Source organism: Marmota monax, unplaced genomic scaffold (genome assembly GCF_021218885.2).
Source record: "Marmota monax isolate L192 unplaced genomic scaffold, Marmota_monax_Labrador192_F-V1.1 WCK01_AAM20220418_F8-fsc00007, whole genome shotgun sequence".
NCBI classification, from domain to species: domain Eukaryota; kingdom Metazoa; phylum Chordata; class Mammalia; order Rodentia; family Sciuridae; genus Marmota; species Marmota monax.
The window spans coordinates 9,848,482-9,992,660 of record NW_026692781.1 but is presented as its reverse complement, the minus strand read 5'-3'; the positions used below and the strand labels follow the sequence as shown (position 1 = coordinate 9,992,660).

At 39.0% G+C, this 144,179-nt stretch overlaps 1 long non-coding RNA gene across 1 annotated transcript; it reads right to left on the bottom strand.

Moving 5' to 3' along the window:
• Window positions 1–29,821: 29,821 nt before the first annotated feature.
• On the bottom strand, window positions 29,822–89,044 carry LOC124094687 (uncharacterized). The gene is made up of 5 exons (XR_006852295.2): window positions 88,910–89,044; window positions 46,235–46,409; window positions 36,388–36,432; window positions 35,037–35,135; window positions 29,822–30,913 (listed from the first exon to the last, which is right to left on the bottom strand). It is a non-coding gene; the product is annotated as an uncharacterized LOC124094687 (long non-coding RNA).
• Window positions 89,045–144,179: the final 55,135 nt, after the last annotated feature.

Below are 144,179 nucleotides of genomic sequence, written 5' to 3'. Positions count from 1 at the left end.
AAAAACTAAAAGGGCTGTGTTGCTCAGTAGTTAAGCACCCCTGAGTTCAATCCCTATTTCCAAAAACAAAACAAACAGAAACACTTCATGTGTTGCTCACTGAAATGACTCATAGGAAAGAAGCAGAGCTGATCACCAAAAAATGTTTCCTAAAAAATTCTCCAAGAAGATTCTACAGGAAACTCTTTGGGTGCAGATACCCATATGTGTGTATGAATACACACACACACACACACACACGCACACGCACACATACATTCATACAACTCAGAATGTTGGCTCATCTCTAGCGAAGGACTTTTAGTTTGAGCAAGTACAGATGTCTTATGGTGTATTCGATATATGGCCTATAAAATACCTACTAAACACTTTTCCTTTGGCACTGAAAAATGAACTGCTTCTAGAGGTAAGACTATTTCCTTATCACTTGCTATAAATTGGCTCTGGTGTTTGATACTCAGGTTCAATATGTGCTCTGTCCACAGGTGTGTGGGTGAGTGAAGGGAGATGCGTAGAACGGCCATTAGCAACATGTGTTCCCTGAAATGTTGAAGTGCTATCAAATGCTCACATCTTCATATTTTGAGCTTCTTCATTTATTAAGAGGTAAAGTATAGTGTAGAGAAAATAAGAAAACATATAAGTACAATGTCTTTTCCTTAATTCTATAGAACACATGAGATTGATCTTGCTTTAGTAACAGTAACGTTTACCGACTTCCATTTTCTAGAATGGTAGAAATAATGAAAAGAGCTCTTCATTGGAAGAGAGAGGCTCGATTTCCACAAAGTAACAATTAGAAACCATTTGTAATTGTGTATGTATGTGACATACATAAAATTCTTGACATCTTTATGTATGAGAGAGAAACTTGGGAAAAGCCAACATTTAACAAGAAAGCCTCTTTTCTTTACACATAACTGAAATAAACAGAGGCATGAAGATGGGAGGTGGCTTGACCTAGGAAAGGAAGAGAGTAGAGTTCAAGTCTGACCACTGCATGGTTCACAGTAGGACGTAGTGACTCAACTAACGTGCCAGGAAAGGTTGAAGGCGATTGATCTTTATCTTAATTTTTATATTTAAAAGAGTCCTTTCTTTTCCTTGTTTCTATGGTTGAACGAAAAAGTGTTACAACAATCATTTTCCAAAAGCTAAAATCTACTGAGAACAAAATAGAACTTTGGCAATATGTCAGAATTCTTACTTTCAAGATATGACCCTAAGCCGACTTCTGCTTTAGGTAAAGAGAAAAGTCTGCATTGCCTTTGTTAAACGGCTTGAGACAACATCTTGTTAAGTTTCATATTATACTGTTTATCTGTAAGTTCATGTTTAAAAATTTTAAGTATTCCTTTATTAAAGAAAAGAAAAGTCCCCATTTCAGGATTTCGTTGGAAAGTTTTTTATTCTTTTTTTTTTCAGTGACAAGTAAGACAAAAAATAAAAAATAAAACTTTTCTGATATTTTGAAACTTGTCAAATTTCTAAATCACTAGTCAGGTTTTAGTTACTTAAAACAATGACAAGTCTTACATAAAGCCTCTGAAAATTCTTAATTCATCTGGAATCACACCTTTATTGAGCAAGCCACTTGGATATCCCAAGCAGACCTTAAATCCATCAGAAGCCAGGCTATCTCTACTTTGTTTCTACCAAATATCTGGCTTCTCAGGGCCCCCATTTAAGAATACTTCTTTTATGGTTTGAAGACTATTATGAATATAAACAACAATAAGTCATGGCGAGAATGTGGAGGAAAAGGTAAACTCATACACTGCTGGTGGGACTGCAAATTGGTGCAACCAATATGGAAAGCAGTCTGAGATTTCTTGGAAAATTGGGAATGGAACCACCATTTGACCCAGCTATCCCTCTCCTTAGTCTATACCCAAAGGACTTAAAAACAGTATACTACGGGGACACAACCACGTCAATGTTTATAGTAACACAATTCACAATAGCTAAACTGTTGAACCAACCTAGATGTCCTTCAATAGATGAATGGATTAAAAAATGTGGCATATATACACAAAGTAATATTACTCAGCAATAAAAAAGAATAAAGTCATGGCCTTTGCTGGTAAATGGATGGAGTTAGAGAAGATAATGCTAAGTTAGCCAATCCCAAAAAACCAAATCCCAAATGTTTTCTTTGATATAAGGAGGCTGATTCATAGTGGGATAGGGAGCAGGAGCATGGGAGGAATAGACAAACTCTAGATAGGGCAGAGGGGTTGAAGGGGAAGGGGTGGGGCATGGGGTTAGAAATAATGGTGGAATGTGATGGTCATCATTATCCAAAGTACATGTATGAAGACATGAATTGGTGTGAATATACTTTGTATACAAACAAAGATATGAAAAATTGTGCTCTACGTGTTTAATAAGAATTGTAATGCTTTCCACTGTCATATGTAAATTTAAATTTTTTTTTTTAAAAAAGACCACTAAATAGCAAGTCCAAAGATTTGTGTTCTAGTTTCAACCCCACCACAGACTCACTGCATGAACTCCAGGCCCATCTGGGTTGTCTCCCTTTAAGCTCCCAATTTGTCTACACTTTTTTTGACTAAACTGAATCACATGGTCCCACCCATGACCAAGGAGGTTGGGAAATGAAGCTTTTTTCCCCGAGTGGCAATATACCTAGATTAAAAGCCAGTTTTAATTTTAAAGAGCAAGGAGAGAATGTCTGAAGGGGAAGGCAGCTGGCAATCACTTCCCTGTGTGTACCTCTCTGAGCTTTTACTAATGCTTATAAAAACACCCACAGATAAGCTTCTGTGGTAGTTTTTTATTAAGATGGAATAATAATATACATTTTTTCTGGAGCTTGCTTTTTTCCTCTTAATATGGACAATGTATAGAGATTGTACTGTTGCGTGTGTGTGTGTGTGTGTGTGTGTGTGTGGTGCTAGGTGTGGAATCTGGGACTTGGTAAGCACTCTGCCATTGAGCCATATTCCCAGCCAAAATAAATACTTATTTATTTTGGGGGGGAACCAGGGATTGAACTCTGAGGCATTCAACCACTGAGCCACATCCCCAGACTTATTTTGTATTTTATTTAGAGACAGGGTTTCACTGAGTTACTTAGCACCTCACTTTTTCTGTGAGCGAACTTGCGATCCTCCTGCCTTGACCTCCCAAGCTGCTGTGATGACAGGCATGTTCTTATTCTTTTTAATATCTACATAATATCCCATATTATAACATATTTAATCAGTCCCCCAATGGCAAAATTTCAGATTTCCCAGGTTTTGCTACTAAAATAATGTTGAAGTAAATATCCTTCTATATTGAGTCACATTTTCTTACATTTTGAAAATTATCAATGTCATCATGCATAATAAATATATATATGAAGTGTTTTAATCAGCATTTTTGTTGCTGTGACCAAAATATCTGACAAGAACAATTAGAGGAGGAAACATTTATTGAAGGCCCAACATATTAGAGATCACACTCCATAGGCAGCAGGCTCCATTCCTCTAGGCTTGAGGTAAAGCAGAACATCATGGTGGAGTAATGTGACAGAGGAAAGCAGTTCAGGATGTGGCCACCAAGAAGCAGAGGGAGAGCTGCGCTCAACAAGGACAAAATATATACCCCAAAGGAACGGCCCCGCCCAGGGACCCACCTCCTCTAACACCCTACCTGCCCACAGTAACCATTCAGTTAATTCCTACCAGAGGATTAACACACTAAATTAAGGTTCTCTTAACTCAGTCATTTCACCTCTAAGCTTTCTTACATTGTCTCACACATGAGTTTTGGGGGGACACTTCACATCTAAACCAAAACACCAAATTTATAGAAAAATAAAAGAACTACCAGTGTAACCAGCCCTTATCTAAAAACAAAACAAAATTAAAAAGAAAAAAAAAAACTCAGAGCATTCTAACTATCTCTAAAGACCCCTATCCTAATCTCACATAGCATACCCTTTCTCCAATATAACCATTATCTTAAATTTTATCATTTATTTGCTTCCTTTATAATTTTATTACATGTAAGTATATTTTTCAAAATATGTTTTGGTTTTGCCTGTTTTTGAACAAATTTATCAGTGAAGTCATATAATTTATATGCTTCTGTGACTTGCTCTTTTTTGCTGTACATTATGAGGTTTATCAGTGTTGGATATGTACAACCATCATTTACAAATTTTCACTTGTGTGTAGTAGTAGCTCATTGTATGAATGTACCACTATTATTTTCTCTTTTCGCCTGTTAATGGGCATTTGTTTCTATTTTCATTGCTAACATTATAAATGCCGTTTTATGAATTCCTGTTTGTTCTTATTTTCTTGAGCATATGTGCAAGAGTTTCTGTTGGTTATACACTCAGGAATGCAATTCCAAAGTCACTGGGTATGTGCCAAGTTTTTCCTCAAGATTTTATCACAAATTACACTACCACCAGAAGGGTGTAAAAATTTCTGTTGTTACATATCTTCGTCAAAAGCATGTTGGGTTCCTGTCATTGCTCACCTTCATCAAAAGTTATTAGTGTTGAACTTTTCACTCGTTAGCCTAGGTATAAAGTTGTCTGGAGGGCTTTTGAGAAGTGCTTTCACCCTGGAGTATTGCTTGAGTAGGTCTGATTTGGTCATCTATGGAGGGTTCTGGGAATCTGCATTTTAATAAATCTCTGGTTGATTCAATGCTCAACCAGAGCTGGAACCACAAGACTAGCCTGACCTCTAAGACAATTTATAGTGTATTTCCAGATTCTCTCATTGCCCTCACTGAAGTGCCACCATTTTGGTCCTGCAGACCTCTTTGCAATCCTCCTCCTTTCCATTTCTCCAGCCAACATACAGGCCCTGAATCAGGTCCTTATGACATTATGCCAAGATTAGAAATGACATTTATGTTCGTCAGCTTTTCATCTCTGTGACCAAAATACCTGACAAGCACAATTTAGAGGAGTAAAAGTTTATTTTGGCTCATGGTTTCAGAAGTCTCAGTCAATAGTTGGTAACTCCATTGTTCTAGACCTAAGGTGAGGCAGAAAGAACATCATGGTGGAAAGGTATGGCAGAGGAAAGCCGCTCAGCCACAGCCAGAAAGCAGAAAGAGACAGAGAGACACAGAGAGAAAGGAACCAGGGACAAGATATAGTCCTCAAGTCATGCCCCCGGTGATCCACTTCCTCCAGACACATCTGTTGCCTACAGTTACCACCCAGCAGTCATTCAAATTATGAATTCATTAAATGAATTAATCCAATAAAGAGGTTACAGTCCAAAAACTACCTAAATACCTCTACCTCTGAACCTTGCTGCATTGAGGATCATGCTTTCAAAACATGAGCTTTGGGTGGACACTTCATATGTAAGCCATAGGAATATTGAAAGATTTGATGTGTTGACATAGATTCTGGAGTAAGACTAGGTTCAAAAACTGGTTCTGCCATTTATTAGCAGTGTAACCTCTGAGTCACTGTTTTGTCAGCTATAAAATGGAATGATAAGGGCAACTACCTGTCATGCAGGGAATATGACAATTAAGAAGTGATATATAGATCTTAAGACAGTGTCTGTTCCAAGGTAAACATTAAAAGTTATCTATTATTGCTATTGTCATTGTGGCTGTTACTATTATTTTTGTTAGCCCAGCAGCCTTCCAAAGAAGTTTTGAGGAACCTGAAAGAAAGAGGACCTCTTTGACAAGCTATCTTCTAACAATTCTTGCACCAGGAATATTAACATGATCATTGGCCACCACCATTTGATTGTTGTATAGCTCTTCACCATTTATTTTATTTTATTTTTGCTAGCATGTTTTGCAGGACTGCAACAGCCTGAGCTTGGTGCAGGAGCTGAGGGCAAAGGCATGCTGGGTGGGGTGGCAGACCAGACCACTGTTTGGTGGCATCACAGGCTGCGGGGTGCTCCTTTTGAGCTAGGCTCCTCGTGAGCCGGCCACCTGTCCTTGCCTTCACTGTTGACACTGCCCCTTGCCTCCAAGGCTCCTCCTTTGCCTGTCCCCTTCCATCCTGGTCGGCAGCCTGCAGGCCCGACAGCCCACTGACCCTCTCTTCGAGAAGTTCTTCCACTTGGTCAACTCTGAGCTGGTAGGTGCTGTGTGGGCATGGCCTGGCAGGGACAAGAGGAGGGCACAGATCACCAGCTGCTGGGAAAGGAACAAAAGTCACAGGTGAATGGTGCCCAGATAACCAAGAACTCACTCTAGTGTTGAAGCATGTGCAATGACTCCTCTTGCCTATTTTGGGGAACTAATCCATCAGCTATTCATGGAAACATTAGTGGTATGGAGCATTTGCTTCATTTGAAAAAAGCAGTTTTCCCTTTTCTTCCCATTCAAAGGTAGCTTGGCTGTGATGATACTTAAATGTCTTATTGAATCAATCAGGATTCTGGTTAAGCTTCTTTAAGAAACACACAAGACAGACATGATGGTTTCAGGACTAGGGGGTAAATGCTGCCAGTCATCCAACAGGCAACTACTGCTATAGAAGAGTGTTGTTGAGATGCTGAGTGAGAATTGTCACTTAGTATCAAAAGAAAACGTTAAAGTAATTTCAGAAGCAACATTCTTTTTGTCTTTGATTTTTATCTTCCACTTAGAATTTCTTTTGTATTTAAAAAGTGTTGATAGTTGGCAAACCTTAATATTATTCAATATCCCTTATCTAGATCTTAATATTGAGGCTGGGAACCTCACTTCCAGCCTCACATTTTCAATTCATGCTGGAAAAAGCAAGGGCCAGGAGTTAGTACCCACTGATTTTCAGTTCTTCAAATCAGAAAATTCATATCTGTGCAAGTAGACCCAATAAACTTTAAATATGACAAAAAGTAAAGACCTATTTTTAGCTATTGCTGCCTGAAAAAACTGAGCTCCTATGGTTAAGGCAAAAGATAGATTAGATATTAAATGAACATGTAGCTGTATCTGCCATGTTTAATTCAATTGTTGAGTTCAAAACCTATTTATTGGGCAGCTATTATGTGCAGGGCACTGCACTGAGCCCTAGGAAAGTGAGAAATGCATAATATTTAACACTTGCTCTAGAGGAATTCATAGCCTAGGAGGGAAGATAGATTAGCATGTGTACAATTGCCATAAATATAATGAGAGAATTGTATATCAAGGACAGAAAGAGTTCAGAGCAGGGAATGATTGACTGTGACTTGGGAGGGCAAGAAAGGAAGTCAGAGAAGTGTTAGCACAAACACTGGGAAAGGAATAGTTTCATCTTCCTCTCCAAAAATAGAATCTGGTTGTGAACAGAGTCCACCCCATGCCTGAACTATGAGAATGTGAAAAGTCAAGTCAAATGTGTGTATATGCACACATGTGTGTGCCTTAGCACTAAGGCACTATTTCTTCCAGGAATCTATTTTACCATCTACAATTGGTATTTTTTTTTTTTGAGGCAGGGGGTACCAGGGATTGAACTCAGGGGCACCCAACCACTGAGCCACATCCCTAACCCTATTTTCTATTTTATTTAGAGACAGGGTCTCACTGAGCTGCTTAGCACCTCACTTTTGCTGAGGCGGGCTTTGAACTCTTGATCCTCCCGTCTCAGCCTCCCAAGCTGCTGGGATTACAGGCATGGCACCCCGATGCAGTTAGTATTTTTATTTACCTTGGTGTGGGTACTCCTCCCAACCACAAGGACCCTTATCACAAGCCTTTCTTGTCAAAAAATACCATTTGTATATAAAAATATAGTAAGATATAAATATTCATTCTCTTATTTGGTGCTTACCTAAAGAGGTAAAATTAAAGGAGTGGAGGAATGTATGCCAGAATATATTCTGAGTTCAATCCCTGGTATCCCCATCTCAAAAAAAAAAAAAAAAAAAAAAAAATATATATATATATATATATATATATATATATATATATATATTAATTTCTCAAATTAGGATGGGATAGTTATTGCAATATGACAATATTTATTTTTGTTTAACCTGAATGCTGCGTGTGTTTGCATATTGGGATTAGGTACCATAGACCTCCAAAAAGCATTAAAAGTAAGGGAAGGCTTGGAGAACATATAAACAGTGAGAGATGACAGGTTTTTGCGGCAGTTGGAAGCTGGGGAATAGATAATTACATCATTGTCTCTCATCCTGTTCCCACGTGGACTTGCGTAAATGTCATCTCAAACTGCAGGTTCTCACTCTTTCCTTCCTGGGAAACCTTATTCAACCTGTGCTCACACATCATGATAGCAGCGCCTCAGCCCCAAGCGCCGGCCCTCAGGGATTCCTATTCAGGCATCACCGATCGTTGACCTGGCTATTGTTGTTTGTGATACTTACTGGTAAAGTTTCTCAATCAATACAACATCAGCCCAAGGAGCTCCTGGGAATGGAAGGCTGCAGCAGCGTACTTAATCTTGGAGCCAGCTTGTGCTCTCTGCTCTGCTGCTAAACTGGGTAGTTGGCCTACTTGATGTGGCATTATTGCTGCTGAGGTCAGATGTGAGCCGTTCGGCAACTGCTGATAAATGGCTGTTGGGGATGAGGCGCCTCACCCGCCCACCCAGAGACATTTAATAATGATAGACCATAACTGCACTCGCACAAAAATCCGTGTGGCTTGTTTGTGAGTCTTCTGGGCTGGAGGGGTAGGTAGAAGGATTGGCATTATTTTGGAAGGAAGTTTGAACGTTTTTGGCTTAAACATAAGAGAGGACAGAGGGGAAGTCAAGGGCAGTATAGTCTCCTCTTTCTTCTTAGAAAAAGTAGCTGCCTTATGCATGTCCCATGACTTCACAATGTCCTTCCTCTTCCTTTCTATCTTTCACTTTAGTGAGACTTCCAGGCAGTATGGAAAAGATAAATGGGAAATTATTCTAATTTTATTCAGATGGACCATGCATAATGCCTTCATCATTGGGGGAGTAATTATTCAGAATGTTAAACATGGACTTAGCAGTGTAACATCCACTAATATGAAGGAGAAATTAATATCTAAATAATTATTGAACATGGCGCTGAGGCTTCACCTGCTATTGTTTAAAGTAGAATGGTGTGAAGTCTGAATAATTCTAAAAATGGTCATCCTGCAGGAGATGTCAGTGCATTATTTATCTAGCTATTTCCTGTTCAGTCCAGTCCTTTTCTTAGTAATCAGACAAAGAAAAATAAAAATTCTTGGCATGACCTAAATATTCTGCCTGTTATAAATGAAGGCAGTTTTCTCTGTAAATAAATAGACCAGGGAATATTTTCAAGAAGGTAATCAAAAGTGTAAATGTTGGGTTCAGGCAGATTCTACATAAAATCAGAGGGCTTCATTAAATATTTGATCACATAGAAATTATCTAAAAAATAGAAGAGAGTGATGATGGATTTGTCAGTGGTCTTTTTAGTTTATCAAAACCTCTGAGGGTGTATTTAGGGGAGGACTTTAAACAGTTGTGTTATTTCAGTAGAGCCCCTGATTTATTCATTTCTCTGTCCCAGGACCTGTCCCAGCAAAGTGATTCCTACAAAGAAGGTCCTCCGTATGGAATGAACTAGAAAATGAAATAAAGTGGAGGATGTTTGGCAATACACCTTCTGGGAGTAAAAGAATTGACACTCTTCCAACTCTGCAAGATTATATATTTCCATGTCTCCAGGGTTGAGCATTAGACTATACTAAGGATCTTAGATGATGGATGTCTGGTCTGAATGCTGCAAGATAATATTTTTTCAATATTTAATGTAGAATTCAAGTGATTTTTTTATTGGACATGTTTGCATGACTATCAACTCTCACAAATATGCAAAGAAAATTTAGCTTTCTCGTTTTCTATGACTGATGCCATCTGTTTTAAGACACTCTAAACCCACTGGGTGGCCAGGCCAGGGTGGGTGTGGGGTTCCCCTAATTAAGTCCAAAATGTTGAGTTGTGTCCCAACTGACAATATCAATAGATAACTTAGGTGTGTCAGGCTTCTTGAATTTTCCACTCTCTTCCTGTAGTACAGTTGTGTGGGTGTCTGGAGGGGAGGGTTTATGAATCTTCTGGTGGTGAGGAAGAAGAGTTTCTTTGGATGATAAGCTCCTGCCACTTACTATCTTCTGCTTCTTGAGAAATGACTATTCGTGTCCTTCACATCCCTGGGAGCCTGCTGACATCCAATGCTGGCTTCCATAGCTAATGAACTTATGATCCATTCTCTTGGCTCCATCTCTGGTGAGTTGGCCGCAACTTTGTTCTTGCAGGTATGCGAATGGCCCCATTCTCTGAGGTCAGCACAGACTTCTGGTAGCTCAGAGGGCTCTTGTGGGGCTTTCCCATTACCCAGTGGTGCTCACTTTTATACTTTCTTTGCTTGGCCTTGCAGCAGCTCCGGGTGGTTGTGCAGGTATCCAGTGAGGACCATGCAGAGATGTAGTGAATGGCCACTGAGGGGAAAATGCCAACAGTCACCAGAAGCTGGGAAAGACAGGCAGTGGATATGCCCTACAGCCTCTGGAGAGAGCATAGCACTTCCTACCTCTTGGTTTCCAACTTCTGTGGGAGAATAAAAGTCTGTTGTTTAAGCCACCCAGTTTGTGGTTATTTGGCACCGTGGTCCTAGGAAACTGATATATGAAATGATGTCAAATTGATTTCTCGGCCATAATCCTTTGATTATGAACTTCATGAGCATTTTTCTGACTTATCCTTGTGCATTATTTTTCACTTGCCTTCCTACGCCACTTATCTTTCCTCAGAAATATCTCATTTAATTTTATAAACATTTATTGAGCACTTACTAGGTGTGCGAGGAGGCAAAGATAAATAAGATACCATACTTTGCCTTCAAGAAAATACGTACCCATGCCTATTAGTGTAAATAGATAGTGATGTGTCTTTGGTTTACTCCAGAATTGGGATTCCAAAAGGGCCTCTTACCCGATCCAGCAGAATAATTTCTATACAAATTTGAACTAAGAAATTTCAATGGTTTTTATGCCAGCCCAGTTCTCAATCTTTCTTCCCTGAATTGTCAAATTATTCCTCGTTTTCTGACACCGATTCCCCAGAATAACAATAATAAGGACAAATATCTCTGGATAATAAGATAACCTGGGAATTAAAGCATGTACTCGCATTTATTTTGCAGTGATTAGGCTGTGTTGGCCGGACGAGCCCGGATAACAAGTACTAATCAATGTACACAGATGCAGATTAGTGTGATTCTGGGACCATCCGTGGGAACCTTCTGAGATTGCTGAGATCATTAACTTCAAACACAGCTTTGGCCTCCTCGGCCACAGCTTCAATTTATCCAGGGCACTTTAAGGCAGTGTTTAAATGGTGGGCTGCACCCTATTGGAGCTCCTGGGTGCCCTTAGGATTGTGTGTGAGATTACGGGGGTGGGTGTTGGGTGCTCCATATTGATTCTGTATTGTGTTTAGAGCCAGTTAGAAGCTGAGCATCCAGAATTGCATCCTTGATTCAGGCTGCCTGCTCTGGCTTCCCAGAGAGGAAGTGTCACAGAGGAGTGGGCTTGTAACACAGCTAGCCTGGTTTTAAATCAGGGTCCTGACCTTCACTGAGGTCAATGACCTCTGTGTTTCAGTTTCTTTCTTTGAAAAGTTGGGACAGTACTAGTTACCTTTCCAGCTTATTAAAGAATTAGAAATAGCAGTTGTAAAATGCCTTATATGGTGCCTGATATAATGAAAGGAAACTGTTCTGATCAGTCCTGGCCTTATTCCTATCTTTCCTATAAACTGAAGCAATGGGGCATGAGAAGTGTCAGAGGGACACTTCGTTAGCACAAAGAGCAGGGGCCAGTGGAATAGTAAAAGGAAGGCAAATAAGAGAGGGGGGCCTATCAGCCAAGGGGATTGGAGTGCAGGGTGGCCAGGGGGTGAGGCACTGAGGGTGATGCACCAAGTGGAGATAAGTAACTTGAGATCATCTCACACTCACATACACCTTGAAAATCCTAAAGTTGCCCCACTTTTAAAATTTTTCCTAAGAGCAATTGCTACCTGATGAAGTTATTGTCTCTTTTAAAAAGGACATTATAACACCAAAAAGTGAGGAAGGACAAAATCTCAGAGTGAAAGCCAATCCTTTGAATGTGGTCAGATTAGCGATGTAATGGAAGGATTCCCTATCATGTGCAGACACTATGTAGGCAGGTGGTCCCAAGGGGCCAGGCAAGCATCTGCATTATAGCAGTCAAGCCAGACAGAGGGATGCTGCCTGCTGAGTCAACAGGGGAGGCCAGCAGGCATCTTGGAGCATGCAGTGTGGCTCTGCGGGCAGCCAGGCCTAGGGCCAGTAGAGAAGCTTGGCAGCTGGACATGATCTCAATAAGGGGTTCAGGAACATGCCTCCGTGCCTGAAGATGGGTGGTTTGTAAGAATAAGGAGGGCCCCATTCCAGGAGAATTTTGGGCAGAAACCTGATCCTATAGAGCCAATAAATAGATGTTATCTATTTACACTAATAGGCATGGGTCCATATTTTCTTGAAGGCAAAGTATGGTGTCTTATTTACCTTTGCCTCCTAGCACATCTAGTAAGTGCTCAATAAATGTTTATACAATTAAATATTTCTGAGGAAGGATAAGTGGCATAGGAAGGCAAGTGAAAAATAATGCACAAAGATAAGTCAGAAAAAACACTCATGAAGTTCATAATCAAAGGATTATGGCTGAGAAACCAATTTGACATCATTTCATGTATCAGTTTCCTAGGACCACGGTACCAAATTACCACAAACTGTGTGGCTTAAACAACAGAACTTTACATACACAGGCATAGATGCATAAGACCAAAAACCAAACTGAGACACAAGGAGAGGTTCCAGAGCTCCACTGGAATGCAAGAGCAGAGTGGAGATGTGCCTCTGAACTAGGGCTACTCCAGGGGTTTGCAAACCTGACCAGCATATTCAAATCATCCCTGTACCTGTACAACCACTAGATTCTCCTATAATTGTCACGGGATGGATTTAAGGCTTCAGTATTTTTTTTAACTTCCATCAGGTGATGCTAATGTGCACCCAGGGTTGGGAGCCCCTGGGATACTCAAAGCCTGTGCAGGAAGGTTAGGATCCATAGCAGAGCTGAGGTCTGCTTGTGTCTACAGGTGAACACCAGGAAGCCCTGACTGCAGAGAAAGTAAATGTAAAGGAGAGAGAAGAGTCAGGCAGAAAGAGCAGAGTGCATATGCAGAAGTTGCTCCATGGCTGTGTGGACAGGAGCTCAGGGAGAAGCTAGCTTGCTAAAAATTCAGAGAGGTCTTTGCTATTCACTGGTATAAGCTAACACCCCCATTGGGGAGCACTGGCTTAGCAAATATAGCTTTGTGTGTGTTAATTGCTGCAGTAGATGTAAGAAGCATGACAGGTATTCACTCAAGCAGAAAGAGCAGAATTTCTCAGTTATCTTCCACTCATTTTATTCAAAATTGAAAGGATAGTCTGCTGTCAGCTGGGGCATCTTGCTCTGCACGGGAAACCCAAAACATTCACACCCCCTGATGGTGTCAAGCAGGAAACCTCAAAAAATGAGCATGCCACTGCCTTCTTCCCAATTGGTCATGGCTACTATTAAAGTCCCATTGTTAAATTTTGCTTTAAAATCATAGCAATAAAAGAGCTGGGTTGACTTTTTTGCTTTGGTAATTATCCAAGCAAAAGAATATACTCAGAGGCCATTAGAAAACTGTAAGACATTTTTGGTAGGAAACACATTAAAACTACTTAAAAAAACATACTAAGTTTAATAACAGTAGCCACATTTACTCAGATCTTACTATCTTAGTCTTCTTAGGTTGCTATAATAAAATACTATAAACTGGATGATTTAAATAACAGAAATGTATTTCTCATAGTTCTGGAGGCTTGGAAGTACAAGATCCAAGTGCCAACTAATTCAATTTCTGGTGGGAATTTTGTTTTTGGCTTGTAGATATTAGCTATCTAGTTACAAGAGAGAGAGAAAGGGAGAACAGAAGTGAGGGAGGGGTAGGGATATAGAAAGGGGCAGGGAGAAGCTCTCTGGTGTCTCTTTAGGCCCCCACCGATATGACCTCAATTAACCCAAATTCTTCCTAATCTCCAAATTCATTCAGCACTGGGGATTAGGGCATCATTATATACATTTTGGTGGGATGCAATTCATTCCATAGCACTTGCCATATGCCAGCATTGTTATAAGACCTTTGTAGTTGTTAGATAGCTTAATCCTCACAATCCAATGAGAAAGTTACTCTAATTATTCTCATTGGACAGAAGAGGAGACTGAGACTCAAAAGTTAAGCAACCTGCCTGAGGTCACATAACTGGAAGTAATCTCTTGGAATATATCAAGTACACAAAGAGAAGATCAGACCAGATACACTACTGGTACTTTCCCCAATCCTTGTGGAATAAATCCTCTTGGTGTGTTGGATTCCCCAAGGGCTCTAAAGAGCTAATGAGCTCTGACACCCATGATTAGGAGAGCTATACTGAAAATATTTGGTACTTACTTCTCTTCACAGCAAACAGAAAGCTCAATTCAAATGCACAGTCTCATTTGTTTCTAATACTATTAGGTCAATTTTGCCTAACGTATGTGTTAAACCAATGTTTTTGAGAACCTACACTTATTATCAGGCACTCAGACCGTTTTTTCTGTTCTCAAAGAGTTTAAATGAAGGAGCCAGGTATATTTACATAATCGCAACAAAGAGTAATAGGTACTATAGATAGTTGTATCCAAGAATCATTAAGTGATGGGGGAACCCACAGGTCACAGAATCCATCAGAGAAGAGGTGCTCCTCAGCTTGAGTCTTGAGGGAGGGAGGCCAGTTGACCAGGATGGCTTCAGGAATGGTTTTCAGGAATGTGCAGGGAGGGTGTGGTGGCACTGGAAGCCATCCTGTTTATGTCCTCTCACAAGAGGTTCATGGTAGCTGGGCTGAAGTGTGCAGTTTAGGGAGCCACAAGAAGTTAGGACCTGAGGTCTCATTGGGAAATGGGAACAAATCCCAGATCAAGCAGAAATTCCTTTGCCATTCTGAGAAATGCTGTTTTTGCTGCTCTCAATCCCTGTAGGCCTCTACACCCAGAACAACAGGAGAAAATTTGTGTCTCTAAAGGATAATAGTAAGGAGACCAGTGATTTGAGCTAGGAGATGAAAGATAGGAGACCATTCCTGTAGATCTCACCAAAGATGTTGGTTACCTGAACTCAAGCCAAGTGCCAAAGTGTGGAGCTGGGAAGGCAGAGTGGAGTCTGATATTTGTGATCACTATCTAAGAAGTAAATCCACTGGTGCTCGGTGCCAGGAAATAAGAAACTTAAAACTTGCCCTATACTATCTAATTATATATAAAATATTCTTGGAAAACTTTAAGTAATTATTTTCCCTAGTAGCTTATGATAGATATTCTTCAGATATATATATTTTTTTTCATTATCAAAAGTTTTACTAGTGGACTACCATCCACATACAGAGCTGTCCAGTTGCCAATGTGAATTGACCTCCATTACTACATTGTTGAGCAGTTTACATTCTCTTATACTTGAGACTCATATGAGTATTTCTCCAGACTTCTCTAAAGTTCCATTGCTGTCATAAAGAACAGGCCAGGAGGGGAGAGATCAACAACCACAGTTCTCCCCATCTCTAACAACACCCTGAACCTTTCTCCAGCAGTGCCCCATTCTCCACCTCCCATATTTCTCTAGCTGTTTTGAGGGACATTCTCTCCTTTACATGACTTGAGCCTAATGGTTGATCTTGGTTGTAATAAGGTTAGAAATTTTCAAAAGAACCTATTTCTTGTCATATGTCAATGAGAAGTAGCCCCCATAGATTTCCTTATGTAAGGCACAGCTTCCAGAATCACATATCAAGAAATTTTGACTCTCTGGAAGAGTTACTATACTCTGCTTTCTTAAAATGAGAATGACTTCTTCAGTTTTTGCTTTGGTTATCAAGAAGCTCAGAGCCAAATGTTGCATTCAGTTGTAAACTAGAGTTTTACTTTTGTTGGTCCTGTTCCAATTCTCCCTTTCCTTTTTTTCTTTTTAAATTTATTTATGTGGTACTGAGGATAGAACCCAGTGCCCCACACATGTGACACAAGCACGCCACCACTGAGCCACAACCCTAGCCCTAGTTTCCTTTCTTAAGTTTATTTTATATTATTTTTTTAGGTTATGGTGTGTCATCCCAAGTCTGTTTGAGGAAGAGGGTCATAATTAGCTTCTGGCTCATAAATTCTTATCAAATAAATGACTTGACAGGAAGAAGTCACCATTCTATGTGAATCAGTCTATGGTACACTCACTAGAAAGGTTTGAAGTGTGTCCACTCAGGAGCAGAAACTTGGCCATCATCAGGGCTCATGGGTCCTTGAAGCTGGTAGCCACTCCCTGTTCTCTTGGCCTTGTGGCCTCCCCAGCCAGTTGATAGTGACCCCACTCCCTGTCCTAAGCCCCGACATTGCTCCTTCTTTTTCTTCATTTGTATTCTAAGACATCTCTCCAGTTCTTTGCTTGATTTAGAGCTGAGGTGATTGGCTTGCTGTGGGCTCAATGAAGGTTCAAACCTTTGCAGACCAGGTTAGCTAGACCTTGCGCTTTCCCCAGTAGGTGTTCTTGATAAGAACTACCACATAATAACCAACATATTTTGTGAACTTATGTGCCTGGAACTGTGTGCTAAGTGCTTCTGACACATTATATTATTCCATTCTCGTTGCAAACCTAAGGGTTTGGGAATATTATCATTCCCATATTTTGAAGAGAAACACGAGACTCAGGTTCAATAGCCTATTCAAAGTCACAGCTAAGTTCAAATCCAAGCCAGAAGCAGATTGGAGGCTTAAAATGAGGTGATCTGTTCTTGAAGCTCACTTATGAACCACACAGTGTCCTTGACCCTCGGGTGTGCCCTGTGTCAAGAAGTGAGCATGGCAAATTCTCCTCACATTTGGCAATGTCAGGGTACTGTCTACTTCCTTGAACAGTAACAGGGAAGAGGTGGCCTATTCCCTCACACACCTGTGTCTAAATTGCTATTGATGGATTTGTCATGATTGGTTTGAGTACCAAGATGAGATTTTCTGGGATGAAAATTGTCTTGTGTTTATGGATTCTGATAATTCTCAAGCTTGTTGTAAAGCTCCATTTTGAACATTCTATATTTGGGGGTTACAGAAAATAATTCCCTAGAAATTAAAATTCACGACTTCAAAGGGTCATGACTTGATTTTTGCCTGGAGGAGCTCACAGTCACTCCTCTCCGTGCACTTTAGACTTTCCCACTGGAAACTGTACAAATGTTCAGAAATAATAAGAAAAGTCAATGTTTGTTATGCAGAAAAAATATTCCAATGGTGATGACTATCACGTTTAGAACATCTCAAATTTCACTTTTCTCCATCTGATCCGTTTTACTAGGATAAAGTCTTCATGTACTATGAAGGAAACTTTAATGTTAACATAAAGAACTCCTCATAAGAAGAAAAAGGATTTCTGGTGCAGAATCTGCAGAATTAGGTTATATTGTTCAAAGTATATATGCTATTATTTTATCCAAATAAAAACATACTTAGCTCTACATAGTTTATATCTTATTATTCTTCTCTTTCTTACATATGCACATACACACACACACACACACAGAGAGAAATCTTTAGCTCACAATAGACTGATACCTATGAATGGGTTAAAAACAAACACAAGGCCTGGAAAGAAAGGCAGAAACAGTAATGACAGTTTTGAAGTTTCCAGTACCTGTTGTGACAGGAATAACAAATTAATTGGGACTATAACGGATTCTTTGTAAAGGTGAAGTAAACACACTTGACTGTATATTTTTCACCATCAGTTAAGTCTCAATTGGTTCTAAAAATAAACAGAAGACATTGAACAGTTTTAATGGATTCTGACACCTAGGTATTATGCTGTCACTCCAGTATAAATGAATCATAACTTTGGACTGCACCTAGGAATTACTACACATTTGGAGAAAATTTATGGTGCACCAAGCTTTGAATCATGATGTGATATCAAAACTAAAGTCAAAAGAGGAAAAAAGCTGGGCATAAATTATTATGCTCAAGCTCTATGTATATACTGTGCAACAGGTAAAGGTTAGAGGATTTAGGAATAGTGCCAATAATTATCATGGGTGCTGAGACAAATTTATCCTTCTGAAAATTGTTTGCAATAAAAAGATTAAAAAGGGATCCATTCCTGTACACATGATAGAAATGTTTAATTTTTCTTTTATGGGGTTCCTCTGTCCATTCTAGACTCTAATTGTCCTGGGCAGCCTGTCTGTGATCCAAAAGTTCACACATTTTGATTTTAATAAAAGGCCCAGTCATTGTGATGGGTCCCTTTACTGGGTTGACTACAGTAAAAATCACAATTGGTCAAGCTCATTGGTTCCAATCACATGGATAAAAAATCATAACCTCTTGTTTTTCATGTGCATGGTTGGCATAGTCTGGAGGTTGCCTTGAAGTTAGTGACTCATTATAGAGAACACGGCCAGAGGATATGGCATTTTGAAAAGAGAACTGTAAATGAATAACAATATTTTGAGACTACAGATACTACGGGAAATTATTAAATGTTCATGTATTTTTACTTGATGGAAATATCAGGTTTTAAAGAGAATAAAGATATTAGATTCAGACATCAAGAGAACATTTCTGAAGCACTTCCATTCCATCATAGAAATAAGAATACCACATATTTGTCTGGCATTGATATTTTTCAAAGCATTTTGGTGTGCAGTACTTTACTGTGTCTTCTATAAAGCAATGAGGCTGGCATATTACTCTATTTCACACATAAAGAAATAGAGACAGATTAACTCAATCAGCAAGGAGGCTGACATTAGAGTGGTGGTCTTTTGTTTGTTGAATCAGTATTCTTTCCAGACTTTTACTTATTTTACTGTTGGATCAGCAGGGCAAAATTTTAACATGCAAATAATGCTGTATATTTTAGCTGGGCAGCAGGGCAATTCGGCTTATCCCCATGTTATAGAAGAGAAGACTAAGGAACCCAGTGGTAAGGCAAATCGCCCATAGTTGCATAGCTAGGAAGTGGTAGAATTCAGGAATAGAGCTTCCTGCTAGTCCCAAGAGCCTTCTTCTTGCGCATTGGCTACAGAAATGTGGCATATTAAACAGGGTTACTTTCTTTCTCCTGTTCAGCTCACTGTATTCTAATAGTTCCAAACAACCCTGCTAGTTAATTCACTGAGTTTATTGATTTTCTTTGAGAGGCAACAACTGAGGCCCTACATCCTATGGAATAGTGTGGAAGACTAACCAGAGACAGCCTTTTGACAAACATTTCTCTGCTGTTTGGGGGAAAACTGCAATGAGGGACCTTGTCTTTTAATGATAAATCCATTAATTACCAAACACATACCCGACTTCAAGAGCATTTGTCTTTAAGTAGAATTCCATGTGCTGTCAAGATAAGTAGGTATAACCCAGAGGATGTGGCTAATATAATGTGGGAAGAGAGGGGTGCCAGAAGGGTAGACTATGAAGAAATGAGGGTTGGGAAGATCAAGGGTAGAAATGGGGTAGAAAGAGGCCAAATGGAAACCCACATAGGCCACCAGAGCAGAGACCCTGAGAACTCCCCTTCACCACCCTGGTCACCAACACATTTGTTGGCTCATCTCCTCTGGGCTGCGATTTTGATACAAGCATCCTGGAAAGGCAACCACACATTTGCAAACTTCACTCTAGCTTCTTCCGGGTTTAATCCATCCCTTGTGGCTACTTGTACCATTTCAGTTTCGATGCAAAGCTTTCTGCACTGACCTTGTACAGTTATAAATGTTTTAACATCCATAAAAAATAAAAATAAAAATGTGCGCTCCCATAAAAAGCAGCAAACAGAAAACACAGTAAGTAGTAGGAAGATTTGAGGCCCCGCAGCTCTCGTCTCCATGAGGCCGACGTTCCTGCAAGCTTCCACCGCATCCCTGAACTTAATGGCTGTGGATACAGTTCTCGCCGGCTTTTTAGAGGGCATTATATTAGTGTGACTGTCGGTGAGTACCAACCTCACATTTTATTTCCACTGCGAAGGAGATCATTTCCTATGCCCCTTCAGGAAGGGAAACGGGGCTTTGCAGCTTGTTTAACCCCCTGATAAAGCAAGCTGCAGCTGCCAGGACTCCTAGGGCCTCTTCCCAGGCTCTCCAAGCTTTACTTAGGAAAATGTGCTGTTGATGCTCCAACCAAAGTTGCCCAGTGTTTTTGTTTTCAAGATTAAAAAACACTGGAGAGCGAAAACAAAGCTTTTTAAAGCTTCCTAAAAGGTTGTGAGTTCATTCCTTTCTGTTTCTCAGGGTTATAAACATGGTTCCAGAAAAAGCTCCTGCTCTGAGCTGAGAGACCTACCAGACATTTAAAGGGGTAGCACCTTAGCTTGTCAATTTTGAGAACACCAAATGATCCTGGAGGGTTTTTATTCCTTTAATCAGCTGTAATTTTCAGCTCTGATGCTGTCTGACAGGCTTCATCTCAAGCCCCGTGCAACACTGCTCCTCTGGCTTCATCGCTGTGAGATACAAATAGGGGGGATGGTATCTGGAACATGAGCTGACAGCATAAATTGGCTGGGCTCTCGCCCACCTATCGGCGTGTATGCTCCAGCCTGGAGGGTATGAGGGGAAGGATACAAAGAATGCCCACTGCAAGGAAGGCCAGGTGCTAAGGCTTTCTATAGTTCTTCATTTTCTTTCTCTTTCTTACCTTTATTTCCCCCCCTTCCCCTTCTCCCCACCCCACCCACCTCTCTTGAGATTTTAAACCAGTTCATTGATTAATAGGCACACAGGCTTTCGATCTAGGAGGAAAGGGGGCATAAACATAAACATGCATACACACACACACACACACACACACACGGGCACTCTCAGGGGCATTTTTATCTCGTGCACTGAATTGCACCGTCAGGAGCTCTGCTGTATAGAGGGCTTTCTACGTGCCGATCACTATGGTATATGCTTTACCAAACATCGTCTCAATGAATCCTCACATCATCTCTGGGAGCTTGCCTTACAAGTCAGAAAACTGATACAAGCCATGCATGTGGGTAACAGATCCATGGCCTCCAGGTCAAAATGTCCCTGCTTTAAGTAACCTGTCTCCTGGTTTTATCTGCAACAGGTAACCCCCATAAAAACAGACTTTCAGCAGCTGGAGTTAAGGTATGAGGACCAGAGTTGCTCATGCTCTGGCCAAAAAGATACTTCTTCCTCGCTGTGCCTTCATCCAGGTGGGGATCAGAAGGGGAGATAAACACTTACCTTGACTTGAGTGTGTGCCTAAGGACTCCCTTCCTGTCAGGGTGAAGAAGTGGCTTCTGCTATTCCTTCTGACCTTACAGCCTGGGGAGGGGTCACACTGGGTGTTTCCTGGGTCACCTGTCAGATTGTGGGAAGATGCTTCCATGAGTCTGAGACCCGACCCTAGTGCCAGTGTGCCCCCATTCTCCACACACATAACGCAAGGCAATCTTTCCCCTGCCTTTCTCCTTTGATAGGGCTTGGGGCCTAATTTTAAATACATACATACTCACGTCCTTAATTACATTGGGCTCTTCTAGGAGTTCTCATATGTTTGAATGTGTTCGCTTTAGAAGTGTTCATTGCATTTCTACCTCAGCTTCCTGGTGGGTAAAATGGAAACATTTAGATGATACAAGAGATATAGAGATAAAATGAATCTTAATCATGAAATGGTTCATGTCCATATGGGTAGTATATTACTATTTGATATTCTCTTGTTCCTTACAAAATTATAACCCAGGGTTCACTGAATAGCTAGGACTATAGATGTCGTAGGCAGAATGGAGTGAGGATGTAACAATCGTGCATCTGAGACAAACATCTAATCACGAGGTTTGCCCCATGCTCTTTTCTCCAATCTTCATTCCCTTCCTCCTCCACTTAACCACAAAACAAAACAACCAGAAAACAAGCACTTGATTAGAGTTCTTGTAAAGTCTTTTCTTGGTTAAGTTTGTACGGGAACAACCCGAGTATAGAGGTCATTTGGTTGTAAAATGTGTGGATTTGTGTATTTCACATATTGAGGTTCTCTACTTAAAAACACACACACACACACACACACACACATATACACATGAAAAATCTTTCAATATTGAACTGTTTGTTACCCTTCATCTGGGGGTAATATCTTATCAGGAAGACCTCTACCCTAAATTATACCTCAAGGTCATTACTAAGTTTCTAGTTCAATCAAATCTGATAGTTGGCATAGGAAACAAATCCTTTTGCTTAATGTTTTTAGTTTGAATATTTTAGCTACCAAACAATATTACAGATGCAAAATATTACCTTGAAGAAGGAAAGTAATTAAGTGGCTTTTCAGGGTCTTAAATGTGTAAAAACCCATGTGAAATCGTGTGTGGGTGAAACCATCCCACCCCATGAAGAGACTTACGCTCTGGTGTGATGGTAATTAACCACCTCCTCAAATAGCTGGTTGTACTTGTAACCCCCATGTCAGGATTAGAATCCTTTAAATAACAACCGTGTTTATGGTTCTAATTTGGTTTGCAATTGATTCTCCTAAAAACCATAAACCAGAAAAGTGCTTATTTTACGGACCACAATATAGCCTTCATGGAGACTATTTTAAAATTACTCTGGTGTCCTACAAACTTCAAGATCTTTTGTTTTCATAAATTATGAAAGGGAAATGTCACAAGCACTCATCGCTGTGTGCCCTGGCTCGGCTGACAGCTGTATGATGCACACTCAGTGCGGCAGGTTGGGAGCTGAGAGTTTCATCAATAAATATGACTCTGATCGCTTCATGTCGACGGTCAAGGTAATGGCGTTTTAGTATCTTGGAAACATGCACCACTCCCAGCCACACACGGACTTGAGGGTTGAAATCCTCAGTGCAGAGCTCATCTCATTCTTCCCTCTTGACAGAAATTCCACTTTTTATCTATCTCACAATTCTTGATGATAATCTGCTTTTGATACAGTCATATTTCTTACTTGTATTTTGCCACCACATAAGGCTGCACATAAACTGTGGTGAGCATGTGGAAATAATCTTGTATATTATGTTAGGAGGAATAATCTGCCTCCCAACCAGTTTTAGTGTGGGTGTGACCCTTGCTTCTCTGGATCCTGAAAGATGCTTTAAAATATAAGGAAAGAAAACAACAGAAGTCCAGAGAAACTAATCCTACATATAGGAAGAATCATGTGGAAAAAAATCTCAAGGGCATTTCTTTTTAAGAAATCAGTATTAAAACATTTTTATGTAAATTAATTTAAAAATAAATAGTAGCTTTCCTTGGTATCCAAATGTTGTATTTATCTGTTTTTCATTTCCTTTTCTTCTTCATCTGCAGATGTTGCCTCTACCACGAAGGATCCTTTACATGGATGTTAGATTCAAATATTGTACAGTACTGGCATTTAAACTCATTAGTTTTGTGTACTTTAAAAATGTACTTGTTTATGTTTTGCTTCTCTCACAATTTAGTAGTAGAGTACAATATATAAACTTGATAGTTAAAAGTATTTTGAAAACAGGTTAAAGATATTTTATTGATATTGTTACATATGCACGATAACTTTGTTTTTGTTTTGTTTTGTATTTATCTTCTTAGTGTGAAGCAATTCCTTTTAGTCAGTCTTTGCCACAAATACTCTGCTTGGAAGAATTCTAAAGTTGACATCAGATATCTAGATTTAAAATATCACTGAAAAAAATAAGTTTATGATTCTACCCCCACTCAAGTTTGCTTCAAGATTTTTCAATGTTGAGTTACATTTATTTAAATATCCTAGTCACCTTGGCAGAATATTCAGTCTCTGAAATACAGTGTGTTAATTTGACTGTTTTCTTAAACCACAAAACATGGAAAGGCAAGAAATCATGAAAATTCTTGTATCTGTGAAATCTCAGGGTGCTAAGTAGGTTAACATGTTACCAAAACTATAGGGAGACATAGTTTTTGACACGTCAATGATAAAAACAAAGTCTTGCAGACACTGAAGCTATGTTTTTTACCCACTTGAATCTCCTTTTGCACTGAACATAATTGAAAAAAAAATCTTAAAGTGTAACCAAAAGAATTTTCAGAAAAAAATGTTGAAAGCGACCAATTTATGTGTTTAAAAAAATCAAGAAAGACAAGCTAATATTTAAAAAGCCCTGTGCTCCTAGCATTCATTCCTGATCTCTGCAAAATTCATTTTATACTTATAATGACCTTCTCTTTTCATAAAGAAAATACTTTTTTCCCTCTTCTTTATTGACCAAACTGTGATGAGAAAATAAGAAAGGTAATGCCAGTGGATTACTCTTCCTTTTATTACTTTTTTTTTCCTGAGACCTGGGAAAGAATCGGCTCCAATTAATGCTCAGACCACTTTATTTGTGTAAAAATATAACATGGTTAATAAAATGTTAGCTATGAATAAAAATGTAACTACAACGAAATGCAAATGTAGGTGCTGCTAATGTGCAATACTGTATACCCAAGTTGATTTCTTCAGTGGAGAAAAATATCTATGATGCTCTCAGTAAATTAAATTATATCAGAATGTGTTCTTTAGAAGGTCCTGGAAGCTTGAGATTTCAGACTTTAATGCCTGTGCACACACCAACCTTAAAAAGCAAAGATTTGAAACAGATAAAGCAACATTTTGCCTAAAGTTCATTCATCAAAGGGCTGCATATCTTGAAAAGGGTAAAAGTACTACTAAACCCATCAGGGATAAGTAAAGGCTATATACTATAGATTATTTTAATCCCCCAGCTAGATATAAAAGGGATAATTACATATTTGTGGTTGAAGCCATGTGGTGGAAAAATCAATACAACTTTTTTGTATGACACTTCATTAGTGTGAAAAATTTTAAAAGCTGAGAAGAACTGCCTTGCAATTAAATGCTTCTGCTACTTCAGCTCCAGTAATGGGTTTGTATTATTATCTAGTTTATTTGAAATAGTGGTTGCACTATAGAAGTAATTGGAAAACATTGATTATGCACTTGTATCTGGAAAGCCTGGCAAATCATTACAGGGCCCGGCAACAGTTAGTTAGCCTTACTAATGAAGCACTAATTGCTCTAAGTAGGTTAACATGTTAGTGAAACTATAGGGAGATAATAGTTTAGAAAATTCTGAGATATTTTGCCAAACATGTATTTCCATTTAATATTCCAAAGATAGAAATCATGTGGATTTTTTTCCTTTTTGTTTTTGTTTTTGATGCTCTGTTGAGGGGCAGGGAGTAGCCTTAATGAAGTTCCCACATTGCTTAGCTTGAAATGACTCCATCTTCTTCCAGGTTCTTTGCCTATTAACCCAGCCTGATTAGCAAACAGAACTACGCCATGATCAGCATAGCCATCTCAAGTAAGCTATGGGGTCCCTCAGTTGAGAAACTTCTGATATTTCTATCTTGGGTCAGTCTCTCCAATCAAGGCCTTGGTGATTTAATTAGGCAAAATGTTTGTGCTGTTGAATCATGATCCAGTTGTCCTAGGTCCAGAAAAGAAAATTTAAATACTGCTTTTTTTAACTTCAAATTAATTTGCTTAGTGGGACTTTAATGATAGGAAGGGGGAGTAGAAAAATCTCCCAATGCTATCCATGAGATTTTTAAGAGGAAAAGAAAATCAGTGTTAGAGAAATTCTTGCATATGTGCACCAGGAGATAAAAGACAAGAATGTTCAAAGCACTTGTGTCTGTAAGAATAGCAAACTAACAGATTCTAGAAACCACTCAGTGCCCACTGACAGGGTAACAGTGAAATAATTGCATTCACACAATGGAGTAGTATGCAGTAGGTAAAAATGAATAACACAAAAATAAAGGCACACACATTATGAATGAATCTTAGAGATATAGTGTTTAATGAGAAAAGTAAGTTTCCAAAATCCACATATGATATGATTACATTTTATAAAACCCCCAAATAAAACTAAACAATTTTAATAATATGTACACATAGAGCAAAATTACTTTTTAAAAATGTATGTAATGATGTAAATAGAAAGTTCAAGATGGAAATTAGTTCAGAAGGTAGAGTGGAGCACATTGGAGGGGTTGTAGCTTTAAATTGGGTAGAAATTCATGCTGTTATTTTAATATTATGCTTTGTAACTCTAATGTTACAGATAAGCTTTTTTTTTTAGGGGGTGGGGATACCAGGGATTAAACTCAGGGGCACTCAACTACTGAGCCACATACCCAGCCCTATTTTGTATTTCATTTAGAGACAGAGTCTCACTGAGTTGCTTAGTGCCTCACTTTTGCTTGAGGATGACTTTGAACTCGCAATCCTCCTGCCTCAGCCTCCTAAACTGCTGCGATTACAGGCATGTGCCAGCATTACTGGCATAGATACTCTTTTATACATAATAATAAAAATGTTTTAAAGAATTGTCATCTTCTTCCCCCTTAAAAAATTACATCATGTCAAGTCCAAGAATCAAGTCTATCACTTTAGTTGTTCTAACGAAATCAGAGAGAAAATCTTTCTACTTTTAAATTGTGGTATTTTGAGGGGGGGAGCTCATTATTGACAATACCAATGTGAACAACTCAAAGAGAAAAAAAAATGATTAAAAAAGTATGTTTATTGAGATATAACAATTCACTTTTATATGTTTATACTTTATTCCATAAAGATGGGAGATATTTATCTTTGCAATGTTTGAGTAGTTCTCTCTCTCAATGGGTGGGGAGTACTTCAGGGTTTATTGCTGGGAGCCATTAGCCAAGTAGGTATGACAATTTCCTTGCCAGCGTACCCCATGTTGCTTAGTGGAAGGACTCGTGGAAATAGGACATTTTGCAGTGACATTGCAGTTAGGTGACCTTGCTCAAGGACCAGGGCGGATCCGGGATTAGGGTGTTACCGGTTTAGGATAATCGGGTTTAGGGCATTCCAGGTTTAAGATTATTCCTGCTGGGAATAGGGCGTATCCTGCTGCCTGAGTTCCCCTTGAGTTCTCATGGGATTCAGACAGTATTTTTGTGGGAGAGAGAAGCCCAGTGGTGGTGGATTTGGGCAGAGAAAGTGGATTTCCCCAGAACGTGTTTGTAGACGGCTGGTGTGAGTTCGGGAATAAAGAGTTGCTGTTTGAATCTACAAGCTGTGTGGTGGCTCGTGATTGTGTGCCCAGCCAGACTGCGGCAGTTTATGTCTGAGAAACAGAGTTATCTTTGGGGGCAATTATGGAAACAACAGTAGTGTACGAGTTGGAGAGAGCACTGTTCCTGCCACTCTTACAAATGTGTGTGTGTGTGTGTGTGTGTGTATTTTTATATATCCCCCAATATAAAAGGCAATTGAATGGCATAATCACTGTAAGATGTCCAACAAAGTTTGGGCGTCAGAGGGAGGGGGAGGCTAATTTTCTGCCTTGCTTTCCTTACCTGGCCACTTCTACTTTCCTGTACCAATAGCGTGTAGCATAAAGTAAGTGTCCAGTACATCTTTTCAAGTCAAGTTTTTTTGTGGAACCAGTTAGATATATTAAAGTAAATAATTTATTTGAACACCAAAAGTGAAAATTCACAACTAAAACAACAGTGACTCACAGAAGAGAAATTTAGTTTCTTAAATCTCTGCCATAAGTGAGAAAAACACTCCTTTGAAGCAAACCAGGGACTAGCGATGCTCTTGAATTTTTTTTTTCTCCCCTAACATGTGGGTTGAAGTTAGTATTTTGAGAAATGCAGCTCATGAAAAAAAAATGTCCACAAAAATGTAAGAGGGTCTGAGGTTCAAAATATTTCCTTGATCTGTTTTTATGTTTAAAGCCAAAGAATTCTTATCGTTTAGAGCTTCCTACTGAAGTGTTTGCACTATGCTAAGTTAAATGATGCCTAAATTTGCTTCAAAACAGCATGGGCAGGGAGCAGGAATATAGAAGAACCACACTGGCTCTAAGTATGAAATGACATTCGTTGAAGATAGAAGATGAGTATATGTGGGGGTTGTCACATTATTTGATCTCTTATCTATTTAATTTCTTTCTGTAATAAAAATTAAAATCTGTAGGTGCAGATTTATTAAACTCTCATTTGAAAATATTTCGTTCAGTTGTCCTAGTCGATCATTCATTCTGTCTCCTTGGGTTGGAAAAAAATATATTGGATTTTCATTCTGGCCACTGATTCCTCTGGGGTGGGGGGGGGGGAACTCATCTGTTTATTTTCAAATGACATTGGGTGGTAGCAAACAGGTGCCATTCAGAGATGCCACTAGAAACAGAAGTGTCAGCCTTCCATAGGAGTTTGTGTTTCTCTTCATGTTGATGGGATTTTCCCCCCTTGGAGTTATTGCAAGGATCTGGCTGGAGTGGGAGGTTGCAAAGAGAGGGGATTATTGTTTAAATGGGACCCTGTTTCTAGCCTTAAGTCAGAGGAGAGCCATTCTGGTTGCATTCAACATTTCAAAGAGAAGTAACAATGCTCTCAGAGCGCTGCTCTCTACAAAGCAGCTCATTATTGTAAATGTGGGGCATGTTTAGACTGCTAAGGAGAATCATAAAAGTACAGCCTCTGCCGCAAGCTCCTTTGGCAGTAAACATTGTCCTCAGGCCAGATATACTTCCAGGCAGCCCCAGCACCCACAGCCTGAGTAGAAAGCTCACCCGATGATGCCGGGGAGGAGGAAAGTGGAGTTAGGAAAGTATAAATGTGCATGGTGAACATTATCTGCAAGGTCTTTTATGTTAAGGAAATCATGACACCTGCCAATCTTTCAAATTCCAAAGGGTAAAGCATGAGGCCTAGTAGGCTGTCATTGAACATGACAAGCTTAATGCCAAGTTTATAACAGAAAAAGGGCAATCTTATTGTGGTTTATTCAGTTTTATGTTGCTGGTTCGGTAGGAAGGCTCTCCCTCTTTCTCTCTCTCCGGGTCTCTCTCTCTCTCTCTCTCTCTCTTTTAAATCTAATTTATAACATTTGAAAGACCGAACGGATTCTTTACATATCTCCTGAGCCCCCACTCCTCTGCACTACCCCCCATCTCTCCTTTAGGGAGCAACCCCTAAATCCTTCCAATTTAGCATCTTGGTGAAGCCAGACAATAGTTGGAGTTGAGCATTTCCTTCCGTCGTTATAGAGCTGTTTCTAACTCCAAACATTTCTGTTTAATTACTGCTCAGACTGTTGCGCTATTTCCATCCAACCTGCCCCGCGCTTGAGCCCATTGGGCTGAAGAAAGAATTACTCCCTGCGCTGTTCCTTAGCCCTTCTTGTTCAGATCTGTAATTGGCCCTGTGTTTTTGACTTTTTGCTAATAAGCAGCTTACTTTCTCTCCCCCTAGACTCAACCCACCACTTTTGTTTCATGAATTTTACAAAGGATTTTAATAGATGCTTTAGGCTATGCAAAATGTTATATGAAGGGGAGCCGCTAATGCAGCAGCCTTGACACAAAGGACGTGTGAATGGCTGCTTATCATTACAGTCAGGTCTCAAAATTTTCATTAGGAGTTCTGGAGGACAAAAGAAGAAAAAAAAAGTGCAGCTATATGAAAGAATATTAACCTATACTGTGTAACCAACTATAATTGCTTAGCATTTTACATTAACTCTCTTCAGACACGGCCTCTCATTATTTTTACACATACATAATAACTGCTTATTACAGCGGTATAGTTCATGCCGATACATGGTGGATAGGGCTGTGTCAGCACTTCCAATATAAGACCCACTTTCATGGGTTTAAAACAGCTGTAAAACTTACCTCCAGACCAAAGATTGGTAATCAACCTTCCTCCTGGAGAGGGAATTTTGTTTAAAGTTAAAGCAAAAAAATATCCCTAAAAATACCACTTTCATTAAGAAAAGAAACTTTGCTTGTTGGAAATTATGAAAGTAACAAAGTGAATGAGCATGCTAAAGACACTTTTGAATTTCTAAATATGGAGATTTATGGAAACTCACTCTAAAATGTGCTTTCAATGATAAATTAATTTTAAACAGTACTGAAATGAAATAACGCACCCACAGTGCGCTTTATTGAAAGTATTTACATTTCCAGAGCTTCTACTTTATGCAGTGGTGCTAGGAACACTGTGTGTATTTTCAAGACGTTTAGTCCATGGTTTTCTCTGGAAAATAAAATATCAGTTTTTTGTGTCCGTAAAAAGTCCTATACTTGTATATGACAACATATGGACTTTCAGAATTATTTTGGCATTCTGTTTTCTGAAAGTTTCTGAGCAACTAGTTTTGGCTCAGGGAAGGAAAGTAGGAATTCGGCAAAATATTTGAAGTCCTTAGATTGGGAACTTGGGAAGATAAGTTGGTAGATTTCTCAGACGAACAAATGAGTCAATTTGTGAAGGTTTAGGCTTCTGGTAGTAGTAATTCCAAGGAAGATGTTACTAATTTTCACTGACTTTGTAAAATTCTCCAAAGTTTTCTCAATGGCCAAAATATAAAAGTATCCTGAAATCAAGCTCAAATAGTTACATGAGTTTCATCAGTATTATACACACAATGTTTCCAATTCAAGGCTCCTGAGTTAGAAGCATTTATTTCTAAAAGATATAGAAGCTGCAAGATAGCATATCATTTTTTGAAGTTATAGAGAAATGCTTCTTCTATGGGTGTAAGAGAACTTACAAGGAAATTTTCTCTTATGTTGAAAAAGCCTTAGAAAAAATATCTTGAAACTGATTTCAATGGGTTTTATAGCAAAAAATCGGAACTATATCCTTAAAGGTAATATGTTTATGAACAATAGATCAAATATATCAAACATGAATGGGATAAAGTAGAGTGCATGCCTTTAATTCCCATTAAGCTTCTGGTCTTTCCATCTGCTCCTGTCACACTTTAGCTCAAATGACAAAGCCATCTTAGCTGTATTTCCCAGAGTTAGCTGATTCCTTGACATAGCCCAAGGGGTGCTAAAAAAGAAAAAGAGGTATCCATTTAAAAGTGCAAGCCCATTTAGAATAATTTCAGATTCAATAAAGCAACTTATTCTACTATTATGACTTGAGGTGACGGTATGCAGAAGGAGGAAACATGGACTTGAAGAGGTTCTTGGCACAAAGGTATTAATGTTTCCTGGTATTGGTACAGTAAGGAGGTAGCAAGTCTGTCCCTAAACTGTTGGAGTGAAGGGTTCCTGGCTGGCATTTGTGCAATGACTCTTCAGCAATAGAAAAAGCTGCAACTTGTTAGTACAGTTACAGTAAACAGTGCTGGCCTCACATAGCTAATTAGCTGTGGCCCAGGCTCGCCTGTGCTATGTGGTGACACTCTAATCAGAGATGATTGTCATCGGATATCACAGATGTCTTTCTCTCTCGCTGCTCAGCCCAGGCAGGAGCTGGCTAGCTCAGAGCAGGCAGCGCTCGGAGCTGTTCAGAGACACCAGGTCTCTGGGTGCCTCAGCTGCAGACTGCAGGCAGCTCGTCACTCTGCCTGCTGAGAGAAAGGAAGCAGGGTTAGGCAAGGGGGGGATCCTACCTGTCAGGTGTTCCTGGAGGCAGTGATGCAATCAGTTTGAAAGCAGAGGTTTCAGAACAAAAAACCTGTAACTGAAGCTACTCAGGACTTTTTCAAGCCACCTGGGATTCTTGGAGATGACAAATGCTAATTCTTTCAATTCATTACATATTTTTGAACCGAGTGTCTGAGAGGGCTAAAGGAGCAGGCTTCAAGATTTACAAGCCACAATCAAGGATGTGGTAAGGAAAATAAAGCAGCATGCCAAGAGGTGTGACTTGAGCCCTAAAGTGGGAACCTGATAACCCTATAATCCTCCACCTCTCACTCACAGCTAGTCCTCTCACTCCACCCCATAAACTTAGAAACTTTCTCCTCCATTCTCTAACCCTCCTCCTATCATCCTGTTATCCCACAGGAGTGACTGAACTCCTGCCACTGGGGTTGCTGGTAATCCTCTCTTCTGAAGGGCCCTCAGCTTACTTGACTTCTCTCAGAAGTAACAATTGCCACCCTTGCGTTTTGCCACCATGTTCAAATACCCACCCCCTTCACTCTCCCAGGACCCACTCTGCTTCCCCAGTTGCCTCTTGGGCTCTTTGTTCTTGTGCTGGAATTTCAGGGGCTCCATCTCCTTATCTAGAACCTTTCTCAGCTGCCATCTCCTGTACAGCCTCATCCCCCTATGACTCTACCCATTGAGCCACTCTGGACATCCGACTCTTCTTCAGGCCTCACCTGGGCTCCACATTTTTACTGAACATTTTCACTAAATATCTCATCTCCTATTTGACTTGCCTCAAACTATATACCCATCTGTCCCGTTTCCCAGCCCTTCTTTCCCTTTAGGAGCTTCTTCTAAGTCAGGTCCCACTTTGTTCTTGCCAACTCATTGATGACTCCATGTTCCACTTGGGTCACTTGAGTTGGAAACCGGAAACCACCCTGGAGCCCAGCTCTCCTTAGGTGCCAAAGCCACACTGTCAGGAAACCTGTTGTGTCCTCCTCCTTACCTCTCCATGCCATTCCCTCTCTTTCTCTGTCTTACTCAAGCCTTTGTTATATCTACCTTTTGGGCTAATTCCTGATTCAAGAATATCCCTCATCCTTCAGAGTGACCTTTCTAGAATGCAAAGCTGATCCTGTTATTCTCTTTCTTGAAATATTCCACAGATCCATAAATTTTGAGGAAAGCTTAGAGTACAAGGCTCTCTTGAGTGGACCCCAGCCCATTTCTGGACCTGCCTGTGACCATCCCTTACATCCCTGTGGACTGTGGTTTTCCCACTGCCCCTGCTATAGTCACACCTGAGTCTTTGCATATGCATTAAATGTTCTGCCAAACTCAGCTCAAAGTTCTTCTTTTCTCAGACACCTTTCCTGACATTTCTAACAGAAGAAGATGCTGCTTCCCAGCATCTCATTTTTATATTTGTGTTGTAGATCTAATTACACCCCTATGAATGTTAACATATCTGTCTACTCCACTTGGCTGGGAATCCTGGAGAGCACATCATGTTCATCTTGCAGCTCTTCACCTGGACTTGCCTGAAACAGAGTAGACCCTTAAATATTTATTACATGAATGAATGAATAAATGCCAGGATGGATGAATGGATGGATGAGTGAGAATATACCATCACATAGGGAAAGGTAGGAAGAAGACTAACATCTTTTCACAAACTCAGAGCTTAGGTCTGAATTTGAGAAGGGTGCAAGCAGAAGGAAGAGTAATAACAATAACTACTATTCATTAGGCACATACTTTGTACCAGGCACCATGCCAAATTTATAAATTATCCCATTTAAACCTTATGATTTTAATTGTCTTATTGATGAGAAAATTGAGGCTCAAGAATTAGTATATGAACCCAAGAATACTTGCTGTATTTCAAAGTCACCCTGCCTGTACCATCCACAGGAATGGTTTCAGAGGTTTTGCATTTTGCAATTTAGGCCAAGGTAGACTTGAAAAGGGGGTAGGAAGAACATCCTTATTACTTTATGGTTAAAAATAAGATAGGTGTTTTTATTTTAAGACAACCAGTCTATTTCCTTAGCTAATTATGGTGTAAAGCTATAGGGGGAGGTTTTTACCTCTCCCCTTTCTCAGAACTAGGGCCACAGAATCCCTTACCTATGACGGTCTCCTTGCAAAATGCAGGCCTTCATTCAAAGTGGAGCTCAGGAAAGAGTCAATTTTGAAAAAGCATTTCTATTGCTGATGCAGAATGGAATCCTTGCCCAGGAAGTCCAGCAAAACTGTGGTCAGATCACTTGGTTTGCAAATAAACATTTTCACAACCCACTTATTATTTGTTAGATGTGATGCTTTCACCAAATTAGTTGAATAATTGAACCTCTGGTTATTGTGGTACTGAGTAGACAGCCTCAGCGGCGCACAGAATAAAGAATGTGTGTTCGAGCAAGGGAGAGCGTGGGGGAGCTGGTTGAATTTAAAACCTTTAAATGCTTGTAAATAATATTGAAGGGCTGTTTTCCAACATTTAATTGGGTGGAATATAAGAGTCTTTTTATTTAAAAAAGATTTTTTTTTGGAATGGGGAGGAAATTCAGGAAAAAATATGTCTTTGGCTTTGGCACTGAAAACATAAAGTTCTTGTATCTCCTCTCTGGCCCCCCACCTTTTCCAGTATGTTCACAACATATTTTTCTGTCTCTGGTTTGACCTTTATTTTGTCAAGTTTCTGGAATTATAAGGAATTCATAACTACCCAGAAATTGAGATAGATACTGACTCCTTTTAATTTAAACTATTTTGTTGGGCTTATAGAAAAACAACAAAGATCTTAAAAAGCCACACATTCTTATAGGCATAATGAGGACCAGGGAAGACCACTAAAGGCTCCTAACCTGACTGTGAGTTCATAAGTTTAATCAAAATGTAATCTTTTATTTTTATTGTGGGGCATTTTTTTTTCAGCTATGTAGTTATGTGCTAAGCCAAAGCAAAGCATGTATGGCCAAGAAAACAGGAATAAGTAAAATAGGGTAAATAATCAAGTGATTATCTCAAATTATATATAACCATATAGAGTCCTACTGATGATCACAATTTGTATTTGTGACATTTTCCACTTTGTAATGTGTGTGTGCATGTATACATACACACACACATATATGTATGTGTATGTGTGCATGTGTATCCAGTCACATTTGGACTGTAGACCAAACCTATGAAGTTAGTAGATAAATATCATTATCTCCAATTTAGAGACATGATAACTGTAGTTCAGCGAGATAGATGCAATGACTTTCCCAGGATGCAAGTACATTTCTGAAAGCCTGGTGCTTTCTCTCCCCTGTAGCAACACAGCACTAAACATGCATGTGCCTGTGTGGGCTGAAGGCCGTGCTCAGAATGCAGACTCAAGTTTAATTCCGTAGCAGGTTAGAATAGTAAGCAAATTTAAGATTGTGCAAAAGTTGCATTTCTGGTCCCAAAGCCTGGTTTAATAAAAGCAAATCAGCCTTGACTATTAGCTAAGTAAATGAAAGTGTTAATTAAGCTCAGCTCCCTTGTCAGAAATAAAAGCTTGTAAATTTCAAACATACCTGAGGAATGTGAGCAGGCAACTGTGAATTTGTGTACAGGGTGTCATTACGTTCATTTGTTTGCCTGGTGTCCAGTCTGGGGACTGCCAGATAGTGAACCTTTAATAAATCGGAAAAGGAGGAAAGGAGGAAAAGGGAGAGGAGGGAGTACAAGGGTGAATGAAAACCAGGGAGAGGGAGAGCCAGAAGGAGGGAGTGAACTTCATTCACTAATTGGCTGTGTTGAAGGTGAATGTTAACTAAGGCATGGTTTGGACAGTTGCCAATTTGTTCTTCCTGCCTGGGCTGTTAGCTGACTGCCTTCCATTAGGTATGAATGTATGTCCACAAACATTCAACAGTTCTGCATATACACCTACCAGCACACAAGTGTGCACACACACAGGCCCATGCACACACTCTCAAAACCGAGTCTCCCATTTAACACAAAGGGCCAGAGAAAAGGTATGATCAAAAGGAGGAAGAAATCCCATAGATGAGAAAGAGGCAAAGGAAAACATTTCTGGTGAGACTTACATATCCTTAAATAATTAGGACACTGAAACTGAAATCACATGCATATACACCTGCACACGGTTTCCATAAACTTGGAAAGTGTGGGGAGGTAGCCCTATTGCTGAAATGAAGTTAAACATATTCACTAAAATATAAAAGCTGCTCAAAGTAAGGGGCTTTCTAAAAACTTAGAACTTCTGATGATGCTAGCCAAATTATGATTTGTTTCCAACAGAGAGATCCACCTTAAGACAGGTCCAGAGAGCTCAATAGAAACCAAATAGAGTAAGAGGAAGTTGGGAGTGTGGGTGTCAGGCTGTCAGTAATCTGACAGCTATGGTAACTACCCTCTAATCCAGCCAGCTCCAGCCACGCTCTCGCTGACACCACCAGGACTGACTGACAGCTGAGGAGCAGGCACTTTTTACAGGCTCAAGTGACATCCAGTCTATTAAGGCTGACAAGCACAAAGCAGAGATTTGCCCTGAATGGTTTGGTACTGAAGCCTAGTAAAGGGGTTATTTGAAAGGTCTTAGAGAAAGTGTCAGACTCCAGCTCAGATGATAACAATATTGTAATGATGGTACTGGACAATGAAGTGTGATGATTGCCCATCCGGGCCAGGAAGACTGTAGGAGAATGGGGAGTGCTGAGAATGAGCACACAGAAGCCCATCCTCCAAGGCCAGCATGCAACCGTTCAAGAAATTTCTTTGGTGGTGTGTTTGCCTGCACCTTGGGGAGCTTCCCATAGTTGCATATTAACTGTATTATTTGTATGGGGACTGGAGGTGGCAGTGAGCAGAGCGGAGGACTAAGTATAAAGTAGGTGACACCTGAAAGGAACATTTACCTACCTTTGGTTCACTCTTCAGTTCATCAGAAGGCATTGGGAATATTTTCTAGAAAAAAATGAATTGCAATTTTTAGAATTGCCTTGCTTAGAACTCTGGCTGAAAAGTAAAATAGTGACTCCAAAAGATATGACCGTGACTGTCATTGTTGCTATTATTGAAAGCATTGGTTCTCACAGGGTGCCAGGTACTGTGTCAACAATATGTATGTGGGTTTTTGTTTTGTTTTGTTTTGTTTTTTATTTTGGTGGGAATGAGAATTGAACAAAGGACCTTGCACATTCTAGGCAAGCAAGCTGCATCCCCAGCCCCTTTTTAAATTTTATTTTATTTTGAGACATGGCCTCAAATTTGTGATCCTCCTGCCTCAGCCTCCTGTGTAGCTGAGAGTACAGATATGTGTCACCATACCCTGCCCTGTCTTCTCATGGTTCTCTCTATGAAATTAAAAGAAGGGCAAGTATCATAATGCTGTTTTACTGATATGCACTCCCATTTGGGTTAGGCATGTCCTTATGTGTATATTTATTCATTGCCCATTTATTTATTTAGTTCATACATATAATGTGTTTAATATAAGACTGAAACTTTGGTAGATCCTAAGAAGACCTCAGTGAGCAAAGGAGTGTACTCCCCATCCGCACAGTGATTAGACTCCAGGGCTGAAGGCTGATGCTCAGCTGCTAGCACACCAGCTGTTAATACACTGACATAACTTCCATTTTGGCAAACAGCCACTGCTTTGAGCACCAAGTGCATCCCTACCTCTCCCCCACATCTGCTTCTCTGGCCTCTCCACCCCCATGACTCCTCGAAACTCCCCATGATCCAGCAACCAAAGAATGGCTGCCTGGCATGGCAGATCCCTCTTCTAGCCTTATGTCCAACATTCATTCTGAATGGTCTTTTTAATTTTCATATCTACTAGTTGAGAAAATATTTAAACCCTACGGCTAGTGAAGCTCATAATTTTAAAATTTACCCCCAAAATTACAAACATTTTTTTTTCAGAGATCCGAGTTTACTCTTACAAAATTCTAAAAGTTTTCCCACATGGAATTTCCTTGGGAGTCATGTCCATATGGAGAATTTAAGTTTGAATGTGCATAGATAATAAGAAGACAGACGCACTAAGGAGTTTAGATTCCCAAAGAAAGCAGAGTTATTCTCACTATGAGAAGTTGGGGGCTGTGGAGATAATGCCCAGTCATAAAAGAAAGATCAACAAGGAAGATAAGAGGAAAAAGATAGGCAGATGGGACCCGGGTCAACCCTCCTTTATAAATGTACCTGTATGGCCTTAATATTGCTGTGGAACAGAAATCTTGCACCCTACAGTATCAGATCATGTTCTAGAATTCAAGAACTAGAGAACCAAATGCAGGTAATAGAGAAGAATACCCTAGACAGGAGAAGGTAAGGGCAAAAGGGAGAGGGAGGAAGAGACTCAAACTCAGATAACAAAACACATGAAGATTAGTAAACCAATTGAGAAAGAGAACATCAAAATTTCCCATCAACTCAATGGCAGCCTTAGAAATCGATAGCCCATAATCACAGTGAAAATCATCAGCTAGCAGCCACTGGAGTCAGAGCTTCTTGTCCCATCCCACAGTCTTGTCATTGTTTGAACTTCTCAGAGGTTTCCTGGAAAATGGTACTTGCAAGATTGTCTTTATTTTTTTTTATTGGTTGTTCAAAACATTACAAAGCTCATGACATATCATCTTTCATACATTTGACTCAAGTGGGTTATGAACTCCCATTTTTACCCCAAATACAAATTGCAGAATCACATCGGTTACACATTCACATTTTTACAAAATGGCATATTAGTGACTGTTGTATTCTGCTGCCTTTCCTATCCCCTACTATCCCCCCTTCCCTCCCCTCCCTACTCCAGTAAGATTGGCAGCCATTATGAAGTCAAACAACAATAAGTGCTGGCAAGGATGTGGGGAAAAGGGTACACTTGTACATTGCTGGTGGCACTGCAAATTGGTGAGGCCAATTTGGAAAGCAGTATGGAGATTCCTGGGAAAGCTGGGAATGGATCCACCATTTGACCCAGCTATCGCCCTTCTCGGACTATTCCCTGAGGATCTTAAAAGAGCGTACTATAGGGATACTGCCACATCAATGATCATAGCAGCACAATTCACAATAGCTAGACTGTGGAACCAACCTAGATGCCCTTCAATAGATGAATGGATAAAAAAATGTGGCATTTATACACAATGGAGTATTATGCAGCACTAAAAAATGACAAAATCATGGAATTTGCAGGAAAATGGATGGCATTAGTGCAGATTATGCTAAGCGAAGCTAGCCAATCCTTAAAAAACAAATGCCAAATGTCTTCCTTGATATAAGATTGCCTTTATTTAACCTGAATCAGAGTTTTCCCAAGTGCAAAGTATGTTCACTGAAGATGACTATTGAAAATGGTTACAGGCAAGTGTTTAGCTTTACAGTGCTTAAGAAGTGTTTTACACTTGATAGAAATAATAGACTGCCCAAAAAGCTTAAAAGGAAAAACTGTGAAATGAATTGCCAATAGGGGTTTCAATGTTCTAATATATTCCTGGGAATCATTAAGTCCATGTACGTATAGGACTGTGCACATGCTCAGGAATGACCTGAGAAGACTCTAACCTCTTATACCTAGCTGCCATAAAGATCTATAGAATCAGGAAGTGAAGGCTAAGGCAGAGTTTGTGAACTGCCTACCTTAGTGTTGAAGATGTGCTCACAAATATACTTAGAGTCTCTTACCAAAGACTGGAAAACTTGTTGTAATTAGATGACCACTGAGCTAAACAAGCAGATTTCAACTATCACACATAACAAATAATACAGACTTTAGAGAATTAGTTCAGATGTTACTAAACAGAGAAGAACAACTATAACACATAGTAACATCAACAGGCCTTGGATAGAGGGTAAAATCTGATTTGTAGAGTTGCTACATTATTGTTTTTAAAATGTCCAATATTAAAAAATTTTAAGACATGCAAAAAAAAAAGTATGACTATACACAGTAAACAACCACATCAACAAAAATAGAACAAAACAAAATACAAAAACCCCAATCAATAGAAACTTCCTTGAGGAAATGCAGGTTTAGGACTTACTAGGAAAAAAAAACCTTTTAATCAGGTGTTTTAAATATATTAATTGAACTAAAGAAAGTCACACCCTAAGAACTAAAGAAAAATATAATAATCATGTCTCACTAGATACAGAATATTAATAAAGAAGTAGAAATTATTAAAAGGTACAAAACAGAAATTCTAAGTTCAAAAATACCAACTGAAATGAAAAATTCACTTGAAGTTCTCAAGACCAGATTTGAGCAGACATCAGAAAGAATTAGCAAACCTAAAAATAAATCAGTGAAGATTATGTAGTGTGAAGAACAGAAAGAAAAGTGAATAGTCTCAGAGACATGTACATGATGAGAGTACCAAATGATGGCAGAGAAAAAGGGTAGCAAGACTGTATGAGGAAATAATGGCTAAAAAAATTCTTCCCCTGTAAAACCAGTAGCTAAGGAGGCTGAGGCAGGAGACAAGTTTGAGGCCAGCCTCAGTAATTTAGCAAAGCCTTAAGCAATTTAGCAATTATAACAAAAACAATTGAATTAAAGAATAGAAATCAAAAGAGAGTCAATGAAAACAAAAGTTGTTTCTTGGAAAAGATATTAACCAAGAAAAAATGGAGAAGGCTTAAATTAATAAAACCAGGAATTTTGTTCCTCATTTGAGGAAACACTACTACTGACATTAGAGAAATAAAAAGGTTATAAGGGAATACTATGAACAATTATACACTAACAACATAAGTAACCTAGTGAAGTGGATAAATTCCTGGAAAGACAAAAACTAACAAAATGAATTCAAGAATGAATAGAGAATCTGAACAAACTCATAATAAAGAATAAAATTTAATTAGCAATCCAAAATCTTCCCAAAAAGAAAATCCTGGAACAAAATGCTTCCCTGGAGAATTCTACCAAATATTAAAGAATAAACACATTTTTTTACAAACTCTTAGAGAAATAGAGGAATAAAAAATGCTTCTCAAAACTCATTTTATGAGCCCAGAAAAACACCACACAAGAAACAGAAACTATAGACCAAAATCCATTATGAATAAAGACACAAAAGTCGTCAAGAAAATGCTAGCAAATTAATTCAGTAACATATAAAAAGGAATGTACATCATGACCAAGTGTGAGTTATACCAGGAATGCAAGGTTGGTTCAATATTAAAAATCAATCAATGTAACAGTATATTAGTAGAAAAAGGTTAAAGCCCACATGATAATCACAATACACACACAAAACACATTTGACAAAATCTAACACCCTTCATAATAAAAACACTCAATAATCTAGTAATAGAAGGGAAATTTCTCAAAAATGACAAAATATATCTACAAAACCCCACAGCTATCAGCATACTTAAGGAAGAAAGATGAAATGTTTTCTCATTTATGTCAATAACACAAAAAGGATGTCCACTATTGCCATTTGCATTTAATATGGAAGGGCAGTTAGGCAAGAAAAGGAATTAAAAGGCATTCAGATTAGAAAGGAAGAAGTACCATCTCTATTTGCAAATGACATGATCTTGTATAGAGAAAATTCCAAGAAATCAATAAAACTGTTATAGTTAATAAACAAGTTCATCAAGGTTACAGAATGCAAGATAACTATGCAAAAAATACTTATTTCCATTTGCCAATAATGAACAATCAAAAAATTAAATGAAGAAAATAATTTAATAATAGCAACAAACAGAATATAATAGTTAGAAATATATTTTTTAAAATGAATCAAGACTTGAACACTGTAAGATATCATTGAAAAAAATTAAATAAGACCTAAAAACTTGAATCCACATTCATGGATTTGAACAATGTTGGAAACACAATACTCCCCATTTGATCCATAGATTCAATGCAATCTCTATTAAAATTCTAGCTGCCATTTTTTGGCATAAATTTAGAAACTGATCCTAAAATTCACATGGAAATGCAGGAGACCCAGGATAGCCAAAACAATCACAAAAAAAGAACAAAATCAAGGTATCACAATTCCTGACTTCCAAATTTACCAGCAATCAAGACTGTATAATAATGGCATAAGGATAGACAAAGCTCAAGGCCTAGAATTGAGAGTCCAGAATATACTTATGGACTTAAACTTTATGCACATGTAAAAAGAAAAAAAGAAAAAGAAAACAGTTGAACTCTGTCTCATACCATATATAAATATTAAAATGGATTAAACACCTAAATGGAAGAGTAAAAATCTATAACATTCTTAGAACAAAAAACAGGTATAATTCTTCATGACCTTGGATTAGACAATAGTTTCTTATATATGACACTTCAGATACAAGCAACAAAAGAAAAGAATAGGTCAATTTTGACTTAAAATTAAAAATTTTCTGCTTCAAAGGCAATGAGCACTGAAAAGATACTCAAACATCATTAGTCACTAGGGAAATACAAACCCAAACCACCATGAGATACCACTTCATAGCTTCTAGAACAGCCATAATTAAAACCCAGACAAAAGCAAATATGAGAGAGGATGTGGGGAATTGTAACCCTCCTACATTACTAATGAGGATGAAATCGTGTTGCTACTGTGGGAAACAGTTGGCGATTTCAAAAAGTTAAATATAGAGTTACCATTTGACTCATCAATTCCATTCTTAAGTGTATACTCAAGAAACTTATAAAAATGTTTATATAAAAATATGTACACAAATGTTCTAAGCAGCATCTTTCATAACAATCAAAAAAGTAGAAAAATCCCAAATATTCAACTAATGAATGAATAAACAAAATGTGGTATATCCATATAATGGAATATTACTCAGTTCTAAAAAGAATGAACTATTAATACGTGCTATAATTTGAATGAATCTTGAAAATGTTATTCTAAGTGAAATGTCAGCCAATAAATACCACATTTCTGTAATTCTATGCACATAAAATAAATTTGTTATGGTAGGAATAGAAAATTAATATGACTACTTAAGCCAGAGTGCTCACTATGGGACTACAATTGAGGAAAATTAATTTTGTAGTGGTACACACTCTATTCAGATAATTTCAAATTTGCACTTACATTTGATACAAATCAAGATTAAAATATGGCACGCTTCCCATCACAAGAACATAGCAGCAGCCATTGGTGTGGCTGCCGGCAGCCAAGGCTCCCAGAATTTAGCTCTGACCTATAGCCTGAGAATGGCTCTGGCTAACATAAATAAGTTTAGTTTCCCACTTTGTCTATACTACGTATCAATCATTTAACCAACACATTTTTCAATGTCTTCTAGTAAGGCCTAGCATATTCTGTCAGATCCTAGGGAGATTCAAAATTAATAAGGCACCTGGCTTCAAGGAAACTATAATAGTGGTAGAGATGGATATAGATTTCCCATCACATGACAAAGGCCAACCATTACAATTTCAGCAGATATTTCCTTTGAGACCCTATAATAGCAATGTCAGTAAAACTATGTATGCCTGAAAATTATACTTTCTGATTGAGCCTTAGCCTTAAATGTGTGAATTACGGACAATTCCTTAATTCCCATTGAGAAACATCTGGAAGGAGGAAGAAAGATATGGGGAAGTAAAGGTGGTGGGGGTTGGGGGTACAACTTAAACAGGCACTTTCACAAGGGCAATCAGAATGTAACCCTGACTTTGATTCTTATAGGTTGTAGAACTTGGAGCAATTCATGAATCCATGGTTCAGTTTCTTCATCTGTAAAATGGGAATAAATAAGCCATTATGGAAAACAGTGCCGCAGTCCAGCTGCAGCAAACTAGCCGGGGGGTGACGAACAACTTGTGTACATTGATACAGCAGGAGTGGGAGCCGTTTATTGCAGGACAGGAGCGGTATTTATACATTCCACACAGCTTATCTAATTAGCATAAACTAGATACATCAGTCAACCAATAAGAAATCTCCACACTTAATGGCTCGCTGGCATTACTTCACAAACCACTCCCTCTGGCATTTTGCCAGGCGCCATCCAGATTTGTTTACAGACTCTAACAAAACAGTATGAAATTTTCTCAGAAAACTAAAAATAGAACTACCCTTGCCATCCACAATCTCCCTATGGATGTATACACAAAGGAAGTGAAATCAAAATATCAAGGGATATCTAAAAAACACATCACAAGAAACAGAAACTACAGACCAAAATTCATTATGAGTATAGACACAAAAGTCCTCAGGAAAACATGAGAAAATTAATTCAGTAACATATAGAACTTTCATATCTGCTGCGGCTTTATTCATTGGATGACTGGTTAAAGAAAATGTGTCATGCGAACCCATGGAATACTATACAGCTGTTAAAGGGGAAAAATCCTGATGTGTAAAACAACATGGATGAATCTGGAAGACATGATGCTGAGTGAAGTAATCCAGGCACCGAAAGAAAAAGATCACATGATCGCACTTCCATGTGGACGCTAATAGAATGATAGTTGCCTGAGGTTGGAGCAGTGAAGGGGTTATTGATCCAAGATCCCAAGTTTCGAATAGGCAGAAGGAATAAGTTTTGAGGTTTAATGTACAATGAGGTCAATCTATAGTCCATAATAATATGTTCCATATCTCAAAATAACTAAGTAAATTTCAAATGTTTCACCATAAAAAAAATCACAAGTAAGCAAGGTGATGGATATATCAATTAGCGCTTGATTTAATCATTTTGTACTGTGTATGTATATCAAAACATCACATTGTACCTCATATAATTATGACTCATCAATTAATATTAATTTTAATGAATAGTACCTACTAATACTACCTAATTTGTGTGATTACTGTGGAGATTAAAAAAATAAACAGGAAGTGTTTAGCAGAGTGCCTATATAATCTCATAAGTATTATAATCTCATAAGTATTCAAACCCTTTAGATCCCTCCTTTCCCAATTCCGGAAGCATTCTGATGAGCTAAAATTTTTCATGAAGCCTCTTACATGAAGCAAAAAAAAACTTCAGGCCTTTTAGAAATTTTTAATGTAGAGGGTTTTGTGTTTTTTCTGTAGAAGTCTGGAATGGATTTAAAACTGAAACTCTAAATATTTTGCTGTTTCTAGAATCGTAAGCATTTAATCTTATCAATATTGCCAATTAAGCCAAACACCAATGAAGCCATCAAATCTGCCCTGCTGCTCATCTTTCACTCTCTTGTTTATTTAATGTATACTTTTAGAATAATGATGTTGACTTCAAAACCGTGATTCTGAATGGACCAAGGCTAACAGATACTGATAAAATAATGCAAACATCATTAGTATTGGGCCTGAAGCTTCCTTCCTACACAATGCTGGGAGGTTAATACTTTCTGTGCTTCTAGCCAGTATGAATATTTATTGGCATATAAAGTCAGGTTGAATAACATGGAATGAAAATAACATAACACAGACTTTCCCCATGACCCACCCCTTCTCTTTTTATATATATATATTTATTCCAGAGACTCCCATTGAGGAAAAAATTTAACATAAAGGGAGCCTTTGAAATATGAGTTAGTTGACAGAGTGTACTCTAATTCTAAATAGATTATTACATTTTAAGAACAATCCTGGTTAAGCACATTTTGATCATCTCATTTATAACATTTTCCCTTGGTTTTTGTCTTATTAACCCTAGTACTTGTATACGTAGCTCTTTTACAACAACTTCAGGTTTTATTTTACCATTCAGGAGACAAATTTGACCACCTTTCATGTTCTTCAAATTAAAATTTCTTGATTCCTCATTCATCAGAATAACAAGAATCCAGGATCTTTTTAAGGTTATCTTTCTCCATTATCTAAGTGTCCGTGTATTCCCTCATTCTAGAGAGGCCCGGGTGTGCTTGAGAGCAAATTAGAGAACCCGGCCACAAGATGTCCTGGTTTGCAAATGACTTGTTGCTGGCCCTCGATGCTCTGAGGCATTTTTGGCTGTACAGTGGTCCTCTTTCTGGTTCAGCTTTGTGCGCAGACCTTATCTGTGCTTATGAATACAATGAAAGTTGGTTCAAATATAATGAATATTGATATTGGCATTGCTCTTAGAGTCTCAGGGTGACAGCTGTTATTCTGAAAGCAGGTCCACATTGTTCCAGAGCCAACACTTCTCTAAGTCAATCTAGGTATTGCTGCTGAGCCAGCCTCACTATTTTCCCTAGTGAGGAATTCCCTTTTGGATGATCTTTACTTTTCTTTATTTCGAGTCCAGCAAAGGCATCTAAAGATGTTAAACCTCCAAAGGGTCTTGTGGGAGTAGTGGGGTTGGCAGCCACTGGTTCTTCCCAGAAGGATTCTTCATGTCTATGAAAATTTCCTCATTTTCCCACATTAATCAGACCTACACACTAAGTTGTTATTTGGAGGGCTGCTCTTGTCAATTCACAGAAAGGGCCCATTACTCTTTGCCCAGGGCAACCAAGTCCCAGTTGCCTGATACACATAATTGAGAGAGGTCTTTTCAGGGACCCTTCCTGAATGAGTCATGTCACAAAGCCACCACCCACACCCACCAAGACAGCTATGCTGCAGCAGACTTCAGGAGCTCTCTCCTCATGAAAGAAAGGGAAAACACGAAAGGTTCCAACTAGTCGCCACACTATGCAAGGGATTCACAGCCAATATTCAGTGGAGACAAATTTTGGAGTTAACCTGATATCCATTAGATTTAATACTGGTTCTGCCATTTCCGAGTTATATGTGCTCAAGCAAGTAACTTAATTACTCTGAGTGCATCTAACAACTCAGAAAGTATGTAGGGCTTTGAATAATAAAGAACTTACCAACAATAGCTTAAACAAATGAGGGTTTTGTTTTCTTCCATAAGGAGAAGTCAGAAGTCAACAGTCGCGACACTCAGATCCACAGGTCAACGTGGCCCCGCAGTTCTCTTGGCATTGCTCTTAGAGTCTCAGGGTGACAGTTACAGATCCAGCAGGCACATGGCCTTTCAGGCAGCTGAAAGAAGGAAAGATGGGAAGAAGGAAGTATCCAGGCTTGTTTGGGGAAAGCTGGAGCATCCCAGAAATCCTCAGACAACCTTGGTTTACATCCCAAGGGTCAGACTATGCCATGTGTCCACTCTTGCCTTCCAGAGAGCCTGAGATTCTAAAGCTTCTAGAAAATCTAGATTCTAAAGTATATGGAGACACTGAAAAAAGAATGTGGAAATCGGTGTTGAATAAATCGTCCTACAGTATGCGACATATAGATGAGGACCTGAATAATAGTCACAAAGATGAAGAAAAGTGGGTGTAATGGAATCTATCATGCTCTTCTGAGCAATGGAGAGGGGGCAGTGGTGGGGAGCGCACAGGTCAGGAACCACGTCTTTTCTTTTTAGCAGCCTCCCAAAGGGCCTAATAAACTTCTCAAGACAAAATAGACCAACTGTTGAGAAACATTGGTCCCCAAATGATGTTCAGAGTTGTGATTCTGTGAAAGTATAGTATGATCCCAGACTCCTCTTTAGGGAGCCATGACTTGCAGAATGAAAGGAACTACCTATCAGTCTTTGCTTTTAGCCAAAGTTTTTTGCCAAAATGTTTTATTAGAGACTTTTTCCTGTTTTAGTTTCATGCTTTTTTTTTTTTTTTTTGCTAGTGACTGAGTCAAACAAAAATTCCATCACTTCATATTAAAAGGCACTTTCATGACATAAACAGGGTCTCGATATAGGACACGCTAACCTCTGAAATCCTATCAGAGGCATTGGTGAGTGAGCTTGATTTCCATGAGAGCTATTCAGTCAGTCCTTCACAACCCTTTTTACGTGGGGATCCTATTATTTAACAGGCACTTTAAATTGAGACCAGCATCCTGATTCTCAAGCAGCATGGCTTTTATTGGAAGTCTCTGCCACGTTTAAACATCTTTAATACATTTTAAAAATAGAATTGTAAAAGGCAGCAACCAGACTTCAAAGCATAGACATGTTGGCCAGAATTGTGAAGCTGGCGACAATTTTCACTGGTTGTAAACCTTGTGGAGCCTCTTTCAATCCCCCAAACAATTGCTGAGGAAGGGGTTAGGCACACATTCCTCTTGAGTGTCCCCTGGACGGGTCTGAAGTGTCCAGGTGGTGGAGGAGTGAGAACCAGCACACTGCAGGGCAGACATAGAAAGCACCACCAACCAGAGCCACAGGGCCATGAGCAGAGCCAAAAGAAACCAGGCCAAACCAAAAACAAATGAGGACTTGGAAAAGGGTTGGCCACCCTCTCTGAGTTTTGGTCCATTGCATCTCTCCTCTCTTGCCCAGGTCTTCCTTCCCCTGGGGAGACTTCAGATGTCCTCTATTCCCAGTAAACCTGGTTGTCCGCTCACTCTCTCTTTTTTTATTCTTTTTGCCCTCACTGAACTCTGTACAGGCACTTATTATACTTGAGCAAAAATAATTTTTACACTACGGATTCTGTCTCCCACTCCAAGCTGTAGCCTATGAACACCTTGGAAGAAAGAGCTTCATCTTATTCATCTCATGCACACAGCAAATTAAATGAGTTATTTAAACAAAGTTGAGTCTCTTGGGAGAAGCTAAGCAGCAGGAGCTGGTTCAAAGGAATTATGAAGAAGGATTTTTTTGGTTTCCTTACTCTGAGGCAGTGGTTCACAAATTGTGATCCCTAAACCAATAGCATTAGCATCGCTGGGGAAATCGTAGGAAATGCACATTCTTGGGCCTGGCCACAGGCCTGCAGGGTAAGTGGGCAAGCTTGAGAACCAGGAGAGCAGATGGTGTTGCTCCAGTACAAAAAGCCTGGCAGACTGGGGACCCAGGAAGAGTTGACATTTCAGCTAAGTTGGAATACATGATATCCCAGTTGGAAGGCAGTCAGGCTGGAAGGAATTTGGGCAATCTGTGTTTTCACAAGCCTTCCAGGTGGTTCTGATGCACACTAAGTTTCAAGAATCATAATTTAACCTTTCCAAACCACAGTTTCCTCATCTGAAAAATAAAGCTAATCATAGCAACCTCGAAGAGCTGATCCAGATATGTAATTAGATAAAATATGTATCTTTTAATCCAGAGCCTCATACACATTAATCACTCAGTGACATTATTGAAGGGTGAACATATTCTGGTTTGCTTTGCTTTGCTGGATTAGTGACTTTGCAAAAGCATTTCCATTATTGGCCTCATCCTGTGTGCATTTGGGTTATTCATACAACAGATTTGGTTCATCTGAGTTCCCAAGTTCTCCCAGCTAAGCCCTATCCTTTTCAGAATCCTTGTAATTAAGCCAGAGCCAAGCATGAATCCTGGGATCTTGCTGACTCCATTGGCCTTGGCCTTGGTCTTGGCCTTCACACCATAGGGCCCATGGCTTTCACTCTTTATGTTGTAGAGGAAACAATCATGTGGACCAGAGCTAGCCTAGCTGGGGAAGGAAAGGGCCTCAAAGAATTGTTGCTCAAAAGAAAGCTAAAGTGGAGAAGGTCCCTCTGCTTCCTCTATCAGGACATAGAAGAAATCATATGGCTTTGGAGCCCCAGCATTCAAACGGCCAATTAAATCATTTAAAGTTTTCCAATTGATTTCCTCTTAACTGAGTCACCATATTTTAAAATTTGTCAACAAACCACATCCCTCCTTCAGGGCAACAGGCAGCCCCCCTACTGCTTTACTTAATTCTTCCAGACGGCTAGCATAGCCACCTCCCCACTCCAGCAAAATCTGGTTTAACTACTCTGTGTTTGCTGCACCAGGCAAGCCTCTAGTCCAAGACAGAAAAATTCCATTTCCAAGTGGCACTTTCAAACAGACTTCACACACACACACACACACACACACACACACAGAGAGAGAGAGAGAGAGAGAGAGAGAGAGAGAGAGAGAGAAGCCAGAGCACATTTTCCCCTTTGACTTTAAGCAATAGCAAGTGCAGAATTACAATTTTCCAGGGCTTTTTGCTCAACACAGGGCACACTAGGCAAAGCTTACCAAAGATCCAAAGTACTTCTTTCTGCCCCCAAAGCTGCTACCAACTAACACTCCAGGTGGGTTCTGCTCAGTCACCACAGGGGTGGTTGAAAGCAACCAAGCTCTGGCATTTCAAGCCAATGAAAACCCTGTCCTTTCACTCTCAAATAAATAACGCTTTGAAAATTATTGCTATTACTGTTCTTTTAATAAGTCCGCATTGCCTCAGTGCCCCCCCTCCCACCGATTCCCATTTGTTTTCCTGTGGGAGCCAGGTCTTTGAAGCTGGTGTCTCCCCTGAGCAGAGTGAAGATGTAGCACCCTTCTCTGCCTGGCTGACCCTCCCTGGAGGGGCCCAGTGGGGGTGAGTCACCCCTGGTGGGACTTTTCTCATTAGCCCTGCAGGCAGCATGCATTCCAGCCTGCCTGGCCTTGGACTCTAAGCAGAGAACCCCAAATATTTTGTGAGGAATAATAAAGGTGGTCAGAACGTGACAGCTAGTTTATTACCACCAGCATCAGTTCTGATGCTGGCAGAAGTGGGGAAGGAGAGACCACTGCCCTCCAATGACCGGAAAGAAAGAAATAGCTTGGGAGAACGCAGTGACTGAGTCTTTGCTCTCCCTATAACTCGACCTTTGCTGGCTGAATAGCCACATAAAACGAATATTGAAAGCAAGTTTGAAATGGCACAAGGCAAACAAATGAAAGGAGGGCAATAAATGCCAGAATACCATTCTGAGAACAAAATATTCTTATTCAACTTACAACATTTACAAAGAGCCACAGCCCTGGCCTCTAAGGAGATCATAATTAAATATGGGAAATAACACAGATAACAACAAAAAACACAAACACACAATGAACAATGGGAAATATAAACAAAAGTACCATAGGAACGTAAAGAAAACTTCTACCTGGTATCCCTGTGGCGAGAATTCCTGGAGAGGTATCTGAATGGACTTTGGGAACAGAGTGTTGTACTTCAAGAAAGAAAATTTGGGAGAACCTGTTTGGTTGCCTCCCCAGAGTATCTGCCCTCCCAATTCACTTCTCCTTTCCTGGAAGAGTCAACCTCCCAGTTTAGAGGCTGCCAATGCCCCATATTCATCTTTCAGCCTTCCTCGAAAAAAGAATGTGGTCCTCTGAGCCAGGCATGGTGGTGTACACCTGTAATCCCAGCAGCTCAGGAGGCTGGGGCAGGAGAATTGCAAGTTTAAGGCCAGCCTCCACAACTTAGCAATACCATGTCTCAAAAATAAAAAGAATTGAGGATATAGTTCAGAGGGAGAGCACTCTGGGTCTGATCCTCAGTACCGCACACCCACTACCCCACCACGCACACACATACAAAATGTGATCTTCTAATTCAATGCTGGTCAATGGTATGCAGGGAGAGCTTCCCAGAAACATTCGGAAAGGGTTTCCTTCCTGATTTGGAGACAGGGCCTGGGGAGTCATGGAGCAGGGAAGAGGTGGATAAAAACTGCTTTTTCCTGGCTTGAAAACGATTAACCAAGGATGTGAAACTTGGAGTTATGGCTACCATCTTGGTGTCTGAGAGAAAGCAGGAGAATCAGAGAGAAATCAGTTTTCATTCCAGAGTTTACAAGCAGTCATGGGACTCCTGTGACCTGTACCTGAACACAACCTCAGTCTCACACAAAGATTAGGGAAACACAGCTGGGCAGGGTGGCACATGCCAGTAATTCCAGTGGCTCCAGAAGCTGAGGGAGGAAGATCACAAGTTCAAAGTCAACCTCAGAAATTTAGCAAGGGCCTAAGCCGCTTAGCAAGACCCTGTCTCTAAAAATTAAATTTAAAGGGCTGGGGATATGGCTCAGTGATAAAGCATCTCTGGGTTAAATCCCTGGTACCAATAAAGAAAAAAAAATAAGGATTTCCATTCAGACAGGAGAAACAGAATAAGCAGACATTCACTAAGACCAAGTAGGTGTGCTTATTTTAGTAGAAGTTTATAGTGTACAGAGAATTCTACCATGAAGTAATCTGGGAAGTTGGGACCAAGTTCCAGAAGAACTCAGGACCAGGATACAGAGCATGAATTTATCCTGAAGGCAACAGTGGAGAGACAATGAAGCCATTTGAACATGTTGCTGCCCTTATCAGAGTGGTGTCATAGAAAAAGCCAATAATATGGCAGAGATGCAGAGGAAGGATTAGACTGGAGAGAGAGACAGGAAGTGAGGAAGACACGAGAGGCTTTTGTTGCAAATTACCTATTTCAGGGAATCAAGCATGTCTTTACATTATACTCCCCTGGGGAGATTTTAAAAATTCTTAAGTCCAGGTTCCTCACTCAAGCTACTGATTCAGTTGGTCTGGCATGGGTAGCTAAAATGGATTTGATTCCTTTTTTTTTTCCCCCTAAAGTGAGCCACATGATCTCTGATGTAACATGCAGCCATTGCTGAAACCCCTGAGGCAGTTGACTTGGGGCTGTGGAAAAGAAAAGAAGGGACAGATGTGGGAAAGATCATGGAAGCTGAGCAGGCAGCACGTGGTGGCTAATGGATGGAAGGGGCAAAGGAGGCGAGAGAGTCAGTGATCTCAAAAGCCTCTTCCAAGACAAGTGGCAGGGCCTCTCACAGAAATGGAGAAGTCAGGAGGAGGAAAAAGTTTAAGGAAGAAAATTTAAATTGGGGGAATATGGAGTTGAAGTGCTGCAACAAGCTCCAGACTCTAAACTAAGCATTTAAAATGACAGGCTGGGGAATCTCTTATATCGGGGGATCGCTGATCTTCATGCAATGCTTCTTCAACAAGGAGGGGATATAGGAAGACAAAAAGAGGAAGATCAACTGTAAAATCTGGAAGAAAACTAAGGAGAAAGAAGAAAGGAAGAAGGAGTCAGTCTGAGGAGTTAAAATCGTATTCCCAATTTACTTAGACTAATAAACAGTTATTTGGTGGAGATGAGATATCAGGCTGGTATTATAGCAATTAACAGAGGAAAGCTCTCCTACCCAGTGTTAAGGCTGAAGGCCATACCAGCCTCCACAACTTAATGAGACCATGTCTCAAAAATAAAAAGGGCTGGGGATATAACTTAGTGATAGAGCACCCCTGGGTCTAATCCCAGGGTAAGGCCGAACTGTCACTTGAAGCCATTTGTTCTCCACATCTGATACAGTATAAATAAAAATACAACCTTGAACATTGAATTTTATGTTAAACTGTTAAAAACCATTGAACAAAGTTCATAACTGCTATTCTTGAATAAATTTCATGCTTTTGAAGAAAAATTAGAAATATTCATATGACCCACCAATGAGATCCCATGGACTGAAAAGCAGATGATTGAGATTTGGGAAAGTAACACTTCCCCCTCATAAAAAATGTAAACAGATATAAACATATAAAACTCTCCCCTCACATTTGTATCAGCTTTCTTTGTGAAGAATTGGACAAACAAAAATTCCAGACTTCTCCAGTTGGTTCTGATAGTAAGTGTGGTACATTTAGAACTATTGAGAAATAGTATGATTGTGCAGATTATTGTTATTTAATACATTTACATCTATACATCACTTGTTAATATTTATAAAATAAGATACTTAATATTGATTCCGTTAATAATGACTTACATCACTGCCGTGCATAGAGAGCCAAGATTTTCTTTTGTAAAATCCTCGTTGACCCTGTAGTCCTATACAGCAGGCTGATTTCAAGGAAGTAGAATGAACCTACTCCTTAAGGTTGTATGGAAATTGTTTTTATTATTTTTTCTTTCTCTTAGCCAACCATATAAGGGGCATAAAAGGTAATAACCAAGTTTGTGGAATAAAAGAGAATCAGTATCATAGTTTTCAAAATAGTTTCAGGTAGTATTTCTATTGGAATTAAAAGAAAAGAAACTGATAAAGTTATTAAATACTTTTATACTTAAATTTTGTATGAAATCAAATGTCCCTCACTTGGAAGGAAAAGCCTAATAAGAAATAATCCATGGCCCCTCTTTTACTGTTTCATAATAATTGTTTTGATGTAAAATGTTCACAAACATGAGCTTCTTAAGTAGAATTTCAAATTGGGATTCTATCTGGGATAAATGTACATTTGCTAAAAATCAGCCATCCATCATCCAAAATACAGAAAGAGTTATGGCGATAGCTAGGGTTAATTACCTGTAGTTCTCAAATAAAGTTGGTTGCTATAATGGCTATACTACTGAGAAAAAGATAACGAAATTCATGCATTCCTCTGAGTCTTCTCATGTTCATGCATGACCTTGGAGGTCCTTTCCAACTCCATGAGTCTAGCATTCCACAGTGAATTGTACCTGGTGTATTTTCACTGCTGTCTTAAGGAAAGAGAAGTTTGGCTGAATTCCAGCTTCTTTATACTTTTAAATATACTCAAGTAGTTTCATACAGAGGAATATTTTCAGTCATTAAAAATTATGGTGATTTTTTTTAAAGACAAAAACAAGAACTAAGAAATATGTTACATACAAATATACAAATGTCCTATATACTGTATTATTACAACTTTTTCTAAATTATATTAAATAATTTTACCAAAATTTTTAATAATTTTAATGGATAATTCTGGGAAATGAACCAACGGTAATTTTTCTTTTTCTTTTTTTTTTTTAAGAGAGAGTGAGAGACAGAGAGAGAATTTTTTTTTTAATATTTATTTTTTAGTTTTCGGCGGGCACAACATCTTTGTTTGTATGTGGTGCTGAGGATCGAACCCGGGCCGCACGCATGCCAGGCGAGCGCGCCACCGCTTGAGCCACATCCCCAGCCCCGGTAATTTTTCAATCCTTTTTTCTATTTACCAATAATTACATGGAGCATGTAAAACATGATAAAATATTATCAAAGTTGTTGAAACACTGATGTAGTTTACTCAATTCTTATTTATAATAAATAACTGTATTAGATTTTTGTCACTGTGACCAAAATACCTGACAAAAACAACTTAGAAGAGGAAAAGTTTATTTTGAGCTGACTCCATTGCTCTGGGCCCAAGATGAGGCAAAACATCATGGCAGAAGGGTGTGGGAGAGGAAAGCTGCTCAGTTCATGACAGCTGGAAAGCAGAGAAACTGTATGAGGAGCCAGGGACAAGATATACAATCCCCAAGTAGGTCACCCTGTTGACCTATTTGCTTTAGCCACACCCCTCCTGCCTATAGTTTCCACCCAGTAATCCATTCAGATAATCAAACCACCAAATGGATTAATCCACTGATTAGGGTTACAGCTTTCATAATCTAATCACCTCATCTCTGAGCATTTCTTCATTGTCTATCACATGAGCTTATTAGGAACCACCTCATATCCAAACCATAAAATTCCACTCTTGTCCCTCAAAAGCCTTTTCTATCTCAAAATGCAAAATGTAATCAGTCCATCTCTAAGAATCTTCGCAGTCTTAACAGTTGTGGTATGGCCCAAAAATCCAAGTCCAAAGCCTAATCTGAAACTCAAAGCAAACTCTTAGTAAGCTCCTGTAACGATAAAGAAAAAAAAGATATATATATATATATATATATATATATATATATATATATTCCAATATATAATGGCACAGAGTAAACATTTCCATTCCAAAAAAAAGAGAGAAATAGGGCATAAAAATAAGGGATGAGACCAAAGCAAGATTTAAATTCAAGTGGGCAAACAAATATTATAGCTGCACATTCAGCATCTAGGGTACATGGCAGAGAGATTTGATCTCTGTAGGGCTTGGGCTTCCCTGCCCATTGGCGTTGTTTGTTGTAACCCACATAGCCTCTCTCTCTTGGCTTATCTCTACTCAATACTTGCATCTTTCCTCAGGAGATGTTCTGCATTACTGGCATCTCTTAGTCTTAAAGGCCTCTACTACACCTTCAGCTTCCTTTTCACATCTTTGAGGATCACCCCCTCAGGGATAGTCCTCAGGGATGCTAACCCTGCTATATATTTTCTGGTGTCCCCTTCCTTTGAAATCTTCCATGACCCTCCAAGTCCAACATCCTGCATTCCCAGAGAACCAGCACCATGTGGTTGACATCAAGGTCTGCCACCATCCTGAGCAGTGGTCAAGGCTCCTGGGACCATGGCTGCAGCAGCCTCTGAGTACCCGGGCAGATGAGCATGGTGAATAAACTTCCTATGTCCTCCTGTGTGAGCAGGGTGCCTTCAAGTTCTCTTCTTAAAGGAATTTTTATGTTTATCCCTTTGAGCCTGAAATGCATGTACTCTTGTCAATTCCTGAGATGCCCTCAAGTCATTTTTCCTATTGTCTCCACACAAAGTACTTAGCATCTCTTTAGTAGCTATAATGTCTTTAACAACCACAACTTCTTTAGCCCCAGGTTTACTTTCACTTTTCTGGCCAAACTGCAAGCTCTCAAATCTATCTGCCTTGCTTTCCAATCTTGATTATCACAGTAAAGTTGACTAAAAGTCAGCCACAATATCCATTCCACCAGATTTATTAGTACATAACCTTTAAATTCAACCTCACAAAACTCAGAATATGGGCAAAATGTAGAAAAGTTCTTTGCAAGAATATAACATGAATGGCCTCTAGTCCAATTGCCAATATAGTTCTCCTCCTCTGAAACCTCATGAGCCCAGTCTTTACTGTCCAATCCTGTTAGCAGTCTGGTCTTCCGAGCCCTGCAAGAATCACCCATTAAACTCTGCTTACAACATTCCAAAGCTTTTCTAGCTTGCTTCTCTAAACTTTTAAAAATTCCTTCCTCCACAAACCATCTCAAAACCACATGATCAGGTTAATCACATCAATGGCCCCACTCCCAGTACCAATTTATATTTTATTCAGTTTTGTGTTGCTGTGACCAAAAGACCTGATAAGTACAACTGTAAAGGAAGAAGAGTTTATTTTGGCGCATCTGTCCATGGTTGACCAACTCCATAGCTCTGGGCCCCAAGTAAGACAGAATATCATGGCAGAAGGGCATGGTAGAGGAAAGCAACCCAGGACATGATAGCCACAAAGTAGAGAGAGCTCCACTCACCAGGGACAAAATATAAGCTCCAAAGTCATACCCACAGTGACCTACTTCTTCCAGCCACAACTAGTTAATCCATCAGTGGATTAATCTACCAATTAGGTTAAAGCTAAGTGATCATGGGCTGAAAACTCTGAAACTGTGAGCCAAAATAAACCTTTTCTTGTTTAAGTTGATTTTCTCAGAGCAACGGAAAACTGGCTAACAGGAAGCCAGGAACATGGAATTGCTTAGGAGCAGTAAATATTTATTATGGCTGTCTTCAAGGGTACAAGAACAGGAAAAGGGGGAAACCCAGAAACAGTATCCTCTAAGTCCATAATTTCCAAAGTATAGTACCTGGACAAATAGCATCAACATCACCTGGGAACTGCAAAGAAATACAAATACTTGATCCTTACCCAGATCTACTGATTCAGAAACTTTGGGATGGGGCCCAATGATCTGTGTTTTAACAAGCTCACAACTGAGTCTGGCTGAGAACTGCTGGTCTAGCTCATGATAGTTCATCAGAAGGCTCTATAGTTTTTCTCCCTATATTGTTTCCTAGTTAGAGCAAATCATCTTAGATTGTCAGGACACTGGAATTTTCTCAAGGACAATTTCAGAAGCCTTTTAACTAGACTGTTAGTCTTCTGAATTTGTTTTTGAAAGTAGCAATTCAATAACCATTTATAAGGCGCAGCAGAATAGATGGTTTCCAAACTTCTCTTTGTGACCTTCATGAGACCTAAAAAAAACCCTCTCGTTGTGAGACATTATGGGAACAGAATGAATTTGCAAGATGCATAAATGGTCGAACGGTTTTATTACTCTGTATATGACAAGTTTGTGGAAAATGGCAAATAATACTTTTAGTTTATATTCAGCTATAACAACAACTGATTATTTCTAAAGATTAAATTACAGTCTAGCAAAATGGAATGGGCTACATGGTCACTTCCTTATGGAATCATCTTCTAGTAGCAATTTTTAAATGTGCAAGCTCAGCTAATTGAAAACAGGGAAAAACAACCATCTATTTCTACACAATCTTTGAAATAGCATCTAATGGATTACAATACTCGCTGAACAGAGCTATTGGTCTGAGTGTGTCTTCATTTGGGCTGCTGACCTCTCAAGAGTGACCTGATATACAAGGAACCTAGGACAATAAACTCTGTCTTGGTAGACTGCCAGATAAAGATGAACAAATGGCAGATAAAGACAAAAGGAACAACATGCTGATTAAGCCTTCCACTCTTAAAGAGAAGTCTGATTACTCAGGCTGAATACGGCCAGCATCCATTACCAAACAACGGAAATTCAGCCAGGTATAGTGGCACATGCTCACAATCCCAGCTACCCAACAGGCAGAGGCAGGAGGATTGAAAATTCAAGGCCAGCCTGGGAAACTCAGCAAGACCCTGTCTCAAAATATAAAAGTGAAAAAAAGGGGCTAGGGATAGCTTAGTGGTAAAATACCCCTGGGTTCAATCCCCTGTACCAAAAAATAAAAAATAAAATTGGAACACATTTTATATATATATATATATATATATATATATATATATAACTAGGAAAAAGTACTTCTTCCATGTATGGCTTTAATTATCTTGGTTATCACCAGTTGTCTCACAATAGGGTTCAAGATGAATTCAAAAACAATGTAATGCAGTATGAGTTTTTAAAATATGGGCCTTGGGGCTGGGGATGTGGCTCAAGCAGTAGCGCGCTCACCTGGCATACGTGTGGCCCAGGTTCGATCCTCAGCACCACATACAAACAAAGATGTTGTGTCCACCAAAAACTAAAAAATAAATATTAAAAAAAAATTCCCCCCCCTCTTTAAAAAAAGATAAAAAAATAAATAAAAAAATAAATAAAATATGGGCCTTGGACCAGAAGCATTGGCATCATATGGAAACTTGTCAAAAAGGCAAATTCTCAGGCCCACTCCAGGTATACTAAATCAGAAACTCAAGGCAAGGAGCTCAGCAATCTAAGTTTTAATAAGTCCTCCAAATGACTCTGATGTGTATAAAGGTTTGAGAACTGCTGGGTTAAGAAATAGAGTATATTAGAGAAATTCATAGCCTAAAGGGTAACAAGAGGAATCATCTGTTCCCCCTTAACTCCCATCATTTTGTGTGTGTGTGTGGGGGGGCGGAGTGGGTGGAGGGCTGGCTGCTGTGGATACACAATCCGTCTCCAAACAGCGGAGAGAAGTGCCACTCTTTTTGCTCTTTAGTCTAAAAGGCAGACATGAAAACAAACCTATCAGTGGGGAGGCAAAGTGATTTGAATTTGAGTGCCAGCTATTTATTTTCACAGGTTGTCTTGGAAAAACAGCTGCCCAGCGCATGTGGGAAGTGGTACCTACTTCTACCAGGGAGAAGGGGCCATCGCTTTACCCTGTGAAGCAAAGAAGTTCAGCTGTAGCCTCTTCCATGGAAGGATGGGGGGGGGACTCTGCAATCCCAGCTGGCTCTTTGTCTGGGCACATTAAGGTGGCTCCCAGGGACACTTCCAGGTGTCCTGATATCGGAGGCACACATCGCAAGCTTTGGGAAATACCAGCTTCCATACATTTACATGGATTTCTCTGTGTTATTCTGCCCAGGCTATTCAGTAGCTCTTCTATAGGTATTTTAATTTTCAAAACTTCCTTGCATTTTGTCCCCAAGATCCCTTGTGTTTCCCTTTGTCTTCTCCATGGCACTGAGGTAGGTGTTACAAAGATGTCCAGTGACTGTTTACCACATTACTCTTTAGAAATGGGAGATAATCAAGAGATCATTTAATTTGACCCTTCATTTTCAAAAATGAGCTGCAGGGGAGTGGTGTGACTTGCTCAAGTTCACACATTTAATTAGCGGCAACATAATGAAAACTCTCACCTTGATTCCCAGTGAGGCATTCTTTCAATATTAAATGATGATCAATGTGATTACTTTATCAAACATGTGTGACACACCCCCTGCACATTACACCCTTTTTCACATGCAGGAGTTTATTACATGGGAGGTTTCTTTAAACTGAATTTACTACCAAGCTCCCTCCTCTAGAAGTATTTACTAAGTGTTTATACTGTCTATGGAGGAAAGTTATTTATAAGTAACTTATAAAGAGGACTTACTTGACCAGCCAGGATGATTTTTCTTCTGAATTACATCCTAATATGTATAGCTTTCTTGCTCTTGGCTTATTCCACTTGGAGCTGTGCCCAGCACAATTTACGTCTATGAACTGCTGAACATTTAAGCAAATTAAGTGTCCAAAAAATCAAACACAAATTGTATCTTGGTGATTTATGCCTTCATAAAGCAAAACACATACAGTGTGCCGAGCACAGGACAGATTTATAGCTCCACTGGTTAGGGAAAATGAATAGCTATCTCCTAGAGAACGTGTCAAGAACTGTATGTGTGTGTTTAATCCTTGACCATGGGGGTTTTCCCCCAATGATATTTATCTTACAAATTATCTTTGATGCTAAAATGCAATGTGAGCTGAAGATGGGAAAGACATACAAAAATTCTGGATGGAGATTTAGAAGCCGGCTAACTTTCACCAGAACCCCCCCCCCAAAAGGCAGGCTCTGGGCCTTCTGTCTCTAACCTGCCACCTTCAGGTGACCCTACCATCCCTTCTTAGTGTAGGCTAAACAATTTCACTTATACACCTGAAGCTGTGAGGAAGTGAGACATAAGTCAGTAGTGCCAAAATAAACCAGAGGCTAAGAATTGGGTCAGATCTCTACTATTCCCAGTACCCTATGGACTTTACAGATACAGTATCCCATTGAAAGCATAGAACAGTAGTGTATATGCACTGAAGTCAGAAAAAAAAGGTTTGAATCCTAACTTTTCCACTTGATAATTTAAGCACCTGTTTCCTGCTCTGTAAATGGAAATTAACAATATCTACTTCTAAGGGTGTTGTTTGAATTAATGGGATAATTAATTCTGTCTATAGTGAGAAGACTCTAAGGTAGTTCTTAATGGTCCCTATCTCCTGGTACCCAGGCACCCATCTTGAGTATGGGATTAAATTAAGGACTCACTTCTAGTGCATTTAAAAAAAATGGCAAAAGTGATGAATGTCACAAAGACTCTGTCTTCTGCCTTGTTCACTCTTTCTTGCTTATCGTATGAGGAAAGCTGGCTTACATGTTGTGAGCTGCCCTGTGGAGAGACACGGGGGCCAGAAACAAGGGAGGCCTCCGGCCAACAGCCTCCAAGGAACCAAGGTCCTTGGTCTAACCGTCCAGGAGAAACTCAATCTTGCAAATATCACATGAGTGAGCTTTGATGTGAATCTTGCCAGCTAGGCCTTAAGATTCTTACCGTGGATACCTTGAATTTTGCCTTATGAGAGACAAAGTCTGAGGATTCAGCTGACCCATGCAAGACTCCTGACCCATAGAAACTGTGAGGTAATGAATGTTCATCACTTTAAGCTGTTAACTTTGTGGGTATTTTGTTACACAGCAGTACACAACTACTACAGGCTATAAAGTATTCAGCATGGTACCTGGCACATAGTCTATTTTCTATGAATGATAGTTATATTGTAATTATTAATGGCTTTATACTCATGAACATTACTCAGTAATAATTTAATCACTCTGCTTTTATTTAAGCTTCCAAATAAAGAAGACTTTAGAACACAGAGAGCCTTTTTGTTGTTTTGCTAATTTATGGACAATGTCCCAGGCTAAAATAATGAGCATTATGCCTTCTAGAAGAGCAAAGTTTATGAATGTGGCACAAGATAGAAAGTTACCTCTTAAGTGACAATTACCATCTCTCAACATGTCTCAGTCCTTAGGCATTGTGGGGTGAATTTGTCCTATATGACTGTAGAGCACAGATATTTTTACAACCATTCACTGTTGCTGAAGTAATTGCAAAAGAGTCCATCTTACGGAACCTGCTTAATTAAAAGTCTGACCTGCAAACTCTACTATGTGTTTTTGTTTGGAGAAAAGCCACAATAAAATTGATCACTGGACAGATCTTTCAATCCAAGTTCAGTTTTTTTTTTATTGTTATTATCAAGGCCAAGTAAAATTTATCCTGAAAGAATAATAAGATGTGGATTTACATAAAAGGATGTTCTTTGCAGCATTATTTACAAACATAAAAGTGAGTTATTTACAAAATAAAAGTGAGACAATCTAAGTGTACAACAGAGGGGAATAATCTGTGGTGTGTTCATACAAAGGAATACCATGAGGCTATTCAACCTGCTTTATAGGACTATTTACTAGGAAAATGATCACAAAATATTAAGGAAAAAGATGGATACAAACAATTTTGTAAGATCTGTTCAAAAGAAACAGTGTTATTTTGTGCCCACATGCATATGCATGTTGTGTGAAAATGAATTTTCCACCTTCCTCTTTCCAACCTTCCTGCTTCAGTCTTATACAGAGATTCATATTTCCTTCTCCTCCTCCTCCTCCTCCTCCTCTTCCTCCTCCTCCTCCTTCTTCTTCTTCTTCTTCTTTGCTGGGATTGAACCCAGGGCCTTGCACACATGCTAGGCAAGTGCTGTACTACTGAGCTATATGCCCAGCCCTATGTCCTTTTTTTGCCAGATCTAAATTAGTGCATTTGCTATTGTTGTGGGGGTGGAGGAGTACAAGAAAGAAAAAAAAGAGGGGAAACAATTAACAAAAAGGTAATTTAATTTACTTCATGAAGGAGGAGAGGTAGGAAAGGTAGAGAGGGCTGGAAGGTAGTCATGGGGTTGTTGAATGGTGCTTCTTAATTGCAAAACTATTGATAGACTGAACCACTGGATTATAGTTGCATAAATAAGACACAAAAACAAAAGATTGAATATCTATTCCCTATTGTTCATCTCTAAGGGTGCCCAAGACTTCCTCCATATTCCAATGCCATTTCTCCCCAAAATTAGTCTAAATTCCAGACAGGAGGATACATATGGGGCCATGGGGCCAGGAGGATGTTCTTTGATATAAGAAAGAGTTTGAAACAATTACTGTGGACCATGATTTAATCTTCAATTCATTTTTCCATTTTCTGACATGTCGTTTGTGCCCTTAGACTAGAAATGCCTCCTGCAAGGGAAGGCTCTGCACAGGAAGGCCCAGGCCACAACCACTTAGAATGGCTCAGCTAGGCCTTGTGAAAGACTGCCTCTTTGCTATTTTTTCCTTATCCTCTTTATTTGCTGCTTCCTTTTCTCACCAGCCAGTCAATAAGCTCTCCTATGCATCTCAATTGAGCAACAGCATCAGTGGATCACCATCTACTAACACCTGGAGATCTCAGTAAAATACAGATTCTGATTCTGTAGGACTGGGTTGTCTGAAATTTTAAGGCACTTCCAGGTGATTTCAGTGCAGCTGGAACATTGAGTGCAAAGACAGAGGTTAATGTGTTCACAGAGGGAGTGGACGCAGAGGCTGCTTCAGTTAGTTCACTATAGGCCTGGGACTAAAGGCACAGATGGGGCCCTTTTAGTTTCCATGTGATTCTATCTATATCATCAGGTCTAAGGGTTCTATGTGAGGGTTTAGCTCTGAAGCTACCAAGTAGTGTTTCTGCCTGAGTAAGGCTCTCCATAGCTCCTCTAGGACCTGAGGGCTACAATGAAGTCTCAACAATTCAGGCATACAGTGGTTACCTCTGACTTCTGGAATCATAGATGCTTTTAATATTTTCCTTTATGCATTTTTAAATATTTTCTATAATGAACACATTCCTTCTTAATTGGAAAAAATGTAAAAAAAAATAAGTGGTCTTTTATTGTAGAATCTCTGTTTTTTTATGGATAAAATGCAGATTATTTCTCAGGAAATTTCATGCTTTTGTATGATCTTTGATTTCTGGGAGAACTAATGATTGGCCAGGAAATAAGGGTAGAATAGAATTAATAAGGGTAAATAGAATTGCACTGGTTCTGCTTGAAAAAGAAAAATCTCAAGAGTTTTTAGCATTATCAGAGTTAAAGTACACAGAGGACAGGGCTTGTTTATTTATTTATTTTCCCCATTGAGAAAGGAAGGAAAGAATTGTTTGTATTTCAGCAGAAAGATTGAAATGAGTATTTCCCAGTGGTAAATGTTCTTAAAGAAATGAGTTATCAAGGGAGATTTGTAATCTCTATCCTTGAAGACCTTTAAAAAAAATCTATAAATTTGAATTATCAAATTTGTACATGATATGTAGGATATATAAAACCCCCAAATGATATATCCCTGCACTTAGCATATTTGGGCCACTACTCTTTGCCAAAATTAGTGTGAAGTTGAAGGGTAAAATTAATGCTAGTAATCACAAAAGAAAAATGTAGTTAGAAACCTGACTGTTAAAAATAGCTTAAATAATGCAGTCCAAAAGCAAATATAAGTGATTTTGGTTAACCACAGTCTGGGATTACCCATACCACTGCTCTATTAGTACAGGTAATTGAAAATTGACTCTGTAATCAATCCCCATTTCTTTGATTTAATTCAGGTGCATTCCTCACCAGGGGCAGAGGGGTATACTCTATGGTCTTAGGAAACCCCTAGTGGTCTGAAGGATCTTTGGCTATGACCTGAAAGGGTGACAGATTATTGACACGGTAAAATTATTCAAGGTAAATCAGTTAAATTTTCCCTTTGATACCAATATACTTCCATTAAAATTTAAATAAACTTTTAATTTTATTGAATCAGTATGAAATCTGTATACATGTTGCTTTGGTCTTTCTGGGATCTTCTGAAAGACTGGGAAAATAATACAATCTTCCTTTTTTCCTAAGGACCGGTGTCACTATGATTAAGACCAGCAGATGCCAGCCACATATAGGTAATGGTTGATCATCATAACACTGACACTTTGTCATCTTCACCTCATCACAGACCTGATCCCTTGTGGAGAATCCCACTTCAGTGACAAGCACCACCATCTACCCACTACCACGATGATACTTAAGAGAGTCATCCTCTCTGCTCACTCCCCATCATATATTAGCTATGTATTTCCCACAATCCAAGACTACCTCTCCAACCCGTCCTCCTCTCTCCAACCCAGGACATTCACCCCAGTCCGGACTACTATATTCTCTCCTGACTGCTTCTACAGCACCCTAATCGGTTTTTGCATGTCTAGACTCACCTATCCAGGTTACATTTGTCATCCAGATTGATCTTTTCACAATATAAATCAAATGATACCACTCCCTGGCTTACAATTCTTTGATGAAAGACCACATATTGTGCAATTCCACTAATAGAAATAGAACATAGATTAGCAACTGCCTAAGTTTGGAAGGGGTTGGAGGTAATAGAGATTATTAATGGATATGGGATTATGGGTGGGGGATTTCAGTGGTTATATAACTCTGATTATACTAAAAACTATTACACTGTGCACTTATAAATAGGTGAATCATATGGTATGTTAATTATATCTTTATATAACTATAACACAGATACTCTTCAATGGCTTTTCATATAGAATCTAAGATTTTTGACATAGTCTATGATACTCTTAATAATACAACCTTATTCCTGATATGAACCAGTGTACCCCTATACTCATATATTTTAACCCTCTTGACTTTCTTTGGGTTCCTTAGTCTTGGAACTCTCTATTCTGCCTCTAAGTATTGCTTGCATTTTCTGTTTCCTCTAGAATTCTCCCCACCACACCCCCCATTTTCACCTAGATAATCCTATACATCTTCAATGTTGAATTTAATTGCCACCATAGGAAGCTTCCCTAAATCTTGATATTTGAATATTTCTTCAATGATCACCGCATCTCTATACTTAGATATGAATTTGTTTATTTTCTATTCTAAATCCCCATTGAGTTCAATAAAATATCAAACAGTGTCTACCATGATTGCTCAGAGTCTAACACAGTGCCTAGTATATATTGGATTTCAGATAGGTTGAAGGAACACATGAATGGCATATTCAAGTTTTGTTCAAAAGGATAATACATTTTATTTTCCACTAGGGTTATGTTACTCAAGTGAAACTGACTTGTTGAACAAAGCTATATATGTGTTGCTTCCATTTCTTCACCAGCTACATATTTGAAGCCCTTTGTAATTTTCAAACCTCTAGTAAATTCCACATCAAAATATTCCAAAAGGCAATGACTAAAGCCAATGAGTGAGTCTTTCTTAGTCTTCGTTCTCCCTGACTTCTTTGCAGGCATAGATATTGTCTCCTCCTTCTGCCTAAGTCAGTGGTTCTCAAAATGTGATCTCAGGACCAGCAGTAGTACCTAGGAACTTGTTAGAAACACAAATTCTTGAGCCTCACTCCACACCTACTGAGTTAGAAATCCTGGTGGCTGGGGCCCAGCAACCTGTGTCTTAACAAGCCCTCTAGGTGATTCTGGAGCAGTCTAAAATTTGAGAACCACTGTCCTAAGCTAGTTCGTTTTGATAAGCTTGATGCCATGTCACAGCAAGGGGTAGAACAGATAACAAGTTCCCACAGCTGCTCCCAAGCCAAACTAACTCACTAAAACTTATCATTTCCTGCTTAAGGATCCCCTTTTATGAAGCAGTGACTCTCAGATGATACTGGTTAGGCAGTGTAGATTCTTATGTACATCATATAAAGCTTATTTTCCATGACCAAACCCACAAGGATGTCAGCAACAATAAGTGTGCATTAAGAAATTCTCAAGAGAAGGGGAGGGACGGGGAAGGGCTGGGGAGGGATATTGAGTCAAATTATATTGTTATTATTGTTATATAGTATGTATGTATGAATATGTAACAACAGTATGTCCCATCAATATATACAACTGTAATGCACCAATAAAAATGTAGGGGGAAATTCTCAAGAAGAAAAATCAGTGGAGTAGATGAAGGGCATTGAGTGGGGGAGATGGAATGGGATAAGGGAAGAGCAAGATGAATCTGGCTGAACTTTCCTTTGTACACATATGAGCATACCACAGTGAATCTCACCATCATGTATATCCACAAGACAGTAATTTAAAAAAAAATCTAAGTAAATAGCAGAAAGATCAGTAGAGTAAAGGGAAGGGAAGAGGGAGGGGGAAGAGGGAAAGGAAAGAGGAAGTACTGGGGACTGCATTAGAGCAAATTATATTTCATGCTTTTATGATTGTGTAAAAATAAAAACCGATGTTATGTATAACAAAAAAGAACCAATAAAAACAGAAATTACTTTTAATTAGAAATTCTCAAGTTTACAAACTCAATATAATCCATTTTATCATAACCTAAATCCATCTTAAAAAAAAAAAAAACTTATCCTTTATGGCCTGCAGAACCCCTCTCAAATCTTTCCCCAGAAGAGCTCCACAGAAGGCGGGGCTGGCTAGATCACACTGCTCCATCCCTAATTAGGGTTTTCTTTATTTGTACTTGTTTTTTCTCATCAGGGTAAGAACTCAAGGAGTCTCTGCAAGTGGCATCTCTAAGCAGAGGCTCACAGCTGACTTCCACTGGACTCTCCTCCATTTCACCAAACTGGAATAGAGCTCCTGAAGGTGACAGGAAGAAGGATAACATAATGTAGACTCCTTCTCTACTTTCCACAGACACACAATATCAACAATTTCTAAAATAAATCTTGTTTTTCTCCCATCCTATTATACATGTTAATGTCCTTTGAGGTAACCAGACTTGAAAAAACTTAGTGTTATCCTTGAACATTGTATTTTCACTATTCTTGTCTATTGCAATCTCAGTTACAGTGATATCTGCCTTTGTTCCTTTTTCATTCCCCTAATCCCAATCCATTCTGTTCAGTGTTGCCATATTACTTACCTATTTAAAAAGCCTCCAAAGGTTGTCCTTTGCCTAAGGATAGAATGCTAATTTTTTGGCTTGGCATTGAAGAGACTCCATTAACCTAGTCAAGACTCCATTTCCAACTTCAGCCCCCATAATTGTCAACACAGTCTCTCTGCTCTTGCCCAATGGTCTGCTACTATTACTACTACTGCCATCAACACCATTTCTGTCACATCGAACTACATTCATTGAGAGTTCACTATGTGCAAGACTCTGTGTCAAATGCTTCAAATCCATCATCTCATGTAATCCTCACATTAACCTCATAGCATTATTATCTCATCATGCAGATGGGGAAGGCAACATATATAAAAGTTAAGCGACTTGCCCATGTGCAGATACAAGTTGAATCTAGGCCTTTCTGTATCAGTTGACTATAAATTCTTTGAAGGAAGTACTGCTTTTACTTTCTAGTATTTAGGTCAATGCCAGACCCATGTGATCATTAAATACTTTTAAATGGATATTAGACAATTTTCAAATTTCATTCTCTTAACTATCACAATCCCAAAGTCCTACAGCATTCTAAATATATTTTTGTTTATTCCCACTTTATGCATTTTTTCACCATTTACCCCAGTTTGAATATCCTTACTGTCATGTCTTTCCAAATCCTACCCTATTTTTAAGGTATTCGTATAGTCCTATCATTCTTCACAAATCTTTTTCCAGTAAACCCAATCCTTCCTTGAATTGCTGTAGGAATTATTTTCTACTCTCTTGATGTTCTTTATATTTTGCATTTCATCATTCTTTAACTTTTTTATATATTTTTTTCACCCAAGTGAGATTGTGAGTTCCTCTAGAACAGAGACTTTGAGCTAACTTTCAATAATTGGCACAGGATTAAATGAATGGAACGTTTAATGTCAAAGAAGGTTAACCAAACGTTTCTAAAAAGAGAAAGTAATTTGCTCACAACTGTCAGTGATTCTCTGACATTTGAATCAGTCCTTATCACTATTAGTGTGTAGTTAGGGTAATGCTAATGGTCTAAAAGAAAACCTAGAATTTCAATGGCTTTACACAATGGAAATTTATTTCTCATTTATTTAACAGTCAGTGTAGGTGAGTGGCTTTCCTCTGCTTACTGATTCCATTCTGTGTCTCTGTATCCTGTCAACAGAGGTGGAGGTGGGAAGTACGTGATCAGGGCTGGGAGGAAGCAAGCAAAGAAGGTACATCTTCTTATCTGCTTTAAAATGATAAGTCATTTTTAAAAGCAGCACAGACTTGATTTCTGAATCTGAGTCTGTGACACTCTCAAAACTCTTAATTTAATCTACAGTGATTGGGAAACACCACACAAATAAATGGGCACAATCACAGATTTATTTTATTGATGTTACTCTAAAGTCGATATATGCTTGTCCACTGCCTCTAACTCACAGGTAGCTTCAGAGATGTTGATGTAACAGAAAATATCTCTCTAATTTCTAGGCATTTTTATTTTACTCTTCTAGATCCCTGAAAGTAAGCTGAAACCACAGAACTTTAGAGCTTAAAAATATCTTGCAGACCATCAAGTGTTAGTGGGACCCAAACTTTTAACACCAAGGACCCCCTTTATTGTTGTTCTGTGACTACCTTCTCCGAGTTTCATGTTGTGAAAGTTGTTTCCTTTCAGATTTCATTTGATAATACAAATGGCTTTACATTATGATGTTGAATTCCAACAGGAACCCAATGAAATGGGTATTGTATTCACACAAAGGAAGAAGTTAAGATTCAGGGAGTTAAAGTGGATTTTCCCAAGTTAAGTATAAGACTGAGTGTTTGGTAGGAAAGATGGGGATTACTAGCAAAAGGTGGAGTTGGGATCTGAACCTAGGTCTAGCACTTGAACTTGAGCTCTTTATTATCATACTGTGTTCCCTCTTTGCTTAGGTAATGACTATTTTTTTTCAGTTTTTACTAGTATGACTTAATATATTCCCACCAAACTGAAATAAATTGCGTGGAAGCAACACAAGTTTCCATCAGCAAAAGAGTGAATAAACAAAATGTGATATACACACACAATGAAATATTATTTCACCAAAAAAAGGAATGAAGTTCTGGTATCTGGTATACGGTTGAATCTTGCAAACATATTGAGTGATATAAGACAGACATAAAAGGACCAAAATGATAGGATTCCCCATATATGAAATACCTAGAATAGGCAGATTCATAGAGACATAATGGAGATTAGAAGTTTCCAGAAGCTAGGAGAAAAGAAAGAGAAGTTATTACTCAATGGGTACAGGGTTTCTGTTTGGGATCATAAAAGTTTTAGAAATGTGGTAATGATTGGACAACAGGGTGAATGTCATTAATGTCACTGAATTTTATGCTTAAAAATGGTTAAAATTTGTATGTTGTATATACTTACTGCAGTTAAAAAAGAAGAAATAATTAGATTTTTTATTTATCTAAGTAGTTTATTACATGCACAAATGATTTCAATTTATCTGTTTATGTAAGGTTTCTGAAATGAAATACACATGTCATAATTGTGTTATATTGCCTTCTCCAAGAGCCATGTGAGAAGCAGTCATCAACCTCTCACAGTCAGACCTTTAGATATGACAGAACAATATTGGCTCCTTACTTCCAGTGCTGCATCATTCTGCCTATCAGGAATAGCAAGGAGTGCATTCTTTTTTTTTTTTTTAATTTTTTATTGTTGGCTGTTCAAAACATTACATAGTTCTTGATATATCATATTTCACAATTTGATTCAAGTGGGTTATGAGCTCCCATTTTTACCCCATATACAGATTGCAGAATCACATCAGTTACACATCCATTGATTTACATATTGCCATACTAGTGTCTGTTGTATTCTGCTGCCTTTCCTATCCTCTACTATCCCCCCTCCCCTCCCCTCCCCTCCCCTCCCCTCTTCTCTCTCTGCCCCCTCTACTGACATTCTCAACGAGTGCATTCTAATTCTTATCTTTGTAACCCTAACAATCTCTTCATAATCCTGGAACCACAGAAATGAATGGTTCCCTAGTTTTTGCCCCTGACTGGCAGACAGAGACAAAGACAAAGTCACAGCCAGGGGTGCCCATCCCACCAGGCCCTTCCCAACTCAGACAAGTGTGAAGGGAAATGCAGAGGGGAGAAAACTAGAACCCTTAAAAAAAATGAAGATAATCATATAATCATAGATATCAGAAAAAATTGAAGGATGGTAAAATGTGCATATCCTGAGGCAGAGGAGGAAGTGGATGGTTTCTTATGTCAGGCCTTCTTCCTCTCCTGGTGGGCACAGTGGGCAAGAAGCCTGTGGTGAGAAAAGTCTCTGGTCATTGCATAAACAAGGGATTTTTCAGACATTTGATTTAGAGGCTTTGGAGAATGGAGAGCTGGGGATCCTCCAAGAGTCTCTCTCCCTCCCTTTCTCTTTGCTCTTCTTCAACTTTCTTGCCTTCTTCTCCCTCCTCTCTCCTCCTCCTCTGAGTTCCTCCTTCTCCTCTTACTCCTCCTTCTGTCTCCTCTCTCTTTCTTTCTCCTTCTGTTCCATGCTTTGATACCTTGGAGGCTCTTTCTCCTATTAGTACTGAGAGCACAAGGTATGAGCAAGGAGAGGAAGTAAGGAAATGGCAGAGTAGGATACGTGGGTCTTTGTTTGTAAGATCAAAGTACAAGAATACACAGGTGTCCCACCCACTCCCCTGGATTTCTATATTATCTTCAACTTTGTATGACCATGCCTTCTGTGTTAGTCAGTTTTCTATTGCTGTGACCAAAATACCTGACCAGATCAACATAGAGGAGGAAAGCTTTATTTTGGCTCACAGTGTGAGAGGTTTAGTCCATGATCGGCTGGTTCTGTTCCTCTGGGCCTGATGTGAGGTGGATCATCCTGGTGGAAGAAAACTGCCCCGCTCATTACAGCCAGGAAGCAGAGAGAGAGGGGGGAAGGGGCCACAGGGAAGATCCACCCTTCTAGGGCATGCCCCCGGTACCCACCTTCTCCAGTCACACCCCACCTGCCTACAGTTACCACCCAGTCAGTCCATTCAAACTAGATGGACTGATTAGGTCACTGTTCTCGTAATCTAATCACTGCACCTCTGAATATTCTTGCATTAACACAGGAGCTTGAGGGGAACACCTGATATCCAAACAGTAACACCTGTGTAATTCCCAACATTCTCTTTGTCAATATACTCACTTGTTGATTTCTATCCTTCTCCCCCCAAATCCCATGAACCCTTGTAGCTCCTTAAGGCCTAGAGCAATGTCTTAATCATCTTTATATCCCTGATGTCTAGAACATTATTGGATGCTCAATTTATTATTTTTATCAACCTAGTGTGTGAGTAAATAAATGTGAATTCTCTCAACAAAGCGTTAGGGTATGTGGTTATGTTGATTTGAGACTGATGGAAGGTTTGACAAGAAGGAATATTTTAAATGAGGAGCATTCTAGAAATCAAGAATATCAGATCCCAAAGAAACAAGGGGCTCCCTAGTTTTTCTTCAGCTTGTGTGGTTTAGTTTCACGGCCTAGAGAGGAGGCAAGGATTTGATACAGTCCTGTGGAATGATAAAGACCAAGTAGTATTTTACTGAAGCTTTCACGCATCTGAAATAACAAATGAGTAGTCACAAGAAGATGAGGTCATTAATGACCAACATGGAATTCATTTGAAATATAGGGAAAAAAATTAAAATTTGTAAAATTACTGCTGAGGTTCTTTTTAAGTCAACATTGAAGCAAAGGGCTGCTCTTTTTGAAAAGGTTGAACACCAATAAATCAGGAAACTGGAGTGGGGAAAGTACTAGGGAAGATACAGTGGTGAACTTTACCTCCATTTACTCTCAGATCCAGTTCTAGCTTTATCTGATTGGAAGCAAAAGGAGCAAAAGGGTGCAGTTTGGGCTTAGCTCTAGGTGAGCTCACCTGGCCAGGTATGTGAGCCCACATACAAAGGGGCTTCACCAGAACACCTGATCTGCACCGGGGGCCTCCCACAAAGGAAGCAACCAGCTGAAAGTATACCAGCATGCCTCTGCCATCTTTTATGCCAAATTATAAAACCTTAGATCTGCCCTCCATGCCACCAGTACCTCTTTGTTCAGTTCTCACGGTCTCTGAGTATGGGTGGAAGAAATCCTCTGAAGGGTGCACATGTTCTCAGCCTATTGATGGGGACAGGGAAGGGGGGAACTGGGTCTTGGTGAACTGTAGAGGGAAGACAATAGAAAAATGATGCTTTCAACCTAAAGTATGCCAGCACTCAATTTTCAGAAACTTTTATATTAAAAAGAAAAAGAAGACAAAAAGAGATAAATGGAGTAGTAAGAATTATTTCGAAACATTCATTTTAGTAATATCTGTAAAATGTGAAACATCTAAAACCAGTTAGTGACCCTCAGTAATATCATATTTTAATTCTACTTAAGGGCCAAGATTTCCACAGTGCTGAATGTCATAGAAAGCTACTTTTTTCCCCCTTATTACTTTCTAATTTTTTAGTGTTTTAATTCTGTTCATGCCAGGGTAACTACTTGAAGAGTTTTAGCCTCTTTTTCCTAATGGTTGTAACTGAAAGCAGTTTCCAGCTTTTCATTACTGCTCTGGTGATCATGTCAAATGCCCCAAACATGAATAAGCTCAAATTTTTATAATAAACAGATATAATGGGGAAGAAAAAGTACATTTGGCTGGAAAGAAGAATAGAGAATAAGAGACGGTTAAAATAACAAACCGTAAAGAGTCCTCCGAGAACTGCAGAGAGCTGCTCTTGAGATCCACATTGCAAACCCCCAACCCAACACACACACACACACATTTCAATGTAAACAGGCAAGCACCAAGACTCCAGGAAGCTTTTTCCTTTTAAAGCCCTCTTTACTATTTAAACAGATACAGGATAGATATTTCAACGCAGAGCCCACATAAAATCCCATATTAGGGATGATACCAAACTTAAAGAATGTTGTAAAATGAGAATGGAAAAAAAAATGTACAAAATGAATTCCTGCCCATTTACATGCTTTCAGTCAGGCTACTAGATAACCAAGCCTCTGTCTTTGTGTTAACACTGTAGATTAGGTCAAGTTTTTACCCCTCTGAGCTCTTTTCCTGTAAATGACGGGTTTTGATGTGAAACAAGCAACATGTCAAAGCGAGTTGAAAGATGTAGGCATTTTATGCCATGTCACAATGACAGGCCGGTGAATATTTGGGCCATTAGGGGCTTATTAGTGAATAAATGACCAGATGGTTCAGTGATGCACGGAGTTGGACAGAGCTGGATGCTCCTAATCAGCACTGTCTGTACTTGATGTCAAATCACATGACACAGTAACCCATGGATACCAAGTAAGAGTTACCATTAGCAAGTCAATTTGATATCTGGGTGGTGTAAACAGACTCATAACTGCGCTTTGGAGCTGCCTCTGTTTTGAGGAAGGAAAATACAGTAGAGTTATACAAGGCAGCGACACAATAAGCCCTAATTGTTATTGGATAATTACATGAAGAATTTCTAATTGGTTCTTTTTTTATTCTTGATAAAGAAAGAAATGGGGTTAGGTACACCCAGAAAAGAGACCATCAAAGATAAAGAGGTCAAATTGAAAAAGCATTTGAAATCTGAGGAAAGAACATGAAATAATAACATTTGGGAGAGCGGGCCATTAATGAAAATATCCAGGGCAACCCTCCAGCACTGTAGTAGGTGAAAGGCAAAGTTGAGACACACACCAGAGACCGGAAACACATGTCATTTACCCTTGCACACTTCCCACTTATACTTTCCCTTCTTGTCTCTAAAAATGTTGATAGTGTTAACAGCCACCTCAGGTTTTCCCCCAAAGGAGTTTAGAAAAGTGTTTTTGAAGAAGAGTGCCTGTTTCTTTTTTCCTCGTCATTTTTAGTATTTTCAGACTGACAAGTATTCCTTGTATTGTGAGCACCCACAACTACCAAAGAAAACAACTGCCCTTAAAACCTAAAGAAGAAACACGTTGCAAATAACTCTTACTTCGGTGTTCTGTCAGAAACTAGCGGTTTGACACCAGAGGCACCATGCATCTGCAATGCAGAGTGTCGACAGGCATTTCCCCTCACAACCCCACCATTATGGCCATTTAGTCTTGAGGGAGTGAGAACCAAATAACTTTAAGGAAAATTTTCTCTTTTAATAATAACACCTATTATTCATATGGCATTTTTCATGTGAAGTACTGCATGAATGTTGTGTCATCTTTTTTCCTTTTTAACCAACTATTGATTTATTTGATAAACTTTCCTGAGTATTTTCTGTACATGTCTACTTCTAGACCAAATGCTAGAGAGAGAATGAGCAAGGAAATTTATTTGCATTAAATAGGGTACTTGAATGAGTACTATGTAACATTTGATGCTTACATTAAGATTATATGTAACGTTAATTTTTTAAAATGTGACATATGTGACCCATAAGAACTAGATATGAACTATATAAGAACTAGACCATTAATAAATATTCCCACCTACACACACAATCACATGCACACAATCTATACCTGGCCCCACACAAAAGTAACCACATTCTGAATTTTGTGTTCTTAATTTAGCCTCTCATGGCTCTATTTTTAAACATGATATTTTATAATTTGCTTGTTTTATTCCTTGGCAAAAACCGTGTCATACTGTTTGTATTCTCCGGAGACTTCTTTTTTTCACTCAACAATGGATTTAAAATTTAATCATATTGTTGTGCATGACTAAAATTCATTCGCTTTCACTATTTTATTTTATTCCATGGTGTGAATATCCCACAATTGAGGAATCCATTTGTTTTGTTTCCAATTTGGGATTATTAAAAAATATGCTGTAAAGAACATTCTTGTATATACATACTGGTGTATGTATGCACAAATTTCTTTAGGGTAAATACGTATTCTGTTTAATAAGATGATTTCAAGCTATTCTCCAAGGTTGTACCAATTTATACTCCCACCAAAATTGCAGGAGGAGCATTACCATTAGTCTACATTCATATCAACTCTTATTATTTTCAGATTTATAATTTTGTCAATCTGTTGGAAGTCCATTCAGCCTTAACAGCTACCCTGAGAAGTAGTAATTATTGTCTATATTATACAGGGAAAGCTGAAAATCACATAACTATAAGATGAGATTTTGAACCCAGTTCTTTCACCTACAAACCCAGAGTTCTTTCTGCTATGCTACACTGTCTCCCCGATTCCAGTCCCCATTGACTAAGGCCCACATTTTTTAAGCATAGTTACATTCAGGAGCAGTGTAGTGTTCAGTGCAATTGGGGCAGATCATTGACCTCTCCATGCCTCAACTATCTGTAAAATGGCAATAATAATTATAATGATACCTATTTTATAAGACTGTTTTGGGGGTTAAAAAAACTTATTCACCCCCCTTTCCCCCCACCCATTTAGATATTTAAATAAACATACACACCAAATTCGAACCATGCCAGGGAGAATTCCATTGATTTTCTTTAGCCTAAGTGTCCTTTTTCTTTCAAGCAAATGACTTTTTCATTAACTACCTTACACTCACATGTTCTAAATTGCCATGTGTCCCAGTTTTATATGCAGCTTTGTGGAAGCACTAGAAAAATCTCCTAGCTGTAGCACCATGGTAATTTGCTACCAGTAGAATCAAAACACTGTTGTGCACCTTAAAATCTGTATTTTGTACTCTGGGTTGATATAAAAAAAAACCTTTAGAGTACTTTACTTAATTTGTCTATATATATATATATATATATATATATATATATATATATATATATTAATTCGGGTAACAATTTAATGTTCTTTTTTTCCTATTAGATTCTTTCTAGTTTTAATCATGATTATATCCACCACCTTAATACCTAGTAAACTCTTGTTTAAATGAATCAATGAATGACTTTTTAAAATAGGTTGAGTGACATGTTTTGCTGAAGATGTTAATCTAATGCTTTTTTTAAAAGCCTGAAATTTTTTGTTGAAAATCCTTAGAGCCTGATTTCGGATTTTAGAATTTAGAATTTTTTTTTTCATTTTTAAAAAAGTTAGTACTCCATATGGGTGCAGTGGAACATGCCTATAATTCCAGTAACTCAGGAAGCTGAGGCAGGAAGATTGCAAGGTGAAAGCCAGCTTCAGCAAAAGTGAGGCACTAAGCAACTCAGTGAGACACTGTCTCTAAATAAAATACAAAATAGGGATGGGGATGTGGCTCAGTGGTGGAGTGCCCCTAAGTTCAGTCCCCAGTACCCCACTCCAGAAAAAATACTCCATACATACCAAATTTTATGTGGCATATACAGCAGGACCTCAGCACTGCCCAAGAATCAAACACATTGCAATTTCCGCAGCAAAATATAAGGATACTATTCATGTGTAAAGTTTTCAAGGACTACAAATAACATCCTATGGATGCAGGTCAAGTTTGCCACCAAAAGTTATGAAAATGTTTATGGTTTCCAAAGATTTGGGATTATAGAATTGTGGATTAAAATTGTAAAGCTACATTTTTTTTCAGTGCCTGGGATTGAACCCAGGGCCCTGTGCATGCTAGGCAATCACTCTACCCCTGAGCTACATCCTCAGCCCTATAATTTTTAATGTGTAGAAATTTGAATCCGTGGCTCATTGGCCCCTAATTTATTTTATTCATACTGTGGAGCATCTCACTTACCATCTTTCCTTAATCTCCAGAAAAACTATTTTAGTTTATGGCACTTATTTTAATGGGCCACTGATTACTATATTATCCTGAGGCTATGGAAGTATATAAACTGTTCTTTGAAAAGGTATAGCTAACGTTCACAAATAATAAAAACTACTGTCCCAAAATTAAGAACTGGGATTCATTACTCAGGAGAAATAGTTATTTGCAATTCATTTGGGGTAAAATTGCCAATACTTTCAAAATATAATTATTATTCATGCTAAAGGCTGATCATCTGATCATTCATTTTCTAAAAGAGGGGTGTTCTTTTCTGAGTGGAAACTAGGTTTTAAAGTTGACTTTGGAAATTCATAAAGGGCAAGTTACAGATGGAAATTGAAAAAAGTCAGTTGTTTTCAAGATTCTGAGAAGGTCTAGACTCTAGGGGCTCCTCTAACATGGCCCTCAGGCTCCAAGCAAGACTAGTGATGGGGAAATCAGACAAGCACGGCTTTCAAAGTCCAGTCCTTCAGGACATTGAAATTTAAATGTGCCACATGTCCAACTACTCATCTCTCTCTCCCTCACCCCCATCTCTCTCTCTCTCTCTCTCTCTCTCTCTCTCTCTCTCTCTCTCTCTCTCTCACACACACACACACACACACACACACACACACTATAGCCCCCTCTGATAGTGTTGTCATAAGGAATTTCCATGGCCAAGCCATTGTCCCATTTTTCCATCTTTAGTTGTAACATATGACTGTAATGGCCTTTTGTGTTGGCTCAGAGGTCACATTGTCCAATAAAGACCATAGTTTAGACATTTGGGAGCTTGATGTCATACTGTCAGAAAGTTATTTAATGTCTCCATGAGTTTCAGTTTGCCCATCTGGAAAGTGTGAGCAATAATAGTCTAGTTCATGCAGTTGTCACGAGGACTAAATTATATTAGTATGTATCTGACTCATAGGAAGGGTTCTGTTTGGGGGAATTGTTGTTATTTTAAACTCATGCAAATTCTGAGGATGAGGCTTATTAAGATTCTAAGTAGTAGCTTGTGTTAGAACTCAGTAACATCACCAATTATGCTTATAGTAGACCTTCTCATACTTTCCAGCACCTTGGGTTTATTGGGAATATTATTTATTGCTTAAGGATAAGATGCTGGATTAATTCATGTTATGAGTTCCTTTCTTTGAATAATATTTACTGTACTGTATCACCTGTCTCCAACCTACAAAAAGATTAAGTTCCACAAAGCTTATTTGCATTTAAATTGTTTAAATTTGAAATATTTTTTTTCATAGAGGCAATGTTTTAAAAGTGATTTGGTGTCCAGACTTACACAAGGAAAGGTGGTGAAGTAAGTATCCATTCCCTAAGCAGGAGGATTACAGATCAAATGACTCACTTAGAACCAGGATCCACCTGTTACTCTGCCTGATGCCTTAGCAGGCAGAAAAGAGCAAATTTTAGTGGCTGAAAATTGTCATGTCCTTCACATAAGAGGAAAAAAATTCAAAGTCAGGGTCACCAGCTCAGAGAGGAGGGACATGAGCTATAGAACAGAGACTATCACTAACAAGATCACTAGAAGTTTCTGGAACCTTGGTAGCCTCCCTACAATTGTATTACCTTATTAACATTTTCTCACACTGATTAGTAGGACTCTCCTTAAATCCAAATGCTATTGGGAGCCCACAAGGAAGGGGGATGAGTAGAAGATTACATTCCACTCTAAAGCTCATGGAGAGTTAGGACAAGAGACAGGGGATAAGAGAACCCCAAAACATAAAGTGGGAAGTATCTCTACAAAGAGGAAAGGGAGGCATGTCACCAATCAGCGGTGTGGTGTTTATAAGAAAATGACACTGATTTTCATGAGAGATGGGCCATGTCTTCCTTTGTTGGCAATTTAAGAGATGGAAATAATTTAATATCTGGTCACTTGAGACTCACCAGTAACATTTAGTATCTGTATCTGTATAAAAGAAGAGTCTAATTTTGTTCTCAACCTTGGCTACACATTAAAATCACTTGGGGAAGATGAAAAATTTCCAATACCCAAGCTGCATGTCCTGGGACCAAAGCATCAGAGTTTTTAAAGTTCTATGATGAATCCTATGAGCAACCACATTGAAGACCATCCTAAATACCAACCACTTGCAGGTGTCCTAAATTGAGGAACAAGATGGTATGACCACCACAGAGCTTTGGCACAGTCCAATCTTAAACCCTCTTACCCAAATTCCTGTTGTAAAAAAGTCTGAGACAAAATTTGAGAACAGATTGGGTAAAGCTCATCATTCATATTATGATTTTAGTTGTTAAGACAGAAAAAATACTTCAACAACCACATTCATTGAAACTGATGGCAAAAATGTTTCCAACACTTTATGTGCAAATTCAAAGATGATCCCTAGGGATGAACTTGTCCCACCATGTGCCAGGCACTGCACTGAGTGCTGGAGAGAAAACAGTGACAACCACAGATTCAGCTCCTGATGAAAGGTAGTCAGTGATAACAGAAGAGTTAACAGGGAACCTCCTCAGTATAGACTGAGCTCCCAGGCAGTCGTGGCTTGCTAAGAGCCACAGCCAAGTAATATGATGCATGGCATTTTTGGTTGAAAGGTGACGCCAACAAGCCATTGAGATGATATGATTATGTTAAGATCTACATTCATATGGATATTGGACTCCTGCTGTCCACCTCGGCCTGCTACGGACTCCTGGAGAGTTCCCATTGGTTGGGGAAGTGCGGTAGGAGGGAATTCCGGAGGAGGGACTTCCTGTTGGGGTCTGGGAGAACGCCGCGTGGGTCGGCAATCTGGCCTGGAGCGTAAGGGGCATTGGCGGCAGTTTCAAAAATAAAGTTTGTTCCTGCTTGAGTGGCTCGTGATTTGTGCCCAGCCAGACTGCGGCAGTGGCTACCCATAAGCAAAGAGCTGAACAATGAGGAATGGGTCATCTATTTTAAATCGTATGTTTTAGCTTACAAATATCAGTCCTATGAGTGTAATATGGCTCCATGGGTGTAGCAGCATCCTGACAGATGAATTGTAGTTACTAATTAACATTCTCTGAAGGGGTTTCATCAGCTATTCCTCTGATACACCTGTTAATGCTTAGGAGCATCCACATGAGATGCAACTGGGTGCGGGCCCATGCACACAGCTACTCGCTTGCCACCCCCCTAGATAATTGCCACTATTACCTGTTGTTTCATAAATTACTTGGAATTAGTCCTCTGTTGATCTGCGTGTTTAGGGGAGAGGATTGGTAGATGCTGCCCTCAGAGAAATGCAGCTCTGTGATTAGTGTGCCCACAACAAATCTCTTGCATCCCAGTTGCTTTAGGAGCTTAGGAACTGAGTGTCTGGCTGTACAATAAGTATGTCGTCTTTTTCTGCTTTGACAAGGTTAGTGTCTCTGGTGTCTACTGGCACAATCCCCAAGCTTCCTGGAACTTGTGTCATTAACCATGCAGTGGGGTCTGACTGCAGAAAATGCAGAGCACATTAAGTAGGCAAAAACAGCCCAGGTCTTGAAAAATCTCTGCACAGAAAACAAGTCGCCCTAAATGATTCTGTTAACATGTCTGACATCCCGTGCCTCTCTCCCCTGCTCATTGCTGCAGAGGATTCTAGCCACATGAAGCCTATTCTCCCCTTCTCCCTGTCCCCTCCCCACAAAGGGCTCCACAAACACTCTATGATCAGTCCCGATGCTGCTGGGAGACACAGATTTCTCTCAAAGAACTGCAGATGAGAGGAGAAAATATGCAAAAGACAGGTAGCAAGTGAACCAAGCAGTTGTCAGGTAAGTCATATTTTTACAGTCTGAAAGCTGCTTACAAGCATTGGCTCATTTAGAGGACAATCTCATGGGCTAAGCACATCCAAACAGTGCTACAAAAAAACCAAGTCCATCAGTGCAAAGTGGGGTCGGGGAGGTTTGGCTCTAAACAAGCCAAGAACTCACATCCTGGCTTTAAACCAGGCATAAACAACTGAGATTTTACTGTTCCAAAGATCTTAAAGGGACTTAACTGGTAATGTTAAAGGCCCACAGAACTAGTAGTCAGAAATACCCTGTCCACATGGTGAAATAACCTCTACGTGGCAAGTTGTGTTGGTCAGTGGTTGTTACCTCTCAGATTCCCCTTTATTTTCGATTCACTGGCTCCAGATCCCAGGCTGCCCTGGTGTGACACCACCACTTATCTCCCTTCTTCTCATCAGCCCAGAGGATAGAATATCTTCCTGCACTTGTTCATCTCTAGGTTCTCCTCGTTGGGCTTCTCAGTTCTTTCATTGCCTGTGGAACATTTCCTGTGATAGATTTCGTAGGTTGAAGTACCTACTTTGGTTTCTGTTTCATGGGACAATACAATAGTTCACCATTATACCTTAATCATGTTATGTATATGATCTATATATGAAAAATTCAAAAGAATTGTTCTTATGGATTGAACTGTGTCCCCCCAAAATTCATATATTGAATTACTAGTTCTTGTACCTCAGAATGTGACTGTATTTGGGTCTTTAAAATGATATTTAAGTTAAAATGAGGTTATTATGATGGGCTCTAATTCCACCCTTAAGTATCCTTATAAGAAGAGGAGATTAGGACATATATACACAGAGGGAAGACCATGTGAGGACACATGGAGAAGACGGTCAACTACAAGTTCAGGAGAAAGACCCCAGAACAAACCAATGTAGCTGACACCTTGATCTTGGACTTCCAGCCTCTGTATCCTGAGGAGATAAACTTCTGTTGTTTAAGTCACCAGGTCTGTGCCTCACTAATACTAGCAAACAAATGCAATTGCTCATTTCTGAAATTTGGGGTAAACTACTTAACTCTAAGTGTCATTGTCCTCATAGACAAAATGAAGATAATTATAACAATCAGGTTATTATTGAAAATTAACTGAAAAGCTTAATAGACAGCTTACCGCAATCGTTAGGCTCTGGAGTGACCCCTAAAGTCCCATGTATTGAACACTTGATCCTCAGCCAAGTGCCATGGAATTTGGTAGAACCTTTAAAAGGTGGCACCTAGTGGATGGAAGGAAGTTAGGCTATAGGGGTGTGTCCATGAAGGGGACATTGGGACCTGTGGCCCCTTCCTGATTCTCTCTTTGCTTCCTGGCTACCAAGAGGTGAAATATCCTCTGCTTCATGCTGCTCCCACGATGTACTATGCCACAACAGGCCAAGTAACTATGAACTGAAATCTCTCAAACCATGAGTGCACATAAACAAAAAGTGGATTTAGGTATAAGTCCTAGGTATTCTGTTACAGTGATGCAAAGCTAACACAGAAGTGCTCAATAAATGTTGGGCATCATTGTGAATATACATGTATAACTAAATATACCATGTATAACTGTGTTTATAGTGTGAATATACATGTATAACTGTGTTTATAGTGTTGTTGACTTGGAAGCCTGCCTCTCTAAGCAAGAGGAAGGACTTTAGATTGGTCTGGTTGGATAACGTTTTAGCCTGAATTCTCCTTATCACTTACTATTTTCAGTTACTAAATTACAAAGAGCTCCTGAGGTCTTACACCAGCGTTTCATTTTTAAAGCATAAATATTTTTGCTCAACTCCAAATTCAATAATTCTTTTGCTTTTTCTGCAGCAATTTCCATTCTATTCCTTGTTGCTTCCACAAAAATAAATCCATTCAAACAAAGAATTGCTTTCTGACTTTTCTGGAATGCCCATGACTGCCCACTGAGTCACTTTGGGCCAGCAAGAAAAAGCCTTGCCTCTGGGTGCTTCCTGAAAGACCTCTCCAGGACTCGAATGCAGCTCCTATAGATTGGTGGCCTACAAATAGTCACACTATGGAAATAAGAAGAATCACCTTTCCTGGAACCATCTGCAGCTGAGCTTAGCCAGACCACACAGGTTGCCACTGATCTGTTAACGGCTGCAATTTTCTTGTTTTGCCACTTTTTAACTAAGATTTTTCTACTTCTGCAGTGGCCTCCCTGGTAAGTTGGAGTGATCCATTTCTTTTACCATATCAGATCCTTAAATATCAGTATGGTGTAATCCCTTCTCATGCTAATCCCTTCTCATGGGGATTTAATAAGCATTTAGCCTTCAGCTAAAGGAATAAAGCTCCAACAATGTAACTTACAGCACTTTGTGTTAGGGAAGATATCTGGGGCACCAATAAATAGAAATATTACTTTTTAATCAAATGATGGGAAAAAAACAATAAAATCCAGAGAAAGCTGAAGTTTTGGGAGTATGAGAAAAAGACATGGAGACCTCTTATAAAGAAGTATTTTCCATGAGGGACCTTCTCTTTCTACCAGTAAACCCAAGCATGTATCTTACATGTACATATAATATTTATCATCACCAATTTATCATTCAATGGTGTCTAGGAGATAAATACTGAATTGTGAACTTGTCCAGGAAAGAAAAGAAAAAAAAGGAAGGGGTGATAAAAAAAAAAAACAAAGAGAAGCCAAAAGCATTTTTTGGATCTACTTTATATTATAAAGGCAGAAATTTACCCTGTGATTTTTAACCTCCCAATGGTTTGTTGCCATATGGTACTAATTCCGCCCATGGAATGTGAAAAATAAAATAAATGTCAACTCTTGACTCACAATCACTAATCCTGTAGCTGCACAGAATGCAATCATTTTCTCTGTACATCAGTCTGTTTTTAAGAGTCAGGGAGTTTCTGCTAAATATCTAGATTTCTACCATAATCTGCCTATTGCGAGGAAAGAAAGATCTGAGAATGGTGTTTTTGTGTTGCTGTCTCTGCTTCTACACAGGCATTGGAGAGAATTCATTCCACTCCTTGCCATCTTGGTGTGACTCTTCAGGGCCCCCTCTGGTCCACGTCCCTTCTAAAGAATTCCAGGCGGATCTGAATACTATGCTGTTGGATTTCAGACTATATTAATAATTCTAGTGGATTTTTAATTCTCAAAAATAATAGATTTGGGGCTGGGGATGTGGCTCAAGCGGTAGCGCATTCGCCTGGCATTCGTGTGGCCCGGGTTGGATCCTCAGCACCACATACAAACAAAGATGTTGTGTTTCCGAAAACTAAAAAATAAATATTAAAAATTCTCTCTCTCTCTCTAAAATAATAATAATAATAATAATAATAATAATAATAATAATAATAATAATAGATTCTACTGCATGATTTTGTTAAGCAAACTTGGTAAAATAATGAGAAAAAATAAGTCTACTTGTCAGCTCGGGGCAAAGTCACATTCCCGAAGATGATTTTATTTAAAATGCACATTTCAAATTGAATTTCAACTATCAATAGGTTATGTTTTGTGTCATTGTGTATGTGGTGGGAGAGGGGATGCTAAGATGGAACCCAGGGCCTCACAAGTCCTAAGCAAGGGCTCTACTACTAAGTTCATTCCCAGCCCTTTGTGTCACTTTTTATTGACATAAAGTTCTCTGTAGTCTAAAGAAAACATTTACCTTACATTGCACAAGCCAAAACACGGTGTCCTTTGGTGATTGTTCCATTCCCCTCCCCCAATTCTTCTTTCCCTCACTGCTTCTTCATTCTACTAAGAATGCAACTCAATTCACAATAGTTAGATGATGGAACCAACCTAGGTGTCCCTCAATAGTTGAATGGATAAAGAAAATGTGATATATATATTCAATGGAATATTACTCAGCTTTAAAGAAGAGTGAAATTATGGCATTTGCCAGTGAATAGTTGGAATTGGAGAATATCATATTAAGTAAAATAAGCCAATCCCACAAAACCAAAGGCCAAATATTTTCTCTAATATGCAGATGCTAATTCACAATAAGGGGGGGGGGGCACTAGGGAAGAATAGCATTACCTTAGATTAGGTAGAGGGAAGTGATGGGAGGGGAGAGGTAGGGATGTGGAGATAGGAAAACAGTAGAATGAAACAGACAATATTACTGTATGTATATATGTGACGATATGACCAATATGATTCTGCAACATGTATACTCAGAAAAATGAGAATTATATTTCATCTATGTATGATATATCAAAGTTCATAAATGTATTCTACTGTCATGTATAACTAATTAAAACAAATTTAAATTTTTTTAAAAGAATGTGGTTTGATGTGTTTGTAACAAGGACAAAAGTTTAAAGATATATGAAATCTGAAGAGAGTATTAAATTTGAGGAAGAAATGCATTTACATAGTTTAGAGACAAGAAGCTATGAAAAAGTGTCCAATGATTTCCCAGTAGCCATGGAAGCTAATATGTGCTCTACGATTCCAATAATTTGTGTGAGAACATAGATTACCCTTTCACTGATAGGCATGGTCATTTATTGATGACCACGTGGGTCTTACTATAGTTGATCATGTAGCAATTCAATATCAATTCAATTATCAACATTTTATAACAAATCAGATACCAAAAATACAAACTGTAGATTCCTGAGGGACCAGGAGATAATGTTGGGCTTCTAACATAGGCTAGACACTGATCTAGCTTTTTTATTTCTAATATACCATCCAAATCCCCTGGCAATCCTTCAGATACATGCTCTTGTCCTCATTAAAGCTGTGAAAAATCCAAATAAATCAATGTCTTAGGGTAGCCTCTGTACCTCCAGTCTGGTGGACCAACTCCAATCTCTTTTCTGGCTTTAAACCTTTTGTGTATTCGCCTGTGCTCTAGAACAAAGTCTAAACTCATTACCGAGTTTCTTAAGGTCCTTCACATTTGGACTCCGTGGTCCTTTCACACAGCACACCTTCCACTCCTCACCTCAAACTCCACTCTTGGCCTACTCACCGTCTGTCAGCTCCTTGAATGTGCTAGCTTTCTGTTGCCCCTGGCATTGTGCTTATAACCACAGCACCCTGGAGCACCCCTTTCCCGCCCTCCCTAATGCTCTGGCTAATTCTTTGAATCTGAATGTAGGTTGTGCTTCCTCCAGGGAACCTCCTTTGAGCATTCTACCACTGAGTTATATCTCTAGCCCTTTTTATGTTTTATTTTGAGACAGAGGCTCACTAATTTACCCAGGCTGGCCTTGGACTTGTGATCCTCCTGCTTCAGCCTCCCTAATAGCTGGGATTTCAGATGAGAGTCACTTTGCCCTGCTGTTTCCCTCTCTTGACAGTAACTTCTGAGATGGCAGAACCTAAGATTGTCAAGAACCAATATCCTGGTTCCTCATATGCAGTAGAAAATGTGTGTTGAATTACTCAATGATTAAGAGAATAGTATTTGAACTTCATTTTCAGGACAACAGAGCCAAAATTCCATGGCAACTGCCTCTGAAAACATAACATTTAGGATGGCATTGTGTCAGTTTGTCAGGGAATATTCAGGACCAAGGCACAATAAGGTTTTCTGACTCAACCAACTATTTGACATGTAGTTCAATATATTAATTTTTAATACAAAATATAGATATTCCTAGGAATACAAAAATGCATATTTCCCTTTGTGGAAAAATATAAGACTTCCAGAAAATTTCCCATTTTGAATTAGATCCCCAAATATGTTCTGCTCTCCATGATGGTCAACCTTATTTAGAAGATGGCAATCTTTTGGAGCAGGTTTTAAGATGAGCAATTGTCAAACTTCTGAGCCTCTAAAGGAAATTATGTGCTTTGAGGAACATTTAAAAATCCCATTTTTGTGTAATCTAGGGAAGATTAAAGAGAAATGTAAAAGCTATCTTTTCCTGACTCAAATGCTGTCACCTCTAACTGAGGGAGCAGATGTGTTCTCACAAATAGATTTAAAAAACAAAAAAGTATAAAAACCAATGGGAACAAAAGCCCAGACTGTGCTCAATTTGTGAAAAACTCTTTAGATTATCTCTGGATTGTAGAAATGGGGGGGGCGGTATTTATTCTTTTTAATTCTCTTCTATATATTCTAAGTGTTCTGCCATAAATGGTATTAAGGCATCATGTAGAATCATTAAAAATGAGTCCATATTAATTAGTGGTATTGTAGAAAGAAAGAATTCCTAATTTGTGCAGAACACAAGAATCTATCTTTCCTTTTAGTGTTAAGATTATTCAAATCTCCAAGAAAAATTTTGAATAAACAGTGTTTGTTTCTATCGGTTTCAGTTTACCATGGGTCCATCTGTGCAAAGCTTTTCTCCTTTTTCAAAATAGTTTATATTTGTTGTTTTAGATTTGCAGTAATCCATACTTGATACAAAAATAAATAAATAATGCATTCCCATGGAAAAATAAAATTTTGCCAAATCCAAAGCCATACAAAGCTTTTAAAAACTTTTTTACAGATATTTTGATGGGATTACACTATAATACCATTCAGTGACTTTTTCCCTTGACACAGTATGGGCATTATTTGCATACAGCACAGTAGATTTATTTATCCTTTTAAACAGTTGCCTGGGACTTACTGACTAGATGTGACAAAATGGAAATTTTACCTGTTCCCTATTGATGGACATTTGCTTTGCAGCATTGTTTGTAACTGCAAACATTTAATAATTAGTTTAGCCTGTTTTATCAAAAGACTTACTATGACAGAGAGGAGGCCTCCGTTCTGAAAATCAGTACCTCTGAGAACACTGAATGGTATGTTAGGGAATGTTCAAAGCTTATCTTCCTAGACCATCCATTTTACTCAATGACAAACAATTTAAAATAAGGTCAGAAAAACAAATTAGTCAATCGGCAAATGAACAAAAGTTCCAAATAGACATTTCTCTAAAGAAGAAATACAAATGGTCAACAAATTAAAAAAAAAAGTTCAAACTTCTTAGCAATCAGGGAAATGCAAATCAAAAATACACTGAGATTTCATCTTACTCCAGTCAGAATAATAGTCATCAAGAATACAAAGAACAACAATTGCTGGTGAGGATGTGGTGGAGAAAGGTACACTTAGTAATTGTTGGTGGGAATGCAAATCAGTACAACCACTCTGGAAGAGCAGTATGTGGCTCCCTCAAAAGATGGAATGGAAACACCATATCCCAGCTATCCCACTCCTTGGTATTTATCCAAACAATCTAAAATCATCATCTCTAGTGATACCTGCATACCAGTGCTTGTAGTGGTGCAATTCACAATAGCCAGCTATGGAACCAGCATAGGTGCTCATCAACAGAGGAATGGGTAAAGAAAATGTGGTATCCATATACAATGGAGTTTTACTCAGCCTTAAAGAAGAATGAACTTATGTCATTTGTAAGTAAATGGATGGAATTGGAGAACATCATGCTGAGTTCAATAAGCCAGACTCAGAAAGTGAAGGGCCAAATATTTTCTGTCATATATGGAAGTTAGAGAGAAAATAGAGAGAAAAAAAAAGTTGGGAGGGGGAATCTCATTAAAATAGAGTAAGGAGACCAAGAGGAATGAAGGAGGGAAGGGCATGAGAAAATACTGGGTAATTAAATCAACTAAACTATGCTGTGTCTATGTAGGAATATAGCAAAATAAATCCCCCAAGTGTGTGTATAATTATAAAACACTAATTAATAATAATAATAATAATAGAAGAGAGATCAATACAGTAGAGAAAACAAATGGGGAAGGGAAAAGGAAGAGACTAGGGAATGAGAGGAATCAAATTATGTGCATATACCAATGTGGCATCATGAATCTCACTATCGTGTATAATTCTAATGCACAAATAAAAAATTTTTTGAAGAAAATATTAAGGCCTTTAGACAAGCACCTTACCTATCTGTATTCACAGCTACTCAAGAGGCTGAGGCAGGAGGATTGTCTGGATACTTTAATGAGACCGTGCCTCAAAAAAAAAAAAAATTTAATTAATTAAAAAGGTCTGGGTGGGTAGCTCAGTGATAGAGTGCTTGCCTAGCATGTACAAGACCCTGGGTTCCATCTCCAGTATCACAAAAAAATAAAATATTAAGGTTGTTTTTATTAAAAAATAAATCAGAGGGCTGGGGATGTAGTTCAGTGTAAGACCACTTGCCTGGCATGTGCAAGGCCCTGAGTCCAATCCCCAGCACCACAAACTAAAATAACCAAAAAAAAAAAAAAAAAAAACAGTTTAGATGTATGATATGGAAAAATACAAAGTATATATAAAACTTTCATCAAAAACAAAGACTTCAAATACATTACCTTCTTTGAGTCAGGGTCCCAGGCCCCCAACGGTAAGACATCTTTCTTTTGCCTTAAGAGATTTTTCAGTGGAAATTTTCGAGGAGTACTTGTTTAGGATATTTGGAATCTTTTGAATGCCTGAGAGGATTTCAGACAAACTGGGGACTAATTATAAAGACTGAACTCACTTCTTAAAATAGAAATCAGCCAAGAGCTCTCAAGATGGATTCCTCAAAGTTAATGTGAGGACACAAAGAAGAGGGGGGTGGGCAGAGAGACACAAAGAGAGCCTAAGATCTGCCTCAGCCTCATAGCTGGAGCTAGTCCAGGTACAAAAAAATTGGTTTGTGTGACAACAGAGAATAGAACAATATTCTATGCTCACAACCTAGGTAACATAAGATTGTTTTTACTGTGAATTGTGTGTGTGTGTGTTTAAAGCAAGTCGCAAGACTAATCAACTTTCCAAATAGTGAATTTGTAACTGGCAAGTCAAAGTTCAATCACAGCCTATTTGTTTATGTTGTTTCACTTGAATAGAAAACTCAAATGCTGTAACAAAACAGCATTTGAGAAGGCAGGTGAACTATTGATAATAATTCTAGCAGGTGAGGACAATTATCCAAGCCTTATTTCCCTCACTTGATTTCATCCTGTGCTCTTAGGCCAACAGCACAATATTATAGGGCTCTCCAGCTTCTTAAACACCTTACATTCTATATATGCCTAAAATAGTTGTTTGTTGTATTATGCATAGATGTTTTTGTTCTCCTCGGTAAGCCTACAGAGCAGGGTGAATTTTGTTTAAAAAGGAATTATTTTGCCTGTCAAAACACTTTACATAACACAGCCCTTGAATTCTGAAGGATTTTTAAATTGATCTCTGAAATCCTACAATGTGCATCTTAAATAATCTTCTAGCTAAAAGCAAAGGAACTGGTCAACTGACCTCCAGTTCTTGCTATTTGGAAATATGCTTTAGTGCTTCTCAGTATTTGGCCTAGGTGCCTTTATTTTCAACTGTGTTCATTTTTAAATCATCACTCTAGACCAGGTAAATGGATTCAATAGAGATGAATGCACCATCCATCATATTTTGTGGATTTACATAGCTGAATGCAATAATATTCAACATAATTATGCTGTCTAATATGTGCTTGAAATGTTTGTCATACATTATCGTATGCTAATTGTGCATAATTAATGTTAACTATTCATGGACACAAGATCAATTAATGAGTTGTAAAGAAAAACTTATATGCTAAAGAAAGAAAAAAAAAACCCATACAAACAAAACGTGTAACAGTCTCTTTATTCTCTAAGGCACATTATAAAGATTATAAATGAACTGACCGTTTTGATATTAGAATGTGTACAGTAAATAACATGTGTAAAAATGCGGTCGTGTTAGATCTCCCAGGGAAGGCAGCAGTAACTCTTCCTCATGTGAGAAGCATGGAGAGAATGCCATCGAAAGAGGTTCAATCAATATATTATCTTCAGAACAAACAAGGGAGCTATAGATGAGGGTTGTGGATGGATATTACAGATGAGGGATTCTGTTGTCATAACCACTTGGAAACCCGGCAGGATGCACATCCAACTCATAAAATAAATGGTCAACTTATTATTCAGGTTTAGCTCAAATTTTGGTGAGCTTGGCAAAATTTGTCACTGTGGAAATGTACTGTGGACTCAAAGAAAAAGGCTCGTTTTGTTTAACAGGCAGCTCTCTCCAGAATTGAATAGAAAACAGGGAGTTAAGTGCCTCATCCCCCAACTTTCATTAACCCTCAGACTAACAGGAAGGCAGTATACATTACCATCGCTGTATCGCTTTTCCCCTTAGAGGTACTGAAGCGAAGCCAGAATAAGTATCTTGCTTAATGTGAATGCACAGTTCAATGCAAGGACTGCTAAGAGATCCCTAAACTTCAGCTCTCTGTTAGTCCAATGTGTCTCCCAGCTTGCTTTCCCCAGGCACCCAATTTCAGATAATCTATGCACTCCTTCACACTTTATCTATATTCGCAGCCATATGTTTCTGGTTTTCTATTTTTAAAAGAACGTTGCGTGACTCTCTGTTCCCTATTGAAGTTGTCATTACTACTCTTGACCTGATAATTCTGGCTCTTGATCTTCCAGAATACAGCTGTTCTTTCCCACCGGCTTTGAAAGTAGTTGTGGTCATGTGAATTGCTTCAGTCTGTGCACATGAGTGGATGTGACAAAGGGCAGAATCTTTAGGAAGCAGTGACTTTCCATAAGCCAATAACATAATCATTATAGAAACGCATCAAGATGAGGTCTCCCTACCCAAGATGCCTAAGAGAGGACAAGGGACAGAGCCCTTTTTTGACTTACACTGGACACATGATGTGGGCAGCAAAGAAGTCAGCAAAATTTGGGAATTGCTTGTTACTGAAGCATAATGCAGCATAACTTGAATGGTAGGTGTGCAAAATAAAATCCAAGTCAACATCACCCACTTGGTTTTGAAGAAATTCAACTTTTGTACATTCACTTACTTGACTGATAGTTATAACAGACTAATAATTATGTTAGTTCCTAGGTTTACAAAGAGGCTCATTCCCTAAATAGAGAGACATAAATATATTGGAATTATTACAAGACACCACAATCGTTGTAATAGCTGATCTAACATAACAGTCTAATAAGAACAACACAAAGACAGCTTTTTCTTTCTGGGATGATGTCAGGAGCAGAATAGAACATTACGTGCAAGAGGTGGTGAGCATATGAAAGGGCACAAAAATGATAAAAAGCAAAGCTTGTTCACACATTACTGAGCATAGCTCCATACAGTTTGCGCCCCTTCTCCCAGGACATTTCCATACTGTCACACATCCTTGCCTCTGCCCATGCCATTTTCCTTGCCTGTATTCCTCCAAACCATTGTAGGGTCAACAAAGAGGAGGGCTGGTGACAGATATCAGGGGACTCAGAGTTTTTCTTTCATACTGGTCTCACTTCCATATGCACCCTGAAGCTTAGATATTTACCTCATCACCAGATAGTGAATATATATAGTCAGGGGTAACTGATAAGATTCAAAAATCATGTTCACTATACCACTGTAAACCAGATCCTCCTCCTAAAGACAACTAGACAAAAACTTTTTTTTTGGCAATTCAGCAGTTATCTTATGGCCACAGTTTTATTCCATTGCAATGTCTATGCAAAAAGCATTAAAAGTAAACACTAAAATATACCTCAATTTTTGGAAACCTGTTTTGAAATTTCTCCTTTTTTTTTCCTTCTCTTTATGTATTAGTATCTTTTAAAAAAATAAAGTCAGGGCTTCTCTAACCCATAGAAAGCTTTGGAATAGCATTTCTACCTTCTTCACATGAAGATTTCAACACCCTTCAACTGAGTCAGCTCAAATACCACCTCCTCTGTGCAGTTTCCTTTACTGTGTGTTATTCTTCCTTTTACATCCCTCAGCATTTTGAAACTCTTCCCTTTATGACGTTTAACCTTCCATGAATATTCTTTACATGTCTACATCAGCAACCAGGTTGCTCTCAGTGGGTCATGATACCATACTCATTCCTGCATTATCTTGTAGCATCTACTCCAGTGCCAGGAGGAATAGCCAAACAATATGCTCTGAACTGAATTGAGGATGTGGGTAAAGCACCCAGTAGTTACAAAGGTGGGAGGAATTGGTAAGAAAAAAAATACATATTTCTAGGGAACAGAGTCCATCCTCAGTGCAACCAGGTACAAATTTTGCATAAATACTATACCTAAATGGACTCTCCTGATAAGAAATGAAAACATTGAGATAGAACCCTAAAGAAAAATGTAAAGTTATCCAAATGGTATGATTTTTATAGGTCCAAATTCCTTGTCTGAATTCTCTGGCCAGATGTGTTTCAGAAACTAAGTTACTTTATAGCTTAGAAAAGAAGTGCGGTACATAAACTTACATAATACCTGCACCACTCCGTAATCAATACATAAATGTTTCTGCAGGAAAACATGAACACAAAGTCAAAGAAAAAAAGAAAGGAAAAAGTAGTCTTGTTCAGATTAGGTCAAGTTTTGCTGCCCAAATCTCCAAAACCTTAAGTTTTTTGGAACTTATAAGAATTGCAGGTGAACCAATGTTATTCTAAGAGCTATTTACCTATATACAAAGGACTCTTGATTATTGCGGGAGATCATCTTTCTTCAGTCCATCTTTATCAAATTTAAATCTTTATTGTCAGAACACCTTACAAACTTTAAACAACAAGAGATAAAATTTAAGACAAGCCTATGTTTTGTCGAACACAGAAAAAGATTTTTAATAAGAAGTTTAAATAGTCCTTTTTATTAAAAAAAATAAAGTACATTAACAAAATATCAATATACAGATTAGATCCAAATAAGGATTTCCTATGTAGAATGGGACACTCCTGTTCCAAGCAGATAGGAGTTAAACAAGTCTTATAAAGCAGATTCTTGGAATAATTTAATATGTTTTCTCAGGGTGCCAGGTACGTTCTCACATACTGCACAGACTTGCCCAGGTCATTGAAGGGGTGCTCTGTGATAATTCATCAGACCAACCACACAAATTCTGTCTCTCTCAAATTTGCATATGTCTTCTTATAAACATGCATTTAGCAGGATAAAAAAAATTGAGTGTTACAAATGAAGTATTCTCAGCAAACCTATTTTAAAGACACACCATCCTGACAATATTCTCCTGTTCATCCCAATCATGGTAACCAATGTTGGCATGGAGCACATCTGCAGGCAAAGGGCATGAGCTACTCCAAGAAGAATACCAGAAACAATGAAATTTTAAAAAATGTCTCAAGTACATTTTGATTTCTCCTAGGCCTAATTCTTTTAGGTCCCACATTTGGGGAGCCAGGCTAATTGGTAGGACTTCTTTGTAAAAGCCTTAATATGTGAAATGTGGCTTTTCAGAGTTCTCAAGGGAATGAATGGTGGTGGCCAGGGTTTTTGAAGTGAATGTAGCAATCGCAGACAGTTCTCTTTATGAAACTCTGCAGATGGGTAAATTAGCTCAGGGTGAAGATGTGGAAAGCCTTTGGCAAGCAACACTTCTGAATATGTAATTTGCATAAAAAAAGATATAGTAGTCCCCCTTTATGCACAGGGCATATATTCCAACACCTCAGGTTGATGCCTGAAACTCTGGATAGTATTGAACATTTTAATTTAATGCCTTTTTCATCTTAACTGAGTACTTCTGCACTGTGGCTGTAACTTTTACAGTTTGAGATGTGACAGCAAAACTGGCATGAATTTCTCTTCACAATTTTACAGATTTGTACTTACTGTAGATCTTAACAACTTTAGGTTACAATTGTTTTTATTATTAAGTTAAGAACTTTCAGTTCACTTAGAGGAAGCATTTTATAGCTTCTCTTTGGCAAATCTGAATTGCCAGTATTGCTACTCTTACAGTTTGGGGTCATTATTAAGCAAAATAAGAGTTATTTAAATACAAGCTCTGTGACACTGTGACATTTGACCTAACCATCAAGATGGCTAATAAGTGACTTACAGGCAGGTAGCACATATAGTATGGATATACTGGACAGAGGAATGATCCACATCTTGGTCAGGATGGAGAAAGACAATGGGATTTGATCCCGCCAGTCAGAATTTAAAACTTACAGCTCGTTCATGTACGGATTTTTATACTTAATGTTTTTAGACCATGATTGACCACGGTTAACTAAAACCATGGAAAGCAAATTATGAATAAGGGAGGAGTACTGTATATACATCTGTACTCTATCACTCAAGGGTAAGGTCATGGATAACAATTTTCTATCTACTAGTTCTAAGCTCCTTAAGGCTAAAGAATCAGATCTTTGCAGAAGATCAATAAATATTTGCTAACTGGACTTAATTTCACCAGACTTGTGAATTAGAAAACTCAGTGAAGTTCTCTTGGGATGAGAAGCAGGCTAATTTAGGTTCTAAAAGGAAGAATGTGGAGTGGATTTAGATGGGAACATAGATTCTCAGAAGCAAAGCCCTTCTTTGGAAACTTCCTTGTCTGCTAGCTAACTTGGAAACTCTCAGGAGCTCAGTCTAGTGTAATCCCATTGGTTGTAGTGGTTAAGGAAGGCCCAAAGCACCACTCACTGCACACAAGAGTCTCAGCCTGGGTGAGGAGCTTGCTGGCTACCATGCCTCTGGAACACTGCATGTGGCCCTTTGCCTTCAGAGGGGTGAAAGCCCAGAGCTGGCCTTTCCAGCAAAATGGAAGAATTTTTTAACTAAGATCCAGCCAGGAATACCAGGTATTTTTCTTTCCTAACTTTCAATAGGAGGAAACTTCATCAAGTGAGATGAAATGAAAAATGAAAAAATGGAGTACAGTTATGGCAGCTGTTGGTGGAATCTCGGGCCCTGCCACAGATTTGCTCTGGCCTTGAGCCCTCAGTGTTGGATCTTGAGTTTGTCCTTCAAATGGGGACACAGGCTTGACTGGCTGAGAAGTTAGGGAGCCCCTCCTAGCTATTGCTCCCTCAGGTGGCTCCATGGAGAGCAGGGTACAGCCGGGCTCTCCCCAGGACTGCCTGAGCTCTGGGTGGTAATGGTCTGCCTGCAGTTACAATTGTTGATCTTATAACTGAAATATAAAAGGGCTCACAGCTGTCAGGAATGGATTTAACAGGGTGTCTCTGTTCCAATATTGTGAGCTGCTGTGACTTTGTAATTGTGTGGTGTGTTTACAGGCATCGCAAGGAAGGGCAAGGGAAGGAAGCAAATAAAGAAATCCCTTGGAACCGTCTGTAGGGTCTGGGCCCCCAGGGCAGGAGGATATGTTGGCTAAGGGTCTGAAACAGTGCTACTAAAGCAGCAGGGTCTGTGGTTTGGGAGGTGGAGCTAGTCTATAATTTGCTTTGTGCCTTTGATAAGCCAAATTTCGAGGATGGTGTATTAATGTCCTTTGCTACTGTTGTGCATAAATGTTCTCCTCATTCTGTCTTCACCAGAGACTCTGCTAGGGTTTTGTTTTTCCCTTCTATTTCTACAATGTTTGATATGAATGATCCCAGGTCCTTGGCCTTCTTTTATTTGTATTTTAAGACCAGCCCTTGCTCTAACTTTTCCTTCTAGCCCGTCTCTGTCATTTTGTCTTATTTAAGTTAAAGGAGGAAGAGCACAATTGGCCTCTCTCTCCACTTTCAAGACCTGTTTGAGCCCGCTCAGCTCATCTCCTTTCATGCTTTCTGAGTTTTATTCATTCCTGTTGTTTACATGGTCCTCTTCTTTCGCTAATTGTGCACAGCATTTTCTTTGCCTCTTGACACTTTCCGTGCTATAATCATAACCTTGGTGGTGACTTAAAAAAAACAACAAAAATTTAAGTATGAATTTTTTTAACTCTGTAATCATTCTAACCATTATTTCAGAGAAAGTGAATTTGTTTCAGCCTCAGCCATCCTCTTTACTTACACACACTCTTTTATGGCCCAGTTGGTCCATTCTTTAATGTTGAAACTATAATGTTTAGAGGGGACGATTGGAGAGGTACTTCTCGACAGAAGAGGTCAAAGATTGTGTATGCCTCACCTGCTGCATGTCTTTGGAATTATCAATTTATGTCTCTTTATTTCTTATTCTCTCATCTGAAAGATGAATAAAATAATAATGTGTCCCCTTGAGCTTCTGTGAGGACAGAATACAATGACATGTGTACAATCCAGAGCAGGATATAGTGCCCAATCAATGTTGGTTGCTACAGTTATCATCAGAATATGAATTCAGAAAGCCCACTCTGGCTATATAGCCTTGTCTTTCTAAATACATTTTGTCTTAATTGTTAGGCAAAGTGTACTTAACTATTACAAGGACACTTGGTTAATGAAGCCCTGAGGTTCACAGAAACACTCCCTCATGAACTGAGGAAAGATGATTTCAGCTACTTGCTTTCCTATGGCCACAAACAGAGGAGGCAAAGTTCCTCAGCAGCTGTAGTCAGGAGATCCAGTTCCACTGACATCTCTGCTCACTGTGCAACACGTGTCCCTTCCCCCAGAATCCTGTTCCAGCCTCAGCCCAGGGTTCCTTTGAATCTCCCTTGGACCAAGGTCTCTGGCTTGGCTGCCCTTCCTGGAGAGAAGCACGAGCTGGTTCCTCACACCTGGATCCTCTTGAGCAAGGAAGGCTCAGGAGCCACCTGTGCCTCCACACATCTGTGTTATCTCATGACACCAACTTCCTCCAGGACCTCACTTTCCTCTCCACCAAAGAACCATGATATTTAAAACCAATTGTCACTGGTTTTTCCATCAGCTCAGCAGAAATCTTTGACCAAGTCTGAGCGCATCGCAAAAAATTGAGTTTGTCCTTCAAGTGGGGATACAGGCTTGACTGGCTCAGGAGTTAGGGAGCCCTTCCTAGCTGGTCCTCTCTCAGGTGGCTCCATGGAGAGCAGGGTACAGCTGGGCTCTCCCGAGGAGAATATATGCACAGGGCTCATTGTAAAATTGTTATCCATGACCTTACCCTTGAGTGATAAAGTACAGATGTATATACAGTACTCCTCCCTTATTCATAATCTGCTTTCCATGGTTTTAGTTAACCGTGGTCAGTCATGGTCTGAAAACATTAAGTATAAAAATCCGTACATAAACAAGCTGTAAGTTCATTTGGATCTGTTGATCCAATTTCAGCTTAATCTGAGAATGGTTTGCTGTGTGCCAGGAACTGGGGAGCCACAGGTGAGGACTCAAGAACTTTACAAATTTACAACTCACTGTAACAGGAAGTACAAAGACAGCCCAGAGGCAATGCGAAGGCCACCCTATTTTAAAGGAGAATTTGCCATTTAAAATTAAACATGGAAGAGGACATTTAACTGGAAACACAGAAATAGGACTGTTCATGCTGCATACAGCTGTTCCTCTGTAACCACAGATTGTGTATCCATGGATTCCACCAAATTCTGATTAAAAAATATTCACACAAAATAGTTGTGTCTGTACTGAACATATACAGATTTTTTTTCTTGCCACTATTCTCTAAACAGCACATTATAAAATCTATTCAAATGGCATTTACGTTGTACTGGGTATTGCAAGTCAAATAGAGATGATTTCATGTATGTGGGAAGATGTGGGTAGGTTATGTGTAAATACTACACCATTTTATATCAAGACCTTGAGCATCTGTGGATTTTGGTATCTGAGGGGGATCCAAGGATACTGAGGGGTGACTATTTTTTATTATGCCCCAGTGCAGCACCCCAGTGACAACACTGAGAACATTTAGATGGTGTTTCATATATGCCAGGTCCTGTTTTAAAAGCTTTAAGTAATTTAAACATAATTTAAGAAAAATATAATTTTCCCATCTTAAAGATGAGGAAACAGAGGCACTTACTGAAGTTCTCACAATTAGCAAGGGGCAAGGCCAGACCTGTGGATGCAGGAAGCCTGGCTCTAGAGCCCTAGAGTACATGCAGCTTCAATTTCAGCTGTCACAAAGGGGTCCTTCCACATCTTAGGATCTCACAACAGTGTGAAAACATGGGGAAAGGACTAATCTTCAATTCACCGTGATGACATTTGGAAGGAGGTATATTTGGGCAAGTTGGCTTCAATGCTTATCACCTCAGAGATCACTCCCCAAAACTGATCCAAGGTTCTACTACCCCTTCTAATGAGAGACAGGATGGCATTCAACCATGAGCAGACCCCCCTCCCACACAGACATCTTCCAGTTTTAGAAGTCTTTCCTCCTAGGGACTGAACCATCTCTTTTACCTATTCTCCCTTATAACTTCCCCCTCTCAAAATATGCATAAGCCTAGGCTCTGGAAATAAAAGCATCTTAGCTCTTAGAAGGTACAAGAGGTAACATTGTTATTCTTTCTTAACATTCTTGCCAGTTAAGTAAGCAGGTTAATTTCTCAATCAGTCTATATTGTTTCCTGAATATTCTTTGATGGGAAGAGAATTTCATCTTTGCTCTTGCCGTGCCCTTTGGAACAAGTCTCCCTAAATAAAGAAACCACATTCCGGCTACATTGCAAATCAAGGATTTCTTTATTGGTTTCCATACTTGAAATGATGCAAGCAATTTGTGGAGCTAGTGTAGAAAGGAAGAAAAAAAAAAGGAGAGAGGGAGCAAGAGAGAGATTGCCAGAAAGCCCTCAGCCACGAGGTGAACGCCTGACCCTGTGATGTTGCCTTGTCTATATAATTTGCTGCATGGCACATCATACAGAATATGCCAACCTTTTTCCGCCTGCTCAAAAAAGGTGATGCTAATTAGATCAGGCAAATAGCTGCTGTTGTTGATTCATTTGAAAATGATTATTCCAAGGCAGTGTGTTATTACCCAGCAAGTCACAGCTTTCCCTATTAATGCTCTGAGGTGGCTGCCAGACTTCAAAGTCGGAGGTGGAATTTGAGGCTAGCAGAGCTTGCTGGGACAATATTAGAGTCAGGGTCACTACCAGAGCCTTCATCTAAAGACAAGAAAAAATCTATTTACATTTAGAAATTTAATCCTTTCTTGTGAGTATGGACTCCACTATTGATTCAGTGCCAATAAATATCAGATGGGACACTTACCATGTGCAAAACATAATGCAAAGAAATTTAGAAAAACAAATAGGATATTGGGCCTCCCTATCAAGGTTCCTGCATTCCAGTGAAAGAGCTAAGATGCAGACCCAAATAAAAATGCAAAATGTTGCAAGTGCTATAATTAAATACACTTAATAAAAAGGCAAGCCTCTACATATTGGCTATTTATTTAGTATATTAGAAGTATAAATAATGTACTATGGGAACACAAAGGATTTAAAGATTCATGTCGCAGAGGGTAGATGTAGGAAAAAAGATACAGCTTCATGTAGAAAGTTGCATTTGAGCTGTTGACAGACTTCTGATGAAGTTTTGAAAATCAATAACACATAAGCAAAAGCCCCAAACCAAGAACACTGAAGTTTTGTCTGGTGGTCCAATTTGGACGCTGAAAGCGAAAAAGAAGTAATACACATATTTCAAAATGTAATTGGATCATGGAGAGTCTTAAATCTGGCTATAAAGAGTTTGGATCTTCTTTCTACTAAAACAAATACAGAATGATACAGAACATAATTGCTTTTTCAGAAAAGTCTGTACTTTAGAAAAAAAAAAGAACTCAATTCATATAAAACAGGCCACAGGTAGGCAACTGCTATACCCTGATTGAAGTTAATCTAAAAAATGTGTGAAATTTTTTATTTATCTTTGAAGGTTGTGTTTCCAGAGGCACAGATTCTAGATAAAAATTGGCCCATTATAATCCAATAACATTGAAACAGATTTCATTGCTACCAAATAAAGAACATGTTTTCCCTTTTTGTCTTCTGTTTAAATTCCCCTTCCTCCTTGTGAAACTGTTAATATGCTGAGGTGGAGTGCTCAGCCCACCTCCAAACCTTTAAAATGTAGTTAATTACAAGATAGTCCAATTTAAACTTTACGACATTCTTGATACCAGAATGTATGGCGGTTGTTTCTGTTAATCAGCCGAAGGAAGGCGGGCGGCATGGTGCCAGCAGGGCGGCCTGGGAAGAGCACAGGCAGCTCTAGCTGGGGCAGCTCCTAACCCCTGGTCTGCCTCCCACTGGCTGGGGGAGAGATCACGTGGCCTCATCCTCAACCAGGACTGTCTCCCGGTTCCCTTCTACCCCAACATTCCAGGAAACCAAAGAAAAGTCTAGAAGCATGGGCAGCTTGAAAACATGTACTGAGTTTTCAAGTACATGTTGACCTTAGAAGGTGATACTACGTCATCAATTTTACAAAGTTCAGCTCTTGGGATTACACAAACTGGAGGATGGTTCCTCTCAGGCCCACGAGGAGGCGAGTGACAGGCTGCCTGAAATAGGAAGTGGCTTCATTTTCAAACAAAAGGAAGGACATATTCTTCTCCATGTCACTCACCCTACAAATGGCATTGCAGAAACACCAATGGAATGTGTACTGTACATATAACTTCCCACTTCTGTATCACCCAGTTGTATACTATTAGCATAATTCTCCTCCTGTACCTCCATCTTTTACTTTGGAACGACAAACCTGCAGCCCAAAACACTAGGAGAATATAGGGAGAATATTTTGACTAAAAAGGCAGTAAATAATTTTGTCTTTTAAATTGGTTGTTGTCTTTATAAAATTGAAGTTCACAAGGTCCTATCTAAAGAATCTTATCTAGATGGTAGGTCCCTGCCTTGCTCTATTACATTTCTCAAAAACACAGAAGTAGAAGGTACTTTATTTCCTTTATCTTCCTGGGTTTTGGGAAAATATCATAATGCAACTTTTTTAAAAAAAACCCAAGTATTTTATTGCCCAGAAATTAACTTATTGCCTGAGGATTTCAGGAAACAAAGTCAACTTCCTTCCCAATAGAAGTCTGTATTATAAGAAACCTATAAGAAGGGGGATACACAATTCAAAATATAGGTGTCTCGGTCAGTGCCTTGTGAAGTGAATATAATTAGATACTGTAAAAAAAAATAGTGAATTTTTTTCTGTTTCATCTCTTACCTTATGATCTCTTTGTTCAGATGGCCATATCCTCCTGTTACAGTTTGGATATGTGATGTCTCCCCAAAGCTCATGGGCAGACAACACAGGAATGTTCAGAGTGAAATGGTTAGATTATGAAAGTTGCAACCTAGATTAATCCACTGATGTGGATTAACCAGGTAGTAGCTCTAGGTAGGTAGGGTGTGGCTGGAGGAGGTCGGTCCCTTGGGGTATGTCTTTGGGATGTTTATTTTGTGCTTCCTGATTGTCCAGTTCTCAGATGTTTTCTTCTGTCACACCCTTCTGCCCTGAGTTCTGCCTCACCTTGGGGCCCAGAGCTATGGAGTCAACTATGGACTAAGCCTCTGAAACCATGAGTCAAAATACACTTTTCCCCTCTGCATTGTTCTTGTCAGGTCCTTTGGTCACAGTGATGACAAAGCTGACTGAAACACCTCCTAACTGAGAGGAGAACAGGATTCAGAGAGGGGAAAACAAGAAAAAAGAAAAACAAATCAATATCTGACATTCAATATAGGACTTTATAGCAAGATAACAATCATATGAGCCAGGTCATTACCTTGAGAGAGGGTTTTCCACATTCCTTTATTTCTGTCTTTAACATAAGCAGAACCAAGGCTGGAGAGTGCAGGTCACTGAGTTCCCCTGTCATGCAAAGAAAATATTCTTTCTGCTTTGGCAGCAAGGCATGAGGCTGGCTGACCTAGAGGAGGATATAACATAGGAGGAATAAAAGAGAAAATGCTTTTATAAAATTAACTATGTTTTCCTTTCCTTTTCTTTTATTTTTTGGCCTGGGGAGTTGAGCAAGGAGGAGGGACAAGAGGGCAGAAGGTGAGGAGATGGAAGGTATTGAAGAGGGGGTTACACCAAGGGCAGACAGGTCTCCTGCCCTGCCCCCCAGGAGAAGGCTCTCCCAGCCTCCCACTCCAACGTGGGGTGGCCACATCAGGGAAGAAGTGGCAGCTTAGCAGAGTTGTTTAACAAGAAGGGGCCTGAGCTCAGCTCTTGCAGGAACTCGGTGACTCCTCAGAGCACAGAAGGTACCCAGATGTGAGCCTGTGTGCCTCATAGGAACATAGCAGGTTCCTGTTGAATATGGTTGGTGACTCTGCAGAAAGGCCTCTCTTAACAGAAGCTACCATCTTTGTTGCCTAGGGCAGTAGGATTAGGATGAGAGTAGCTGGATAAAATACAAGACATCCAGTTAAATCTGAATTTCAGATAAACTAAAATCATATTACATAAAATATTTTTTAAATATGTTTTTAGTTGTAGACAGACACAACACCTTTATTTGATTCATTTGTTTTTATGTGGTGCTGAGGAGCGAAACCAGTGCCTCATACGTGCTAGAGGAGCGCTCTACAAACTGAGCTACAAAACCAGCCCACATGAAATATTTAAACTAAATAATTATTCACTGTTTATCTGAAATTCAGATTGAAGTATGTGTCCTATATTTTTATTTGCTAAATCTGACAACCCTGAAAGGAAAGTGACCACAACACTCGGAGCAACCAAAAGATCTTTATTGCAGCAGTGCAACAAAGAGAAAGGAAAGAAGGAAAGAGAGAGAGAGAAAAGAGATGAACAGGGAGAGAGCAAGAGCAAGAGAGAGACAGAGAGCGTGCATAAGAAAGATAAAGAGCAAGAGAGAGAGAACAAGAGAGAAAGAGCAAGAGAGAGGGGGGCCTGGCAGGAGGGAGTTTTTATAGCCCAAATCTAATGGGGCCTCTGGGTCTGCAAGCTGCCTTGTTGGCCCAAGGGGGGGTTAAGTGTTCAGCCTTAAGCAGGGTTGAATGTTCAGACTTGAGGCAAACAGGTGATAAAGGACCAGATAGAGGGGGGTTTGAGTGCGTGGGCTATCTTGCAGCCAACATCTGTTCAGCCTGCTCTGCACCCAACATTCCTCCCTTTTTGTTTTTCTAAGTGACATGGGGGATGGCGTAAAGTCCTCTGGCTACTTTGTGCTTAATGGTGGGCGGCGTTGGACCTAGAAGGGGAAGTGGAGAAATGTTCGGGGGACAGGTCTGAAAACACCAGGGCAGCCAGAAATAACACTCAGTGGCTACAGACAACTACTGTGGTAGGGATAAAGTCCATAAAAGTTCCTTGAAGTCACAAGTCCTCGATGGCATCAAACCAGTCCTAGATGGAGGAGATTCTTGGTATCAGCCACTGGTCCTGTAGCAGGGACTCTAGGAAGTATTGGAGGTGGCTTGGTTGAATCCAGTAATGTTAAGGGTGACAGCCTGATTGCAGCCAGTGGAAGGGCAATCGCCTTGACCCATAAACTGAGAGTGGGTGGTGTCATCCTGGTGTCATGTCGCTTGGATGTAGAAGCGGTATCTATGGTTTGAGATAAAACTTGAGAGAGAATAATGATTAGTAAAAGAAGAAGAGGGTTGGCGAGAAATTTTGAGTTTGGTGGGCATGGTGGAAGTCCAGGACTGGACATTTGGAACAAGTGCCTTTTTAAAGTGGGAGACATGGTGGTACCAGGGGGAGTTTAGGTTTGATGTTTCCTTGTGGGGATACTGTAGAGCAGACAGAATAAGCAGAGTGGACGTGCTGGAGAGTAGTTCTCATTCCTAGGAAGTGAAAGAGGGGTTGTGAAAATTGGAAAAAGGGTTAGAGAGGGTTTTAGATGGGCACAGAGTCTCTGGAGCCAGAGGAGTTGCTCATGAGTCGTAGGTGTCCATCTTGGGCATCAGGGCTGGTAGTCTTAAAGAAGTAGTTGATTGACCAGCTTGTTGGTGAATTTGTGTATCTGATCTTGCAGGAACTTCTGTAGGCAATTTAATAGACATGGTCCTATTAGGAGAAACATAGAGAGGGAGGAGGAGCCAAGGCCATACTTAACTGAACATTCCCCATGGAGCCTGTTGGCTTAGTTGCTGTCTCCTCTTTTCTAGCTGTTCTTGTCCTTCAAACCCCACCTAGGCTTGACCAAGAGCTGCTGTAAAACTTTAGAAGCCCTGATTAAAAACTAGAACCAAGGGGAGGCAGGGTCAGCAGTCAGGGCCCCACCAAGCTTACATCAACTGGGGAATATGACCACATAAGTACATGAGCTCACCTGCAAATGCGGGTACAATGACCTTTGACCAGGCAGAAATGGATGAACTCAGAAAGGCCAAACCAATGGACAGCGTGGGGATGCCACTTGGATCTGAGGGTGTCTCCCCCAGTGTCCTGAGGTCACATGTACCCCATACATCTAGAAGCTGTCTCAGGCAGAGAAGCAAAGGCAGAGAGGCATCTGTAAGTGTCTTCAGTCTGTTTGTGCTACTAAAATAAAATACTGGAGCTGGGATTTATAAAGAACATAAATTCATTTTGTTTTCACAGTTCTGGAGGCTGGAAGTCCAAGATCAAGGCACTGATAGGTTCATTAGCTGGTGAGGCTCTGGTCTCTGTTCCCAGTGTGACAACTTGTTGCTGTGTCCTCTCAACAAGACAAATGCTGTGTCCTCATATGGTGAAAGGGACAGAAGGGCAAAAAAGGGACCTCACTGGTTCCCTCTAGCACTTTTATAAAGTTGCTGATTCCATTCATGAGAGCTCCACCCCCATGACATAGTGACTTCCTAAAAGCCCCACTACTATCACATTGGAGTTCAAGTTCCAACATGATATTTTAAAGGCACACATATATTCAAACCACAAGCAGAGAGACAGAACAATTTATTTGCAAATGATTGTAGCAGCCTAAGCTTTAAAGTGGAATGAGCTAAAAATATTGTGTGTGTGTGTGTGTGTGTGTGTGTATTTCCCTGATACTTTGAGCAGGTGTTCATGGAGAAAAGGAATCACTTGTAAAGCCAAATTTTAAAAGTGCATTTTCTCTGCACATCTGAGTAGCAATGTGAGCCAAGCTGGGATCCCCCATTTCATGCATAATTACAATGACTTTTCCAAAATAAATAAGGGAAGAGAATGAGAGGTCAACAAGAGAAACCCAAACTGTGCCCCTCTCAATGAAGTCCCACCCTCACTTCACTCTTATAAGTCCTCAATCCCAAGAGTTCCTTAGATTCTGTGGCTGTCAGTGGTGTGGTTCTTCTCCAGCTGTAGCAAACTAAACCTTAGCAAATAGGCACAATGTGACTCCAGGAACCCCCACATTTGGCATGTGTCCCAATATAGACCAGACAGGTCCCCTGCAGCTCCCCAGTGCTACAAGCACTGGAAGGTCCCCCCCAGCATGCCAAATGCTGCTCCCCACCAGCACACAGTGTGAGCAGCCTTCCACCCCCATGCCTTGGAGAGGATCCAAGTCTCCATTCCTTCCTCCCAAATAATGAGAACACAATTAGCATAAGCTGGAACAGATTAACATAGAGCTGTGGAAAGGGCTAAATATACATTCTTTAGAAACAGCCACAGACATTTGGAATATTTTAAACTCTGAAAGTTCAAAGTTCTCCCTCAGGTAACAGGATCTCAACATTTAAAGGCCTCAAGACCCGTCTGCCCAGTGTCTACCTGACACAAGAGTCTTCTGCACAACTTCAGGCCAGCTAGTCACTCAGGCCCAGTAGTGAGACTCCCACTACTCCCAAGGGACAATTGCCATCTTTCCTTACAATGACCATCAGGGACAGATAAAGTAGGAAATGAGGGCTTAGAGGAACAAGCTTAAGATGTTCTGATTATTGTAATTTCTACCTTCCCAGCATTCTGTGTGACCCAAGTTATATTTCAAGGTCCAAGTTGTGTGCTGGTTTTCATAATTGGAGAACACGTATTGAAGACAAGACATGAAAAGCCAACCAGAGTTAGGTTAGATGTATAGGTTAGAAAATGTCAGTGACCAATGGATACTGTTCACTACAGAGTTTATGGAAGCCAGGTCTCAGCTGAGGTTACCCTGTACATTAAAATGTAATGAAATCCTCTCTAATGTTCCATCCCACATCCTGTGGAAATTCAAGGTCTTTCCCCTAATTTCTGAAAACTCCCAGAAGCTTATGCTCTTGTGGTCACTTCTGGCTTCTCTTGACTCACTTCTTGCCTTTTGGGCTCAACTCTTCTCTCTGTTTCCCTTCCTGTTCCCTCAGGCCCAGGGGATCCACCCCTTTCACTTACTTTCCCATTGAACTCCTCAAACAAGTGATTTCTAAAACTTTGGGGAGATGAGCTAAGCAGGCAACTTAAAACTGAATATTATACACTCTTTAAAATCCTCTGTTGCTCTGCTGCAGAAAACTTCTCAACAACCACTTTCCTGAGTGGGCTGCCGCTGGGCCAGGGCTCCAGTGTCTGGCTTGCCCCCACCCTCCCTTTTCCTTTTCTCTCTGCCCTTTTTTTCCCTCAGATTCCTCTTCATTTCTGAATCAAACAGTATAGTCATCAATGTCACTGAATTCTTCTAAGCCCTGCTCTCAAATATTATTTAGAGATTTATTTAGAGATTATTCCCTAAAAAAATTTCCATCCTAAGAGAAACTCTGGTGCCCACAGTGTGTGTGTGTGTGTGTGTGTGTGTGTGTGTAGAGAACGTGAGAACACAACTTAAATTGTGGTAGCAGGAAAAAATGGCACCAAGGCCTTCCAGTTGGAGCTATAGGCGAGCCCCTTGGCTGACCTTTCCAGGACATCCTTTTTAAAGATGGGTTCTATGTCCTTCCCCACTGTTCAGGTTCAACATACTTGTGAATGTACACCATAGACCTAGGGATGGGGACGATGGCAATCTTCATCACAGATACTTGCTGTGGCAGTGAGAATAGGAGATAAGCAAGTATCTAAGGTTCAGATTCTAAAAGGTCACACTCATGAACCCCAGATGGCATGTGAAGCAGAGCCAATCAGAGTTTGTGGAAGTGGACAGGAGGATAGGAATAGTCCTCCTCAGGCCTTGTTGTCCCAGGGTGCATCCGTTTCTCAGGGAGCATAGAAAGAGGAGGCACGACTCAGGAGGCTGGCAAAGCAAACTGAGCATCAAAACAACACCTGCCTGGCTGAAATCTGCACAGTCTTGTCTGTGCCTTGGGTTTGTGCTTGTACCCAGGTGTTTGTGTTCTTCTAGGGAAACAATAGGCTCATTAGAGCACAAGTGAAGAACTTACTTAATAGGTTCGTAAGTCACCCCGTTCCTACAAGACAACAGCTAGGCGGGCTGCAGATGAGTGAGAATCACTGATGAAGCTTTAAATTGATACACTCACTGAAGCGTGAGCTATCAATACTGACCTTGTTTGCGGCTTCCCGAGCAGGCAAGTGGTGTTCTCTGGAACCTTTGAGTAACAATCCATGCATTTAAGCTGATTTCAAAGAACTGCATTTAGTTTAACCAAATAGCTCCATTAAATTGTTTCTGGGTTTCTGAGGATTAAACTCTTATTAGAATAGGTTTAAAACTTTTCATTTAGTTATCCAGTCTTCTAAAAGTCCAGTTTGGGCAGAAGATTTCTAAGTATTCCTTTCTAGAACGAAAACATAGATAAGGCTTGAGGAGACTGCAGCTAGAGTAAACCTAAAGCGCCCTATGGTAGCATTAATTTACTGCTTGCTGATGACCAGGTCCTATGATATGCAGTGTAACAAGCATCATTTTGTTAAATCCTCACCCATTACCTTGGGAGATATAGCCAAGAAAATGAAGGTTTAAAGAAGTAAAGTGAATTACCCAACATCTTAGAGTTAAATTAAGATTCAAATCCTAGGCCTGTGTCCTAAGCCACTACCCTATATGGGCTCCAGTGTGATTCTGGAAATACATAAACCCATGATTTTTTCTTAATTAAGGATATAGCAGAAGAAATAAAATTGTACATAAGTACTGTTTCTCTTGTTTGCCTGTCAGAAAAATGTATTTCATTTACCCAAGGTGCTCAGCTGTATCTAAATACCCAAATCCAAAATCCAGCCTCTTAGCTACCTCTCTAACCCACATACCCACCTGCCCTGCTGCAGATGGGCTCTTATTTTCTCCTTCCAGCCCAATCTTCACACTGAGGACTTAGGACTTTACTTCTTAACACCACCCCAGGCTCTAGTGTGTCTGTATCAAACCTGGGCTCCTTAGCACAATGCCAGAGCCTGTCCTGATCCAATCTGCCTCCACTTTTATAGACTCATTTTTTTGCCTCTTCTCTTATGTGTCCACTTCAAGTGGTCATCTTACTTTATTGTTCCCAAACTTGGGTTCTAGAAACTTATAACTTACCTACCAGCATTATGTAGAAGCTCTGCTTATGGTGGGGCAGAATTTTGTGTTTCCTGAGAGAAGCAGAAATCATAGTTTGGGAAGTGGAAGAGGATTTAGTGATGATCTGTTGAATATTTTTCTTATTTTTCAATTAAATATAAAAGTAAAAGTTAGGAAATGCCCTGCCTAAAATCACATTGCTGGCTACTGTGTTGGGGTATGGTGACCTACCTATTCATGCAAAATCTCTCTACAAGTTTCTGCACTTTGATTTATAAATTGTAAGTGGCAGTATCATCTATCTGCCTTTTATTTTAAGCTTCAAATTTCCCAATTTAATTGTATTGCTATCTAGCAAGTACCTTTAAGAGGTGTAGTAATTACCACATTTAGAAGGCTTTCATACATTAAAAAAGAATTCTTAGAGACTTTCTAACCCAAATGTTTCCTGGCTAATTTTTCATTCTCTACCAAATGTTTACTAATAGTATGATACTACCATGTACTAAATATTCTACATAACAACATTGTTAGAATAAAGATGAGAACATTTTTTCCTGCCAGGAGTTTCCTAATATGAGCAAAAAATGTGTGCAAAATTTTTATTCAATCAAAGGACAGATGTACACTGCTCTGTGGAAGCACAGGGAAGAGAACAAATCCAAGGACAGTTTGCAGGAAAGACAGACCTTGGTGCTGGCCTGAAGACTCTCAGTGTTTGAGTAGGTACTAAGCTGAGTTGAGCACACATAGCCCACTGCTCTGAGGAGGAGGCTCCTAGAACTCCAAAAATAACAATGGTCAGCCAGGCACAATGGCACATGACTATATTCCCAGCTACTCAGGAGGCTGAGGCAGGAGGCTCACAAATTCCAGGCCAGCATCAGCAACTTAGTGAGACCTTGTCTCAAAATAAGAATAAGGATTGGAGATACAGCTCTACAGCACCCCTGGGTTCAATCTTCATTACTACAGGAATAAAAATAATAATGGCTAACACTAGCTCAGTACTGACAACGTTCAAGGCACTCTTCAAAATACTTTTCATGTAAGAACTCACATAGTCCACAAAACAATCCCATTTTACAGATAAGAAAACTGAGATGCAAAGAAAAACTAGGTCACTTGCCTGCAGTCATACAACTAGCAAGTGGTAGAACTGGATGGGATCCAGGCAGTTTGTTCCTGAGTTCATGAACTCAACCACTTTGCAGAGAATATGTTTCAAAATGTAATGTTAAATCAGTACTCAGATGGTAGAAGACCATTTTATTCTGAGCTGCTGTGAGATGTAACATATGTACCTCGAGTTGGATCATTGAGCCTCTTAACTCTTTCAGTGATAAACCAGGAAGAATAAGTCTTTGTGGGTCTAGATCAGAGGTCTGCAAACATTTTCTGCAAAAGGTCAGATAGTAAAATTTCAGGTATTATAGGCCATGAAGTCTCTGTCACATCTACTCATCTCTGATGTTGTAGCAGAAAAACACCAATGATCAATATGTAAACAGAGAGGAGTGACTGTTTCAATAAAACTCCATTTACAGAGGCTAAGATTTTACATTATTGTCACCTGATAGGAAATATTCTTGTTTTGATTTTTTTTTCAACAATTTAAAAAGGTGAAACACTTTCTTAGCTCACAGGCCATAGAAAAAGTGTAGCAATCTCATTGGCCTGTGGCCACAGTTTGCCAACTCTTGGTTTAGAGTCCAGAGCACAACTTCTCTTCTTTAAGGAAACAACAGGAACTGGCCCAGTGCTCTACATACACCCAGTGGGTACTCAATAAATGTTAACCAACACTACAGGGTGCCTCATAGGTGTGTGGCAGAAGGAACACCTGACCTGGAAAGAGTATGCAACTAGGGATTAGCAGACCAATCTCCAGTCCCAGATCATTATTTACTAACAGTAACCTTGAGACAGTCATTAATCTCCAACTGGGTTTAGGTTTCCTGCTCATTTGTCATTGCCAATGACAGGCCATAGTAACTTTACAATAGCTACATTTACTTATTTTCTGTTTGCAAGCTTGGCACTTTGCATATATTAACTTAATTCTTAGGATAGCCCTTGAGATAAGGCTATCCTAAGGTACTAATCACATCCCCATTTTATAGAGGAAGAACAGAGAAACTAAGAAACATGCTCAAGGTCACCCAACAGACAAGTGGAAAGGCCAGAATTTGAACCCATTCTGGCTTCAGAATCACTCTTAACCCCCAGGCTCTACTACCTTCTTTTAAACAAATGAGAAAGGCCCTCTTTCTAAACAAAGAAATGTTTGCACACACACCCTTGAATTGGGCTTATGGATATTAGCAATGAAGTTCTGAGAAACATAAGCTAAAAAATAAAATATATAAATGATCCTATTATTCCTTCTTGGCATTTATTGAGCATTTACTCAATATCAGATCAGATATTTCTGTCTTATGTCATTTAATCTTTTAACAATAATTTCATGAGGTAAATACTATTATCCCTTTCATAGATGGAAAAATTGAGGCTTAGACAAAATTGCTTATACAGAGTCCCAGACTGGTAAGCAGCAGAGGGGGCATTTGGACACAAGCCACCTGATCTCAGAGCCCAAACATTGCCAAATATTGGCACTCTTTCAGCTACACATGTGTGTGCTGTTAGCCATCTATTCAGCTGTTACAGGTTAAATACAGTGTTGACAGCTGGCATGAGAACCTAAACACCATTTAAAACTTTGCTTTCATGGGAAAATGCATTGTGAATTTGAAACAACTGATTCACAAGCAGATTTTGGAAAACAACCAGTTGGTAAATTGGGGGCTGCATATGTACCTAGGCACAGTTCATGCTAGGTTTGTGCTTTTTTGATTTGTTTGCTCATGGGAATCTCTCTTTCCTATGTAAGAATGTTAGCTGCTTTTGCCTTTGGAATAAACTTGTCTCATTCCTCTTTCCTCCCTAAAATGCCTACTCATTCATTGCTCTGCCCATGAGGGATAGCCAGTGACCCGCTGGGTAACTCCTGACCATTAGGGGAGTAGGCTTTGTTATCACAGCTCTCATCAGATACCCTAAATTTTGTCTCAAAACATACGGGAGGAAAGAGAATGATCTATGATCATGTCTATAGGCACACACTGCACCGTTATTGAGTTAAATTGAACTGAAAGGCTATTGATCAAGGTCAATTTGAGGGCCACCGAGAAGCATAAAGAGGCTGAAGAGTAGCTCTTGTAATTTCAGAAGCAGACTCCTTGACAGGACCTCTGTGTGAACTGTGCAGACGTTGGGTAGATTACCTGGTAGTAACAACAGTCCTTATTAAGCTTGTCTTGTTCCTTTGCTTTTAAGGCATGTGCTATATTTATTAGCAATGCTTATGAAGGAGTGTCCTTAACATTGGATTAGCAATACCTTTCCCTGGAGTATTTTCTGTGTCTAGAGCTGTAGAGAGGGGTGAAAATGAGTTCAAAACAGAGATCTGGGCCTGGCATACAGTGTGACCTTGCACAAGTCACTTTATCACCATGTTTCTATTTCCACCTCTGCAAAAATAACAGTGCTAATACGTGCCCTCTTTTTAACTCTCCAAGATAAATCAATGTCTGAAAAGTTCCTTGAGCTTTTGTCTATGAAGGCAAGCCTTCCTTACCATCATTAATTAGCATTTATTAATAGAAAAAGAAGTACAGGCAGCCCGAAGGTGATCCAAAATAGTGATGAACAAACCTGTCTTCTTATATTAGCAACTGTCACAGAGCAGGCAGAGGAAATGAACAGTTTCTCTGCTTATGCTGCAGGGTTTTCCTTCTTACAAACTGTCTCATGTGAAATTCAGTTATTAAAAATAGAAAAAGAAAAAGAAAAAAAATCTTGGGTACCAAGTCTCATTCGCTTGGAAATTTCTTAGCATATGATACCGTTTTCTGAAAAAATGTGCAGAAGGAAAATCTCACCTCTTTCTTCCTAATTTAACAACTGCTGGGTGTACATGAACCTATAATAGGTAGGGGAACACCCATTGACCGCCATTATAGCCAGGGTTTAAATAGGAAGACTCATTAATTTTTTTTAATGCATTATCTCCTTTCTCCTTCATTGGACTATTTTGGCTGAAATAATTTGACAGCAGCCTTTGGTCTTGTCTGAGAGGTCTTGCTGGCTCTCTCTGTGCACCTGTGTCTGTCTGTACAGTAAACCTGACTGTAGGACTCTTGTCACAAATGAACTGTCAGATCATTACTACGGTTGATGCAGTATAATCTGTCTTGAAATTAAAATCAGTCCAGCCAGGCTGGGCACTCACTTGCCACAGAGGCTAATTCACTCCTTGAATATGCATTCATGGAGATGTGCCTCGATTTGGAATCCAGGGGGAGTACACGTTAAGAGCAGATTTTCTGAATTAGCATTGAGAGAGGAAAGGGTCCTTCATTTAGACGGCTGCAGATGCCTCTCCCTCTTGTTCATTACAATTGCATTTCATCAGCTTTATGATGTCCACATGTCAATTGAGTGTGAGGATTTTACACACAAAAGAGCCTCAGGGAAAACGACTCCACTAGCTAATCAGCTGATTATCATACCTCAAATGGGCTGCAGTACTTGCTGCTCCCAACCTGTATGGGCGAGAGCAGAATTGAAGATTAAGACTGCAAAGAAAGAGGGCTCTGCAGCCAGTTTAGGGAAATTAAAGAGGAATTTGTCAGCGAGAAGAAAGGACTCCAAGAGCCAAAGTGAAAGCCTTTGAAATAGATGGACATTTGAAATGAAATGACTAATGTCTTTCTTTAAAAAGGGGGTTGGTGGCGAAAGGGTGAAAGGTTAATTAACTATATGATCCTCCCGTTTATGCCCAGCTGTGTAAAGCTCTGTCCTTCTCTGCCCTGGATTTTAAAACCTAGATTCAAGAACCCAGCCCAATATCAAAAAAGAGCATCTTAGAGTAATTGAATTAGTTTCTGATGAGAACAGGACTCAACACTGCCCCTGGGCACCTCCTTACAGATTTTCTTGGATTGTTTGGGAATTAATCGATTAATAACAAGGAAATAGTGATGATAAGAAAAACATGACTCCATAAAGACTGCTAGCTTGAGGAACTGTTTATGAAAGCCATTAATTGAGATTTTGTCATCAGAGGTCTATTTTTATATCCTTAGAGGAGACGAAATTAATGGGTGGTCTTTTTTCCCTTCATGTCTGAAATTTACGAAAGTTTTCTCCCAGCTCCCTAGGGTCTTCCTCAAGTCTATCTAAAATGCAGTTAAAGCCGAGGCTGTCTTTTGCTTCACAGCGCGTCTGCCTTATGCTTTCATCAGAGGAGTCTAACTCACACAGATGCACTATTTAACAATGCCATCCCCTGCTTTCATCAGAAGGGGGAAGGTTGCAGAGCCGAGCCCTGCAGAATAAGGGGGGCAGGTCCCCTGTGATCGGCGAAAGCTGAACATCGGTGCCAGTTTCCATCTGTCATGATAGCCTATCTCCGAACCTTCAATCTGTCAAAAGCTCGCTGCCTGGCTGAAGGCTCCAGGAGATTTGGTGCACTAAACACATTTGACAACAGCATTATCACTGCAAGGAGCCAGCAAAATGCCATCAATGTGTTAATTGTAACTGGCTATGTAAAGTGTCACTTCCCATATCATTTAACACCAGCTTCGCCTCTTTTGCAGTTCCTAATTTTCTACAGTTTATAAACATATGGATTGCTCTTGTAACAACAATGTGATCTTCTTAGCAGAGGTTTAATTTTGCTTGGATGCACTGCACCCAAGCTTCTATCAGGGAAACAGTGACACGGTGGGGCTGGGGAGAGGGAGGGGGAAGAGAAAATAAAAGGAAGCTTGGGGGAGAGGAGCCAGCGGGGAGATGGGAGAGGCCAGCAGGAGTCAGAGCCGTCCTCTCTACCAGCAGCAGCAGCGGCTGTGATATTTTTTAGATGAATGGAATGGTGGTGCTTTTTAAAAGGGTGTGTTCTTGCTAATGGGTAAATAGTTCCTTTTCTCTGGCAAAGAATGAAAAACCCAGTTCCAGGCTGTCTGCAGGCAGGGAGTTTTCTCCCATCATAATATGAACAGTTTTGTAATGGTAAACAGGAGAGCAGCACATAAATAAATGAAAAATCCCCCTTGAAGATCTGAATGGGTTTTTAGCACCCAAGTACCTAATATTCAATTTCTAGTACAACCAGGGCCAGGTGTTAAATTTCTCTAGTTACTGTCACTAATGCAAATTAGATTCTTTTTCTGCTCGTAAAAAATCAAATCCACATTAGAAATTAGCTATAAAATGTAATGACTTAAATGCTATAGTGTTTTACAAATCTCCCTGCATTTCTATGGTAGATAATGCTGTAAAACTGAGAGAAGATAATAAAATATGGTAGGAAGTTGAGTTATTTAAAGGTCTTTTGTGACTGCTTACTTAAAAATGTGATGTATTCCTTTGCTCTTCTCTCTCCCTGTCCCCATTCAATGTGGGAAATGAGTACATTTATGATTCTATTTTTTACAAGCTTAGAAGTAATCAAAATCCATTTTTAAATGATGCTGCAAGAGCAGGAAAAGATCATTTGCATTATTGAAAAAAAAATACCACCCAATGAAGTTTACAGTGCCTTTGCAACTTTTAATCATCGGATTGTAACTATCCTGAGGAAAGTTTGGAGTGGTTAAATAAGGATCTTAATTAGCATTTTTATATTCTTTATTAACAGAATCACCAAATTCACCTAGGGGGTTGTCTCATGGTTGGCACTTACCACCCAACCCCCATTCCCTGTATAAGAATATCCAAAAGCAAAAGAGAAACTGCCCTTTAAAATGGAACATTTTTTAAAATCCTACAATACATAGCAGAGCAAAAGTAAACTGGGAAGAGCATAAAAGTCACATATTTATCAAAATTTAAAGCCTCAGTAGCATTCCAATCTCTCAGCTGTGGAATGCATATTTCTTGCCACTTCTGCCAAGTACCCAATTTAAGTCCTTAAATTAAAACCATAATGAAACTTTAGGCCCAGATGAATCAGAACTTTCTTACAAAGCAAACAAAGTTAGAATTAAGATTAACATTTCTGGGCTCAGCTGGAAAGAAAAAAAAAAAAGCCTAAAGCACAGGTTTATCTGTGAATGCTTAATAAGACTACAACAATTATTTAGCGCATCTATGTGCCCAGAATGACCGTGTTACATGAATATTTTCATTTATCTTTTTCAATGGGAATTCAGAAAGTGTAAGTGACTCACCAAGGCCACACAGCATGTCTGACTCCTGACCCATGTTTCACTGTCAGTTCCTGATATCTCCTAGAGGTGGCTTGGAGATGTCTATAGAGACCACCAACCAAGAGAGGGTGCTCTCCAGCCTCTAGCTCAGGGCCAGCCATGCCTTCCTCTCCCTGCCCCAGGACCCTGCACTATGGCACTGGCTTCTGGTTGTGGTTTCTGAGCCTAGGACCTTTCATGCCAGCTGGGAGAGCTCTAGGCAGGGCCATGTCACATCCCTCTTTGTTTTCCTTAGCATAGTAGTGTCTGATCTACCTGGGATGCTGACCCTCCGATGAGTGCCTATTGTCAGAACAGAGAGAAACAGGAAAATAGTCAATCATATGTCAGCAGCCTCTTTCCCTTATGGAACTTCTTTGAAGACTCACCCTCTCCTGCCTTGGAGCCCTGACTGTACTATATTCATTCTAAGTGGCTTCTTGCTCTTTTCTGTGACATCTCCAGTGGTCTTCCCTCAGCAACATTTGTTGGCCAGTGGCAGATCTTGATCAGACACCTTGACCAAGGCCCAATAGAAAGCTCGCTTCTGTCAGCTGCCTTTGTTCCTAGGATTATTGTCTCTTTGACTTTGCATGGATCCACAAAGACTCTCTGAATTTGGCATCTTTTCCTTGGCAAGTGCCACCTCCCTACAACCCCTTTCCTCTTTGCTTTAGCTTTTGTGCTTTTCTCCACATTCCTCATGCAAATTGGCTCTCAGAGAAGGGAAATTTCATTCACGAAGAGAATACAGGTGACAGGGCCTACTCTGTTCTACCATCCTGAGTATGCCAAAAGGAGTTTGGGCTTTGTTTTTTTAGGGATGGGGAGGCCCTTGTCGGCCTTGACAAGATGTGCTCTGCCCTCTCTCCTCTTATATTTGGCTCCATTAGTAACAACATACTTCAAAGATCTGTACTGGATTAAACTATTCTACCTTGGACCTGTGAACACGACCTTACTTGAAAATGGGATCTTTGCAGATGTAATCAAGTTGAGGTCATACTAGATTAGAATTTCACACAGCATATATTAATTGAGCTACTATGTTCTGGAACCATGCTCTATGAAAGAGTTTCAACCCCAGGAACAAAACAGGACCAACCTCATTGAGAATATAATCCAGTGGGTCTTGCTTTCTTTAATTAGTTGCCCTTCATTTTGGAAATCCAGCACACTCACAACTGTTTGACTAATGATTTCAAAATATAACAAAATTATTTCAGAAGAAACATAAAAATTAGGAAGTGTAGTTTAATAGAAATGAGTTTGGGTTTTGACATACTCTAACTTCAATATCTACTTCCTTCTGTATTTATTAGACAATCTTGGGCAAATTACTTAATATTTTTATGCTTCAGCTTCATTCTCTTGAAAATGGAGATGATAACAAATATACCTGCCTCATAGAGGTTTGGTGAAGATTAAATTATGTATCATACATAAAGTGCTTAGAGCTTTTTAGCATATATATCCTGAACAATTAGCATATGTGTTCTCAATAATTGCCAGCTATTATTTTAAAATTTTTTAAAATATGTTATATAATAAGGCCTCAGTACAAATTATTATTGTCATTAATGATAAAAGTACTATTTTTTTGCTAAGACTACATGGCCATTGGAATCAGGTTTGAAATCTGTATCTATAAAAAAAAAAAAACTTACTAGCCACTGTGTGCCCTTGACCAAGTTACTTAACCTTTCAGAACCCCAGTTTCATAGGGGGTTGCAAAGATGAAAGGAAGCAAATAAAGAGTGCTCAGTCAACACCCACTCTATTTTACCCCAACTCTGCAAACCCATTCCACATTTTGTGTAGGTCATGCTTTTTTAAATTACCATATCAAGATTCAGCACAAAAACATACTAAAAGTTTCAGAGCAGCATTTTAGAAAATAACTGATGTTTATTTCCAATATATTTTCCTAAAAATGCTAAGGAAGGCTTAAGGGGCTGAAACAAAGGCAAACTTAGGCATCTAATGTGTGTGTTTTCTCTACATTAAAATGATATATTACGTAGACCCCCTATTTGCTTGACTTCATTCTTCAGCTTTCGGAGGTAAGAAAGTTGCACTGGATTTTTTTTATTATTATTATAATGAGTATGTTGTGATATAATGTCAGTATGGTGAATTCTTCCCTTTACTCCATGTAAGTCTTGCCAATAGCTTGGCTCTCACCACCTTGTCTCTTCCTCCTTCTCAGATATGGAGAGGGGCTGTTAGTGACACTTTTACCCTTTCAAGCACACCCCCAATTTCTGATTGCTGCTCTCTCTCATATAGAAAAGTTTTTGCTTTGTTGAAGTTAATAATAATAGTGCATGGGTAAGCTGGATGGAGAGGAGGGCTGATATTAAGATATTTTAAAGTCTAGTCCTGTTGGAAAACGCACCACCATCCTGGGGTGGGGGGGGGGGATAATGTGTATGAGTTTTTGCTACATAACAAGCTATCCCAAAGCTTAACTAGCAATTGCAGAGACCAGCAACAGAGACCCAGCTCAACCCAGCTGGCCTTTTGCTGGGCTCACTTGGATTTCCCAGTAAAAATGCAGTCAGAAGGCAGGTCACCTGGGGACTGGTCAGTCTAGGCTGACCTCACTCACCCAGATGCATCTGATTGCATCATATTTGTCATTGTACCTTGATCAAAACAAGTCACATGGTCTAACTACCTGCAGAGGACCACCCAAAGCTATGGATAAAGAAAGGGAAATAATCTGCAGCCATTTTTACAATCTGCCACAATTTGTATTTCCTATTCCTACTATTGTCCTAAAGAAGCAGAGTATTTTTTATAAATGGGCATTTTAAGGAAACCTCTATTATTTTCACATTTCGGAAAAGGAGAATCAGGAATCCCAGAAAAATTAAATATTAAGGAGTCCCCATGTTAGCAGAGAAAACTTCAAAAGGACACTCAGAAATAAATGACAGGTCTGCTTGACAGTGGATAAAGCAGTAGCTCTTGCATCAACTCTCCAGAAAGGATTTTGGATAACAAGACTAATCTCTGGACACATATATACATTTTTTATATGAATCATTCAAATGTCTTTATTTCTGCAAACATTTGTTCAACGAATGCATATCAGACCCTGAGGTGGGTACTGTGGGTACAGATGAAGTTCTCTGTCCTCATGGAGCTTAGAGTCTGGTGGGGAAGACAGGTACTAACAATTACATGTTCACAATTGTGACAGTGCTAAAAAAGAGGAGTCCAGAGCATATGGCACAAGATCCCAGCCCAGTCAGAGGGAGGATGAGAGTCTTCTCTGAGCCTTGAAGGATGAGCTGAGCCCTTCAGATAAAGAGCGAGAAAGGGCGACAATACAGAGACCTATAAATGGGCTGTGTAGAAAGTTCTTCATATTTCCAATCATGTGAATTAGAAGATATGGAACACAAGAAAGTGGGCTATTAGGTCAATTAAGCTATGTGAAGGTAAGCCTCATCAACCATGGCTGCTCAGTATCAAACAACATCTCTCTCATGAATGGTTCTTAACTATTTAGTAAGCAACCAGAATGCATTAGGTCCACAGTGCATGACCCCAGGCCCCCTTCTCACCTCCACCCAGCTCCTTCCCCTATACTCAGAACACCCACCCAGATTGGGGGCTTGTGAAGCCACAGGGACTCATAATCTCTCTGCATTTGGATTAAAGGCAAGAGATCTGGCAAAACTTGGCTCTTGTTTGCACATGGCAATGATTAGTGGAAACTGCTGTCTTTAATATGGACACATTCCAGTTTGCCACACCCCACCACCCCCATTACCTTTTTGCCTGGCCCCAAGAGTAGCTGAATGTGCAGCTCCTAGGCCTTTCTGTGCCATCAATTTTTACTTTTACTATAACTAATAATAATTACATCCAGGAAACACTTCCAGATCCTGAGTGGCAAATTATGAAGTCTGCATATAAGACTGCCTTTTTATTTTTCTGTATTTTGTGACTTTTTTCTCCCCTTCTAGATTTTTCGTCTATCAGCATCCCAAAATTAGAGTTGGTGAATAAAATGGGCATACATTACATCCAAAGCAATTAGTTCTAGATAGACCATTACAAATACACACTTTTGTGATTTTATTCATAAGATAATACTCTTACAACAATAATAGCTCTGTATTTTTTTTCTTTATTTTAACTTTAAAGTTTTCCATCCTTCAGGGCAATCAAATAACAGCTTTTCAAAAAGATTTTATGTATATATTACATTTATAAGGAGAGATAGAAATATAAACAATTGTCTGACTATATTTTTGTAGTATATATATTTGACTTAAAACCCCTATTAAAAGATGGTTTCTATAGATGATCTGCATATAATAGGGATGAGTTTTCAGGCTTCCACCACCTGCTTTATTTTCAGGCCCTCCTCCACATCTCATCTCAATCTTATTTTTGTGAGCAAGTAGTAGGGATTTCGGGAGTCTAATATCATTGCTACCTTTACAGAAACAGCTTTAAGATGAACTTTACATTATACCGAGAATTAGACACTGTTTCAATCTTTGTCATACTTTGTTTTAGGGCAAATGTCACCTCTGTGTGAAATATGAACCATGCATTATGTAAGTTTTGAACTCTTCCATTCATTAGATTTCTTTAAAAATGTGGAGGAAGAATAAAGATAACTTACAATTTTAGTGAGCTTAACTAACAAGCATTTTATGTAATTATTTCAATACTTTGTAAATACTTTTAGGTCAATGTCCATCTCTTCTAAATAAAATCCTGATTATTATAGATTAATGTGATCAGGAAATTTTGCTTTTGTTTAATAACTTTAATTGTCTGAGTGTAAAGGACAGGTCATTGCTATTCTGCAGAGGTAGAAACAGAACTAAAGAACTGTTTCATGGGCTAGGGATGTGGCTCAAGCGGTAACGCACTCGCCTGGCATGCGTGGGGCGCTGGGTTGGATCCTCAGCACCACATAAAATAAAATAAAGATGTTGTTTCCACCGAAAATTGAAAAATAAATATTAAAAAATTATCTCTCTTTAAAAAATTTTTTTTAAAAAAGAACTGTTTCATGATCTCTCCTTTTGCTAATGTGTCACTATATCACACCCAAATCTGGAGGAACCAAATGTGTCATTTGAATGTTTTTGAAATATGACAAACTGCTTTTTTTTTTTTTGTACTTGGAAAGGAACTCGGGTGTGCCCTACCATTCAGCTATATCCTAGTCCTTTTTATTTTTGTTTTGAGACAGGATCTCCCTAAATTGCTGAGGCTGGCCTTGAGTTTAGGATCCCCATGTCTCAGCTTCCTAAGTCCCTGAGATTATAGGTTTCAGGCACATGCCACCTCAAGTTTGCAAACTTCTTTTTTTAAGTACAAAATAACTCCAATTAATCAGAACCCTCTAGAAACTTAATTGTTTTACTTCGCATTACTTTCAAGGAAAAGGATATGATGGGTACAATAGATACAGGCTTATTAGTTTGCATAGAAAAAAAGTCACCCACAAAACATAGGACATAGCCAATGCAATGGCAAAATGTGGGGTTGAAGGTGGGGGTGCATCAGCACAGGGCTCAGGGTACATTCAGACCAAACTCCTACAACTCCTTCTCTTAAACTGCCACCATAGTCCTTAATGACAGTTAGTGGACAGAATGGTATCTCTGAAATCATCAAGAATCATTTCAATAGCCAGGTGTGGTGGTGCATACATATAATCCCAGGGACTCAGGAGGCTGAGGCCAGAGGATCATAAGTCCAAAGCCAGCCTCAACAACTTAGTGAGGACCTAAGCAATTTATTGAGACCCTCTTTCAAAATTTAAAAAAAAAAAGAAAGAAAAAAGAGTCATTTGAGATAGAGAAAGAAGAGTGGGATGAAGTACTTGAGAAAGTCCTTCAGCAATGAACTGAAATGAGAGCGGTTTTCCTCTTTATCTTCAGCTAAGAGGGCAATTTAAGGAGTCAGAATTTCAGAAACCAAGGTTTTGCCATCACATTGGCTATGTCCTGTGTTTTGTGGATTACTTGGTATGAGGCTCATGTACAGGCACAGGAGCAGAAAAAATAGGATAATCTTCACTTTATCAAAACAAAAGGACATGCAGAGTGAACACACCGGGTCCCAGACCTCAATAAGAGCTGAAACACCCCACCCTGCCAAGCCACTTGCTCCCAAACAGGTGGGTCACTGTGTCCACTCAAGAGCAAGTAAGAGTGCAGGTCTCCACAGCCGCACCCACCACCCTCTCTACCTTCCGTGACCCCGCTACTGGGACCCCAGGAGGCCACCTGCTTCCCCTACTTGCTTAGCAAAGATCTGTAAGCAGTCCCTTTAGATTGCTGGTGCATTATAGAAACTGTGGCAGAGATTCCAGAATAGCAGAATAGCTTTGTTAGTGTGGTAATTAAGACAGGAGTGACATTCAAACACAGCCTGGACAGGACGTGGCAAATTACTGTATTCTTTGTGTGAAAAGCTGTTCCCAGTCTGCTTTGTCTGCCCTCCTGGGATCTCATCATCTCCACTAAAAGTCAAAATGGGATTTTGTACCCTCTATTCCCTTATCTTTTCCCCTCTAATATATATCTGCTTTGTGGGAGCTATGTTTGTCAAAATGTGCTAATTTATAGCATTATGGGGAAAAATGAAACCTTAGCTTTCCATTCTTGTTCCTCTAGGCAGCTTTACTAGGCATCTCCTCCTTCCTCCCTCCCTTCCCTCTATTTCTGGGGAGGTTATTTGCTAAACAGAACATGTTCTCCCTGCCCCATCCCCCGCCACATAGGAGGCAGGCAAATGGCCACTCGTCATCCCTTTTTCAAGTATGTTATACATACAATTGTCTCACAGCTAATAGCTCCTTCTATTGTCCATAATTTATCACTGTCAAGGTTCTTTACATTTTATTTCCTCCTTATGTGTTTCATGAAAAATCTATGCTTCTACTATTGTGGCCCTGGATTTCATTAGCATAAACTGCATGATGTCAAATAAATATATATTCTGTATCATACTAGAGTCTGTGGGTTTTTTTTCTGTTTTTTTGTTTTTTTTTTTTTGCAAAGAGCAGGGTGTTACTTTTATTGGTACGTTTTCCTCTCATTTCCTTATGGTCTTTTTCTTTTCCACTAAACCATTATGAAGTGAGTACCAAAGGTATCTTGGGTAATTAGCCATTACAGTACTGTCACAGAGGGTTCCACAGTCAATACAAAGATAATTTGGGCAATGGTGAATGACAGTGCTGTCCAGACTTTTGGGATAATCAAGGACACATCCAGCTGTACCAGACATCTGTCAGACCCATGAATCATTTCAACTGGCTCGACAATAGTCAGGCAGCCCCGGCGAAGGTAAACACGACAGCAGGCAGCCACCATCACAGGCAGCAACACTTGTTCCTGCAGAAAGCCTGCCTCTGTGCAGGAGCAGAGCCTGTGCCGAGGAGGGGCGTGTGCGTCGTTTTCATGTTGGTTAAAAAAGAAGAAGAAAGAAAGAAAGAACAATGAAAATCAAGTGGTTGGGGAAGTATATGCATATTGTGAGAATATACGTTTCTGTCCTAGCCAAAAAAAATACATAAATAAAAAAGATTGCTCAAGAATAGTTTGGAACATATTGGTCATAACTGGCTTTATGTAGTTAACTCTATTTAAACCTGTCCAGGCTTTTTAATGCACCCAAGTTCTATGCTGTTAAGGGCTTTTTGTTTGTTTTATAAGTTAACATTGCTTTTATAGCTTTCACTTGCAAAGTTCCTCAGCAAGCACGGCTAGCTGTTTGTGGAGCGGTTTGGGCTACAAAGTCTTGGGATAGTATTGAAAATTATCTAAAACGGGAAAAAGAGTGGCCCGATAGTATAGACTGAATCAGAAATGATGGAATGGGCTTGCCATTTATTTTTCAAAATGGCCTCTGAGACTGACGTTCAGATGCAGCAGAAAGAACTGATTCTAAGCTACAATTGATCACCCGATCATGACTTTTCTACAAAGGGGTGTGAATATGATCCTATCCTGGTTAGGTTTGACATGTTTTCTAGCTGTCCTAAGCTACCCCCCAAACCCCAGTTGAGACCTAAAGTAAGAAACTTGTCAATTTGCTGCCTCCACTCCGTCTCACAAGGGATATCCCTGCACACATCACTTTTATGAGTCAGTCATTCAGAGTTCCTTATTAATCCTTTAAATGTCAGGAAAGCCAGTACAGAGGGCAGGAACCTGAGGCAGAACTCCAGGACCTGTGGTGGGGCAGGGATGTACTACAGCCTTGTGGGAGGCTGAGAACTTGGAATCCCAGGTCACCCAGGTATCTGTCATGGAAATCAGCCTCCCGGGTGCATTTGTCTTCATTCTTTCATTAATTCTACCAACTTTCTGAGCACTTTTAAAAAACAATTTTACTGACGTATAACCGAAGTACAGTAAGTTGCGCTATTTAAGTATACAATTTGATAACTTTGACATATGCATACAACTGGAAAACCATTAGGACAATCAAAACAGTGGATGTATTCAGCATCTTCCAAACTTCTTTTCACCCATTTCTAATCCCTCCTACCCACCCTGCCCAGGCAGTCACTCAAATGCTTTCTGGCACTATAGATTAACTTGTATTTGCTAGAATTTTATATAAATGAACCCATCTATTGCATACTTTTGAAGGGAGTGTCTAGTTTGTTTTTCACCCAGCATCATTTTGAGATTCAACCATGTTTTTTGCAGGTAGCAGTAATTTAGTCCCTTGTTACCATCGAATACCATTTAAGTGTGTGTATTATACCACAGTTTACTTATTCAATTCACCTACTGATGGACATTTGGCTTATTTTCAGTTTTGGGCTATTACAAATAAAACTGTCATGTACCGTCTTAGAATGATATATGTTTTATTTCTGTTGCATAAATACCTAGGAGTACAATGACTGAATTACACTGTCATACTCTGCAAAATGGGTGGAATTTCTACATTACCACTAGCAGCCGTACATTATAATTCCTGGTTCGCCACATCCTGATCAACACTGATCATGGTCAGTTTTTTTCATTTTAGCCATTGTAATAGATATATAGTGATATCTCACTATGGTTTTAATTTTCACCTGCCTAATGACTAATGATGATGAACATTTATTTTTATGGGCAAATTGCCATCTCCATATTTTCTTTGGTGAAATGTCTTTTCAAATATTTTGCCCATTTGTCAAAAGTAGGTCTTCTGCATATCACTAGCTCTGTTTCTGGACTCTATATTGTGTTCCATTAATCCTTCTTTATGCCAATGCCACACTGTTTTGATTATTGTAGCTTTGTAATAGGTTTTAACAAAAGGCAACACTGGTCCTTTAGCCATGTATTCCTTTTTCAATTTTATTCTGGCTGTTCGTGGTCATTATTTTTTTCCACATAAATGATAGACTTTTTAAAAATTAAGATTGTATAAATCTATAGTTTGATTTATAAAGGAGTAACATTTTAGAAACGTTAAATTTTCTGTTGATTCTTCCAATTCACATACAAGATATATCTCTTCATTTATTTAGGCCTCTATTTCTCTCAGCAGTATTTTGAAATTTTCAGCATATTTTACAACTGTCAGATTTATCCCTAAGTATATCATGTTTCATTCTACTAAAGGTGTTTATTTTATTTATCTATTTATTTATTTATTTATTTTTGCTGGATATGGCAATATCTATAATGCCAGCTATTGGGGAGGCTGAGGCCAGAGGATAACTAGCTCAAGGCCAGCCTCAGCTACTGAAGGAGAGCCTGTCTCAAAATTAATTTTATAAAAGGAATGTAGGTGTAGCTCAATAGTAAAGCATCTCTGGGTGAAATCTCCAGTGCTAAAAGAAAATAAAAGGAGGGGAGGTGTTAATTTAAGTTTCAGTGACTTAAAATTACTGTTATTGCTTTTTATTTCAATTTCTGCATGTTTGCTGTTAACATATAAAAATACAATTGGTTTTTATGTATTGATCTTGTATTCAGTAACCTTGATAAATTAATTTATTAGTTCTAATAGCTTTTTTACAGAGCCCATCAGATTGTCTAGCTAGACAATTACATTATGAATAAAGATAATTTCATTTTTTTCTTTCAATTTTGATGCCTTTTATTTCTTCTCCCTGATTGCACTTACTACAGAGGTAGCAAGAGCAAACATCCTGGTTTTATTCCTTATCTTAGGTGGAAAGATTTTTTAAGTGTGATGTAAACTACAGGGGATTTTTGTAGATTCCCTTTATAAAATTAATGAATTTTTCTTCCCTTCCTAGTTTGCTTAGACTTTTTATAAGAAATCAATATTGGATTTTATCAGATGACTTTTAAAATTTCTATTTAAATAGGCATGTAGCTTTTCTTCTTTAGTTTGTTAATATGGTGATGGGTTTTCTAATGGTAAACCAACCCTGCATTCCTGGAACAAACACCAGTTTATCATTGTATATTAGCTTTCTAATACATTATGAAGTTGGTTTGCTAAAAATTTGTTTACGACTTTTATATCTATGTTTATGAAGAGTAATGTTCTCATGTTTTCATTTATCATACAGTGTTTATCTGTACTTGCTATCTGATAAGTGTTCTTTCCTCTTCAATTTTTCATAAGAACTTGTGTAGAATTAGTCTTATTTCTTCCTTGAATCTTTTTGTAACTATCTTATTGAGATCTAATTCACATACCATACAATGTACCCATTTGGAGTGTTCAACTCAATGGCTTTTAGTGTATTCACTAAAACGGTACATTTCTGTTTCCCTCCTGATCTTTATGTGGTTGTTGCTATATGCTTCATCTATACAGATATTACAAACTCCTCAATGTATCTTTAACTTAGGTCAATTATATTTAAAAGGCATTTAAAGGTATTTAAATAAATAAAATAGTTTCAATCATAAGCCTCTTCTAGCTTATCCACATAGCAACATTTTCCGGCACTCTTCATTTCTTTATATAGATTGATACTTTCATCTAGTAACATTTTCTTTCTTCCTGAATGATTTCCTTTAATTTTTTTTTATTGGTCTATTGGTGAACTACTTGATTTTGCATATTAAATCTTTTATATATGAAAGACTTTTCACTGGGTATAGTTCTAGCTGATTTCTTTTTCTTCTTTTTTTTTCAGTACTTTAATGATATTGCTCCAATGTCTCCTTACTTGCATTGTTTCTGAAAAGAAGTATTCTGTTGTTCCTATATTTGTTCCTCTATCCAATAAATGTCTTAAAATTCTTTCTCTGACACTTTTAAGATCTTTCTTTATCCCCAGTTTAAAAAAAAAATTGATTGTGGCATGCCTTGGTGTTGTTTGCTTATGTTTCTTGTGCTTGTGTTTGTTGAGCTTCTTAGAACTGTGGATCCACCATCTTTATCAAATTTGGAAAATTGTCAGCCATTGTTTCTTCAAATGTTTTCTTTTTTCTCTCTTTCCTGCAGAGACTCCAGTTTTATATTTATTATGTTCCTTGAGCTCACTGAGCTCTTATAATTCTTTTAAAATTCTCTTTGTTCTACATGTTTCATTTGGGATTCTGTTTATTGCTATACCTTCAAGTTCACTTATCTTCAGATAATGTTTACTCTTCTGTTGTTTCCAATGTGCTTTTCATTTCAGACATTATAGTTTTTTTCTCTAGAAGTTCAATTTAGGTCTTTTTTATCTCTTTCTTGTCTCCACTTTTCTTTCTGAATATACAAAATATAGTTGCAATGACTCTTTTAATTTACTCTTATGCTAATTCTAACATTTATAAAAGTTATGATACATTTTAATAGATTGATAAGTCTCCTTATTAAAGGCCATGTCATCCCTGCCTATTTATATTCCTGGTAATCACTGATTGAACAGCAAACATTATTCATTTTACCTTGAGCTATATTTTGGGATACAGTTAGGTTATTTGAAAACAGTTTGATCTTTTGGGGCCTTGCTTTTGTAATTTGATAGGAGGTTCTGGAGCAGAGCTCAGTCTGGAACAACTCAATTCCTAATAATGAGGCAAAATCTTTCTCAGTATTCCATCCAAGACCTATGAATTATGAGTACTTCTTTTTTGACTGATCATAACATAATATTCCTGGCCCTGTGTGAGTTCACATACTATTCCCTTTTGGATGCATTTTCCCCCAGCTTCAGGTATTTCCTTCACATACATGTACTGATCTTTGCCAAATACTTGCAGAGACTCTCTGCAGCTCCCTGGGAATCTCTCTTTGTCCAGCAACCTTCTCCTTGGTACTCTACCCTGTAAACACTGTGCACCTTGGTCTTCTTGGTCTCTACTCTGTCCTTCAACTCAAGGTATCCACAGCACAGCTTGAGTTCTTCTTTACTGAGAGTAAGGTAAAGAAATTATAGAGATCCACTCATTTGATTCCCTTCTTTCAGGGATTACTATTCTTTGTTGCCTGGTGTTGTTATCTTAAAAACTATTGTTTCAGATATTTCATCTTTTTGTTGTTCTTGTTTCAAATGGAAAGATAAATCTTGTTTATGTTACTTCATCTTCGTGCGAAGACTAAAATAAAAAAGTCTATTCCATGAGAGTAGAGACCTGTTTTGCTGATCAGTGTAGCCCCAGAGAACAAACGAAATGTCCATTCATTCCAGTGCTCCAGAGTAGCAAGGGTGACAGACAATTCTGCTTCACTTTGCAGCTCCATATGCACATAAAGCCTGGAAAGAGAGAGAGAGAGAGAGAGAGAGAGAGAGAGAGAGAGAGAGAGAGAGAGCAGGAGTCCTTATAGGCAAATCCAAAAGGCCTTGCCAAGGAGATAACTTGGACCTATTCATAAGGCAGAAATCAGAGTCTGCCAAAGAGACAGAATAGGGAAAGCATTTTAGGCAAGTAGACTAATCTAAACAAAAGTATAGAGATGACATGAGATACGTTCAGGAATTAAAATTTACTTGGAGTGTCATGTGTGAGCACAGGGGTGGGAGCTGGAAAGAAGTGAAATGGTAAAAGATAAGGCTGAACAGGTAGTTAGGAGCCAGATCTTGGATGACATGCTAAGGTTGTAAATATTTTTTTAAACACCATATGCTGAAAAGATTATAACCTTTGGAGAAAGGCAAACCATGTGAGGGAAGTACAGAGAGCTTGTGCACCGCACTGTGAGACAATGGGAAATTGATTGTCAGGGAAACCAAAAAGCGAGTTTTGAGATTAGGGTGAGGCAAGTAGGCACTTAGGACTAAATTTAAGGAGGTGCTCACTCTCAGGATCAGGGAGGGGACGACATTGCACATCCATGAAAGGGAACTGCTTCTTAAATTTTGACCCAAGTTTCCATGCATGCCTCCCTTTAGTCCTGGTCCTTGCAGGAAGATACCTCATGTCCTACAGGTAATCCAGTGAATCACAAATTAATGTCATAGAGGCCCAAACGGAACTGGGTTAGAGATTGCAAATATATAGACATAAACACTGTATACAGAGAAAATATTTATTTGCACAAGATTTTCAACTAAATCTCTCCACCATCTGGAGCTTTTAACCATCATCAAAAATCAGTCACATATACTGGTTCTCTACCAAGAAGACAGACAACTTTCTTGAGGTTTATATGGAAGCAAATCTTCCACTCATGTTCAAAATAGCCATTTCACCTGGGCTACCCAACACAAGCCCTAGGCAAGGCTTAGAGAAAGAACATGGGCTTCATATGGGCTCCCAGGTAGCTCAAATCCTGACCTCACCCCCAGGATACAACCCTTGATCAGGTGAATTTTGTTCAGGGAAGGCCTGTACTCTAAAGCCTGGCCACCCAAAGTGTGGTCACTTTCCAGCAACATGGCAGCATCTGGGTGTTTGTCAGAAATACAGAACCTCAGACCTCACAATGAAGCTGTGTTTCCCCAAGCTCCACAGTTCAAAGATCACTGCTCAGGTGGTTCCAGAGGACTCTGCTTCACAGAATACGTTATTAAAAATGTCCTTTGGAACCCACATTTTACTGAAAGGTGGTCCCAAAAAGATGTCCATGTTCTCATCTCCAGAACCTGTGAATATGACCTTATTTGGGAAAAGGATCTTTGCAGACGTGATCATGTGAAGGATCATAAGGTGAGAACATCCTGAGTAACCCAAGTAAGCGCAAAACCCAGTGACAAGTGTCCTTGTAAGACTGAGGCAGGGAGTCTTGACAGAGATAGAGCAAAAAGGCAATGTGACCCTGAGGCAGAGAAACCTAGGAACACCAAGAGCCAGCAGAAGCTGGAAGAAGCATGAAAAAGAATCACCCCCCTCATTCCCAGAGAGAGTAGCCCCTGCTGACACCTTGACCTCAGATTTCTGGCTTCCTGAACCATGAGGGAACACATTTCTATTGTTTTAAGCCCCAATCAGTTGAGTTAATGGGTCAAGCAGTGAGCAACATTTATTAGTCATGTTCTATGTGCCATTTCACTATGTAGAATATGAGGCCTATAGAGATGAAATGTGCTCATTGTCACACTCAATAAGTCACAGAACCAGGGTTCAAGGTCAAATCATGTTCATTTGAAACTCAACTTGTCTTTCTACTACACAAACCTTTAGCAGCAAAAATTAGGGTCTAAAGGGTAATTTTCACAAGTGTAATTCTTACCAAATCAAGACCTTCACAGTTACACATACATAGAACTTTTCTGCCTACAATTCCTGTTTTTAGATGAACGTTAGTAGCCTCATTTTTTATAAACCCCATTATGTCTTTCCCAAATTCATAATCCCAGGGATACTCTCCCCTTGTATCAGAACAGGAAAAGGGATGAAACCAGTTCACTTCTAATGTTTTCCCTCTACCAGGCTGTGTGCCTTTTATGCTCTTCACGGTTAATGAAAACTTTATCTGCCATGGAGCAGAAAAGCAAGGGGATTTTAAAACTTCAGCTAATGCTTGGTCATTTCAGGGGCTTGGGATGACAAGGTCAGGAAGATACAGAGCTACCTTCCTCATCCATTCATTATTCATTCACCCAACCTGCAGATATTAAGTCCTTTCTACATGCTAATTACTCTTCTGGCCTTGGGGGAGGGGTTCTGGGCAAGGGCACTCCAGACCCTTCTCTCAGGCTTGAGAGCTCCTGGGGGCTAGAGGGAGAGGGCCCCAAGGGAAGCAGGCAGGGTGAAGAGAATCTGGTGTTCATGAGGTTCCCTGGGCAGTTAGGACTCATCACTGACATCAGAAAGGATTGGGAACTAAGGGGACTATGACAAAATGTAGGAATCCCCTTCTTAGCTCCAAACAGTTCACTTTCACCTAAAGCACCTCACTTAACCTGATAAACTGGTGGTCTTCAGTCTAGAGTGCAGGTTGCAGCAGGCTGAGGCGCAGGAAACTTGGAAGCTCTTAAAGGGGCATCTAAATCAGATATTCCTTGAACTACCCTGGAGAACACGAGCCATGAGATAACCTGCTAGCCTCTCATTCCCTGGTAGTCAGCATTCCCTGCTCTGTCTGGGTTTTATTGTGGTTGTTTGTTTGTTTGCAACTGGGGTCCAAATTGAGAACAAAAGTGTCCTAAAATAATCTTGTACATTTCAGTAATTTTTACACATATCTTTTAGGTTCAGCCTTCCTGGTTCACCTGGCACAGTCCAGTACTATTCACAGATCAGAGATTCCAGAGTGAACATTCACCCTAGATAAGCCTCACACAGAGAAGAGGAAAGAGCAAAGACCCAGCCAGGCTTCCACAGGAAGAGATGTAAAGGTATGAGGCCACCCTGCGAGGCAGATGCAGGAATACTACAGAACAGAAGATGGGCCAATAAGCCACCTGTGTCCTTTTAGAGGGAAGAACTTGAGTTGAACTCTTGAGCCTTCATTTTACCCTGATTTTCACGTGTCCTGGGGAACCAGGTATAGAAAGCTCTAGTTATTTGTTGATCCATTCCACATTTTCACTCACCTTCTTTCAATGCCAGCAGCAACTTTAAAAGATAAAAGCAATTTCATCTTGGAGAAGAATTGGGGTCATGAAGACCATGCTGCTTTGAAAACCACAACTGCAGCAGCTCTGAGGAAAGCCTCCCTCTCTGACCTGAGGACAGTGTCCAGGAGTGAGGAGAGTACAAGGCTCTATTTCAGCCTTCCTGAAGAGCCCAACCACCATCACCCCCGCTGCCATTTTTTAAAAATATATTTATTTATTAATTCTAATCAGTTATACATGACAGTAGAAATCTCTTCGATTCTTTGTACACAAATGGAGCAAAATTTTTCACTTCTCTGGTTGTGCATAAAGTAAAGTCACAACTTTCATGCCATCATACATGTACCTTGGGTAATGATGTCTATCTTATTCCACCGTCTTAAAGAGCTCTTTTTGGGAAACCATGGTTAGCCTCTAAAGGACATCAAATCTAGAGTAATTGACTTGAAGCATCTCAGTTATTGGGAGGTTATGCTGGGTATGGCCAAGACAGCTTATTCATTTGTTCAATATCAACTACAAATTGAGGAAGCTGGTGTAAAATTATTTTGATGCACATTCACAAATCCATTAAAGAATCAGGGCACAATGGCACACAACTGTAATCCCAGATATTCAGGAGGAGGAAGCAGGATAATTACAAGTTTTAGGCCTATCAGGGTAACAGCCCCAGTCTCAAAAGGACTAGGAATACAGTTCTGAGTTAGAGCACTTATCTAACATACACAGGGTCCTGGGTTCAATCCTCAGCACCACAATAAAGAAAAAAGAAAAGTACACTAAAAGGGTCCTTGGGAATCAGGGGGAATCATGGGCACTAACTGAATAGGAAAAAAAAAAAACCATCTGGAAAGAACAGGTTACTAGAAATGGGAAAATTAAAGTCTCAAATGGATAGACTGAGATGGCTTAGCACAGTAGTTAAAAAGACTACAAGAAAGGAGAAAACCTGAGTTCAAATCCCAGCCAGGCTACTTGACCAGCTTCTTAATTATGGGTTCACGGTTAACTTCTCTAAGCCTCAGTTTTCTTATCTGTTAGTGGGTGTGATGAATAGTCTTTCCACACAAGATTCCTGAAGAGATTTGAAGAGATAAGATAGCACTTTTCACTGTGTCATGTCCATAGTAAGCCCTCATTGAAATGGTACCTAGAAACACTGCAGCAGGTGAAGGTGGTCCCAAGTCCTAAAGGAGCACAGAGGATTCAGCTGTTAGCAGCTCAGGTAGAGGTGAGCAAGAAAGAGCAAGGCAGCTAGACACAGGTTAAGGGCTGGAGATAATCACAACCCCAATATAGTACCAGAATTCAACTCTGGCTGCACATTGGAATCTGTTTCAGTCATGTTCAAGATGCTTTTAATCTTTCTGTTCTTTAATACCAATTAATCCGGGCCCCTAATCCCGGATTTAATTGGTCAGGGATGGAGCCAGAGCATCAGTGTTCTCTTTTTAATTTCCCAAGAGTTGCTAATGTGCAGCTAGAGTTGAGAACCGCTGGTTTAGATGATATACATCTACATGACCTTGGATTCTGTGCCAAGGTCTGAAAGCACCATGGAGAGAAAGAAAGGGATCTAGAATAACTCCTGGGTGCTTGTCCTGGCTAACTGGAAGGACCACTGCCATTTCTCCTAATAAAATGACTGCAGAGGTGGGAACAACTACTTTGAACCTAGCTGTGTGTACAGCATTGGGAATGCAGATCTGATGGAGGCCACCCCTATCTTTCTAGAGCCCACCAGCAGGTGGGGAAAGCACGTGTGTTTACAGACTGCAGTGTCAGAAGGATTCTATATAATCGACTTGGGAACCTCAGTTGCCTAGAGACAGAAGAGAGACTAACTTGCTTGGGGGTATTTTGTGGAGAGACAGTGAGGTCAGCAGTGCCTGGGATAAACTAAACCTGGAGGGAGAAAGAGAGATGGGCCAAGATCCTGGAGGCCCAAAGTAAACAGAGGCAGTGGGATGGAGAAGAGGAGGGCAGGAGGGCTGGGTGGGGCCATTGAACAGAAAGGGAAACTATGGCCTTGGGTGAGCTCTGTGTGTTAACCACTGTTGAGTGAAGGCTTCAGAGACAATATTCCTCTCCCAGGAGTGCACAATCACACTGCCCTTCACTTCGGTGGCCTTTCAAGTTCCTGTTTCTGACAAGCAGAACAAGTTAATGGAATTTGATGGACCTTTCACCTTTTTAACTGCCTTGGTTTCCTCGGCCTTTAACTTTCCTCCACAGGCAGCTTGTGGCACCTGGCTTTCCAGACTCCCATCAGCCCACATACTGATTTACTGGATCCTTTTGTTCGGCTTCCACCTTGACTACCTCCCATGATGGATGGGTTTCCCCAGAGTTGTGAAAGTTACAAAGTATCAGTAAATTGGAATTTGCATAAACTTTGGGAAAGAGCCTTTATGTGGTGCCAGGGTATTAAGACAGTGGTACATCTTTATTATGCTACAGGGCATCAGGCCAGATAAGTAACACATGTTCTTGTTGTTTGGGGGGAGGGATGTTTTGTTTTGTTTTGTTTGTTTCCCTGTTTCTGAGATTTGCAATTTTCTTTGAGTCCCAGCTCCAGTTATCTCCAAGGATTTATCAGTAAAGTAGCATAAGCTGGGTGGGCAAGAAGGAGCACAATAGCACCCTGAGAAACAGCACAAAGTTCATCTTATTATGCTGATTTCTTGTGTGTGTGTGTGTGTGTGTTATGTATAATACACACATATCTATCACAATTCTCATATACCAGAAATAATATTCACATGCATGTACTTACATGTATGTCCAATATATATATATATATATAATCAATTATTGGCTATATTTTCAAACTGTCCCCATCTACAGCCCTAAATTATCCTCTATGGCAAGCTTCAAACCTTCTCTATGGAGTCAATTTTCATGTGTAAGCACTTAAACCCTAATTGAAATCAAGTCCAAAGCTTTAGATGTCTAGTATTGTCTTTCATAATCTGCTTTAATTGTTATTGATTTGTATGTTAGGACGTGCCTGGAGATGATCAGAACCTGCTTTCTATTTTGCTGCTGACCATTTTCTAGTCTCCACCTTATCCATGGTTCCCCAGTGGTCTCTCCTTAGCACTTCCACGATCATCTACCTCTTGCCCTACAGAGGTCCCCCTCAAGGAACAAAATGAATTATCAATAAAAAACAAATTGGCAAATAATAAGTGATTAAAATAAATTATTCAAAAGAAAATTTAGTATGGAAAGACAATTGGAATTGTATTCAACACTTAAGATACATACATGTATCATATATATAGTATTTATAGTATATTATGTATATATATATATATATATAGTATTTATCAAATTGCAAATCTTTAATCCATATATATATATATATATATATATATATATACACACACACATATCTCAAACCAAGTCCTGATCTCTGACAAGTCCTGTTTCTTCCTTTTGGCTAAATTTAGACTTTCGAGTGTTTAGTAGGGGGTCTGACAATTCTTAGTTATCTTTTGGTCTTTGAGTAACTGGTAGCAGAGGGGAAAAAAAGCAATGGTAATCACACCATGGAGAGAAAATTGGTATTTTGATAAAGGATGAAATTAAAATGTCCTAGAACATGTTAAGTCTACTATTTTATAATTATCATCAACAACTTTTCCTTACAGCATCATCATTTGTTGTTGTTCATGTAAAGAAGATAAAGTTGACAGATTTATTAAACCCCTTCTTGGGACTGAATAAAAGAGACCTAATGTTGCTCTTCCCTTCTAAAATGGAATGACCCAGCTTCTCTGAGAAAGAGGAATAGCAGAGTTTAAACTTTACAGATCACTATGAAGCTATGAAAACAAAGAATAGTGGGATTTAGAAATATGTGACAATAAAAATCTCCCTTTTTCAGTAAATTGTGTAGGAACCATTCCATATCTGAATTCTAAAACTGTTCTAGTTTAACTATAATTTAAAATGTAAGTTCAAGGGGGAGAGAAACAAGGAGTGATTTCTCTTTCTAAAAATAAAACTGGGGATATGCTTGCATGATAAAATGAAAATACTGGGTGAATTAATGAAAATCAACTTCTTCCACCCTCAGCTCTCAGGTGAGCATATCCACAGGAGAGCAAGTGCACATCACTGTGTGCCAGGGAATCCTCCTGGCATAGAAGAAGTCTTAGGGCCACTGGATGTGCACACATTAAGAGCAAGAGATTGTGTGGATAAATGCAATTCTTCAAACCACATGTAACAAAGAGCTGCTTCAAAGCAAAAATGATTCATTGGAGGATGCTGGGGTGAGGGATTCAAGAAGTGAGTTTAGGATTCAATCCAAAATGCCCCCAAGCAGCAATCAAACACAACAAACAAATAAAAAGTAAAAAAATTAATAATAATTTAAAAAAGTAAACAGATGCATGTCTTCTTTCTTATAAATAATAAGGAGGGGGAAAGCCCTCCCCATGAGAGATGTAAATCTGATCTGAAGCCCTGAAGTGCTCCAATCACCTCTGATTCTGCCCCAGAAATGCCTGCAATCTAAAGGAAATTCCGTTATGAATTTTCCATTCAAGAAAGAGTTAACTTATATTTTTAAACATTTTCTGTAAATTGTAAATTCATTTTAGATTTTATATATAAACTTTTAGTTTCTTGACACTTTAAATAAGTAAAAAATTGAATTTATATTTTTTCTTCTCACATGAAATAATATACATAGGCTTGCATTCACATATATTTGTGGGAGCCAAAGATTAAGGACTTACAATTCAAAGTTATTAAAAATTGCTACATTTGATGACTAGGCTGCTTTGTGATGGCCTAGGGCAATAAAATCAAGAGACAAAGAACAATTTTTTTTAAGCAGCTTAAGTAACTTCACCTATTTGTTGCTTTGGGGTCTAGGATTTGTGTACTTTATCTGTTTGGTCCCTAAATTTAGAAGGAAAAACTTTAGTTCCAATACAAGAATCCAAATGGCTTTTTCTTATATTCTTTTATCTGTAGTCTATTTAATGAATATGCACTATGTTTGAAAAACATTTGACAAGAATGCCACTGTTCCCTATTTTCTGTGCCTAGACAGATATCACTGGTTGATCATGCACTCTTCCCACTGAATTTGGACAAAACCACACAATTCTCCATGCTTCATCTCAAGCACCCACTTAAATTGCTGGGAATTAGTATATTAAAGGAATCCTATTTTATGTCTTGGGACCAATATCTCCACTGTTGAAATTTTTAAATGCCTAAGATAGGGTGAGACTGCTGCCAAAATGGTTTTTCATAGCTCACATATACCAGAAAATAGAAAGAAACAATAAAGGAAGTCGCTACATCTATAATCTAATATCTCTTTTGTTGCTGTTCACAAAATGGATTTGTTCTTATGTCTGTTGCTATTTAAGTACAACATAATTACATATTATGGAGTGTATATACTGCTTTAATAGAGGTTATTATTTAGGCTTTGCCATAACTATTTTTATTTGTTTCATTACAGTGCATAAATACTTAGGGGAGGGATGCTTTTTTTAAGATGAAAAGATGGCTTTTAATTATTATGGCTTTCTTTGCGTGGAGCTGATTTTCATAATTAACACATATTAGAGGCAAATGCAACCATGTATTTTATGCTCACTGGAGTATACAAAATTTAACTTCTCTCAATGGACTGTCTGTGAAGCAGCATTTTCACAATGGCCTCTGCACACTCTGGGTAATGGTAACACTATGTGAATGTGCTAATATGCCAATCTATACCATCAGATCAACTTTTTGCAGAGTTTATACAATGTCACATTTGCTTGAAGAAAATGTCCATAGTAAAATTTCAAGTTAGTAATTGAAGAGTCAGAGCAGATGTGGTCAGAGGACTTGATCTTTGCTAAATATCTTAAATGTGGTGAATTCTGAATTGTCTCTAAGTGTATTTTCTAATTGGAATGCTATATACAACATCTTAATACTAATACTAATTTGCTACTTCATTTCCAACTAACAACTTTATAACTTTTTCCCTTAGTCAACATGAATATCATCCTCAGGGACAGATTTAAGAGGTACTATCTACTAGGGAAAATATCATCATACTCAAAAGTGGTATCCATGATTTGTGAGCTGTATTGACAATGCTGCATTAATTTACTGGTTAGTTGAAAGTTGAATATACATGAAGGGGGCTCATTCTAGCACTAGAAGCATGTTGTCACAATAAACCTAGGAAGATGTAAGGAAGCCATTGGATTACTAGTAATACCCACACATCCTTGAATAGATTGCAGTGGAACATCATGGTTGCATATGTAGGCTTAAAGCCATACTCTTAAGTTCCAATCTGAGTTCTGCCATTGACAGATTTTCCCCCCTTTGGTCAGATTATTTAACTCGTCCCAAGCCTCAGTTTTCTCATTCACAAATGGGGAGATAATGATGATAATAATTGTTTCATAGAACTGTAAGAGGCTTAATAACATACTACATAGATATACATGGAAAACTTTCTAGAAAGATTAGTTGTTGTTATTATCCCAAAGATCACAGAGCCAAATAGCTTTAAAAAAAATGAAGGCCCACTTCAACAAAATTTAACACCCATTCATAATAAAAACACTGAAGAAACTAGGGATAGAAAGAACCTACCTCTACTTTATTAAGGCTATATGTGAAAAACCCAAATCCAACCTCATAGTAAGTGGGGAAAAACTGAAAGCATTTCCTTTAAAAACCTGGGAAAAACAAGGATGTCCACTCTCACCACTCCTATTTAATACAGTGATATTAACTCTAGCCAGAGCAATTAGGCATGAGAAAGAAATAAAAGGGATAAAAATAGGAAAAGAAGCAGTCAAATTATCACTGTGTGCAGATTATATGATCCTATACCTAAAATTTTAAAAATCCACCAAATGACTGTGAGAGCTAAAAAACAAATTTGGCAAAGTGGAAGGTTACAAAATCAACACACAACAATCAATAGTTTTCCTATAAACAACAACAAATCTGCTGAGAAAGAAATCAGGAAAACAGGGGACTGGGGTTGTGGCTCAGTGGCAGAGCCCTTGCCTAGTATGCGCGAGGCACTGGGTTTGATCCCCAGCACCACATAAAAATAAAAACAAATGAAATAAAGGTATTGTGTCCATCTACAACTAAAAAAATATTTTAAAAAAAGAAATCAGGAAAACAATTCTATTTACAATAGCCTAAAAAAAATACTTAGGAATAAATCTAACCAAGGAGGTGAAGATCTCTGCAATTAAAACTATAGAACATTGAAGAAAGAAATTGAAGAAGACCTCAGGACATGAAAAGACCTTCCATGTTCATGTAGGCAGAATTAATTTTGTTAAAATGGCCAAACTACAAAAAGCAATAAAAAGATTCAATGCAACCTCCATCAAAAACCAATGAAATTCTTCACATAACTAAAAAAAAAAAAATACAGTCCTAAGTTCTGTTTGGAAGAATAAAAGACCCAGAATAGCAAAGCAATTTTAAGCCAAAAGAACAATGCTAGAGACATCACAATATCTGACTTCAAATTACACACAGAGCTATAGTAACTAAAGCTACATAGTACTGGCACGAAAACAGACACAAAGACCAATGATACAGAATAGAAGATGCAAGGACAAACCACACAATTATCAGATCCTTGACAAAGGTGACAAAAACATACATTGTAGAAAAGACAGCCTTTTTAATAAGTAGTGCTGGAACAACTGGTTATACACAAGTAGAAAAATGAAATCAGAGCCTTATCTCTAACCCTGAACAAAAATCAAATCAAAATGGATCAAAGACCTCAAAATTAGAACAGAAACTATACAACTCCTAGAAGAAAACATAGGGTCAGCACCCCAGCTTTTAGGCATAGGCAACAACCTTCTCAATAGGACTCCTAAAACTCAGGAAATAATGCCAAGGGTTAATAAATGGGATGGCATCAAATTAAAAAGTTTCTGCACAGCAAAGGAAACAATTAGGAATGTCAAGAGAGAACCCACAGAATGGGAGAAAAATCTTGCTAGCTACTTTTCTAACAGAGGATTAGTATCTAGAATATATAAAGGGCTCAAAACACTTTACACCAAAAAATCAAGTAATCCAATTAATAAATGGGCAAATCAATTAAAAACTTCTCAAAAGAAATACAAATTGCCAACGAATACATGAAAAAATGTTCAAAATCATTAATAAATCAAAACTAACACCGGGATTTGATTTCACACAGTCAGAATGGCAGTCATCAAGAGTACAAATAATAATAAATTCTGGAAAGAATATGGAGAAAAAGAAACACTTTTACACCGCTGGTGGAACTGTAAATTAGTACAACCACTATAGAAATCTCTATGGATACTTCTCAAAAGACTAGGCATGGAACCATCATAAGATCTAACTATACCACTCCTCAGTATTTATCCTGAAGAATTAAAGTCATCGTACTACAGTGATATATACATATGTGTTTATAGTAGCACAATTCACAATAGAAAAACTATGGAACCAGCCTAGGTGTCCATCAATGGATAAATGGAAAGAAAATGTGATATAGATAGATAGATAGATAGATAGATAGATAGATAGATAGATAGATAGATATAGATACATTTATTCAGCCATAATAAAAATGAAATTAATGGAACTTATCATGTTAAGCATAATAAGTCAAACTGAGAAGGCTGAGGATCTTATGTTTTCTCTCATATGCAGAAGCTAGAGAAGAAAGAGGAAAACAAAGGTGGTGGTGGATCTTCTAAAAATCAAAGGGAGATCAGTAGATAAAAGTGAACAAGGAAAGGGTGGTAGGAAGTCAAGGGGAAGTATTGAGGAGTGATATTGGCCAAATTATATTGTTATATAGTGTGCATGCGCAAATATGTAAAAACAAATCTCAATCTCATCACTGCACAATCATAATGTACTAATTTTAAAAATGTAGGGGGAAAAGGAAGCCCCAAATTAAAATATGGACCAATTAAAATCTGGAGGGCCCTCGGAAATATATCTAGAGAAAATAATACTTTATTTAATGTTGAAGACAAATTGGGCAGGCAGGATAATAAAGGAACTTAAAAATTGGCAAAACTGGATACAAATTCTGTCTCTCAGACCAGCTGTTTGGTCCTCAGCAAATTATAAAATTTCTCTGAACCTCAGCATCTTTTCCCTTAAAATATTTTTATTGGTGCATTGTAGTTATACATAATAGTGGGATTTACTATGAACCTCAGTGTCTTTACATGTAAAATAAATTAATAAATGTAGATATTTGCCTCATATGTCAGACCTTTCTATCATGTGAAAATTACTATTTTTCTTCTTGACTAATTCAAATGATAAAGAAGCACTAAGACATTCAAGTTTTAACTGTTCACCCTCATCCACATCTAATTCCCCATCCCCCTCACTATGGAGCCTGCTGCCCAACTGACTCGATCTTAGGGGTGTGTATTTAAGGAAGTTTCTGTAATTTTCCATAATGCTTCCAACAAATACAAGCTTTTTAGGAAAAAATTACATAAAGAGTCATATTCATTCTTATTTACAAACTAACATTTTTACATCAAGGAATGGAGACATTCCTTAGAGAAATGTCTGGGGTAAAGAAAATAAAAGATAAGCCTGTAATATTTGGGGGGATCAGAAAGAAAGGAAGTGCTCAAAATATCCATAGACTGTCAGAAAAGATAAAAGAACCAGCTTTAAGGGATTCCAAATGGCCAAATTTAGGACAATATGAGCATTAAAATAAATAATGAAAATAAATAATGGAATCTGGAAATACCTAGATTTCATATTGAGATGAATAAATGAATGAATAAAAAGTCAGTGAGGGAGAAGGGAAGCTCAATTTTACAGTAGAATGCAAACTTATATAGAAAAACTGAGTTAAAAATCATTTACAACATCATTGTAATAATGTATTTGCTCAAGAATTATCAATAAATGCTAAAAAATGAGTGATTAAAAACATGAATAACAAGTTATTTAGTCTTAAGCTATCTCCCCAGAAACTATGAATAAATTACAGAGGAAAAATAATCAATTATACAATGGGGAAACTTGGCAAGCACCACCTTACTCAAATTACTGGAATTTACATTACCAATTAGGGATCTAAAGTCAGGGTTCAGGGACATGAAATGTTTAGCAATGTTTTGCCTGGGTCTTACAGACCATGCCCCTAGTGAGTGGTGAGAAAGCTCCCTCTGCTGAGACCACACTCTTTCCTCTGCACCTCACCACGTGTTCTGTTGAACCAGGTTATCTTACCTGAAACTTGCCCCAGGAGCTTTGAGACCTTGATGGGATGAGAAGTTGGGGAAAAGAGGGGGTATTATTATCTCAAAAATATAAATAGTTTCTGTTTATGAGAGAAGACCTTGAAAAATATTCCTTAGAATATACTACTTGTGTTGTTTAAGCTATCAGAATGGATACTCTGCATGGAAAAGAGATGTCATAGTTTTAAATGGAAATAAAGGCATAATGGCTCATATTTTGAGTTTCACTTTGTAGGTTCAGGGTATTGTGGTCTGCTGGGTATGATCTGTGGGATAATGGTATGTAACATTTATAATGGAGACAAAGTTGGGTTAGTTTAGTTTAGTTTAGTTTTTTGGTACCAGGGATTGAACCCAAGGGTGCTTAACCACTGAGGGACATTCCCAGTTGTTCTTTTTTTTTTAGACAGGGTCTCACTAAGTTGTTTAGGGCCTCACTTAGTTGCTGAGACTGGCTTTAAACTTGTGATCCTCCTGCCTCAGCATCCCAAATTGCTGGGATTATAGGAGTTCCATGGCACCCAGCCACAAAGTTGCGTTTCTAAAAACTAAGTACCAAGGATTGAGAACAAAGTATATAATGCATAAATATTTGGTAGATGAAAGAATATGAATTTAGGTTGCTCTGGGCCTTCAAATGGTGCTAGGTTCTTATAGGCATAAATCATTCTTGGTTGACCAGCTGTTCATAAAATCTAAAGTGCTGAGGTCAAGGAGATTTCAAGGATTTTCTGACCTGCTCTCCAGCTCTCAGTGAAGAAAAGTCTGTAATATGGACAGAGTGGACTCAGAGTTTAACCTGTACAGGTTTGACATTATTATTCTCAAATACTGAGAATTTGAAAATGAAAGGAATCATCTCCTCTTTTGGAACTTGGAAGAGTGAAAGGAAAGAAAGTTTCTCTCTATTCATTTTTTCTACTGATAAAAGGGAATAAATATTTCCACTATTAACCATGTTGGGAAAAGGAAAATTCTTGGACCAAAAATAAATAAATCTAATAAGACCACCCTAAACTAAGGTTAAAGAGGGAGTTTCTTCCATAACAGGTGGAAGAGTGGATGGACTACGAGATTTAGCACTCATGGGAGGCCAAACATACCTAAAACACTCTTAAATGTTGGCAATAATAGGGCTTCTACCTCAGGAGGCATCCATGTTTGGGCTGAGCCTGGAAATTATGCCTTGAATGGTCAAAGAAGTATTTCTCCAACTGAGAAGGAAAGAAGTCCTACAGCTAGGCTCAGATAAGGCAACTTTTATAGGATATCTATGAATATAGGCCAAAGTCTATGAGCTTTGGCACAGCCATGTCTTGGAACAAAATGTAAAGGACTGTGATTCCCTTTCACTATTCCAAAGACTTTAGAAAAGTCTTGTTTCATGATCCAGCCTATTTTCAGCTATGAGTTTTTGTGTTGGGGGGGGTGGCAGTCACAGAAGAGGCCTGAGTGAAGTAAGTAAAAAAAAAATAGAGTTGTCACCTTGCTGAGGTGGTAGAGTGAGAACTGGGAGCCTAGAAAAGAAGACTCTCGACTTGAGTCAGTGTAATGGTCTGTAGGTAGTCTAGAGCAAGATTGTTCTGCTGGAGGCCAAATTGAGTAAGCACAAGGTGAATGGGAAATGAGATGCCACAACACTGGGAGACTTGTGAAAACCTGGGCAAGTGTTGGAAGAAAGAGCCTGGTGTTCAGCAAATTAAAATTAAAAGATATATTAAAAGAAATCATTCCATTCTAGTTACAGTCCAGCATTTGGGACATGAGAGCATCAAAATTTGGGGGAATTTATATAAATTTGTCTCCCCGAGACAGACACACACGAACAAACTTGTAACTCTAATTTGGCACAAAAGAAAACAATTCTGGTTCAATAAATTATTTCAACTGTGCTTAAGTACAAATATTTATTTTTAAATAATGTTTTATAAGAAATTAGAGATTTAGTAATATGTACATCCCTACTGAAATCCCACTCAAATAGGTGCATGGAACCTGTTATTAACAAATGGAATTATTGTGTTTGAGACTTAGCTTGCTTTGATTATATTTTCCTGGGTAACTGTTGGTGAGTATTGCAGCCAATTAGGATAAACAACATGGTAGCAATAGATCTGGGT